Source organism: Meriones unguiculatus, chromosome 16, assembly GCF_030254825.1.
Source record: "Meriones unguiculatus strain TT.TT164.6M chromosome 16, Bangor_MerUng_6.1, whole genome shotgun sequence".
Classification (NCBI taxonomy): Eukaryota; Metazoa; Chordata; class Mammalia; order Rodentia; family Muridae; genus Meriones; species Meriones unguiculatus.
Genome location: NC_083363.1, coordinates 714,855 through 854,826, shown reverse-complemented (window position 1 = coordinate 854,826; position 139,972 = coordinate 714,855). Strand labels below are relative to the sequence as shown.

The following is a 139,972-nucleotide window of genomic DNA, read 5'->3' as shown; positions in this document are numbered from 1 at the left end:
AAATGTGGGGGGAGAAATGACTTCTACTGCAAAAATTGGGGGTGTGAAACCACTGGTGATACTTACTGGAAGCCTACCTCCAGTTGGGATTATATTGTTGTTAAAGCTAATTACAGTCATGCCCAGCCCCCAGACCGGGGACCAAACAATAGGTGGACTAATCAGCCAATATGTACCACCTGGTGCCACCCCCTGCTAATCCGGTTCACAGACGCTGGAAAACAGATTTCAACTAACTGGGTGACGGGGTTCACTTGGGGCCTACAAATATATAAGGAAAGATATGATGATGGGTTACTTTTCACCATCAAATTAAAAATAACAGCCCCATCTGCTGAAGTAGGGCCAAATAAAGCTGGCCCTCACCTGGTTCCCCCAGTGAAATTGGACCCCCAGACTATAGCCCCATGTCCAGCAACCCCCTCACTGACTCCTAACTCAAAAATGGGTAAAGATTCTTCTTCCCCTAAGCCTCCTGGACCATACATTACTTCCCTAGCACAGGGGGCCTTTCAGGCCCTAAATAACACCAACCCCAAGGTTACTGAGTCTTGTTGGTTATGCTTTGGAATTGCTCCCCCATATTATGAAGAAATTGCCTTTACAGATGAGATAAGTACCTCCCAAGAGGCAACAGCCTGCCGTTGGATGCAAAGGGAGGCCAGACTTTCCCTGTCTGCCATTTCAGGGCAAGGACTCTGTGTAGGTAAAGTCCCCCCCCAGTCATCAGTTTTTATGCAACCAAACCTATGATGTTGCAGGTCTGTCTGGGTACCTCATACCACCAATCGATGGATGGTGGGCCTGTGCGACAGGGATTACTACTTGTGTCAGTACTCAGGTGCTTGTCAATTCATCTGACTACTGTGTCCTGGTCCAGGTAATCCCCCGAGTCACCTATCACCCGTATGAAGAGCCCTTCCAATACTGGGACTCTGTGGGGGAACCGCTGATACGAACAAAAAGAGACCTGGGAATCAAAAAGAGACCTGGGAATTTCCTTAGCCATAATGCTTGGGGTCGGGCTAGGAGCAGTAGGGACAGCAGCTGGAGGGTCGGCTATAGCCCTCTGACATAGCGGGTTAAATGAGCTTAGGGCAGCTGTTGATGAGGACATAGAAAGATTAAAAAGCACAATTAGAGAGCTCAAAGATTCCTTACAGTCATTATCAGAGATGGTGTTACAAAACAGAAGGGGCTTAGATTTATTGTTTTTGCAACAAGGAGGTTTATGCGCGGCCCTAAAAGAAGAATGCTGTTTCTATGTCGACCATACTAGAGTTGTCACTGAGACCCTAGATAAGGTCAAAGAGAGCTTAAAAAAGAAAAAGCGAGAATGAGCCCAAAGCCTAGGATGGTTTAAAGGATGGTTTAATTCCTCTCCATGGATGACCACTTTAATCTCCACCTTGCTAGGCCCTTTGCTAATTCTTCTCCTGATTGTAACTCTTGGCCCCTGCATTCTTAACAAGCTAGTTAATTTCGTGAGAGAACAGATCAGTACCATTCAGGTCCTTATGCTTCGACAGCAGTATCAGCAATTAGAGATGCAGACTGAATCTAGCCTCTAATTTTAGGGTTAAAATTATGCCAAAGAAAAAGGGGGGAATGAGAAACGGGACTATCCCAAATTAGAAAGAAAAACAACTGGACCTTAAATAAGGGCCAGCTAAGAAAGAAGAACAAGTCAGGCGATTTAGGGGAGGACTGTCCTTGAAGCTGTAAGCGGCCGCTACAGAACCGAGAGATGGGAAAAGAGGGGAGGACTGTCCTTGGAGCTGTGAGCTCCCCGCTACAGCTGCCAGCCGCATTACTGCTATCTTTTCTGCTGACTAATCAATGTAAAGGCCTGATTTTTTAGGAATAAAAACTCTGTGCTTTGTATGCTCGGGGTCGTCTCCTGCTTTGAAGGGACGACCCCCATCGCGATCGGAATAAACTGCCTCTTGCTTTTGCATCGAACCGCGGTCTGTGAGTCTCTTTGGGGGAGGGAGCGGTACGGACCCTGCACCGGGAGTGCAGGTTTTGCAGTGCCACCTTCCTTTAGTTAAAGCTCTCTGCAGATGCCCTTGAAGACATGCCCAACAGTGAGTCTCTTAGCTAACTCTAAATCCTCTCCAATTGACCATGGAGATCAACCACGAGTTAGTCTTTGAGAAACAAGAGGAGCTGTGACTTCTGCCTCACTAAGAGGGAATTACAAGGACCTCAAGGTAGCTCTGCTTTGGTAGAGTTCAATCAACACCTGCTCAGAGCAGCCCACTCCAGAGTGGAAGCTCAGGAGGGCATCTGAGAAAGCTGCTGTGTGCTGGTGTTGCTGTGAACTGCAGACCCTGGGTGATGCAGCTGGCTCTGGGGCCATGGGAGCAGATGCTGGAAAACCAGGGCACACACTGCAGGAAGCTGATGCAGAAAGCTTAAGCTTTCCCTTCATGGTGCTCTACTGCCCTCTGCTGGCAAAGCTTCAGGATCAGCTGGCAAAGACTCTAACTAAGGGCTCAGGACCATTCTTGTAGCTGAGATGTAGTACATCATTTCTCACACAATGGTAACAGTTCCTGAACCTTCTAGCAAACGAAACATGGGAGGGAGAGCACAAACATTGCAGTGCTCAGGAAGAATGAAACTTGTTTACCTCGATCACCTGTCTGTGATCCTCACACAAACAAAAGGAAGTGAACTTGGCAACACGTCCTGTCTATCCCTGTCTCCAGGTGAAGGCCCGGGTGAAAGCGTATTTTTCACTGGGAGCTCAATGATAAAGCATCCTGACAAAGAGCGGCTCTCCACATGTTCACTATGGAAGGAGGGGACTTTCTTTCCTTGTCCAGTCTATTTGGTGCTCTGTCAGCTGTTTGTATTTTTATATGCATCGCCTTCTTTATGTTAGGAAAATTTTCTTCTGTGATTTTGTTAGAAATATGTGTCTGGCCTGTGTTTTGTTTTAGTTTAGGTTTGTTTGGTTTTTGTGTGGTTTGGTTTTGGTTTCTTGAGATATGATTCCTCTGTGTAGCCTTTCCTCTCCAAGAACTAACTCTGTAAGCCAGGCTGAGTTCAAACTCAGAGATCCACCTGCCTCTGCCTTCCCAGTGATGGGATTAAAGGGGTTTCCCAGGTAGAACTGTGTTTCTTCTATTTTTTTTTTTTTTCTTCTTAGATTTTTTTGTCTTTTCATATTACCCCAGATTTCCTGATTGTTTGTGCCAGGGTCTTTTTCAATTTAAAGATCTCTTTCCTGAGGTATTCATTTCTTCTGTGACTTTATTGACAACCCCTTAGCTTCTCCTTCCATCTCTTGGAATTCTGTTGGTGAGGCTTGCCTCTGAGGTTCCTGTTAGCATTCCTAAATCTTCCCTTCCAGAATTCCCTCAGTTTGGGGTTTCTTTATTAATTCTGTGTCCACTTTCAGGCCTTGGACTGCTTTATTCATTTCCTCCCACTGTTGGGAGTTTCATATATTTCTTTAAGGGATTTTCATTAATTTCCTCCTTCAGGACCTCTATCATATTAATAAAGACATTTTAACGTCTTTTTCTTGTGCTTCAGCTATGTTGCAATACTCAGTGCCTGCTGTGCTGGGGTCTCTGGGCTCTAGTGGAGTCACATTACCTGGCTGCTGTTGATTGTGTTTTTATGCTGGCGTCCAGGCATCTGGGTTTGGAAAGGTTCTATTCTAGGTGCTGCTATCTGGTCTTGTCTTTGTTGGGTGGGTGTTTTGTTATTTGGATTCTGTTACCATTTCTCTTTCTTAGGAGAGCATGGTGGCAGTCTGTTGCCTGGTAGGAAATTCTTCTGGGATCCTGATTGGTGTGGTACTGGGAGATCCAGGTAAAGTGTATTTCTAAGTACTGGGAGCTGACACTTAGCAATGGGGAAAGGCTAGGAGGATGGGAGCTGAGGAGGTCCACAGGAGGAGGAGAGGAGGGTGTTCCATCAGGATCTGCTTAGTCCTCTGGTAACAGGTGCAGAGAGTGAGGAGAGGCTGGAGCAGAAGGTCTGCTGCAGAGGTGGAGATGAGGATGGAGGGTTGCACCTGGAGGAATGGAGGGAGAGGTGGAGATCTGCAGCTAGCCCACCTGCTTCCCTGGTCAAAGTGGCCTGCAGGTTCCCAGGGAGGTCTGTTGGAGGTGGGGACAGGGATAAAGCTATGCGTTGGGGAGAAAGCAGTTTGGAGGGTAAGTCCTCTGTGATTCACTGAGAAGGGGCAGAGAAGAAGGAGAGGCCATAGCAGCTTGGCTGCAGAGCTGGGGATGTGACTAGGGAATTGGCTTTGGGGGAGCTGAGAGGGAGGAGAAGATCTGCCGTTCCCCTACCTGTTCCCCTGGATGGATGCTTTCTTCTCGATGGCACCAGTCCTTTCAAGTTCCTTGACTTCCTCATAATGATGGATGAGAGCTACAAAAATGTAAGCTGAAACAATCATGTTTATCTCCCAAATTGCTTTAAAATTTTTTCTTTAATTTTTGGGATTGTAATTACACTTCTCTCTTCCCTTTCCCCCGTCTATCCTCTCTTACAGTTGCCCTTGTTCTCTTGCAAATTCGTGTTTTTTAAAATAACTGTTATTTTGTGCATACACACAAGAGCACACACACACACACATACATACACACACTCACACCCCTAAATATAACCTGCTCAGTCTGTGTAACATTACTTGTATGTATGTTTGTCAAGGACAACCGTGTGGTGTTGGATAATGAATTGATGGGCTCTTCTCTGAGGAAGACCGTTCCTCCCACTCCCAGCTCCTTAGGTATCTGCAGTTCTTAGTGAAGGGTTGAGACCCTGTGGACTTTTGTCTGTTCACTTTGGAATGTCTCCAGGTATTGTCCTTACTCAGCTCACGTTTGGGGAGTATGTGGTGGCAGTTTATGGGTACAGCTTCTGATGTTCCTAAGAGACACAAAATCACAGCAAACATCTTGTCTCTTACAATCTTTCCACCCCTTCTCCCTTCCAAAATGCTTCCTGAGCCTTAGGAGTGGAATGTCCACGTTGCTTTTTGTTAAAGTGTTTTATCACACCAGCTAGAACAATCACTTTGCTCCAGGTGCCTCCAACAGCAAAGGGGAGTCCAATCTCTGCTGATTAGGTAGTCACATTTCCCCACTCTCAGTGTCTTGATTATTCCGGGAAAACTAACAAGAAAGAGTGCTCAGGATAGGGACGTATGGAACTCACTAATGTTAACCCTGATTTCAGCGTTTATCAGTGCTTTAACCATGCTCAACCCCTGCCCCATGTCATGAGAGAGATGGACACTTCTCATCCATCTCAGCTTGAAAAACCCTTGTTCGGTAATTCCCAGAAAGTGAAAAGACTTGTGAAGCTGGGACTTTGCTTTATTGGGTTATTTTTCTTCTCTCCCTCTATCACCTCTATAGCTTTAACCTCCCAACACTAGGTGGAAGAGAAAGAGAGATAGAGGGGAAAGGGGTGTCAATCTTGTTAGATCACTTGATGCTTATTAGGGCTGTTGAGTTCCTTGGGGCAAATTAGATCTTCTTCAGCAGGATATCTCCAACCAGCAAACAGCTGTCCTGCAAACAGCAACAAACAACACCCAGCAAAATCATCCCCAGAAGCCAGCAGCAGCAGGGGCAGCAGCAGAGGCAGCTGCATGGGGAGCAGAAGGGGAGCTGCAGCCACTTCCACTGGGGTTCTGGCATCTAAATCCCTTCTCAAGAGTCCCCCGCTTTCCAAAGGTAAACTGTCCTCAGCTGGCAAAATCCACCCCCTGCCAGAGTAAGAAACAAATGATAGTTAGCAAGTTGGACAATCTGAAGCAGTCCCATATCCCACCCCTGGGATTAAAACAAAAACTTTTTTTCCCAATGCAACTGGGTTTTTAAAGCACATTGTGAGACTCATAGCTAAACTTTGGCAGAGTGCAGGGAATCTTATGAAAGAAGGGGGAGGTAGAAATACCTAAAGGAGACAGGAGCTCCACAAGGAGAGCAACAAAACCAAAATATCTAGGCACAAGGTTCTTTTGTGAGACTGATACTCCAACCAAGGACCATGCATGGAGAGAACCTAGAACCCCTGAACAGATGTAGCCCATGGCAGCTCAGTGTCCAAGTGTGTTCCCTAGTAAGGGTAACAGAGACTGTCTCTGACATGAACTCAGTGGCTGGTTCTTTGATCACCTTTCCCTGAGTGGGGAGCAGCCTTGCCAGGCCACAGAGGAGACAATGCATCCAGTCCTGATGAGACCTGATAGTCTAGGGTCAGATGGAAGGGGAGGAGGATCTCCTCTATCAGTGGACTTGGAGAGGGGAATGGGAAGAGATGAGGAAGGGAGGAGAGATTGGGAGGGAATTAGGGACGAGGCTGCAGTGAACAAACTGTAATTAATATAAAAAAGAAAAAAGAAACAAAAAGAAACCAAGATCTTCACTGGTCACGTGCACATCAGAAGTAACTGCATGTCAGAGTTGCTGCTTATGCTTGTTGGAAGCTTCTTCTAAATCATTTGACTTCTGTTCCAAAGTAATCATAATTTAATGTTGGTACTCTAGGATATTGTGAGATGTAGTCTTAACAGTATTGAAAGTTGTCATATGTTCATGTCCTTAAATCTGGATGTCAGAATTTAAACAATCCTTGAAATGTGTGAATGTCTCTTTTACAGTCTGATTGCAAAACAAAAAAAAAGTACTTGCTAAGCACTGCAATGTTTGTGCTCTCCCTCCCATGTTTAGTTTGCTAGAATGTTCAGGAACTGTTGCCATTGTGTGAGAAATGATGTACTACATCTCAGCTACAAGAATGATCTTGAGCCCTCAGTTAGAGTCTTTGCCAGCTGATTCTGCAGCGTTGCCAGCAGAGGGCAGTAGAGCACCATGAAGGGAAAGCTTAAGCTTTCTGCATCAGCTTCCTGCAGTGTGTGCCCTGGTTTTCCAGCATCTGCTCCCATGGCCCCAGAGCCAGCTGCATCACCCAGGGTCTGCAGTTCACAGCAACACCAGCACACAGCAGCTTTCTCAGATGCCCTCCTGAGCTTCCACTCTGGAGTGGGCTGCTCTGAGCAGGTGTTGATTGAACTCTACCAAAGCAGAGCTACCTTGAGGTCCTTGTAATTCCCTCTTAGTGAGGCAGAAGTCACAGCTCCTCTTGCTTCTCAAAGACTAACTCGTGGTTGATCTCCATGGTCAATTGGAGAGGATTTAGAGTTAGCTAAGAGACTCACTGTTGGGCATGTCTTCAAGGGCATCTGCAGAGAGCTTTAACTAAAGGAAGGTGGCACCATCACCATAGGCTGTGGCCCCGGACTGACTAGAAGGGAACAAAGGAAAAGCCTGGTGAGCACTGCATTCCTGTTCTCAGTGTCCTGAGCTGCTGAGGTGGGAGCAAGCAGCCTTGATCCTGCTGCCTGTCACATGGAGCTGCTTCTCATCCTCCCTCCTCTGCATGACAGGTCAGGTCGTTCCTTCCAACTGTGAGCCAAAATAAACCTTTTATCATAGGTTGTTCTCATCATGTAGTTTGTAGTATCAATAAGAAAAGCCACTAATTTTTCTGAAAGCAACCATTCTCCTGAATGCCAATTTCAGTGTCAGTATAAATTAGCTAAAATTTCATTATTAATCTCCTAAAGAATTTTTTTCATTCAAACATTATTCAAGATTTTTGCAGATCTGTACACTAGGATCTAAGATGGCATAGCAACCTTTGGGAATCTTGCTGGCTCTCATACAAATCTGGAAGATTACCAAGTGCCCTTAATCACTGACTTATCTCAACTCCAATCACTCGGTTTGGTTTAAATGAGACAGTTTCTGTGTCTCCCAAACTCACTACATAACAGTCAAGTCCTGATTGCTAGGATTATAGACATGATCCCACAGCTGGTTTGTGCTCTCTGGGGATCAAATCCAGGACTTTCTGCATATTGAACAAACACTGTACAAAGTGAACTACATCTCAGCCCCTTGCCCTTGTTTGTAACCTATAAGCTTTCGTTTTGTACCACAACTCATTCTATAGCTCATAGGATGAATTAAATACCTGTCTTTCATGAGACCCCAGGAGAAGCCTTAGTAAGCGCCTGACAACTTTTAAATTTTTTTTGTTTTTATGTTGTATGTTATGTGTGTGTGTGCGCGCCTGTGTCTGGATATTTTGCCTGCTTGCACATCCATGCACCATGTTCATGCAGTGCCGATGGTGGCCAGAAGATGGCAATGGAGATCCTGGAAATGGACTTTCAGACTGTCCTTGGGGAAAACTAGGTTAAAAAGACCAATTATGAGACACTGATACATTGATTTATTTAGTAGTTTGCTTCAAGCATTACCCGTTCCTAAGCATTTTGTCTCTTGCTACCTGGAACAGAATGACCTGGAGAAACAGCTGAAACGGTGGGTCTCTGGCCCTAACAACCTGCTGACTGCCACACATGCTCTGTAGAATCTCAATTGCTTCCCAGCCACACCTTCTTTTAGAGTATAAACTGGGAATGCAAACTGGACAGAGACAGAGGCCTTGCAGGAGCTATCCTGCTTCTGTACACTGGTGCTATGACCTCTCCTGCACACTCAGGGTCTGGGTGCTTTGTCCAGAGATGCCCACAAGGTGGTGAGCTACCACGTAGGTGCTGGGACTTGGACCACAGTTGTCTGGAGAGCTGCCAGGACTCTGAACCAGCTGAGCCAGCTCTCCAGCCCCACCTGACACCTTTTAGCCCTCCTCACAGTGACTGTGAAACTCTTACCTTCAACTCACTAGAAGAGCTATTCTCTTTTGTATTTAAACAGGCCAGCCTTCCCACCTTGTTATTTTATGTAGGTTTATAATTGAAATAGAACTCATCACCCCCTTTCTATCTCTACCCTTCCAGTTTCCCCCTGTCAATCTCCTGCAAGGCTCCCTTCTCAAGAAATAGCTTCTTTTTCTCCCACTCTTCTTGTGACATATGTATGTTTGTGTGTGTGTGTGTGTGTGTGTGTGTAAATATACACAAATATATGAATGAAACATGCTGAGTCCTGTTAGTTGTTTGTGTGTGTGTGGTTTCAGGGCTGACCACTTTGCACTGGACAACGGATAAGGGGCTCACTTTTGGGAGAGGGGTCTTTATCCCAGCACACACTGTGACATACTACAGCTTTCATGTAGGATTTGTTTTTTCTTTTTCCTTTTGAGGGGATGTTGGAAGGGCAGAGGTCAGGCAAAGAGACAGGGAAGGTGGGACTGGGCTGCATGATGTGCAGTTTACAAAGAATCAATAAAGAGTTAAGTCAAAAAGTGGGTCCTCCCACTTCAAGAATTTATTAAGAAAAACACTCAAGTGGCCCCAGTCCTCTTGGGGACAGTTAATTTCTGATGTGGTTCATTTGACAACCCAGAATATCCATCATAATGACCCGAGGGTCCCTGATTCCCAGGTTTGACCTCGGGTCAGTGTTACCTGATATTATCTTCAGTGAAGTAAACGTCTCAAAACTCTGAGTTCCTAACACATTCGGGATGAACTGCCAAAACCCACATGAGAATATTTACCATTGAGCTGCTCACAAACTCTAAGTGTGTGTGGACATTGTCACATGAAATGAGTGAAGCCTGCGCACTTACTGGCCCCGTGCTGAGACTCGGCAGGGGTTGTGAACAGACCAGGATGGTAGGGATCTGCTTGTATGCGCTTGTACCAGACACTTGCACTGCTCCCAGGATTCTTGGCCTAAGGGTCTGGGTGAGGAGGCAGGTGGTGGAGATTCCTAGTTCCCTGAAGCTAATCTTTCTCTTCCAACCAATGTGCCTCTCACTCCTCTTGGGAATTCGCAGAAAACTACTCAGGCTAATTCAGACAATTTATGGCTGTATAGTCGAGAGAGACCAGTCCTAACACAGAGAGTCAGAGCGATTGTCCAGTGGTGAAAAGCAGCTCCTGAGGGCCTGCCTCTAGACCCAGCAGGCATATAAGGCAGGTCACCTGGTCTGAAATGCCAACTCCCAGGGCTCCACTGCCCTCTTCTGGGATCCCTGAGTGTCTCTCAAATGCATAAACAGTCATCCCCACCTCTCTCCCTCCCCCTCCATCTCACACATACACAGAGGGACACAGAGCACCCACATGGAGGCTCACAGAGAATCTAATGGTCTCTTCTGAACTTGGGGCACAGGCACTTACATAAAAAGCAGATATACATGCAGGAAAATATTCATATACATTAAATGAACTACAAGTTGAGAAGAATTAAGACATCGGGACATATCATGCATAGAATCAGAATTTTCTTTGAGAAAAATCTTTCATTCTATGTATATAGATGTTTTACCTGCATGTATATCTTTGCCCAAGGGGATCTGGAGAGGTCATTGGATCCCCTGAGACTGGAGTTACACGTGGTTCTAAGAGCATGTGGCTTCTGGGAACTGAACCCCGTCCTATAGAAGAACAGTCAGTGTTCCGAATCACTGAAACATCCCTTCAGTTCAAGAATCAGGGATTCTTACTGTACTTTGAATCCAGAGTGTTCTCCAGAATGTTCTAGCAAAGTCATCTCCTCTGGGTGTCACTTCACAGTCAGTTCATGCCAGTTTGGTCTCAGGAAGGTCTTCTGAGGCAGAAGGAATGACTTTAGGACACCAGTGCATGTCTTCCTGGAAATCATCGCATTGTTCCTCCGGACCTGAGAATGGGGTGCGATGGCTCTAAGGGGATCTGTGGCACAGAATTCGTCATTAAACACTTTGTGGGGTGTGGGGCTGTGCAGAAGACTCAGCAGCTAAGATCACTGTTATACAGAGGACCTGTGTTTGGTTCCTAATGTCCCCATGATAGTTCACAGCTGTCTGTGACCCCAGGTGTAGGGCACCCATGGGCACTGGGTGTGCCAGGGGTACACAGACAGGCATATGGAGATAAAACACCCATAAAATAAAATAAAGGAACCACTATGTGTCCTTTGGATAGTGAAAGAATGTAGGTAACATGCAAAACCAAAGAGCAGCTCAGTGGCAGTCACAGAAACTGGCCACTATGGCTTCAGAGCGTCCTCTTGGCCACAGGAATGATGGCAGTCACAGCTTCATGCAGGGTAGAGACATCGCCATGCTGAATGTGTGGCAGCCAAGGAGCTCTGTTCAGAAACTACCATCCAGATGGTAGAGGAACTACCATCCAGCAGCATGGCTGCTCTGGCAAGGATCACACCCAAAGACATGATCTGGCTGGAATGCAGACCTGTCCTTATTGCACGCCTGTAACCCTAAGGGTAGTAGGCAAGGCAAGGTTACTTTGTAGAGGCAGCAGCCATGTTTGCAAGTGATGTTTAATTGAGGGGCAGACAAAGTGACAGATCAGAGAAAGATCTGACAGAATGAGTCAGAGACGAGGTTTGCCCAGCACACACAAGAACAGCAGAGCAGGAGAGTCTACTTAAGGGCAGTGACACAGAAATGTTAGGTGAGGTGTGGAGGGTGATGTGTGTCTGTGTGTCACAGTTTTACCAGAACAGTTTTTTTTTTAATTTTTTATTTAACTTGTATTAATTACACTTTATTCATTTTGTATCCCCCTATAAGCCCCACCCTCCTCCCCTTCCGGTCCCACCCCCCCCCTTTTCTGCATGCATTGCCCCTCCCCAAGTCCACTGATAGGGGAGGTCCTCCTCCTCTTCTTTCTGATCTTAGTCTATCAGTTCTCATCAGAAGTGGCTGCATTATCAGGGTTCTAGGATATCTCCATGAATAGTCCTTGGTTGGAGTATGAGTCTCTGGGAAGTTCCCTGTGTTCAAATTTTCTTGTTCTGTTGCTCTCCTTGTGGAGTTCCTGTCCTCTCCAGCTCTTACTATTTCCCACTTCTTACATAAAATTCCATTCACTCTGCCCAACAGTTGGCCATCAGGCTCAGCATCTACTTTGACAGTCTGCATGGCAGAGGCTTTCAGAGGCCCTCTGTGGCAGGTTCCTAGGTTGTTTCCTGTTTTCTTCTTCTGGCTTTCCGAGGCCCTCTGTAGCAGGTTCCTAGGTTGTTTCCTGTTTTCTTCTTCTTCTGATGTCCATCCTCTTTGCCTTTCTGGATGGGGATTGGACGTTTTAGTTAGGGTCCTCTCTCTTGCTTAGTTTCTTTAGATGCACAGGTTTTAGTGGGTTTGTCCTATGTTGTATGTCTATATGAGTGAGTATATACCATGTGTGTCTTTTTGCTTCTGGGACAACTCACTCAGGATGATCCTTTCCAGATCCCACCATTTATCTGCAAATTTCATGATTTCCTTATTTTTCATTGCTGAGTAATATTCCATTGTGTAGATGTACCACAATTTCTGCATCCATTCTTCAGTTGAGGGGCATCTGGGTTGTTTCCAGCTTCTGGCTATTACAAATAAAGCTGCTACAAACATGGTTGAGCAAATGTCCTTTTTGTGTACTTGAGCCTCTTTTGGATATATGCCCAGTAGTGGTATGGCTGGATCTTGAGGAAGCGCTATTCCTAGTTGTCTGAGAAAGCGCCAGATTGATTTCCAGAGTGGTTGTACAAGTTTACATTCCCACCAGCAGTGGAGAAGGGTTCCCCTTTCTCCACAACCTCTCCAGCATGTGTTGTCACTTGAGTTTTTGATCCTGGCCATTCTCATGGGTGTAAGGTGAAATCTCAGGGTTGTTTTGATTTGCATTTCCCTAATGGCTAGTGAGGTTGAGCATTTCTTTAAGTGCTTCTCTGCCATTCGGTATTCCTCTACAGAGAATTCTCTGTTTAGCTCTGTTCCCCATTTTTTAAGTGGATTACTTGGTTTGCTGCTTTTCAGCTTCTTTAGTTCTTTATATATACTGGATATGAGTCCTCTGTCAGATAAAGGGTTGGTGAAGATTCTTTCCCAATCTGTAGGTGGTCGCTTTGTTTTGATGACGGTGTCCTTTGCTTTACAGAAGCTTTTCCCCACCTCTTCTTCTAACCGATTTAATGTGTCTAGTTTTATGTTGAGGTCTTTGATCCACTTGGACTTCAGTTTTGTGCAGGGTGATAAGTATGGATCTATTTTCATTTCTCTACATGTAGACATCCAGTCGGACCAGCACCATTTGTTGAAGATGCTATCTTTTTTCCATTGTATGGTTTTGGCATCTTTGTAAAAAATCAGGTGTCCATAAGTGTGTGGGTTTATTTCTGGGTCTTCTGTTCAGTTCCATTGATCCAACATTCTGTTTCTATACCAGTACCATGCAGTTTTTATAACTGTTGCTCTATAGTACAGCTTGAGATCAGGGATGGAGATACCTCCAGAAGATCTTTTATTGTAGAGGATTGTTTTAGCAATTCTGGGTTTCTTGTTATTTCATACGAAGTTGAGAATTTTTCTTTCCAGGTCTGTAAAGAATTGTGTTGGCAATTTGATGGGAATTGCATTAAATCTGTAGATTGCTTTTGGTAAGATGGCCATTTTTACTATGTTTATCCTGCCAAGCCATGAGCATCTTCTCATATCTTCTTCTAATTCTTTCTTCAGAGACTTGAAATTTTTTTTCATACAAGTCTTTGATTTGCTTGGTTAGGGTTACACCAAGGTACTTTATGTCATTTGTGGCTATTGTGAAGGGTGTTGTTTCTCTAATTTCTTTCTCAGCCCTTATGTCTTTTGTATACAGGAGTGCTACTGATTTTTTTTTTTTGAGTTAATTTTTTATCTGGCCATTTTGCTGAAGGTGTTTATCAGCTGTAGGAGTTCCCTGGTAGAGTTTTTGGGGTCACTCATGTATACTATCATATCATCTGCAAATAGTGATAATTTGACTTTTTCCTTTCCAATCTGTATCCCTTGATCTCCTTCAACTGTCTTATTGCTCTAGCAAGGACTTCCAGCACTATGTTGAAGAGATATGGAGAGAGTGGGCAGCCTTGTCTTGTCCCTGATTTCAGTGGGATTGCTTTAAGCTTCTCTCCATTCAGTTTGATGTTAGCTATAGGCTTGCTGTATATCGCCTTTACTATGTTTAGATATATGCCTTGTATCCCTAATCTCTCCAATACTTTAAACATGAATGGATGTTGGATTTTGTCAAATGCTTTTTCAGCATCTAGGGAGATTATCATGTGGTTTTTTCTTTCAGTTTGTTAATATGGTGGATCACATTGATGGATTTCCTTATATTGAACCATCCCTGCATACCTGGGATGAAGCCTACTTGGTCATAGTGGATAATATCTTTGATGTGTTCTTGTATTTGGTTTGCAAGTATTTTGTTAAGTATCTTTGCATCAATGTTCATAAGGGAGATTGGCCTGAAATTCTCTTTCTTTCTTGAGTCTTTGTGAGGTTTAGGTACCAAGGTGACTGTGGCTTCATAGAATGAGTTTGGTAATGTTCCTTCTGTTTCTATTTTGTGGAATAGTTTGAAGAGAATTGGAGTTAGCTCTTCTTTAAAGGTCTGGTAGAATTCTGCGCTGAAGCCATCTAGTCCTGGGCTTTTTTTTGGATGGGAGACTTTTGATGACCGCTTCTATTTCTTTGGGGGATATAGGACTATTTAATTGATTTATCTGGTCCTGATTCAGCTTTGGTAAGTCAAATCGATCAAGAAAATTGTCCATTTCATTTAGATTTTCAAATTTTGTGGCATATAGACTTTTGAAGTAAGTCCTAATGATTGTTTGGACTTCCTCAGTGTCTGTAGTTATGTCCCCCTTTTCATTTCTGATTTTGTTGATTTGGGTGGTGTCTCTCTGCCTTTTAGTTAGCCTGGCTAAGGGTTTGTCGATCTTGTTGATTTTCTCAAAGAACCAGCTCTTGGTTTCATTGATTCTTTGAATTGTTTTATTTGTTTCCAATTGATTGATTTCAGCCCTGAGTTTGATTATTTCCAGCCATCTACTCCTTCTTGGTGTGTCTGCTTCTTCTTTTTCTAGGGTTTTTAAGTGAGCCATTAGGGTGCTTGCATGAGCTGTCTCGAATTTCTTCTTGAAGGCACTTAGTGCTATGAACTTTCCTCTTAGCACTGCTTTCATTGTATCCCACAAGTTTGGGAATGTTGTGTCTTCATTTTCATTGATTTCTAGAAAGACTTTAATTTCTTTCTTTATTTCTTCCCTGACCCAGCTGTTATTTAGTAACAAGTTGTTCAGTTTTCAGGTGTGTGTAGGCTTTTTGTTATTTTTGTTGTTGTTGAGGTCCAGCTTTATTCCATGGTGATCAGACAAGATACAAGGGATGATTTCAATCTTCTTGTATCTGTTGAGGCTTGCTTTGTGACCAACTATATGGTCTATTTTGGAGAAGGTTCCATGAGGTGCTGAGAAGAAGGTAAATTCTTTTGTGTTTGGGTGTAAAGTTCTGTAAGTGTCTGTGAGGTCCATTTGATTCATGATCTCTGTCAGAGTTATTGTTTCTTTGTTTAATTTCTGTTTTGTTGACCTGTCCTTTGTTGAGAGTGGGGTGTTGAAGTCTCCCACTATTAATGTGTGGTTATCTATATGTGGTTTAAATTTTATCAATGTTTCTTTAACAAATGTGGGTGCTCTTGTATTTGGGGCATAGATGTTCAGGATTGTGATGTCTTCCTGGTGGAATTGTCCCTTGATGAGTATGAAATGTCTTTCCCCATCTCTTTTTATTAATTTTGGTTGAAAGTCTATTTTATCAGATGTTAGAATGGCTACTCCTGCTTGTTTCTTGGGTCCATTTGCTTGGAAAGTCGTCTTCCAACCTTTTACCCTCAGGTAATGTCTATCTTTGTACCTTAGGTGTGTTTCTTATATGCAACAGATTGCTGGGTTTTGTTTACGTATCCATTCTGTTAATCTGTGTCTTTTTACTGGAGAGTTGAGTCCATTGATGTTGAGAGAGATTAATGACCAGTGGCTGTTAGATCCTTTGATTTTGATGTTGGCTGTGGTCATAAGGTTGTGTGCTTGGTTGCTTTTTGTTTTACTGTAGTAAGGTTAATTATTTCTTGACAGAAGCTAATTTTCTTGGGTTGTATTTTCCCTTCCAGTGTCTTCTGTAATGCTGGATTTGTGTGTAGGTATTGTTGAAATTTGTTTTTGTCATTGAATATCTTCTTTTCTCCGTCTATGAGGTCTGAGAGTTTTGCAGGGTATAGTAGCCTGGGCTGACATCTGTATTCTCTTAGGGTCTGTATGATATCTGTCCAGGCCCTTCTGGCTTTCATATTCTCTGTTGAGAAGTCAGGTGTGATTCTAATGGGTTTGCCATTATATGTTACTTGGCCTTTTTCCCTTGCAGCTTTTAGTATTTTTTCTTTGTTCTGTATACTTACTGTTTGATTATTATGTGGAGAGAAGATTTTCTTTTCTGGTCAAATTTGTTGGGTGTTCTGTAGGCCTCATGTATTCTTATTGGCTTCTCCTTTAACTTGGGGAAATTTTCTTCAATGATTTTGTTGAAAATATTTTCTGGGCCATGGAGAAGAGAGTCTTCTTTTTCCTCTATACCTATTATTCTTAGGTTTTGTCTTTTCATATTGTCTTGGATTTCTTGGATGGTCTGTGTCAGGAATTTTTTGGATTTAACATTTTCTTTGACAGATACATCGATTTCTTTCATTGTATCTTCTACACCTGAGATTCTTTCTTCCATCTCTTGTAGTCTTTTGGTTATGCTAACCTCTGTAGTTCCTGTTTTCTTCCCTAAATTCTTCCTCTCCATTATTTCCTCCATTTGTGTTTTCTTTAATTTTTCCAGTTCTATCTTCAGGTCTTGAGTTGTTTTGTTTACTTCCTTCACCTGTCTGATTGTATTTTCCTGTTTTTCTTTTAGTTCCTTCAACTCTGTTTCTTTTATTTCTTTCAGTGATTTAATTATTTCTTCTCTGAAGGCCACAAACTGTTTGGCTGCATCTTCCCGTATTTCTTCATGGATGGCCATAATCTGCTTGTCTTTAACTTCCTCCATTTCTTTATGGATAGCCATGATCTGTTTGGTTTTATCTTCCTCTAATTCTTTACATATTTTATTTGTTTCCTCTATTATCCTCTTCATCAGCATAGATGTAAGGTCATCTTCTTGATTTTCTATTATGCTGCGTTGTCCAGGGCTGTTCGCCCCTGGATGGCTGGGTTCTGGAGATGCCATATTGCTCTGCCTTTTGTTGGTTGAGCTTTTACCCTGACCTCTACCCATTGGGCTGTTTTAGGTGTCGGCTGTTAGTTTCTGTGCTTCCTGGAGTCCTGAGGTAGGGAGAATCACCTTGGCCGGAAGATGATTTTTTCTGAAGGAGTCCTCCTCTGCTTTTTGGGTATGGTCACTGTATGGCCAGTGTTTCTTAGGAATTGCCACTGCTCACCTCAGGTGTTTAGCCCTGAGTAGTAGCTGTGGTCTTTGTTAGGCAGGGGGGGGACTCTCTTCTTACCCATAGAAGGTCTCAAGACAGCTGCCCCGCTGCTGGGTTTCTCGTTATAAATTTAGTGAGCTGCTGCTGTTTTTACAGTTTTCCAGGTACAGTCCTCTTGAAGAAACTGCTGATTCCCTAGCTTTGGGGTTTTCTCCCAACAGGGAAACTCAGTCTGTTATCCTGGGGCACACAGTTCTGTCCGGGAAAGTGAGAGGAGTGCCCAGCAAGTCTGTGGGCCAGAGGCTGAGTGTTCCACTCTGGGCCTGGAGAATGTGCACCTAGGTTGAGTTGGTGCCTGGGGGCGCCACTCTGGTCTGGAGGCTGGTAACTGAGGGCTCCACTCTGGTCTGAAGGCTGGGTGCCTCACTCTGGACCAGAAGCTGTGTGTCCCTGTCTGGGATATCGGCTGCGGGCACTGCTCTGGTCTGGACACTGTGGGTGCAGCCCTCTTGACCAGGGATTCCCACAGTTTTGTCAGTCTAGCTAGGGATAACTGGTTGATCCTTGGCACAGTATCTGAGGGCTGCTGTAATGGCTCTCTGGCTTTTGTAGGTTTGAGGATGTAGCTGTGTGCCCCAGTACCCTAGGGGTACTCAACAATGGCGGCTGAGCACAGTGCTCCTGCCTGCAGTAGAAGGCTAGAGCCTAGAGTCTGCGTGAATCCAGAAAGTCTTTTGGTGCTGGGTGTCCTGAGCGTTAGACCTGATGATCCCCTCCGCTGTGGGGTTTCCTCCTGCCAGGGACACCCAGTCTTTGCTTTGGGGACTGCCGTTATGTCTGGGGTGGCGAGTAGAACCCACAGGCACAGATGCCCACCCATGGCTCCGCCTTTCTGGCTGTTGGGAGCCTGGGCATCTGCCTAAACTGGGTAATTTTCCCGAGACCTTTTTGGGGTGGTGGTATCAGCTAAGTGCTTTGAGATCAGACCAGCCGTTTCCCTCCCTGTGGGTTTGCACCTGACAGTGAAACTCAGCCTCTGGTGCCCTGGTGTCCTGGGGCCCACAGTTCTATCTGAGGTGGCGAATCAGGCGCGCAGGCTGGGCTCTGTGCCTGAGTTCCTGAGTTCCCTGGCCCTGGCTCTGGCTCCGGGCTGGCTCCTGGGGCGCCCGTGGAACCCGAATCTTTTCCAGAGGATGTCTGGGTGACCTAAGGTCGGTCCCAATCGTTTCCTGCTCCATGGGGTTATCTCTCAACTGGAAAATCCAGTCTGTGATGTTGTGGGCCCACAGTTCAGTCTGGGACAGTGACCAGATCACGCTGGCATGTGGCTCTGGGCTGGCGACCAAGCGCCTGGTGGAACTGGAATCTCTTCCAAGGTTTAGCCGGGTGAGTTAAAGCTGATTGAATCCCCCAGGTAGGGTATCCTCTCACCTGGGAAACATAATCACTTGTGTTTTATGGCTGAGAGTTCTGATTGCTGGTCACTGCGCCGATCCTGCTGTGCTGCTGCTCAGAATGAGAGTCCTCCCGGCACCGCCATCTTGCCCCGCCCTCTTACCAGGACAGTTTTACAGAGACAGGTTACAGAGACAACAAACTACACACAGGTGAAGACAGAACGGGCCAGAGAATGAGAAATCACCAGAAGATTAGAACAGATTGCCAAAGCTAGGAGGAGGCCAAGCACAGCACCTCAGTGAGAGGCAGAGAAAAGCCTGATTGAGCCAGTCAGCTTGGTAGATTAGACTGTAGAATCTTCCATGCCTAGGTCTGGTGAGAGTTAGAGCAGAGAAGGAAATTCTTGGGGCTCAGCCCAAGTTGTGTAAAGCACAGCCCCTCTACGGCTCTCATCTTCACCTGAGGCAGTAAAAGCTACATTTACAAGAAGCCTCTACTTAGGTGAAGACGAGATTCTTCTCTAGATGTCAGGGGTCCTCTGGCACCTTGCTGTCCCCTGAATTTTGGCATCTGGCTTGACCGGCCTACTGCCCTGATACAACAGTGCATTCCTGGCTGACCTGGGGATTTCGGTAAGATCATCATCCTGAAACACCTTAAATCCTCCTCTCCCTCGGGGCTTCCTAAGTAACTCTTCTGAGGAACTTTCCAAATTACCATTATAAGCACATCTTGGTGGGCTATCCTGTGATTTCTAGTCACTTAGTAACCCTGCCAAAGGCAATTACATTCCTTCCGCTTCTGCCTATGTAGTTGTATGGAAAATTCAAATAAACAGAGACTTTGATCAGAGATACTGTCTTGGTCCTCATTTCTCATGCCCTTTTCCCCTTTTTCATTCCCACTCCCCATTCAGGATCTCCTGTGACAGAACTGCAGGTCAGGTCAATTAGAGAAAGTAAAACATTTAAGGATTACTATTATTAAGCACAGTTCAAGTTTATTAGAAAGAGAAGTGAACAGATTTAAGCTGAGGTTGAATGGAAAGACAGGCACCAGGAAAAGGAAAGAGAAGATTGAAATATGGATTTCAACTTCTCAACTTGCTTTGGTTGGCTTTACCCGCTAAGCAAACCATGGGAAGAATTTACCAAACAAAATTGCCAAAATATCCACATCCTTATATGTTCAAGAAGGAAGAATAAGTTTGTAGCTCATTGGAAACTAAAGTCCGTCTCTGGTGGAGATCGTCCAGGCCTGACTCTTCAGGTCAGCAGGAATGTCAGGGAAGACAGGTCCATGTGCAGAGGAGTCATGCTCAGGTCTAGGCTGGACTCACTTCCTGTGTCACACTGACAGGAGACAGACACTTGGAACAGTTCCATGCCAGTCACTGAAAGAAAAGTCGGGAGCTTTTGAAGTCACACACGGTGGGTGTCTCACAATATAGAAGGAAATAATGAAGAACAAATTCTGATTGGTGACTGTTAAGCCATGAAACTGAACAGGCCTTCATGCTAAAAGCAGTCCCACTACAGAGAGCCAGCACAGCTCAGGAATGTGTTCTCTGAATACCTCCTATGCTACTGGCAGACATGCAGCAGACCTCTGGGAACTGTCTCTGCCTCTGGCAGAACAAACTAGACCTGTTAAGAGCCCACAGCAAGAGGGCCAAGAGCCCCCACAATGGGTGCCTGTCTACCCTATTGCCAGGGTCTCAGGAACCAACTCCCATGCATCTACCGGGAGCCAAAGCATAGATGCCTCTGTCCACCCTGTGGGAAGCACACAGCCAGTGAGAGACAGGGAAGCAGTAAAGGCATGGGAGTGGGAGGATCTCCAGTCCAAAGCCCAGGGAAGTGTCTAGAACTGTGAGTGCAGCTCCAGGGAAGGAGCAAACAGGAGGGAGGTTTACATAGAGAGGACCAACTGGCCTCCTCAGGTCTGTTCTCAGTAGGGACCTTCTCTGTGGCATCTGTCTGTGGGGAATCAGAACCAGTGTGATGGGCCTGTCCATTATTTCCTTTATGCTCTACAATAGAGTTCATGTCAGCACACAGGCCCAGGGCCCAGGTGTGCATACTACCTTCCTCTGCTGAGGCAGGCACATTTAGAGCCTGGGTTTGAAATCTCTGGGGAGACAAGAACTCAGGTCACCTTCCTTCCTTACCTTTACTTCTTTGATAGCAGAAAGATCGCTACAGCTCCCACCACGAAAGCTCCAAGAACCAGACCAATAAGAATGGCCATGAGGAAGAGAGTTGGCTGAGGAGGCTCTGAGGAGGGAAGGGAAGGAAGAGTGAGGACCCTGACCCTCGCTCTCCACCCTGATCCTGCTCAGGCGTTTCCTGACAACAGGCTCTGTGCTCACACCTGCCCTTACCCCATCTCAGAGTGAGGGGCTCAGGTAATGCTTCATGGTTCACATGACATGTGTATCTCAGCTCCTCTCCAGAAGGAACCACCACAGCTGCCCACTTCTGGAAGGTTCCATCCCCTGCAGGCCTGGTGTCCACCAGCTCCATTTCCTGGGTGTGGTTGTTCCCATCCCTCTGCCAGGTCAGGGAGATGTCAGCAGGGTAGAAGCCCAGGGCCCAGCACCTCAGGGTCACATTCCCTCCAGGTCTGACTTGGTGGCTCACATGTGCTTGGGGAGCATCTGAGAGCAACAATTGGAACAGTCGTGCATTTGCATTCCTCCTGGGGTGTGAGCAGAGCTCGTGTGACCATCCCTGGACAGGAGGGGAGGGCTGCCTCAGGGAGGGGAGCAGACTCCAGTCAGAAGCCTAAAGGCCTGGTCTGGATGGTCTAATCCTGACTTTCATAATCGCCATGGGGCAGCAGGGAGCAGGAGACTCGGGGTCTCCCTCTAGGCAGATAGACTTCTGGATCTGACTGGACAGGGGGTGAGGGACTCAGCAACCCTGCAGTCAGACTCAGTGTCGCTGTGCAGGGAGAGTGAACCGGCCTGAGAGAGGCCATGATTCTGAGATGGAAGGGAGCTGCTGCTTAATTGACACACTGAACTGTCCTGGGAGAGGGTGAATCCTCTGGAGAGTCCCTCTCTTTGAGTCAGGAAACCGAGGAACACTCTTTGCCTTTGATGCAAGACAGTGTAAGTATTCCAGCTGCTCCCTGCCTAGGAGGAGGCCTCAGGTGACAGGAGCTCCAATCCCAGAAACAGAAGGAGCTGGCAAGTGCCTCTCTTACCAGAGCGCAGCAATGTCTCCTTCCCAAGGTCCAGGCATCTAGTAAGAATTTCCACACAAGGCCCCTGCAGGTAAGTCCCCAGTTCTTCTGCCCTTCTTATATTGTTCCATTGTTTTCTTACAGTTTGAGCTGCCTCACCCTCTGCAGTCCAGGAGCCCAGGTCCTCATTCAGTGTGATGTAATCGTAGCCATAGTAGGCGAACCGATAGTGACCGCGGAGGAAGCGCCCATCATTCCCCACACTGCAGCCTCTCACAACCTGTAGAGTGTGATATTCTTCCCCACCCCATCAGCTACCCGTCACTGGGATGCTTCCCAGCCTCCAGGAATTTTGTCCCAGTCTAACCCCCTAGCCAGGCACAGTCTGTGGCTTTCGCAGGTCGAAGGTCTCCAGAGCCCCCTTCCCCCATGGCCAAACCATGCACCCGGGGACTAGAGTGAAGCTCAGTGGAGCAGACCATGAAGGTATGTAGGGGATGTGACCTCAGAGCTGGGATCACTCACCGTTCTTTCTGTGCTCGTAGTAGTTCATCATCGATCGAAGATACTTTCGGTTAAAGTGTGAGTCAAGCAAGGCTTCCTCTGTCTCTCTCTCCCAGTATTTATATGGTTCCTGCGCCATCCAAGGAACCCGGGGTTGCATACTTCCAATTGCTGCCTTGCTGTCAAATGCCTCAAAAGGTGTGGTGTCCACGTAGCTGACCCGGACGAACCGGGGCTCCCCGAGGTCTGGTCCATAAATCAGCGTGTCGAAAATCTGCAGCCAGTGAGAACCTGGGGGTGGTGTGCACTGAGACCCTGACTCTTCTGCCTGGAGCCAGGGCAGGTTGGTGGGATGGGAAGGGAGCAGAGAGGGGTAGAGGAGGCCCTCTGGACCTGAGTTGAAGGAGAGGGTCAGGGGTCAACCAGCTGGGGGAGCTGGGAGGGTCTAGTTATGGGAGGGAGAAGATGCAGAGGTGAGGATTCCCAGAGCTGCACCTTGCTCCCCAAAAGGCCATTTGGCTCCAGGCCCAGCAAGTACCTGTGCAATTCTGTGTCAGGGCCATGGCCACCAGCAGGAGGAGGAGGGCACAGGGTCCAGGCGTCCTCATCCTCCGAGATGAGTTGAGTCTCAGTCAGCAGTGGCATCTCTTCACTTCATAACCCTGATGTGGATGAGGCTGATTGGCTGCTCTGAGATTTCCCAAAGGTAGTGACATGGACCAGGTGGGTTGGGTCTTGGAGAGGTGACCTCCTGGGAAAGAAATCTCTAGGGTCTCCTCTCCCACCTCAGACCCAGTTTTGTGACCATGTATCTTGGCATCAATGTCTGGACATAAGCTGCATTTCCTTGATCCATGTCCTCCTGGTCCTGGTCACCACATCCTTGAGTCTTAGCCCTGTGACCAGCAAGTCAGCGACTCTCAAACGTTGGGATGTCAGAATCTCTACACACCCTTAGACCTTGTGTAGCCTTCCATGCTGACTGTACGCTTGCGGGTTTTTTCAATCCACAGTCATCATGTTGGGAACTGGAGGCTTTGAGTTTTGATTCAATGAGGATATTAATAACTAATAGTAAGTAAGCAGAATAAAAAAGAGAAAGAACTGTTTTCTAAAACCAAATGGTGCTGTCTAAGAGCTTTTTGGATAGTCAACATTTCTGGGAGTCCTTATCTTCATCTTCCCCACTACACATCACGAGGATTTTTAACATTTTCTTTCATTTGAAAATCAGAAAAATGCAGTTTTCCAGACATGTTGTAGGAGAAACAATTTCAAAACTCATTTTTATATGTATGTATTTTTGTGTGTGTCTGTGTGTATGCAAGGAGTGTGTTCTCATGGGATCCCAGAAGAGGGAGTAGGAAACCCTGGAGCTGGAATTACAGGAACTTGTGAACTGCTAGATCAAGTGCTGGGAAATCAGTTCTGGTCTTCTCCAGAGCAGCCAGGGCTCTTCTCATCACTCCAGGCCCAGGAGAAAAATCATTAACATCTTCAAATAATTTCAGTTTTCTTTTTGAGACAGGGTCTCAGCATGTGCCCTGGTTGGCCTGGAAGTGGCTATGTAGACCAGGCTGACCTAGAATTCAGACATCCACCTGCTTCTGGCTCCAGATTGCTGACATTAAAGGAATTTGCCATCCACATGGGCTAATTGTAAGTTTGCTCATTGATAAGCCACTAAATGGTCACAGGTGGCACTTCCTCAAGATTGTTCACACTGTGGACTTGAAACATCATTGAGTCCTTGTGGAGGGCTGTTTGTCAGGCTGCTGTGTTATTGAGTTCTCAGCAAAAAACACATTTTCAAGCTGGCTTTCTCTTGGAGACAGGGATAGGCAGGATGTTTTTCCAAGTTCATTTCCTTTTGTTTGTGTAAGGTTCTCACAGACAGGTGGTCGAGGTGAACAAGTTTGATTTCTTGACAAACCCCTTCACTGTATCGAGGTTCTTGGCCCTGACTATGAAAAGGAATTATCCAGTAAACCAGGAGGGACAGTTTCTACTGGGAGCCCTTTTGTGTGCAGTGTGTTATTTTTTGTATTTTCTTTCAATCCTCACTCCCCACTCAGGAATTGTTCATCTCTGTTGGAGGGCTCTGGCATTTTGGTGGCCAAACAGGAACCTTAGCTGGGGGAAGCCATGAAGGACACTGCTTCGTTTATATGGTAAAGAGAAAAGGTCACGGTGAGTAAAATTCGAGAGTAAAAATGGGACATGGCAGTAGCCTCATGTTTTTTGTATGGAATTTAATTAGAAATAGTCTGTATATGTAGCACAGGACCGAGAAGGTGAAACTTCAGGGATAGAGAGAAAGAAGAAAGAAAGATGGTATGCTTCAGGACAAAATTAGATTAAACCATCAGCTCCGCCCGAAGATTTATATGTCCCTCCTAATGATAATAATTACTTGTTAGGAGAAGACTTTGAGGATGACTTAGATCCTGATTTCAGAGTTGGAGGAAGAAGCAGCTAAGTGTTATTCTGAGAGTTACCCTCTGCCTCAGGCTATGAATGTTAAAAATCCTGAGTCTTTGCAAAAAGAAATAAAAAAATTGGAATGGGGCTTAAAGGCAGTAATTACTAGGGAAAATGAGGCTCAATCCCCCACTCCAACTTCCTCATTGATTGCAGGCTTATACCCTCCTTCTGAAATAGCTACAGTTGCGATGGCTCAAAAGACAAGGGGGCCTTTTCCTTTGTCTACTGCATGAGCAACTGTATCCCCTTTACAAGCTTCTTTACAAGAAGCTATGCAGAAAGGGGAAGATATAATTGAGTTTTATCACTTTCCAATTATAGAGAAACATGGTGGATAGGTTAATATGTTGAGAGTCCATGCTCTTATACCTTTTAAACAATTAAAAGAATTAAAAATTTAATGCATTCAGTATGGTCCGACAGCACCTTTTATTCAAGCTCTGTTAGAGTCCTTTTCTACTGAGGCTCTGCCCAGGGGACTGGGAGCAATTAGTAAGAGCATGTTTATCAGGAGAAGATCATTTCATTGTGGAAGTCAAAATTTGCTGAGCAGTGTCAAGAATAGCCCAAATCACTCAAGCTAGGGGGAAAAAGGCAGCTTCTCAGTTTTTCCAGTAAGAAAGCTAATAGTTAATTCTGCTACAAAGCTTCTGTGGTCATAAAAAAATTGATTCATAGCAAGGTGCTTTGTCTGTTTGTTATGAATGTGTAAGTTTACCATATTCTATATATCTTGGTTATAAATTATTGGTCATTGGGTTTGTTTAAAATCTGCAAAAAGTAAAAGAAAAAATTGGGGGGGGGGGAGAGTCATATCCCTGAACACCACAGAATTATCTTCAATCTTTCTACCTGATCTTGACTTAATTTAGGTAGATGGAATCTATCAAGAAAATTGTCCATTTCATTTACATTTTCAAATTTTGTGGCGTATAGGCTTTTCTAGTAAGACCTAATGATGGTTTGGATTTCCTCAGTGTCTACAGTTATATCCCCCTTTTCATTTCTGATTTTGCTGATTTGGATAGTTTCTCTCTGGCTTTTTGTTAGTTTGGCTAAGGACTTGTCTATCTTGTTGATTTTCTCAAAGAACCAGCTCTTGGTTTCATTGATTCTTTGAATAGTTTTATTTATTTCTAATTGATTGATTTCAGCCCTGAGTTTGATTATTTCCAGTCATCTGGTCCTCTTGGGTGTATCTGCTTCTTTTTTTTTTCTAGGGCTTTCAGTTGTGCCATTAAGTTGCTTGTATGAGCTGTTTCAAATTTCTTCTTGAAGTCACTTAGTGCTATGAACTTTTCTCTTAGCACTGCTTTGGTTATGTCCCATAAGTTTGGGTGTGTTGTGCCTTCAATTTCATTGAATTCTAGGAAGTCTTTAATTTCTTTCTTTATTTCTTCCCTGACCCAGCTGTCATTGAGTAGCGAGTTGTTCAGTTTCCATGTATGTGTAGGCTTTTTGCTGTTTCTGTTGTTGTTGAGGTCCAGCTTTAGACCATGATGGTCAGATAGGATACAACAGGGATTATTTCAGTCTTCTTGTATCTTCTGAGGCTTGCTTTGTGACCAATTATATGGTCTATTTTGGAGAACGTTCCATGAGGTGCTAAAAAGAAGGTATACTCTTTTGATTTTGGGTGAAAAGTTCTGTAGACATCTATTAGGTCTATTTGATTTAGGGCCTCTGTAAGTGCCTTTGTTTCCCTGTTTTGCTTCTGACTGGATGATCTGTCCCTTAGTGAAAGTGGAGTGTTGAAGTCTCCCACTATTAAGGTGTTGGGGTTGATGTGTGATTTCAGCTTTAAAAATGTTTCATTTACAAATGTAGGTGGTCTTGTATTTGGGGCATAGATATTCGAAATTGTGATGTCCTCCTGTTGGAATTTTCCTTTGATGAGAAAGAAGTGCCCCTCCTCATCTTTTTTGATTAATTTTGGTTGAAAGTCTATTTTATTAGCTATTAGAATCACTACCCCAGCTTGGTTTTTGGGTCCATTTGCTTGAAAAACATTTTTCCAGCCCTTTACTCTGAGGTAGTATTTATCTTTGTTGCATAGGTGTGTTTCTTGGATGCAGCAGAATGTTGGATCCTGTTCCGTAATCATTCTGTTAGCCTGTGTCTTTTTATTGGAGAGTTGAGTCCATTGATGTTGACAGATAATAATGACCAGTGAATGTTAGTTCCTTTTATTGTAGAGTTGGTGGTCTTACTGTGATTCATTGCTTTTTTTTCTTTTAATTTTTGTTGGGAAATTATCTGTATCCTGTATTTTCTTTGGTGTAGTTTTTTTTTATTGGATTGGAATTTTCCTTCTAGTATCTTCTGTAAGGCTGGGTTGCTGTGTAGATATTGCTTAAATTTAGTTTTGTCATGGAATATTTTGTTTTCTCCATTTATGTTGATTGAAAGCTTTGCTGCGGGTATAGTAGTCTGGGTTGGCATTTGTGGTCCTTTAAAGTCTGCATGACCTCTGCCCAGGCTCTTCTGGCTCTCACGGTTTCTGATGAGAAGTCTGGTGAGATTCTGATAGGTCTACCTTTATATATTACTTGACCTTTTTCCCTTGCTGCCTTTAATATTTTTCTTTGTTTTGTAGGTTTAGTGTTTTGACTATGATGTGACATGAGGTATTTCTTTTCTGGTCTAGTCTATTTGATGCTCTATAGGCTTCTTGTATGTTTATGGACATCTCTTTCTTTAAGTTGGGAAAATTTTCTTCTATGATTTTTTAAAAAATATTTTCGGGTCCTTGGAGCCTGGAGTCTTCTTTTTCATCTATTCCTATTATTCTTAGGTTTTGTCTTTTCATGGTGTCTTTGATTTCTTGGATGTTTTGTGTTTGGGACTTTTCTGATTTTACTTTTTCTTTGAGGGAGGTATCAATTTCAGCAAGTATATCTTCAGCACCTGAGATTCTCTCTTCCATCTCTTGTATTCTATGGGTGATGCTTACTTTGTGGATCCTGATCTTTTCTCTAAGTTCTCCTGCTCCAGGGTTTTCTCTGTTTGTGTTTTCTTTATAGATTCTAATTCTGTTTTCATTCTTTGCACCATTTCCTTCATCTGATTGAACGTGGCTCCTAATTTTTGTTTGTTTCCTGTCTATATGCCTCTAATTGTTCCTGTACATGGGCAGTTATATTCTTCTGTATTTCTTTGAGAACTCTGTTCATTTCCTCTTTTTGTTCCTCTAATAACTGCATAAGCATAGCTTTAAAGTCATTTTCCTGTGTTTCTGCTGAATTAAAATATCCATTGATTTTGGGGGGTTGCTGGTGGGGCCATAATGTCCTGATTTTTGTTGGGTGAGTTCTTACATTGACCTCTGGCTATTTGGTTATATGTAATCTTCACTGTTTGTTCCTTGAGTCTGAACTTCAGACTGGAACCATCTTTCTCTGGTGTATGGAGTATTCTTCAGGAAGATCAGGGAAGTCCAGTGGTTTGAGAATGTGAGTTGTTGCTTCAGTTGTACCTGAGGGAGGAAAAGCCGATGGCGCAGAATCATTATTTCGGGGGAGTAAGCGTGTGTGTGTGTGTGTGTGTGTGTGTGTGTGTGTGTGTGCGCGCGCGCACACACTCACGGAGGTGTCTTGAAGGGGAGTACTAGAGAATGTAGGTGCTTGGGATATGGGGGTTGGGAGCAAGCGCAGAAGGGGATGTGGATGCTGGTGTGGTTATCAAGCACAGACCGGGGGCACAAAGCGCCTGCGCAGGTTTCCTGAATACCCAGTGGCACAAAGCGCCTGCGCAGGTTTCCTGACCACCCAGTGGTCTCCAGCCTGTGGCGGGCTCTGTGGGCTGGACTCTGAGGTCTGCGGCTGACGCTGCGGGCAGGACAAGTACTCTGATGTGGGTTCCGTGTGTCCAGCCCTGTGGTCTGTGCTAGAGGCTGTGAGCACAGCAGGCTGGGCTCTGTTCTCTGAGTTGGGAAGCGCTGTGTGCTTCCTCAGCCTCCTCTCCCTCAGGCAAGGCTGGAGATCGGAGGTCTTGGGGGAAATGCTGGGCATTTGAGTGTTCACAGTCTCAAATCTCAAGAAGGAAGATCTGTGCTTGGAGCAGGCAGCACTGTGCTCTTTACAAGTTGCTGCATGCACTGCGGGCTGCCTCCTCTGCTTCAGCTGCTGGCTGTGGTACCTCCATTGCTGCCTCCCTGCTGGCTGCGGTATCTCCACTGCAGGCTTGGCTACCTCTGCCGCTGCTTCTGCCTGTTAGGGGGAAGTGCCCGGGAATCGATTCCCCAAGAGAAGTCCATGGAGATGTCCGCGGTTGACCTGTGTCCTATTGGACTCAGATCAGGGTGTGTCCCCCTTCTCCCCGGATTTCTCATACCGTTGTTTTGGGTTCTACAGCCCCTCGACTCTCCAATTTGGAGTTTCAGCTCCTCTGAATACTGTGCGTGCTGGTTGCCTCCATCTTGGATCCCCCCACAGAATTATCTTAATCATGCTCTCTATTTTAATTTTTTTAAAATGTGGATATACAAGGCTGTTCAGTGGCTGATCAATTGTGGCACCCTAATACCAAAGATAATTATGCCCAAGTGAAATGGAAAATCCAATTACTGGAATATGGCAGGGCCCTGACCCTGTATTAACATGGGGAAGAGAGGTTTGTGTTTTTCATAGGATGCTGAAGGAGCCAGGTGGATCCCAGAACGGTTGGTGTGATTTGCTGAAGGGATGATGCTCCTGCTGCTGACAATAATGAATTCTGTTCGATGCTGAACATAGACTGTACTGGGCTTGTGCTCCTGACCCACCCTTACATTCTGCTTTCTGGAGAAGATGTTGTGCAGAAAAACATTTTAGATACAATGTACTGGAACAGAAAGATATATACTTGATTGGTCTAGTAATCAGGATAATTTTCAGTAAAATCAGGAAGGATGGGAAAGAGGACTGACTATGGGGCTTTGGTAGATTCTGGTTTTGAGCAGACCTATATTTGGAAACTTGCCACAGAAACTCTTGGGAGGCCCTGTAACTGCCTGTGTAAATCCTCCTTATGCTTTGTTGTTTGGAGATGTTAATGTTTTTATACAAGATTCAAACTTTAATGTTTCTTGCCATCAATGTAAACTAACAGACTGTATTTCTAAGTTTCAAATGGACAGCAGGTTCTGGTTGTTCGGCAGCCTTTTATTATGGTTCCCGTGAATGTTTCTCAGGCTTGGTATTCTGATAAGGGGTGATCTTTTAAGTCACTTTTATGTAGTGTTATAGGATTCTGCTCATTACTCTTACTAAGAGCATGTCTCCTACCAGTGATAACTAAAACTTTCATCAAGGCCTTTTAGAATGTTAAAGCTGACCTGCATAAGATTAAACTCCAACATCTACCCTAGCAGAGGTTGGTATTCAAAGACAAATAAAATCTCTCTGAGGAATATTTAATTGAAGACAGGGCATAAATGATGGAATTCATGTACCAATGACGGATAAGAATATATCTTTCAAGAGAGACAACCTAAGGCAGGCACACTCTTCTGCTCCATAGCTCTTAAGTTATGGTCAATTTAAAAAATATAAGAAAGACCAGTGGAGAGCTGCTTGTTTGTCAGGCTGCTTTGTTATTGAGTCCTCAGCAATACACATTTCACCCTGGCCTTTACCTGGAGACAGGGATAGGCAGGATGTTTTGCCCAGTTACTTCCCTTTTGTTTCTGTGAGGATCACACAGACAGGTGGTTGAGGTAAACAAGTTTGACTTCTCGATGAACCCCTTTTTGTATTGAGATGCTTTGCTCTGACTATAAAAATGAATTGTGGAATAAACCAGACTCAATAGTTTCGACTGGCAGCCCCCTTGAACCAATCTCATGTATTGTGTGTATGTGTGTGTGTGTGTGTTTTCTTCCAATTCTCACTCCCCACTCAGGAACTGTTCTACTCTGCTGGTGGGCTCCAGCAAGTCCCTTATTGTCTGCTGCATCTACATGAATGGGAGACTCTTGTACACTGAATGGATGTTATGCTAATAAATGCTATTTTAAGGTAGGATGTTCTTTGATCAATTCCTTTAAAAGAAAATTATCAAAAACTCAGTGGTTAACGTGGCCACACATTGCCATAGAGAGCTTTGGAAGCATTAAGAAGCCCTGAGTTGGTGGTGAAGAACTCCAGGGCTCATAATCACCAATGCTATCTTGAGAGCTTAGATATTATGGCTGCTGTAGTCAACCGGAGAAGGGATTGGTGGGCGATGGATGGACTTTTGTACTTTTAATGCCGGGGGAGGAAGACAATGCCCCTCTAACCCTACTGCAAAGGAGTGCAGGGTGGGCAGGAGGAAGAGCTCCACCGGCTCTGGGTGGCAGCAGAGGGCTTCAATGGTTTGGAGAAACAGTTGTTTGCTTGGGCAGTTCCCTTGTTCAGCTTCCTGGCATGAGATCCACTCCATGTGAACGAGGGGAGTCCAGATTCAGTCATGTCATTTCCAGTGATGCATCTCTGACTTCAGTCCTGGTTGGTGAGAGCTCAGTCCTGGTCAGGGGCTCTGGCCACAGGGTTGGGGATGCTGCTCTGAGATGCTGCTCCAGCACTCTGCAGCCTCTGATTTGCCTGGAGGTGAGGGTTCCTTTTGGGCGTTTTGGAACAAGCTTCTGTGATTCTCTAGTGAGAACCTGTTTCCATTACTTATGGCCTTCCCACAGCTGTTGGCAAATGTTAGTCAGTGGATTGTCTAAAGCAGTGGTTTTCAACCTATTTCTATATCACTTTAAACAGTTCCTCAGAAACACACAACCATAAAATTATCTTTGTTGCTACTTCATAACTGTAATTTTTAATTTGTCTTGCCATGCAAATATTTTTGAAGATGGGGGTTTGACAAAGGGGTCATGACCCACAAGTTGAGAAACAAAGGTCTAAAGTGAAATGGTTAGGTCACTGTTGAGAACTTGGCCATATTTAAGTATGTCAGTCCCTAGAATTCTAATTTCTCTTTGATTCTTTTAAATTGGCATGGAATCTATTACAGTTCAGAACCATTTTAATGTTTGTATTGAAAATATTCCACAATAGTATATTAACAGAATAATTCTTCCAAAGTAGCAGGGCATAGTGGTGCATGCCTGTAATCTCAGCAATGGGGAAGCAGAGGAGTTCAAGGCCTTCCTGAGCTAGAGGCTATTTCTTAAAGAATAAAACAACAACAAAAATTCACATAGTCAATGTATACTTCCTGTCTACAAATCTCACCTGATAAGTTACTGCAATGCTTTCTAGACAAGGATAAGCAGATATACATTAGAGTGTCTCAGGTGAGCTAGGTGTCATGGCACACTGAAGTAAACCCGGCACTTGGGAGGCAGAGGCAGGAGGAGCAGGATTTCAAGACCAGAAAGATCCGTGGTGGAGGGGAACACCCAGGCACACGCTGATAGAACCTCCAGAGAATGAACTGGGGAAGTCACACAACAGCTGTGAGGTGATGTGAGCGATGGCCAGAAATCTCTAGTTCATTAGCAAAGAAATCTAGGACATGCTATAGGACTGAACAGGGAGAAGTCCTCCTGTCCTGTACTTAAATCTAATCTGCATGTCAGGGTCCTAAAGATGAACTTGGTGGGTAGCCAGCAGGCACTGGCCTCGCTGTTCTTCCCTGTTTCTAAATCTCCTTTCTCTGCTCCACTTCACAAGGCTTATTGGAAATGGGTAGTCAAGACTACCTTATTAGGGCTGTCAGAAACCAGGTTTGACCCCAAACAGTTCTGTGGACAATCCCACAAAGAGTCAGGTGCGTTCATGCGGAAGCAGGACAGAAACACCCCTGCAGCTGTCAGAGACAGGGGACACAAAGGAGAGTGACACCACACTCCTGCACAGCCCTGAGGGCAAGTCTAACTCTCTGTAGAAGTGGAAAGAAAGCCTGATGGGCCTGGACTCAGGGGCACACGTGGGAAACTCTGCCAGGAGCAAGGTCCGGTGATTCAGATAAAAACCATCCATCAAAGTGGTGGCCGGAATCCTGTAGCTTCTCAGCAACACAGAACAGAAAACTTTACAGAGCAGAAGAAGGGGAAACTCTATAGAGTTCATAAAGGAGGGCCTGCTGGATCTAGAGACACCGTCACCCCATAGAAGTGACCAGAGCTTTGGTAAAGCCAGAAACTGCTGAAAATTCCCATTGCTCGCTCAGTAACAGATATTTAAGGTGGAGGAGAGGGAGCAAGAGAGACAAAAGTTGCAAGCAGCCACAGCAGGAGAGAGAGTGGAAAACCCTCTTTCCTCAGGACCCAAACAGAGCAGTAGTGCAGGGCCATTTCCCAAAGACCTCTGCTGAGCTGGTGGCTTGCTAGTCCCAGACTCTCCGGTAACCACACTCTCAGGACAGTCAGAGCACCTGCATGGGAATATATGCGGAAACCTGGGTGATTGCATGCAGAGGGAGGGAGAAACTTTCAGTCAGACCATGCAGAATTCAGTGAGGTAGAAATCTGGACAGACCCAAGGTCTGCACTGACCATTGATCCAGTGTGTGCTCCCTAGACATCAGGAAGTCCTGACAGAGGCCAGGCAAGTGTTCAAAGCCAGACTTCCAAAGGCATGTCTGGAGTGTGAGCGGCATCTGAGAGCCGACCCATGAGGGACTGGCTAGCAATAATAACCATCAAGATTCCCAAACGATGCTTTGCCATCTTTGCCCATTGTACAGTTCTACAACTATTTTTGAATAATGTATGAATGAAAAAAATGAACTTTGGGAGATTAATAATGAAACTTGAACTAATTTATACTGACACTGAAATTGGCATTCAGGAGAATGGTTGCTTTCAGAAAAATTAGTGGCTTTTCTTGTTGGTACAACAAACTACATGATGAGAACAACCTATGATAAAAGGTTTATTTTGGCTCACAGTTGGAAGGAACGACCTGTCATGCAGAGGAGGGAGGATGAGAAGCAGCTCCATGTGACAGGCAGCAGGATCAAGGCTGCTTGCTCCCACCTCAGCAGCTCAGGACACTGAGAACAGGAATGCAGTGCTCACCAGGCTTTTCCTTTGTCCCCTTCTAGTCAGTCCGGGGCCACAGCCTATGGTGATGGTGCCACCTTCCTTTAAAGCTCTCTGCAGATGCCCTTGAAGACATGCCCAACAGTGTGTCTCTTAGGTAACTCTAAATCCTCTCCAATTGACCATGGAGATCAACCACGAGTTAGTCTTTGAGAAGCAAGAGGAGCTGTGACTTCTGCCTCACTAAGAGGGAATTACAAGGACCTCAAGGTAGCTCTGCTTTGGTAGAGTTCAATCAACACCTGCTCAGAGCAGCCCACTCCAGAGTGGAAGCTCAGGAGGGCATCTGAGAAAGCTGCTGTGTGCTGGTGTTGCTGTGAACTGCAGACCCTGGGTGATGCAGCTGGCTCTGGGGCCATGGGAGCAGATGCTGGAAAACCAGGGCACACACTGCAGGAAGCTGATGCAGAAAGCTTATGCTTTCCCTTCATGGTGCTCTACTGCCCTCTGCTGGCAACGCTGCAGAATCAGCTGGCAAAGACTCTAACTGAGGGCTCAGGACCATTCTTGTAGCTGAGATGAGGTACATCATTTCTCACACAATGGCAACAGTTCCTGAACCTTCTAGCAAACTAAACATGGGAGGAGAGCACAAACCTATAAATGTGATGGTCTTAGTACACTGCAGTGCTCAGCATGAATTTTTTTTCTTTGTAATCAGTATATTAAGAGACAGAGACTGTCTCTAGATGTCTCTCGACCAAAGAACGGAAAAAGAAACTGTGGAACATGGACACAATGAAATACTACTCAGTTATTAAGAATAAGGAAATCATGAGATTTGCAGGCAAATTGATGGAACTGGAAAAGATCACCCTGAGTGAGGTATCCCAGACCTAGAAAATGCACATGGAGTGTACTCACTTATGAGCAGATATTGACCTATAGTACAGGTAAGTGTACCACAATCCACAGACCCAAAGGATCTAAGTAACAAGGAGGGCCCAAGGGAGGGTCTAGGATGTCACTCAGGAGGGGAAATATAATAGACTGAAGTGGATGAAGAGAGGGAACTGTGCAGGAGATGGAATGGGGAGGGTGACAAGGGTGGAGATCAGATGTGGGGAGAACGAGGGCGGGAGGTGAAAGGGCTGATAACAAGAAGGGAAACTCGGGGGGGGCATCTCTTTGTCAAGCTGCAGATCTGTGACAGGGTAGGCTCCTGGGAGGCTATGGGTGTAACTCTGCTGAGACTCCTAACAGGGGGGACATGAAGATTGAAGTGACCACCTCCTAGTCAGGCAGGAGAGAGAGGAAAAACAACCCACCTACAAAGCGTTTGATCAAAAAATTACCCTATAAGAAGTGCAGGCTTCAAAGATTGAGGAAATGTCCAACCAATAATTGGACCAACCTGAGACCCACTCCATGGTAGAGAGCCAGCTCCTGACACTTTTAATGGTGCTCTGCTCTGCTCTGCCTGCAGACAGGAGCCCAACTTGATTGTTCTCTGAAAGCCTCTACCAAGCATCAGATCAAAACAGATGGTGGGATTTGAAGCCAGACATGGGGCAGAGCTCTGGAGGTCCTGTGGAAGTGTTGGCGGAAAGATGGAAGGGCCTGAAGGGGACAGGAGCCTCACAAGAAGACCAACAGAGACAACTAACCCAGAGTGAGGGGGGCTTACAGAGACTAGGACATCAACTAAGGAGCAGGCATGGTCTGGACCTAGGCCCCTGGCACATGTGTGGTGGAGGGCCATCTTGGACTTCATGGGGTAGCTTGGAGGGGGGAGGCTGTTTCTAACATGGACTCTATTGGCTGCTTTTGAATCAACTCCCCCTGGCAGGGCTGCCTTGCCTGGCCTCAGAGGATATGCTCAGTCCTGATTTGACTTGATAAGGTTGATAGGGAGGGGGCTCCCCTTTTCTTGGAGGAAAGGGAGAAAGGAAGGGGGGAAATGGGGAGGGGGGACCCTTGGGATGTAAAGTAAATAAACTGAAATAAAATAAAATTTAAAAAAATTCTGGCCATCACCTGCCCCTTCTGAGAGCAGTTACCCAACTTTCCCCCGTTCATTCCCTGGAGATTCTCTCTGACTGTGCCCCTGTGTCCTCCTCCATCATGAGTCTCTGACTCCCAAACCCCTCATTTCCCCACCCCTACCTTCCATATGCTGGCCTTAAAGGTGTGTGTCATGACACACAAGCCTTCTGAGAAGCTGTAAAGTATGTCTGCTTATCCATGTCTACGCAAGAGGGCAGAGATTTAACAATTGACACATGTAGGCAGGAACTGGTTAATTTCTATATGAAATTGGTGCAGTTATTGTTAGATTAAGACAGATTCTCATGTTGTTTGCGATGTTTTGATCTGGTATTTATGACTCTTCTTCTGGAGGGGTGGGATTACAGGCATGAAGCCATTAATTATGCCCTGTTCCTCCATGTGAATTTTATTAATATACCATATTAAAGCATTGAGAGCCTCAATTTCATGGAGTCCTTTTGCATTTAACAGAGTCAATGGCAAAATCTAGAAGTGCTTACACTGGGAATGACATAGGCAGAGGTTCATGATAACCTCCCAGAATTCAGGCACACCAGCAGCTCTGGGCTCCTGACGACAGGGACTGAATGGCAGGCCAGGAAACTGCATGCAAAGAAACTCCCTAAAACAGGCACTTCTCCAAAAGAGCCCCTGCAGTCCCTGCCATTGATCTGACGAGAACGATCCTGGTTCTCGTCATTCTGCCCATCCTGCACTCCTTTGGAATATACTTAATAAATATATTCCCTTCCTCATTTAATATAATGACTCAATCCACAGCCAGTAACTCCCTCCCCCATCAGTTACAACAGTGATAAAATCTAAGCCCTCAAAGGTACATGTGTATTTTTGGACACTTGAATTTCGTAGCATAAACTTAGCAACCTTTTATGCTTACACATTTTTGGTGACATTTGTGGCGCTATTTACAACTGACTTCTTGATAGTGTCTACTGATATGTGTGAATACAGAAAGATCTGAGGACTTGGTCACCATGCCTTTCCTAAACATGAACACATATGGACACAACACACACTCCGTGTACTAGATTCTCCCGTCAATGTGGATACAGCGGATGAGGATGATGGAATCAGCGATATTTCAAATCCACAGTGTAACCAACCCTGAAGAAGGGCCACCTGTGCCAGTTTATAGAAGTAAAATATACAAGGGCGCAGAGTGGTGGCCCTTGCCATTTATTTTCATTTTAACTTTTAATTGATTTTTTAAAAATGAATTTCACACCATACCTCCCTCCCACTAATGTCCCTCCATATCTGCCCTCTGCCCTTGCAACCTCCCCCTCAGAGGGAAACGACAACAGTGAAATCTCACTGTGGAAGCTGCAGTGTACCGTGGTATGTCCCGCACAACACCCCTTTTCCCGAACAGTTTTCCCTGCAAATGTTCATTGCCGTGAGACTCTGATTTGGTTCACGGCCTCTAACTTCTGATGCACTCTCATTTCTCTGTCCTCAGGAGACTGCTCTCATGCATCCTGTCGATGCCCTGTGTCATGGAGACCCTGCAGCTCTGGTTCTGCAGAACCAGCCTCTTCATGAGCTCCAGCAATTCACAGATGGGGTAGCTGTTGGCGTGGGCTAGCTCAAAGCCCTGGATCTGGGCCTGGGTGTTGCTGAGTTGGTCAGCTCTCCAGCTCTCTCACTCACACCACCACACCAGCTCTTCCGTCCCTACACCACCAGGCCAGCTCTACTGTGCTGCCCAGGTGGGGGATGGGGCCTGCTCTGCACCTCAGACATAAACACCCATCCACATTTCTCTCCCTCCTTCTCTCTCTGTCTCACACATGCACTAAAGGACACACAGACACACACACACACACACACAGAGAGAGAGAGAGACCATCACTTAGAACAACAACAAAATAATAGAAAATTTTAAAACCCATTCATTAATATCACTCAACATTGTATATAGAATGGCAGAGAAACACTTAAGGAAATGCTCAATGTCCTTAGCCATCAGGGAGATGCAAATCAAAACAACCCTGAGATTTCATTTAACACCTGTCAGAATGGCTAAGATTAAAAACTCAAGTGACAACACATGCTGGAGAGGATGTGGAGAAAAGGAAACCCTCCTCTGCTGGTGGGAATGTAAACTTGTACAACCACTTTGGAAATCAATCTGGTGCTTTCTCAGACTATTAGGAATAGTGCTACCTTAAGATCCAGCTATACCACTCCTAGACATATATCCAAAAGATGCTCAAGTGCACAATAAGGACATTTGTCAACCATGTTCATAGCAGCTTTATTTGTAATAGCCAGAAGCTGGAAACAACCCAGATGTCTCTCAGTTGAAGAATGGATGCAAAAATTGTGGTACATTTACACAACAGAATACTACTCAGCAATTAAATACAAGAAAATCATGAAATTTGCAGGCAAATGGTGGGATCTAGAAAAGACCATCCTGAGTGAGGTATCCCAGAAGCAGAAAGACACACGTCGTATATACTCACTTATAAGTGGATACTAGACCTATAGAGTAGGAAAAACATATTAAAGAAGCTAAACAAGAAAGAGGACCCTGGGTAAGATTATCAATCTTCACTCAGAAAGGCAAACGGGATGGACATTGGAAGAAAGAGAAAACAAGAAATAGGAGCCTACCACAGAAGGCCTCTGAAAGACTCTACCCAGCAGTGTATCAAAGCAGATGATGAGACTCATAGCCAAACTTTGGGCAGAGTGCAGGGAATCATATAAAAGAAGAGGGAGTTAGTAAGACCTGGAGAGGACAGGAGCTCCACAAGGAGAACAACAGAACCAAAAATATCTGGGCAAAGGGGTCTTTTCTGAGACTGATACTCCAACCAAGATCCATTCATGGATATAACCTAGAACCCCTGCTCAGATGTAGCCCATGGCAGCTCAGTCTCCAAGTGGGTATCCTTGTAAGGGGAACAGGGACTGTCTCTTACATGAACTCAGTGGCTGGCTCTTTGAAACCCCTCCCAACCCCCCGAGGGAGGAACAGCCTTGTCAGGCCACAGAGGAGGACACTGCAGCCAGTCTTAATGAGACCTGATAAGCTAGGGACAAATAGAAGGGAAGGAGGACCTCCCCTCTCAGTGGACTTGGAGAGGAGCATGGGAGGAGATGAGGGAGGTGGGATTGGGAGGGAATGAGGCAGGGAGCTACAGCTGGGATACAAAGTGAATAAAATGTAATTAATGTAAAAAAATAAAAATTTAATTAAAAAATACCACTCAACATCAATGTTCTCAATTCCTCAATAAAAAGACCCACACTCACAGAATAGATGCAAACACAGGTCCATCTTTCTGCTGCATCCAAGAAACAAACCTTGATGTCAAGTTAAGGATAGAAATGAGGGTAAAAATGATGGAAAAAGATATCTCAAGCAAATAGAGCTAAGAAGAAAGCTGGTATGGTTATTTTAATATCTGACAAAGTAGACTCCAAAACAAAACTAATCAATAGAGATACATACTCATCAAATGAAAAATCTACCAAGAGGATATTGCAAATCTTAACATGTATGCACCAAATACGAAGGCACTCAAGTTCATAAAAGAAACACTACTACAGCTTAAATCACAGATTCTCCCTCACACAACGATAGTGGAAGACTTCAGTACTTAACTCTCACCGATAGACAGTCCATCCAGACAAAAACTAAACAGAGAAATGCTGGAGCTAACTGATGTTATAATCCAAATGGACCCAACAGATATTTACAGAACATTTCACCCAAACACACACACACACACACACACACACACACACACACACACACACTGCACCTTCTTCTCAACGCCTCATGTAACTTTCTTCAAATCTGACCACATACTCAGACATAAAGCAAGTCTCAATAGATTCTAGAAAATTGAAACTTTGCATTCCACTGATCACCAGGGATATCAAGAACAACAGAAAAAATGCTTATAAACTCATAGAAACTACACAACTTTTTACTGAATACCAAATGGATCAAGGCAGAAATTAAGGACTTCCTAAAATTGAGTGAAAATGAATACAACACACCCACACTTACTGAACAAAGGTGGTTTTAAAAGGCAACTTCATAACACTAAGTACCTACATTTAAAAAGTAACTGGAGAAATCTCATATGAGTAACGTAACAGCACACCTGAAAATTTTAGAACAAAAAGAAGAAATCATACCCAAAAAGTGTCGACAGCAAGATAAAAATCAAACTCTGGACTCAAATCAATAAAATAGAAACAACAAACAAACAAACAAAATACAATCAATGAAACAGAGTTAGTTCTTTGAAAAAATCAGTAAGATTGGTAAACCTTCATCCATATTAGCTAAGAAGCAGAGAGAGAAGATCCACATTAACAAAATTAGAAATAAAAATGGGGATATAACAACAGGCACCCAGGGAATCCAGAGAATAAGGACATACTTTATCTAGTTGGAAAATCTAAAAAAAAAAAAAATGGATAATTTTCTCTGTACATATCATTTATAAAAGTTAAACAATATCAGATAAGCAATTTAAGCAAAACTATAACCCTTAGTGAAATAGAAGCAATCATTTAAAGTCTCCCAACCATAAACAAACAAACAAACAAACAAACAAACAAAAAACAGGGCCAGATGGTTAGGGCAAAATTCTTGAATTCTACCAGACTTCCAAATATGTTAATGACAATAGTTGTCAAATTATTCCACAAAATAAAAACAGAAAAAAATATGTTGTGCAGTTTGTTTTATGAGGCCAAAGTTATCCTGATACCCAACAAGAAAAGAGAATTACAAACCAGTTTCCTTTATAAACACAGGCACAAAGATATATACAAAATATATACAAACCTAAACCCAAGAACACATCAAAAAGGTTATCCACCATGATCAAGTAGGCTTCATCCTAGAGATACAGGGATGGTTCATCATGGCATATGTAAATTGATAAATGTAGTCCATCAAAAAACCAGACTGAAATACAAAACCATATGATCGTCTCATAAAGCGCAGAAAAGGACGTTGAAGGCCTGGCAATGGCGGTGCACCTCAGTCCTTGCACTCGGGAGCCAGAGGCAGGTGGATCTCTGTGAGTTCCAGGACACCAGGGCCACACAAAGACACTTTGCCTTGAAAAAATAATTAATTAATTAATGAGTCTTAGCTAGAGAAAGTAGACAAAAACCAAGGGGATACAAACTGGAAAAGAAGAAGTCAAAGTATTATTATTTTGAAGATGATATGAAAGTATACAAAAGTGACCCCCAAAAATTCCACCAGGGAACTCCTACAGCTGATCAACACCATCAGTGGAATAGCTGGATACAAGATTAACAAAACAAAACAAAACAAAACAGTGGATGGGCAGAAGCAAGCAAGCGAGCCTCCCGGAGGCAGCGCACTTGTTTTTGCATGGCTGAGGAATGAATGGGTGTATCCTTGGTGTAGGCCTGGCCCCAAGGGCTTTGCCTCAAGACTGCTTAGTGTTGCTCTACTGCCTTTCCAGGCGTGTTTCATATATCTGACATGGCAGAGACCTCACTGCTTATTGCTTCACTCCGTTGGGCAGATTTTCTGCAGATTATTTTGAAGATGTACATTCATGACGTAGGAACGTTTAAACAAATCGTTGATTTCACAACTTAACCCCCGGTGATGATTTTAAAGAATTTCTGACTTGATTCAAGAAATTTTAAAACCCAGCTGCGGTATAGCAAAAACTTCTAGGAGCTCTATGAATCTCCATATGTCAAGCACTTGATTTACACCAAGAAGAAAAGCAAGATTGAAACAAATTAATAATCAAGGCGATACTTATTCTAGGTTTAGTCCAAGGATAAGGCCCAGATGTATGTCATGATAAGAAAGATCTTATGAACAGAAAAAACAGAATAAATGGTTAGCCATATAAGACAAGACAGCCTCATGCTTCTTAGAAAAACCTTGACATAAAAGACTTGCTTTGAACACATAATGCACATTTGAAATAAGCAGATAAAACTTCTGTTTTGAACTCATAATGAGCTTATAGATAAAACCACTGCTTTAAACTTATAATAAACAAAGTAGTTAGATATTAAAATCACTAGTCGTACTGTAACCCCCTTTTTATGTAACAATTATATCTATTTTTGAATGATGTAATTTGTCCATGCGTAGAATACCTTTGTATTATACAGTATAAAAACCCAAGAAAGAATTAAACAGTTGTTGAGGCCACTCGCTTCATTGAAAAATGTGACTGTCTGTATATACTGTATATATGTATATTTATATCTGTATGTTCACATATGTGTGGATGAATGGTGTCTCTGAGAGCTCCCTTGTTTTGTCTGTTGATTGTATGTGTGCATGTGTGTGTTTGTAAATATCTGCCTGCTTCGTCTGCCAAAGGTGTGTGTTTCTAAGTTATTAAGTTCAGTAAGTGATAAGCAGTCCGGAGTGTTTCATTGGCCTTCTCAATTAGGACTCTAGCTTCCAGCAAGCAGCTCTTCACTGCTGAGCCATTAAGTTGGAAGGAACTAAGGTTTTTCTTTTTACAGGCCCTTGAATTTACAGCAAGAAGCTGTCAGGGCTGTGGCCGTTTGCATTCTGGGTGACAGGAGTCACCTGGCTTGACTGATTAAGACCCTCTGCTGTCTTTTCCTTTAGAGGCTCTCGTGGCCATCGGCCCCTGCAAGTTAAAATGTATATAGAGTTAAACTGTACATATTAAACTATATATATAGAGAACCCCAAATAGCAAGGCTTCCAGCCTGGGAGTTTAAGAGTTAAAGTGTGTGTAGAGAAATAGCATCCACCAGCTGGTCACCGCTGACACCCTGGTTCGCCCTGTGTGCCGGAGCTGGTCTCTAGCAGTGGGCTGAGTTGCTGGTTGTTGTTTGGTTGCTGTTGGTTACAGTTTGTAGTACACAAAAAAGAAGAAATTAGATAAACCGATGATAGGGTCAAACTTGCCCCAGGAACTCAATGCCCCTAATCAGCAAGAAGTAGTCTAAGGCAGGGCATGGTTGCACACGACTGTAGTCCCAGCACCTGGAGAGGCAGAGGCAGGTGGATTGCTGTGCATTTAAGGCCAGCCGGGTCTACAAAGGGAGTCCAGGACAGCCAAGGATGCACAGAGAAAGCTGTCTCAAAAAAAAAAAAAAAAAAAAAAAAAAAGACGTCTAAGGAATAATATCACCCTCTTTCATTTCCTTCTTTTTTTTCCCTTTCCTATCTAATGTTAGGGAGTTGAAAGGGTGGAAAAGGGTGGAGAAGGGTAAAAGAAAGAACCCACAAAGTAGCAAACACCAGATACACACACTGCACCTGATAAAAGAGAAGGTGGAGACAGGAGAACACATTGGCACAGGAGACGACTCTGAACGGAACGCTGATAGAACAGGCACTAAGATCAACAGACGGGACCTCATGGAACTGAACAGCGTTTGTATGGCAAAAGGCACTGTCATTCAGGCAAAGTGTCAGCCTAAAAAACGGAAAACATTTACAACTACGCATCATATAGAGGGCTAACATCCAAAATATACAAAGAACTCAAAAACTATATCTCAAGAAGACAACCCAATTTGAAAATGGGGTACAGAAAATTCTCAATAGAGGAACCTCAAATGGCTGTGAGACACTTAAAGAAATGTTCAGCATCCTAGCCATCAGGGAAATGCAAATCAAAACTACTTTGAGATTTCGTCTTCTACCTGTCAGAATGGCTAAGATCTGTAAAAAAGTGACAGAGTAAGAAACTGGGGTGGGGGAGAGGGGTCACATAGGTCTCATTAGTTAAGGGTGGGGGCTGGAACAGGAGGATCTCGTGGGGAGATGGAGTGAGGGGGTGAGGGAGGAAACACATAGAGAGGGAGCTAAAATTAAGGGCGACTTTGAGGGATAGAATAGAAATCTAATAAGGAAGCTTCTTAAAATATATGCATATATGAAGGGGATCTAAATGAAATTACAAAAAAAAATGGGGGAGACAGAGTCCCAACTTGACATTTCTCATCACCAAATGAAGCTTTGAGTACAGGGATTGGGTCAAATCCAATTGAATTGTTAGCCAAGAAGGTCCCATGGGAATCCCGAGCCACACAGACCGTTGCCAAGACTGCACATCTTAAGCTTTATTGTGCACACTGGACTGAGTCAATTATTACAAGAAAAACTTCACCAAATTATGTTGTGCTTAAAAATGCCTAAAATAAACTTTGGTGTCAGAGTTTGGACCAACGCTGGCTACATAGTTTTGCTAAGCCCACTACCTACCGCCTCCCACAGACTGCTGGCCATGGTAGTCTCAGACAATTATATTTTTTTATCAATATCCCATAGAAGCCTGTTTTTTTTTTTTTTTCTAATGATAGACAGAAAGTGAGTGGATCCAGACAGGAGGAGAGGTAAGGAGGAGGAGTGAGGAGTAGAGGGATACCCTTATCAGGCTATATTATGTGAGACAGAAGAAACACTATTTTCTGTTTTTAATTTTTATTTTATTAATTAGTTTATTCACTTTGTATCCCAGCTGTAGCCCCATCCCCCACCCTCTCCCAATCTCACCCTACCCTCCCTCTTCTTCTCCAATGCCCCTCCCCCAGTCCACTGATAGGGGAGTCCTCCTCCCCTTTCATCTGACCCTAATCTATCAGGTCTCATCAGGACTTGCTGCATTGTCTTCCTCTGTGGCCTGGTAAGGTTGCTTCCACCTCAGGGTGGAGGTGATCAAAGAGCCAGCCCATGAGTTCATGTCAGAGACGGGCCCTTTTCCTATTATTGGGGAACCCTCTTGGACACTGAGCTGCCATGGGCTACTTCTGTGCAGGGGTTCTATGTTATCTCCATGAATGGACCTTGGTTGGAGTGTCAGTCTCAGGAAAGACCCTTGGGCCCAGATTTTTTGGTTCTGTTGCTCTCCTGTGGAGCTCCTGTTCCCTCCAGGTCTTTCTATCTCCCCCTTCTTTCATAAGATTCCCTGAACTCTGCCCAAAGTTTGGCTATGAATCTCAGCATATGTTTTGATACCCTGCTGGGTAGAGTCTTTCAGAAGCCTCTGTGATAGGCACCTGTCCTGTTCCCTGTTTTCTCCTTCTTCCGATGTCTGTCTTGTTTGCCTTTCTGAATGAAGATTGAGCATCTTACCCAGTGTCCTCCTTCTTGATTAGTTTTCTTAGGTGTACAGATTTTAGTATGATTATCCTATATTATATGTCTAATATCCACTTATAAGTGAGCATATACCATGTGTGTCTTTCTGCTTCTGGGGTACCTCACTCAGGATGATCTTTTCTAGATCCCACCATTTGCCTGCAAATTTCATGATTTCTTTACACCCATCAGAATGGCTAAGATCAAAAACTTAAGTGACAACACATGCTGGAGAAGATGAGGAGAAAGAGGAACCCTCCCTCCTCCATTGCTGGTGGGAATATAAGCTTGTACAACCACTTTGGAAATCAATCTGGCCCTTTCTTAGACAATTAGGAATAGTGCTACTTCAAGATCCAGCTATACCACTCCTAGGCATATATCCAAAAGATGCTCAACTACACAACAAAGATATTTGCTTAACTGTGTTCGTAGCAGCTTTATTTGTAACAGCCAGAAGCAGGAAACAACCCAGACATCCCTCAGTTGAGGAATGGATACAAAAATTGAGGTACATTTACACAGTGGAATACTACTTAGCAACTGACAAAGAAACACTATTTTCAATAGAGAAAAAATAGAAAGAAATGAATGCAAGTTTACTTGCTTGTGCCCAACGTCCCCACAGTTAAAGACTCATCACCCACCACCCCATCCAACATAGCTAGTCCCTGGTTGGGACTCTCTTGCCAAGGGATTCCTGGTTGCGTCAAGTTGACAGTTAAAGCTGACCATCACAAAACTGTCTGTGGGGAGATTTTTGCAGTGAGAAGCCAACATGGAGCCCCACGTTGGCCAGAGTGTGAGCACCTCCCCCAGCGGACAGTCTCTCGTGACAGGTGGCTGTGGCTGCTACAAAACACAGCTAATGACAAGGAGAGTGGGAAACAAGGAGGTGACTGGCCGAACAAATGTCTGGGGTTGGTCCGAGTTCTCCGTGCTCTTGGGCTATACGAGCAGACGGCCTGGGCACGCTCAGCAAGGGCACTGGAAGACACTGTCTTGTAATCTGCTGTAGAAAGAAAAAGGAGCTATTAATGTTTGCTATTAATGGCCTATAGTTATTATGGCACTTATAATTAACCCACTATCAAAATCACTAAAAAAAACACAGACAACTGATAAATTTTTAATGTGCTTTATTACACCTGGGGCTGGGTGGATATTAATCCCCTAAACTACCTCGTTATCTCCCAGTCCCACACCCCATGCCATTTGCTCTAATCATTCCTGTCTAAGCTACTTCCCATCCAAAATAATATAAATAGTTAAGCATGATTTCCATCTGGGCTGCTTCTCTCCTCCGAGCCATGTGCTTCTCTCCACACCAGCCCTGGCTGGTCTCACTTCCTTCTTTCCTCTCCTGGTACCTGTCTCTCCCCTTGATCCTCTGCCCTCCAAGCCCACGAGCTTCGGCTCCTCCTACTCACTTCTGCCCTGTCAAGGTGCAGGCACTTTATCGGTCAAACAGGAATTATCTGGAGGCAAAATTACACAGCTGCATTGGGGTTTGTGAGTGTCTGCTCGTAAGTGACAGCAAGCAGGCCTCCGGGAGGAAAATAACTATCAAATACAAAGTAGCAGACTGTGTCGCTACAGTAATCGCTTCTCTGGTTTCACACCGTCAAGTCCAGTGAAGATTTCTCGTCTGTGCTTACGGATCCACAGAGACGACAGCCCTTTAAAGACAACAAGGGGCTTGACTCTTGGATCAGGCCACACACCCTTCCCTGAGATGTCACAGCGGGACACCTGTGTACTGCAGCATGGCAGCCAGAGGTCTCAGGTACCAAGAGCACCTCGTGGGCAGCCCAGCGTGTGCTCCCGGCTCAGGCTTGCACGGCAGCCCCACTTGTGACCTACACCTGCTTCCGGAGCCTCAGGCGCAGCTTTCCCAGCACAAAGCACTGATAACACCCGTTTGCTGACTTGACAGCTATAGGGTCAGCTGCCCTGGTAAGCCCCAGACCACCCACAACCAGCGCCTACAGGTTTCAATGAAGCACAGCTTCCTGACCGGGCGCTGGTATCTCATCCCTGGGAGAGAGGATTCCTGGTCCTGAGTGAGCACTGAGAACCAAGCTCATGTCCTGCAAGATCAGCAAGTCGCTGAGTCAAGTTGGAGGCTTCTTTTTTGATTGCCACCCACTTCATATAGCACTTTAATTCCACGAGGGGTCATACAGCGAAACCAACACACACGTAGTATTTCAGTGCATAACAGAATAACTGCCAGGTATAGCCTGAGAGGTGCCAGGAGGACATTTTTAAAGGTAGATTTTGCATTTATCTTTGTTATTTAATATTGAAATATTTATTTCTTTTAGGCAGATGAGTGTTTTGCCTGATGTGTGTCTGTCTGTGTGCCATGTATGTGCCTGTTGTCCAGAGATGTCAGGAGAGGACGTCATATCCCCTGGAACTGGAGCTGCAGATGGTTGTGATCAGCTCTGAGTGTGTTGTGAAGAGAACTCTAGTTGTCTAAAGAGCAGCCAGGACTCCGAACTGCTTAGCCGTCTCTAAGACAATAACCACTCAGTAGAAATATCACTGAGGTGAATATTAAAAACATAAGCAAGTAGTGAGCATATAGCGTTCTTACGAGTGTGATTGCAGCCCTCACTGATTCATCGCTGACCATGAAATGCAGTAGTGTTAGTCAATGGCCTCCATTGAGAGGGTCAACAGAGGTAGTTGGTTTGCACTGTCTGGTGGCCGCTTTCTTTCCTTCATAGTCTGTTGAACACACTTCTTTATTATTTTTATTAATTATCCCAGTTTTTCACGTGTGAATGCCTGTCTCCTGCATGTATGGCTGTGTATCCATCTGCTGTACCAGCAGAGGCCAGAAGAGGGCGCTAGATTCCATGCAGCTGGAGTTATGGATGGTTGTGAAGCATCTTATGGGTGCTGCAAATCAAACCTGTTTTCTGCAAGATCAATAAATGCTCTTTTTTAAAAAAATAATTTATTGTTTATAATTTATTCATCTTACATCCTGATTGTAGGTCCCACCCTCTCCTTCCTCCCTATCCCTTTCCCCTATCCCTTAGAAAGGGGAAGTCCTTCTCCCCTACCAGCTAACCCCAGTCTATCAAGTCTCATTAGGACTGTGTGCATCCTCTTCCTCTGTGGCCTGGCAAGCTCCCCACTCCCACCAGGGGCAAGTGATCAAAAAGGAGGCAATAGAGTCCATGTAAGAGAGAGCCCCTGCTCCCCTTACTAGGGAACCCACATGGACACTGAGCTGCCCATGGGCTACTTCTGAGCAGGGGGTCTAGGTCCTCTCCAAGCATGGTCCTCGGTGGGTGCATCAGTCTCTGTATGTCCCCCTAGGCCCAGATTTGTTGGCTCTGTTGGTCTCCTTGTGTGTTAGTCTTCTGTGCCCCCACTCTTTCCCACAACTCTCTACATTCTGTCCCAAGTTTGGCCATGAGTCGTATCATCTCCTTCCAACCCCTGCTGGGTGGAGTCTTTCAGAGGACATCTATGGTAGGCTCCCATCCTGTTTCCTCTCTTCAGCCGCTTCAGGTGTCTATTTGCCCTGATGAATGAGACTTGAGCATCCTCCCTAGGGTGCTCCTTGTTTTTAGCTTTTTAAGGTCTGGTGGCTGCTTTCTTGTATTATATTGTATTGTATGGCTATCTTGTATTATATGGCTAATATCCACTTATAAATGAGTATATATCATGCGTGTCTTTCTGGTTCTGGGATACCTCACCCAGGATAATCTTTTCTACTTCATACATTTGCCTGCAAATTTCATGATTTCCTTGTTTTTAATACCTGAGTAGTATTCCATTGTATAAATGTACCACAGTGTCTGTATCCATTCTTTAGTTTAGGGACATCTAGGTTGTTTCCAGATTCTGGCTAAAATGAATAAAGCTGCCATGAACACAGTTAAGCAAATGACTTTATTGTATGGTGGAACATATTTTGGGTATATGTTCAGAAGTAGTATGGCTGGTTCTTCCCAATTGTCTGAAAAAGGGCCAGATTCCTTTCCAAAGTGTTTGTACAAATTTGCACTCCTACCAGCAGTGGAGGAGTGTTCCCCTTTCTCCACATCCTCTCCAGCATGTGCTGTCACTTGAGTTTTTGACCTCAGCTATTCTGATGGGTGTAAGATAGAATCTCAGAGTTGTTTTGATTTGCATTTCCCTGATGACAAAGGACATTGAACAGTTCTTTAAGTGTTCCTCTGCTGTTTAATATTCATCTGTTGAGAATTCTCTGTTTAGTTCTGTATCCCATTTTAACTGGATTACTTGGTTTGATAGAGTTTAGTTTATTGAGTTTTTTAATATATATTTCAGATATTAGCCCTCTGTCAGATGTAGGGTTGGTGAAGATCCTTGTCTGTAGGCTGTTCTGACGACAGTGTCCTTTGCTTTACAGAAGCTCTTCAGTTTCTTGAGGTCCCATTTATTAATTGTAGATCTTAGAGCCTGAGCTGTTGGTGTTCTGTTCAGGAAGTTGTCTCCTGTGCCAATGAGTTCAAGATTCTCCCCCCCTTTTTCTTCTAGTAGATTTAGTGTGTCTGGTTTTCTGAAACAAATGTTCTTCACTGCTCAGCCATTCTCCAGCCTATGAACACAATTCTTACCTGGGTGTAAGCCAATACACAGCGCTATTGACCAAGAACCAGTTCCATAGACAACCACTTCTCTCTGGTTATTTAGTGACACTTTAGAACTTGTCCTGGTTTGACTGTGAAATGTCACTTGTAGGTCAAGAGTTTGAAGGATGGGTAGCTAGGAGTTGTTATGAAGAACCTTTAGAAAGTAAAGAAGACATGGGTTACCTGGGGCAGAACTTAAGGTTTTATTGCCAGGCCCTACTTCCAGTCTCTGCTGCCTGACTGCCAAAAGATTGTGCCTAGCTCCTTCAGGCACCAGACACTGTGTATTCCTCATCCTTGCCAGGACACACCCCCTAAAACTAAAAGCCACGTAAACCCTCCCTTAACTCGTTTCTCTTCAGGTATTTTCCCTCAGCATCAAGAAATGACATCAATACAGGTACCCAGTGATAGCATATACCTCACAATTGTCAGTCAAGGGAACAGCATGAGAATTAGGTGAGTCTGGAGCGGCTCTGTTGGAAAGTGCTCTAGCATCACAAAGAAAGGGCGCACAGTCATCGTTCTGTGCATTTCTGAGTTTCAGAGGGTTTTTTCTTATTTGTTTTTATTTTTTCTTTATCCTATTAACTTTGATTGGTTTTAAATTATGACAACTTGGGGGCTAGAAAGATGGCTCCGTTAAGAGTGCTTGCTGCTCTTCCAGAGGACCTGAGTTCAGTACCCGATACTCACACAAAGCAGCTCCTAACTACCTGTAACTTTAGGTCCAGGGGGTTCAGCTACCTCTTCTGGTCTTCCACAAGCACCTGTACACACACAGAGACACAGAGAAATTTATTTTTTTTATTTTATTTTTGAGTAGGAGACAGCTCTCCATATGTAGTTCTGGTTGTCCTGGAACTCACCTGTAGAGCAGGCTGGCCTTGAACTCACAGAGAGCCATCTGCCTCTGCCTCTGCCTCACAAGTGCTGGGATTAAAGGCCTGTGCTACTATGCCCATCCTAATAATTTTTAAAAGATTCTGGGCAGTGGTGGCTCATGCCTTAAACCCAGCCCTTGGGAGGCAGAGGCAGGCAGATCCCTGTGAGTCAATAATAGAGGGAGTTTGAGGACAGCCAGGGCCACATAGAGAATGTTTCAGAAAAAAAAACAATAAATAATAATTAATAATAATATTTTAAAAGAAAATTCTGACATGTCAACTGTAAAAACATCTTCAAGAAGAACAGAGAATTTTAATATGAACTTGGTATTAAGTTGTTATGAAATTATTGAATGATTGTACGAATAATTTTGTATGGCTTGATCATGGTATCTTGTTATGTAAGCTAAGTCCTTATTAGAAAAGTATATGAACACATTTGTAGATGATGTGAAATATGTTTAACGTTCTTTTTTAGATATTCAGGGTTTTTTTGTTTTTGTTTTGATTTTTTAGAATACCAGGATGGAGAAGCAAACAGCAAAATTTATTGGCAAATGGTGCAATGGCTGAAGCCAAGTGGTTCACAGTATTTATTTTTGTGTAGGTTTAAGTTTTTCTACAACAACTTAAAAATATTTTAAAATCCATGGTAATTTTTAAAATGTTATGATGTTTTAATTTAACATTCTGGGGCAATTGTACCATCACTATGCAATTTTTAGGCTAAATTGTCTTTGTATATTATATAATCCATTTTTACAGACTGTTGAACTAGAAGGACATGTCATATAAAACTCACCACATTTGGAATACAAAGTATTTAAAAGGACAAACCAAGTCACATAAGAGATTGGCTCAGCCCACGTGTCTTTCCGTTTCAATCCCAGCACTTAATGTCGCTTGAATGCAAAATGTCCTTTTTCCTTTTAAAGGGGACAGTTAAACCTGTCATTTTACTACTGCCAGCTCTTAGCATGAAAACCACCGGTTCATAGGAGCTGAAAAGTTGTTAATTTAAAGTTCTGCTGGAAAATGGAAGTAGAGATTGAATAGTCAAGTCAGTTCATGGAGCGTTCAGCTTTTCTTCTGGAGACACCTGTTCACTCTTTCAGGCTCCAGCACCAGGACCTCCCTCACACCACTGGGACAGATTTTCTGCATCTTTCCCACAGGAAGCTTATAAGTTTGAGCTTGGTTGTTTGGGGGCCTCTTCTAAGCTCCCCAACATTCTTGGAGCTAGTTGGGTTTTCATCTGTTTGTTTTTAATTTTTAGACAGGGTTCCACATATTCCAGGTTGCTTTCAAATTCACCAAGGATGACCCTGAAGTTGCGGCCTTCCTCCCTGTTGTCATGTGCTGGAGTATCCCACCATGCCCGCTCTCTGCAGTGCTGGGGACTTAACGTAGGCCTTTGTTCATGCACTCTACCCAATGAACTGCATCTTCAGCCCAAAAGTTTGAGTCTTAAAAAGGTTCATGGCCGAGTCTACCGAAACAATAAGAGGAAAACATGAAACCCACATTGTACCCCACACTGGGACTTTCAGAAATGAAGACAAAGATAACAGATGTGGTGACACATGCCTGAAATCCCAGCACTCAAGTACAGTAGTTAGAGGCCAGCCTGGGCTACATAGTGAGTTCAAGGCCAGACTGATCCTGTCTCAAACAAACAACAAAAACAGACAACAAAAAGTCAAAAAGGAGACCTGTAAGTTTTCTTGTTTTCCCTTTGTTTTGTACTGAGTCTGTGTTTCACCGTTCAAGGCAGGCTTGCCTGAAATATACCCTCGCCTCGGCCTCCACCTGCTAGGGTAGCAGGTCTGTTCTCAACAGTCATGCGGATCTTACTGGAGAAGGGGTGTGATGTGCTGCTGCCCCATGTACTGGTGAGGAAACAATATTCATTTTGTTCCGTATAGTTAGTTTAAGCTTGTCGAGGGAAAGGGGATGTAAACAATATAAGAATCGGAAATGTCTATTATTGGATATTTTTTCTTTCTCTGCTTGTACAGAAGGTTATCTGTACATTTCCTAAGGGTCTTGGTCTGTTCACAGAAGCAGTGGGATGGCTTCCTCAAGTCACCCTGGAGAATTCATCAGGGTGGGAGTGCGCATGCCTGACTCACCGAACTCCTCCCCTTCTACCTCCCATGTACCACGGGTGAGGGGGGCACCACGGGTGAGGGGGGCACCGAGGCCTGTTTAGCTTCTCCTTGGTATGACTTGGGACATTCTTCCCCTCTAGTATAGGACAGGACAGTGGATACTCTTGCTTCTTGGGACCTTAGGATTTACATACCCTCTGAGAAGTTCCCCAAATTCCACACCTCACACACTTGCAGAAACTAGCTGCAGCTGGCAAAACCATGCTTCTCTAGAGCATCAGGCAAATCACAGTCAGCTGCTGCCAACAGTCCAAAGCAGCCCCCAGCCCCACACCTGGGATTAAAACGGGAACATTCCTATCTCTGTGTTTTTTAAAGAAACCCAAACTCCAAAATTGTCACTACACATATGTCTGCTTACAACAGTCTTTAATTCCAGTTGCAGGGAATCTGATGTCCTCTCTGGCATCCATTGGCCCTGGGCATGCTAATGATGCACACACACACACACACACACACGAAACTGATATACAAAAAGTAAAAACTTTTTTTAAACTTTAGATGTAGTTATTTTTGTTTGTTTAGTTTTGTTGTTGTTTTGAGACAAGGTTTGCCTTGTGCAATCCTAGCTATCCTGGTCTCGAACTCAGAGATCCACTTGCCCCTGCCTCCCGAGGGTTGGGATTAGAGGTGTATGCCACCAGAGCTGGCTGGCTTGCTTATTATTTATTTATTTATTTATTCATTCATTATTTCGTATTTCCGCTGCATGTATGTGTGTGCACCACCTGTCTTTGTGCCTGGTGTCCAAATAGGTCTCTAAAAACCAAAACCAAAACCAAAGCACCCAACCAAAACCCTCTCAAAACACCCCACCAACTCAAAGAGCAGGAACCAAGTGATCTTAAGGTGTGCTGAGCACAAGCAGCCAGAGCCGCGCCCCTCTCCCTCCACCACCCGCCCGAAGCGCTGTCCGCGGCGGGAAGCGCGGGCTAGGGAGGCCTTCGGGCTCGGAGCCCCGCGCGGCTGCCCCCAGGGACTCCTGCGCAGCCGGAGCCTCCAGCTTGTGGCGCGGGGCAGTCTTAGCTGTGGAGCGCTGGAGGCGCAGAGGCTCCCGCAGCGGGCCCCAGAACCGGGTTTTGCAGGTTCTGCAGTTTTTCTCCTTTTTAGGAAAATTCCCCCTCGGTATTCGCCTGGGCGCGAACCCGAATGCCTCGGTTTCCCCAGTGCTAGGACCTTTAAGTGTGCACAGGCGGAGATCAGAGGACAACGTGAGGAGTCCGCGCTCGCGTCCCCTCTTGCAGGGTGTGAGATCCGAACTCCAGTCAGCTGGCTTGGTGCCGAGCGCCTTCACCCGCCCAGCCTCACTCTGTGCGTGCGTGCGCTGTGCTGTCCAGCAGGAACAGCACCTGCCTTGGGTCAGGCTGTTTGCCCAAAGAGCCTCCTCCCGGCGAGGCGCTTTGAAAAAGGTCATCTTTGTCAACGGACCCTGCAAATACTTGACAGACTCAGGTCTGGGCTTGCCCCAGTTAAGGGCAGGCCCTGAGGAGGCCACCCGCGGCCCTGGGGAGGAAGAAACGGGGCCTGGAGAGCCGGGGAGCGCCGGCACGCTGGCCCACCCGAGGCCTCGCGCGACCTCAGCGGCCGGCGACCGCCGTGACGCACCGGACGCCTCCGATTTCACTTTCCTTTTCTCGGCCGGGTCGCTGCTCCGGCTCGGCGGCTGCCGGGGGTTTGCCCGGTGATCAGTGACGTCAAGCAGGCTGAAGTTCCCATTGGACGGCGGGGTTCGGCACGGGCCAATCCCGGGGCTGGCCCGAGAAAAATCTCGGCGGAGGGCACGGGCGCCGGGAGCTGGCTGGGCGGGGCGGCTGCGGCGCTGGCTGCCCGCTGAGGCGCTGCGCCGGGCCGCCGCGCGGACGGGAGGGCCGGGCCGGAGCGCGGCGCGGGTGAGTGCGGCCTGCACCGCTGACACGCGGCGCAGCGGCCGCCGGGCCACGGGCGGGGCGGCGAGGGCGGCTGCGGGCCCCGGCGGCGCTGGCCAGGCCCGGGCGCGCGGCTCGGCGAGCTCGGGTGCCCGCCGCGGCCGCCGCTCGCCGCCGGGCCTCGGGTCCTGAGCTCGCTGCGTTCCTTCCTCCTCAGGTCCCGCCGGACTCGCTTCAGTCTCCTGTAGTCCCCGAGCCAGAGGTGAGCAGGACCCGGATGACCCGGTGGCCTGGAGCCCCGAGTGACCGAAGGCAAGTCTCCTGGTGTTTATTTATCTGCTGTTTGTTTATGTATTTGCCGGAGTAAACTGGCCTAGCCACTTGTGCGGGGAGATGTGTATTATCCCTGAGGATTTCCTACCTAATTAGCTTTAGGAAGAAGAAAGTGTATACACCAGACGGCGGTGGCGCATGCTTTTCATCCCAGCACTTGAGAGGCAGACGGAGTTCAAGGCCAGCCTGGTCTACCGAGTGAGTTCAAAGATAGCCAGGGCTACAGAAAGAAACCCTGTCTCGAAAAACAGAAAGGAAAAACAAAACCCCCCAAAAGTATATAAATTTAATTTTGTGAAGTGAATGGGAAGAGACACTTTAAAATTCCCAGTACATTCCAGATTTTGACAGTGCAACCATTTGTGTGTGCTTCAAAAAAGGGAAGAATGACATGTGTTCATGCATGCCTGAACCTCTTGTTTGTTAGATGGAATCAGGATCCCTAGAGTATTCCTTTCAAGTTAAAAAAAAAAAAATCAACATCAAAACACCTTTTCTAAAAGCAAGCTTTCATTAATGTTTTTTAAAATTGCAACTTTTTAAAAAAAGTTCGTTATGATGAGGATGATGATGACGACGAGGACAGGGTGTCACCATGTATCCAAGACTGGTAGCCCAGGTTAGCTTCCTGCCTTTTGAGTGCTTGGATTACAGAGATTACAGGCATCTGCCAGCATGCCTGGTTGCGATTTTTAATCCACTATAATTTATTTTGAAACAGTTGTAGATTTACAGGAAAATTGAGAAAACAGTCCTTAGAGTTCTATATGACCCCAAACTGATTCCCCTTTTATTAACATCTTACACATTATTATTGGTCAGAGTCCACTGTGTATTTATTTACATTTCCTTTTCCCCCCAAATATGTGGGCCTCCATATTCGCATCTAGGTTACTGCATTGCATTTTGTTGGCTGTGACAAGTTGTTAGTTTTTGTTTATGTGAACTTTCAAAGTTTTGAGAAATACTAGTGTAATGGAAGCCTCAGGTTCTTAACCCACAGAGAGAAAAGGCTTATTTTGACTCACGGGTTTGGAGGTTGCAGGCCGTGATCCATTGGTGATCTGAAGATCCTGGCCTGTAAGAGGCTTGCATGGTGGAACCACACCACTCAGAGCCAGCACGTACGCCCGAGTGTGGGCCTGAGAGAGTGCTGTACCAGCATCCCACAGTCCTCTTCTGTGGACTCTCTCAGCGTGCTGGAGTCCCACCTCTTAATGTTTGTGCTGTTTTCCAGTAGTGGCAGTGCAAGGAACATGCCTTTCTCACATGGACCTTTGAGGCCATGATGCAAACTGTGGCAGCAGGACGTGTATTTGTAGGTACCCTTCTATTTTATGCCTTGCTCTCAAGATTAGGCTTGTATGTTAGAAGGATGGAATTAGGCTGTCATATCCAACACACCTTATCGAGGATTTCATGCTGTCAAGACTTATGATGATACTGGCCTGTCACCCAGCTGAGTGTGGTTGGTTTTTCCACAATATCAAGTTCTGCATTGTGTGTTTTTTTTCCCTTTGCATACAGTACCATTTGGAAGGAAGTCACCTTGTTCAACTAAAGAATTAGAGAATTGATGGATTTTAAATTATTTGGTATGAGAAATGTGTCCACTTAATTAATTTTTCATCCATTTATTTGTATCAGTTTGGACTTGCAGGTATTGATGATTTTAGACATTGGATTATAGTCCAGAAGCACTTTGAAACTGGTGCAGCTTTGACTATTAGGAACGGATCACTTCTGTGTCCTTCTTTTAACGGTGCTTTTTGGGCATTCAAACACTTTTATTTATGTGACCTTTCAAACAACTTGGCTAAACAATTTTCTCTTGTCAAGAGAGAAGGAAACTTGGGGCTGGAGAGTTGGATCCCCGGATAACAGGACCTGTTGCTCTTTCTAAGGACCAAGGTTCGGTTTTCAGCATCCACATAGCTCATAGCTTTCTATAACTCCAGTTCCAGGGCATCTAACAACTTCCTCTGAAGTCTGCAGGCGTCACACACACATGGTGCACACACACAGGCAGAGAAAATAAATACACAAATCTAAGAACTTAGGAGGAGGAGAAGGGGGGGGGAACAGTCTTGCCAGCTGGAATGGTGATTGCCTGTGATCTCAGCACCTGAAAGGCAGAGACAGGCAGATGAGTTTGAGGCCATCCTGATCTACATAGTGAGTGACAGGCCAGCCAGAGATCATAGTGAGACTCTGTCTCAGGAAGAAAACAAAACAAAAGAAAAAAAGGAGGTAAGGAAACTGAGGTAAGGGTAGTGGGTGACTTGTTACTTTCCATAATAACAAGCAGGATTGAGACCTGTTACTGAAGAACTCTGCAAACCTCAGGTAGAACCTTTTACATTAAGGCTTCTGGAGCTTGTGTTATACTCCCTTTTAAGGTAAGGCTTCTGGGGAACTTACACTCCCAGGATCACAATAGAAAATACATGGGAAGAAGTTGCAGCAAACAAAGGCTTGGCTTAAGATTGGCACTTAGGATGAGACAGGATTTGGCCAGATTGATGGAAATGAAATATTAGAATGTTGACCTTCCCTGACTGGGTTTGGGAATAAGGGGTGGGATGGAGTGGGGGTGGATCTGTGTGATTGTGGCAGAAAGTGTCTAGTTCTCAGATCCTGTTGCTGAAGCAGGTTTGTGAGGTAAGAATTTGAGAGTGTCATGAAAGTTGCAAACAGAGACGCTAATAGGACTCTGAATCTGAAAATAGCATTTTATAGACACAATTTCATGATTTGGACCAGCCTCTGGAGATAAAAAGATCATGGTGGTATGACTCGTTTTCACATTCTGATTGGGCGAGAATACCCATCCACCACACCAAAAAATAAAAAAGTCAATTATAAAGCAGTCTTATCATATCATATGATAGTGTTATCATAGAAGTACAGAACTAATTGGGAAAGAATGGATGTAGGGGTCACTTTTGTTCAAGGCTGAGCTGGGCCTGAGAGAACAGAATGTACAAGGATGGGAGAATTGAGGGACATGAAGGGCTTCTCCCTGTATGCTTGCTATGGAGTACTAGGCAAGGGTAAGCAGGATTTGGAGCTGAATGTGTAAATTGGGGCCAGAAGCCCCTCCCCCAGAGGAGTTTATTGGTAGTGTATGGGCACTTGTACCGTGGTGTGTGTCAAGGTCAGAGAAGAACTTGCTTGAGTCAGTTCCTTCCATCATGTGGGTTTAAGTCGGGTGGTCCAGGCTTAGTGAGGGGTGCCTTTACCCACTGAGCCATCTCAGCCTTGCCTCATGGATTTTGAAGCAAGAGAGTAACAGAATGAGACTCATATCAAAGGCCATCCTTCAGAACCCCGTGAGAGAAGGGCCACCTTGATGGCTATTGTTGGTCATCAATTTGACAATATCTGGGATGAACTACGATCCAGAAATGGAGGGCACACCTGTGAGAGATTTTCTGTTCAGCTTGTAGTGGCTTAATCTGCTTCTAGTGCAGACCTTTGAGATAGGAAGACACAAACCTTCCATCCAGATTTTAAGGCTGGAAGACACAGGCCTTTAATTTGGATCTTGAGGTGGGAAGACCTACTTTCAGTATGGGGACACCTTCTTCTGAAAGTCTTTATAAGGACACAGAAGAAGGAAGCTTTTGCTCTTTGCCTGCTTGTTCTGGTCTTGGTGGCACATTCATTCCTTTACTGGCATTGGAGCCTATTTCAGAATTCCAGCATATACAGAAGACCAGCGGAGACACCCAGTCCTGTGGGATTGAGCAACTACTAGATTCTTGGACTTTGCATTCACAGCCATTGTTGGATTAGGTGGACTGCAGCCTGTAAGTCATGCCAGTAAATCCCAATAAATAAATAGAGAGAGAGATTCATACCATAAGTTCTGTGATTCTAGAGAATCCTAGTGTACCACCCCTCATCAAATGTGATGCTTCAGTTACTTTATGTTTCATGTGGAAGAAGGTTTTGCCAGTTAACTGACCCGTGTCATTAATCACATGTCAGACATGCTAAGATACAGTGTCATAGATAACTCAGCTTTGATAAAAAATAGTAACTCCCTATTAGCTTGCTGAGGTTCCCTTCCCCCACTGTATGACTAGTCAGAACTCCTCATCTCTATTACCCATGGGTGGATGCTGAATGCCCCAGCTCCCTTTGTGGTTATTTATTTATTTTTGAGAGAGGGCCTCATTGGTTCCCTGGCTGACTAGACCAAGTTGGTTTGGAGCTGAGAGATACCCCTGCTGCTGTCCCTGACCCCAGTGCTGGGATTAGAGTTGTGTGCTACTGTGCTGTACCTTCCATTTGTGATCCCTCCCACCAAGGTCTTCCCATCATAGTACAGACCAAGTACAGTAGCTGGGCTGAGGTATACAGGGCGAGATTCACTCTGCCGCCTCTTTCTACACAGACAGAATAAGAAGGCAACCTGTTGATAAGAGTGAATGAGGAGCCACCATTTTCCGTTTCATAACCCTGGTTTATCTGGGTGTGGTGGCAGCAGTTTGACTCCCCTCCCTTGGGAGGTGGAGAAAGAAGAAGAGAGTAAGTTAGCCCTGACTGCATAGCAAGCTTGAGGCTGGCCTGGAGCGGACGAGACCTTGTTCTACAGCAGATCCCCACTACGTTTGATGAACCTGCCCTTTCCTGCCTGATAGCTGATTTGTCAGAAATAAGTGTCCCCCATCCCCACCCTAGTTTCTGCTTCAACTGTTTCAGTCATCTTTATTTTGCTTTGGTTGATGCTATAATAATAGCATTAGCTTTATCCTGCACGTTAAACACACTGCTGTGCCTGTTGAACCTTAGTTTCGTGAACAGCTCAGTAATTCACACCTTTATTTCTTCACGATGGTATGAAAGCCTAGGAAAGTCAAGACTAGCCTTGTACTGCTCAACAGGGGGCTGGGGCTGGGTGAAGATCCAGGTGGCTAACGAGGGCTCTTTGGTTCAGGCTTTCATTGAGTGACTGTAGAGGGTGGTAGATGAGGCTTTGTGTTTCCCTACTTAGAATTCTAGGAGCCACAGGAGGAGCTGGGATGTCCCAGAGCAGGCTAAAGGTCCCCTGTGTTCTAGAGGTTGTGCTCTGTGTGTCTGCCTTTGTTGTAAGACCTGTCTCCATCGATCACCTGATGAAGTGTTTTGTTTTGTTTTGTTTTTGTCGTTTTGCCTTTTTATAAATTATGTATTTCAGCTCAGTAATTTCATCTTGGTATCAGTCAGGTCTCCCACCCCTTAAAAAAACAAAGCAGGTGACAGATCCAAGCTGCTGAGGCAGAAAGAGGGTTTGTTGGCTCTTGGAACTGACAGGTTTAAGGGTGGGGCTAGCTTTGAGCACAGGATTTGAAAGCATGCTGTCAGGATGTGCTTTTTCCCCTTCATCTCCCCAGGTTGGCTTATTTATCAAGAAATTAACCTTCTGCACAGGGCATGATTGCTCTAGGAGGTTCCCAGGAAACCTCAAGAATTTCTCCTTTTTCCCAGCTAGGTCTCCTTGTGGCTGGTTGCAGTGGGCTTGTGTTTTTCCCTAAACCAAAGGGTGTGAGTTACTAATATACCTAAGACTGACACTTGCTTCACCCTGGAACTGAGGTAGAACTCCAGCGAAAGCCCAGAGACAAGCCGAGGAGAGAGTTACCACAGGAAGAAAGAATGGAAGGCCCCTCTGGTCACCAGAGGGGGAACTTAAACCGCATTTGCTAGTGGATCGAAGAGCACAGTATCTTCCTGCACTTTTGAATTCCTTGCTCTGTAATTGGTTCTTTCTCACCCTGTTTGTTTTTGTCTCTTTTCATGTCATGCATACATGAGGAGATTCTGTTTTCTGTACACCAGCGTGGCTTAATTTGTAAAGCTGGTGGGCTATGATTCCTCAGTCTTCCAGCCTCTTCCTCCACTTGACTCACAGATGTTCACCTTCCAGGTGCCAAAGGGGAATAGTCAGAGGACACCCCAAGCTGAAGTGCCTCTCTCATCAGCTGTGTCATTGGCAAACCAAGCCAATGCTTTAACCCCACTTTCCCATTTGTAAGTAATAATTAGATAGGAATCCCCGTCACTGATGGACATTCGAATCACCTCAGAGTTTTTGTTTTTAACCAGAACCTGGGCCCATCTCCAAAGATGCAGGTTATCTGAGTATGTATCCACACCTCTTCAGGTGATTCTTAGGTGAAACATTCTGCTAGATGATGAAGGGTTTCTTTTATAGTCCTCGGTACAGAGCACCACTAGCTTTTGGGAATGTCAAAGGCAAGAGAGAGGAGACCAATTTCCAACCACAGTGAACTTGCAGTTTTCTGCTAAGACAGGACCGCAGGGGCTCAGTTGTAGGACAAGGTATTTCAAAGCCTTGTTTCATTGACAAGGGTTGTGAGTGGTTTACGCTGCCCTTAAAACATCATTATTGCTTGGGCTGTGGAAATGTGGTCACCAGGATTCCCAGGACAGCCTGGTACCTAGCCATAGCTACAGTATTCGGGAACACTACCTTTAGTAGTCAGCGGGAGTATAGCCATTTCTCTAGTTCATGGCTAGATCCCTTGCTTGTTGCCCTGAAGGTTTCTTAGAGATATCTCCAGGTTTACAGCTGGCTGAAGTTTCTTCCTGGAAGAATTTACTTATTTTAAATTGAGAGATAGGCCTTCAACTGCACCCTGTGAACAATTAAGTGGGGGTCTTACAGGACATAGAGCCTTAAGCTAAGTATTCTGGGATGACAGGAAGAAGGGGGCTTCTGTTAGGAGGCCCAAGGACATATTTGTAGAGATGTTAGGGGTGATTGAAATAGCTGGGGGCTAGGCCGCAAACCTAGGCCATAAAACTTGCCTGGCTGGGCACTAGAGTCCACACCTGGGGATTAATTGTCTTCTAGGAGCTCTTTCTGCTTGTGGGAGTTTGAGGAGCAGATAGCAAGCTGGTAGATGTGGCGCAAAGAAGCCACATGTGTAGGGAGAGAAGTTAGTACCTAGAGCAGAAACTGGCTGTTAAGTGTGGAGCCAGAGCCCAGATAAATACGTTTCGGAGTTGGGCTAGGGATTGCGAGCTTTAGCCCAAGTGTGTGCCTAGGAGGTGTGGACCTTTACGGTAACACTTCTTGCAGTGATTCTCACAGTCAAGAACTGTGCATGGACTCCACTGTGTTGCCAGGAAGTGCAGTGTTTCTCCCCTCCCCTGCAAGCTTGTTGCAGGTTAAGTGCTTATGAGAGTTGGCAGAGGACAGCGAGTGTCCCCAGTTCTGTTAGTGCCCGGATACTGCAGGCTTGTTTGTAATTTCTCCCCGCCTCTGTAGAACTGTGGCTGGTTTCTGGCTTACTGGAGGGACTTGGAGATCTGCTGCTCGAGAAGCTGGGGTGTGACTTCAGGCACAAGACAATTACTGTGCAGTAGCCACCTGTGCATTAGAACACACAGCTGAGAAAAGGGAGTAGTGGTCAGCTGGACTAATCCTGCATTTGTGCCGCTGTGATAAAAGCATTCTGACCACAAGCATCTTGGAGAGGAAAAAACTTATTTCAGCTTACATTTCCAGGTCACAGTCCATCACTGAGGGAAGTCGGAGCAGGATTGCAGAATTTAAAGGAACACAACTTACCACTTCACTGGTTCGTGCTTAGGACTGCCAGCCTAGTAATAGCATTGCTCATGGTGGGCAGCGCCCTCCGAGGCCAGTTAACAACTAAAACAGTGCCCCACAGACAGGCCCACATCTTATTCAGGCATTTCTCCAGCTGCGGCTCCCTGTGTCCTGTGCCTTGTGTCAGACTGCCCAGAGAAAACAAGACTGCTCACTTCTGACGACTTTGCCTGGAACCAGGAACGGAGGGGAGGATACAGGTTTCAGGTTATTGTACAGACCTGTGGAGATGATCAGAAAGAATGAGGTCAAGAAATATACGATACAGTGATAGGGGAACATGGTACATAGGAAAAGTATTTTTAGCATCTCTGCACAGACATGCACCTGTAATCCCAGTATTCAGGAGGCAAAGGTAGAGCCATAGAGTTCAAGGCCAGCCTGAGCTGCTTAGTCCTGAGACTGCCTCATCAAACAAAACACTAGATTTTGTGGAGGGCAATTCACAGAATAGGTGTATAGTGTGACAGAAAGGGGTGTAGTCTGCTTTGCCCTCTTTTTCTCCTCTCTCTCCCCTTGTCTCCCCTTCCATCTCTCTCTTTCTGCCCCCAACAGCATTTTTTTCTCTTAATTCTGCAAGCTTGAGAACCCTCCATCACTGAAAAGCAAAAAGTGCTCACAGGAATGCTTCATTTTGGCTTGTGGCAGTTAAGGCTAGGGTGCTCAGCCAAATCTGAAGAGTACACACCCCTCCACTCAGTTTCCCAAGCCTTCTGTGTAGACAGGGTCATCTGGGTGCTGACCAGAGGAGCCGGTCTCAGGCCTCACTTGACAGTGTGCTGGGGTAAGAAAAGTGGAATGAATTGGGCCGAAGTTTGGGCACCTGGACTTCTTCCCACTCCCATGTGCTTTGGTGTAGTAGTTAACAGGGCCAACCCTCAGTTTCCTCAGAAGAGTATCCAGAGTGTGAAACCACGTTGGTTATTGGATTTTAGAAGGTGAACTTTGAGCCTGGATTGTTCAAGTGTTTGAGTTTCTATCTCCGGTCTTACCTCTCACGTGTTCAAGATGAGTCTTTGTAGCCAGGCGGTGGGGTTGGACTGTCAAGTCATATTGACCCAGAAACGAAAGAATCTGTAGTTAACATTGGCTTTGGCTGTTCTGAGCCCACACATTCTTTCAAGAGTTAGGCAAGGTTTTAGGTCTCTGCTTTCAGCAGTTCTGGTAGTTACCCTTTTAGTGTAACAGAAAAACATAACCTTTGTTTCCCCAAATTTTTTTCTTGTATAGTTTTGTGAAACCATTTCAATATAAATTGTAGTTATGAAGCTCTAAATATTGTAGCATCTATTGCTGAAAAGCAGAGTCTCAGTGGGTGCCAGATAATTAAGATTATCTCCACTTAAGTTTTTCTTAATAATCCCTGAAGTATTGTTATAACTGCTTTTTAAAATCAGAATCCAGGCTACAAGTATCTTTTGCACTTGCTTATTACTGTGATTTTTTTTTTTTTTTAGTTTTATTGCTCTCTCTCTCGCTCTCTCTCTCTCTGTGTACACAACTTACAGAAATTGGTTTTCTCCTACCATATGGGTCCTAGGAATCAAATTCAAGTTGTCAGGCTTGGCAGCAGATTCTATTACCCCAGGCCATCTCACTATTCCTGCCCTAGAGTTTTTTAAAAGACCAACTGGTCTGTGGATGCCCCAGATTCTGAATTTGTCTAATGGTTTAACTTGGTGCTTAACAGGACCTTCTGTGTGATAACTTAGTAGTGTTTATTTTATTGGTTTAAATTTTAAAATTGTTTTTCATAAGGTGGAAGTTAAATCTAAAGGCTTCATTAAGTTCAATCAAATCAAACATTTTTTTGCAAGAAAATTTCATAGGTGATAGTGTTTGTTTTTTAACTATCTCTTTTGGGGGGAGGGGTCATATGTTGCCTGCAAGTTTGTGTGCCTCACGTCTGAAGATGCCAGAAGAGGTTGTCACTCCCCTGCACTGGAGTTGTAGACAGTTGTGAGCTGCTGTTTGGGTGCTGGGAATATTGAACCTGGGTCCTCTGGAAGAGCAGCAAGTGCTCTTCACTGCTGGGCCATCTCTCCAGCCCCAGGTGACGGTGCTTAACTCATGGTTCCTCATCAGGAAACCTGTGCCAGATTGGCTGGTTTGGTTACTTCGCTGAGGTGACCACTGGATCTCTCCCTCATCAAGGCACATTAAGAAATAATCTACTTGGGCATTGTGGGCCCAGACCTTCCCCTGATGGCCTTGGGCATTGTGGGCTCTGCCTGGACCTTTCCCTTGATGGCCTTGGCATCTATTGGTGACGTAGTATTGTTACAGTGCCAGTTGCAGAATGCCTGTGTTTTCTCCTGACTCCCCTGAGCCTTAGAGGCTCATTAATTCTAAACAGAATGTTAGTCCAGTGCTCTGTTAGCTTTGCCTTAGTATCTAATTCTGTTAAACCTTCTCTGGTATTATTAGCCAGTGATCTTCCACCAGCCTTGCATTGTTAACTCTAATGTACATGGTAGTTTTTATTCAGCTTGGAATGTAAGGACCCACCGGACCCAGCATGAGCTGGTTTACCATGGGTTCTTAGTGGTAACGGCGTGATGGTTTATGGGAAAAAGGAATTGTAGCTGAGCTCTATCATAGAGAAGCACAATTCTGTCCTTAGAGCTAACCCCTTCTCTCTCCAGCAAACAAACAAAAACAACAGAAAGCTGGCCTGGCTTTTAAACTTCCAGGCCATTCTGCTAGTGGCTAGAAAGGGCTTCTGGCCCACAGGCACCCCACAGTTTCATTTCCTTTCTGTTTTCAAACTCTGCAGTATGTGAAACTGAGAACACTGGGTCGCCCCTTTCCTCAAGAGCAAACCAAGGAATTCGATCAGACACCCTTAACATTTCTACCAACATTCGGGGGACTTGATACTTCATCACTTGCTGCTTGAATTTCATTTCAAATTGTTATGTACATTTTTTTTATTGATACATACTTTTAAACTCGCACATGTCTAAGCCCAGGGGTGTTTTGGTCAAAGTCTCAAGTCTGTATAGTGCTGTCCCCTGCAGAGCAGTTTTATCTGTTATCACATCACATCCTTAAGGAATCAGCATTGTGTTTTTCTCCTTGGGCTGCAGCTTTCTGTCCATGTCAACGTTAGCCGGGTCCACTGAGCTCTGTTAGTGGGCCCCATTGTACCCGTCAGTGACAGTGCTGCTGTTCCAGCATTGACCTTCCTTGCCCAGGCAGGGCGTTGTGTACTGGAAGGTGCCAGGACCCTGCATTCTTGATGCCACTTTCAGTTTTAGCTCTTAGATTTTATCCATTGGACTGAGGAGCCAGGGGTCTGGGTTCTCTCCTAGATTTCCTGCTGTGAATTAGGCTTATGCTTACTGTTTCCAACAGAGCTTTTTCATGTAAGCTGCTTAGAATCCTCTGTAGGCCTTCCTTTCTCTCTCTCTCTGTCTCTCTCCCTCTCCCTCCCTCTCTCCATTTTATGGATGGACAAACTGAAGCTCAAAGTATTTATGTGGTTTTTCTGTTGCTGCAAGGGCAGGAAGAGGGCTGTAGCTATAGCTGACAGAAATAGCTTTTCTTGGCTGAGCTTCTGTGTCCCTAGAAGGGCCATGCCTGCACAGCCCAGGACAGCAAAGTCCTCCTTCCTGGCTGTGCTCTTAGCTTGAACAGGCTCGGGCAGTGGTGCCATTCTTCTCCTTTTGCTGAGTCTACTCCTGATTTCAGGTCTGGTCCCTGAGGAAGAAGAAACCCCACTAAGGAACAGAGACCCCCAGGCTAAGGCCAGGATGGCAGCATCAGCCCCCTTAAGGAGCCTGGAGGAGGAGGTGACCTGCTCCATCTGCCTGGATTACCTGCGGGACCCAGTGACCATTGACTGTGGCCACGTCTTCTGCCGAGGCTGCACAAGTGATATCCGCCCCATTTCGGGGAGCCGCCCCGTCTGCCCACTCTGCAAGAAGCCCTTTAAGAAGGAGAACATCCGGCCTGTGTGGCAGTTGGCCAGTCTCGTGGAGAATATTGAGCGGCTGAAGGTGGACAATGGCAGGCAGCCAGGGGAGCTGGCCAGAGAGCCACAGGACATGAAGCTGTGCGAGCGGCACCAGGAGAAGCTGCACTACTACTGTGAGGACGACGGCAAGCTGCTGTGTGTGATGTGCCGGGAGTCCCGGGAGCACCGCCCGCACACTGCCGTGCTGGTGGAGAAGGCCGCCCTGCCTCACCGGGTACGTCCTCCCAGGGCTGGAAGAGGGTCTGTCTGGGGTCCTCGCTGCCACAGCTCTTCATCTCTCTCCACTGCTTGTCTTTCCCAGGAAAAAATTCTGAACCACCTGAACACCCTAAGGAGAGACAGAGAAAAAATTCAGGGCTTTCAGGCCAAGGGAGAAGCTGATATTCTGGATGCACTGGTACGTGCAAGTCAAGAGCTGAGAGGGGCTGCATGGTCTGGGGGAGGGGTGCAGATGGGAGGTGTCTCTAGGAGGGCTTTGAAAGTATGCTTGCTAGACTGGCTACAGGCCAACCGGGGCTCACTGAACGATAGGGCAGGTTGGGCCGCCCTGTCCCTGCAGACACAGGCTGTCCATTTGGGCCAGCTGTATGTCTCAGGCTTTGGGCTTGGTTTCTCACGTGATAGGTAAGTGGGTTATGTGGCTCTTCTGTGAGGGGACTGAGGAACTTGACTTTGGGCCCTCTCTTGTAAGAGTGAGGGAAGATCTGATTTCCTGGGTAGAGGGCAGCTGGGTGTGGGTGTGGGTGCTAGCTTCAGAATAGAGACCAGGAAGAAGGGGACAGGGAGAGCCTGAGCAGCTCTGATTGAAGCTGTCTAGTGAGACTCAGGCCCGCTCTGGGCAGGATGGAAGACTGGCAGCACATTGTGTGCTCTCAGATAAGTCAGGAGGGACAGTTGATGAGGCTGGCCCAGTTCAGGGAGTGTGTGTTGGGAAAGTGGGCAGTGGAGAGATTCTGGGGTCAAGCCTAGCAGTGTGCAGCCAGGTTGTGAAAGAGATAATGTAAAGCTGGAGAGAGCTCAGGTTCACAGAGTGCTGTCTAGCTCCTGCTGTAGGAGGCACCCTCGCTTACCGAGAGGGACTGAGGACCCAGGTGGTTCCAGCCTTCAGAACAGGATAGGGTCCCTGAGTATGGCCTCACTGAGGAAGGAGGGCACAGACCCGCTTGGAAGGGATATGGTACACTCAATTTACAGAGTAGTGGGGGTCCTGAAGGGAGGACTGGTTGAGCTTAGACTTTATATCCCTCAAGCAGAGCTTCCTGAAGGCAATAACACAGATGTTATCTAGAAGGGGATGCATGGGCTATCTTTCGTTGCTCCCAGAGTCACCAGATGATCGAGCGGGTCCTGGTTCCTAGAGGGTCACACAAACACACCGTGCCCCCTCTGCCCTGCCCTTACAGACGAAGCTGCAGGAGCAGAGGCAGTACATTGTGGCGGAATTTAAGCAGGGCCACCAGTTTCTAAAGAAGCGGGAGCAGCACCTGCTAGACCAGCTGGCCACCCTGGAGCAGCTGCTCAACGAGGGCCGAGAGAAGTTCAAGACCCGGGGTGTCAGTGAGCTTGGCCGCTTGGCTCTGGTCATCTCCGAGCTTGAAGGCAAAGCGCGGCAGCCAGCTGCAGAACTAATGCAGGTACGAGGCCGAGGGGCCCGGAGGGAGCCAGGGTGGGGCCTGGCCTACCACTCTTACATGGCCTTTGAAGAAATTCCTCCTGGGCTCTCAGTTTTACTGTCTAAAATATGAGTATGATAGTTTCATCCTCCTCGTTTACTCCAGAGTCCTCATAAGCTTAGACATCTTTAGAAAAATAATCATCTATAAAAAGCATCTAAAGAATTTAAAAGTGCCAGAGAACTAAAGGTTGCTGTTGCTGACCTCCTTCCTTCAACCTGAGACCTCCATCGAGCCCTCCTTGTAATAAGGCAGATATTTGTTGTTTTTGAGACAGTCTTACTATGATATACCATCTATCCTCAAATATAAGGCAGACCCACCTCAGCCCTCTGAGTGCCGGGGTTATAGGTGTGTGCCCCCTATGCCTGGCTAAGGCGGGTTCTTACAGGGTAGGTGCCTCATATTGTTCTAGGGATGAAGAAAGGTGATGAGAAACAGCTAGGTCGTGGCTGTCAGGGTCCCAAGGTGCATGGAAAGGGAGGGCAAGTGAAGAAGGAAAAGAGATGCGAGGCTCCCTCTGGACCATGGAGCGACAGTCTGGAGAACAGTGACAAGTGAGAGATGCTCAGGACACAGAGGGAGAGCAGGCGTCTTCTTCCTAGTACTTTCCAGAGTCATTATCACCCTTAGCATTCTACTGAAGAGGGGAAGGCTGGGCCTTCTCTCCTTACAAGCCAGGAGAAGGGATGTCTGCTAGTTTCCTCCGTGGTTTGAGTTAATGAACCTTCCTGCCAGAGGACACACAAAGGTCTTTAGGAAATGGGGTTCCAGATTAGTGGCAGGACACTTCAGTAACCAGGAGGGAAGGAACAGTGATGCCAATCCCTAGCACGGACTGCATCAACAGGAGGCCTCACTGTGCAGCAGACTGAAAAAGGACACATGAAAAAGGACTGGCTGGCGTAGACCCTGGGGCAGTTTAGGAATGAGGCCCAACTCAAACCTGGTGTCCTACTCCCAGGCTTTGTACTCTTGTCTTTTGTCCAGTGTCCCCCTGCCCCTTTCCTCTGCACTAGGCAGACTCTGGGTCGCTTGTTTCCTTTCCCTTGTCCCACTTTCTTTCTTCCCCTTCAAGGAGCACATCCGAATTTCCCAGCAGCCCTTCTGTGTGTGGATGTGTAGATAAGAGTTATGAGTGGAACAGCTGATAGTGCCAGGGTTTGTCAACCAGTGTCTGTCTAGAGAGTATTTTCCCCTGATTCACCCTGGAAGTAGCTACTATGCACAGGCCCCAATCTGTACCTCAGAGCTCTGCCCCTGAAGCTCCCCTGATGGAGTGCTTAGGAGAGTAAATCTGCTTAAAACCACTCCACAAAATGCTGTTGTTGATAGGTTTTCTATTTTCTGGAGCAAAGTGCTCGAATCTTCTGGAACAGTCCTTAACAGCCACAATTTGATGATTGCATTTGCTTTCCAAATTGTTCCTCTCTGAGAAGCCAGCCTGCTCTCTGCCCGTCCCTCTTACCCTACTGACGTCCGTAGTAGTGGTGGTGGTCACTTGCTAACATGGTGTGATGTTACATTTTATGTTGATTTTTTTCTCTTTCTCTTGTCTGCTTCCCTCTGCTAGGATGCCTGCTCTACACAGGTAGGGATTTCTTTTTTTATTGCTACCTCTAGTTTCTAGATCAGTGCCTGCCTGGTCAAGGAGTCACTTAGCAGTGGTTTGTGGAATGAGTGAAAGGAAACTGAAAGTCAACGCAGAGAACTGTGAAGGCTTCATCCTCCCCAAAGCATCATTGCACAATAGGCCCCACCCTGTCTGTCCTTCCTCTTGTCTTCCTGTCATACAGTTACACCACTGTTCCTCCTGCACAAGGTGCCTATCCTCAGTGATCCTTGGCCACCATATCAGCTTGTGTTGCTCTGAAACAGTCCAGAACTGCTCAGCTTCTCTCTTCTGCCCCCTGCTGCCGTCCATGGCAGCTTCCAGGATGACCTCCCCTGTTCCATTGACTCCAGCCACCCTGGGCCAAGGAGCCGCCAAGTGACTGGTCACCTCGGTTTTGCTCGGTAGCTCATATAGAGCAGACGTTTTTTCCTGTCTTTATAGCAGTTCAGAGGTGAGGGTCTAGAGACGTCTGTGAGATCGTCCAGGAGCGGGCTTATTTTTAGCTGTCTAGTCTTGGGGATATTGTTCTCAGCCATGAGATTTGGGTTGAACTCATCGCTGTTCAGAATTCAGCTAACTAGAAAATAATTAGAAAGCTTTTTTTAAAGGACAAGAGTGAGAAGTATTGATTTTTTCCCCTACATCCCCATTGGCATTTAGTCACATGACCAGACATGATGGTAGGGAATGTGGGAAATGTAGTTCCTTGGCTGGTCACATGTCAGGCCAGAACTCACGAAGTTTAGTATTATGAAGAAGGGGAGAAAGCAGTTAAGGTGGCTCAGCAGGCAGAGGTTCCTGCCACCAAGCCTGACCACCTGAGTTCAGTCCACAGAACCCACCTGGTGGCAGGAGAGAACCAACTCCTGCAGGTTGTCCTTCATGTACATTGTGGTACACCACACATGCACACCCACCCACACACATTTACAAGTGGGTGGGGGAGAATCGGTGTTGGGGGATTGCCTTTTACTTGCTTGTGTGTGGAATAAAATTCACCATCCGTTCTGCCTGTTTTGATCTGGCCCTGCCTTGTCTCTAAGCCTTTCCCATTCCTTATCATACACTTGGCTAGTACTTTCTCATTATTCAAACCTTAGCTTAAATGTCTCCTTGGAGAGGCCAAGTCATTGTCATTGTCACCTCTAGTCATTTCTGCCCTTATGCTATTTTTTTTTTCATTTTATTTTATATGTGTGGGTATGTTTACCTGAATGTATGGCTGCATACCACTTGCATGCTTGGTAGAAGCTAGAAGGCATTGGGTTTCCTGGAACTAGAGTTATGGATGGTAGTGAGCTGCCATGTAAGTGCTAGGAATCAAACCTGGGTCGGTTAGAAGAGCAACCAGTGCTCGTAACCACTAAGCCATCTCTCCAGCCCATTGTTTGTTTTCTGTTTTATCTGATGCCCCACTAGACTGTTAGTTCTAGGGAAAGAAGCCATGTATGCTGTTTGCTCTCGTGTACCTGCCTGTTAATATGGTTTTGACTGTGAATACAGTTTTAATTCACTTTGGTGCTTGTGTTTTCTTCCCTTGCAGGACACCAAGGACTTCGCCAACAGGTAAAAGTTTCATTTGCTCATTGTTATTCATTCCTTTTCCCCTCCCCCTTCCATGGCCATGGTCCATGTAAGCAGTGGGGAGTGATAGAGTGCCAAAGGCACAGCAACCCTTGTTTCATCCCGCAGCTTTTAAGAAAGTGGTTGATCTTTGCGGATTAGAGACTGCTCTCTCCCAGCATAATCTCTGAGGTCCAGCTAGGCTCACTGTCTTGTACAGTGAGAGAGTGAAAGCCTGGCTTGCCAGACAGAGTGCCCACTTGAAGAATCTGCTGGCAGTCTTGTCTTGGTTCAGGTAGTATCTTTGGCCAGTTTTTTGTCCTTGATTAGGGATAATCAGACCTTTCCTGCTCACTTTGTAATTTTCACAAACACTGGCAGAAAAGCAAGAAGAGCCAAGTGGCAGGTTGTTGTGTCCATCGCTTTTTCAGGTACCCACGGAAGAAGTTCTGGATTGGAAAAGCCATCCCTCACATGGTTAAAAGAAAGGCAGGAGAATTCTCAGATAAACTTCTTTCTCTGCAGCGAGGCCTGAGGCAGTTCCAGGGTAAGTACCAGGGAAGGTGCCAGGCTAGAGGTCAGGCTGGGCCACACTTGGAGGGTTCCTGGCTTCTCACCCATATACTCCCATCTTACTTTTCCAAGGAGTTCTGGCTTCTGAATCTTTGTATCTTTTCTCCTTGGGATATCCAGTAGAGCCCTGTCCCAGAATTAATACCAAGTAAGAAATGGGCTCCTAAGTTTGCAGAAAGTCACTTCTATCTTTCTTCCCTTCATTAGGCAAGCTGCTGAGAGACTTGGAGTATAAGACAGGTGAGTGAACAAAAGGTTGTTCCCACTTTTCCTCAGAAAGAAAAGTCCCGCTGTGGAATCCTCACTGGTATTGCCCAAAGGAAGCCCCAACCCCTTACATTTCAGATTAGTCTCCTGTGTAGTCTGCAGTACTGATGAGACTTTGATGCCACAGGTCACAATTCTAATCCTTTTTCTCATCTTCCTGACCACAGTAAGGTCCTCCTTTCAGAGCAGACAGCTCTGAAACAGAACAGACAGTGGCAGCCCAAGGCCAGAGGTCACTCCACCCAGATGTGTGCTGTGGGTACTGAGTCCCTGCAGGAGACACAGGTCACAGAGACCATGGTGTAAATAGTGTTCTTTGAACTGTGCAGTGAGGCAGCACCGACACTGTGGAGACTCGTCTTCCCTTTGCAGCCCACCACTGACACTTACTTCCTCCCTTGTCCCACAGTGAGTGTCACCCTGGACCCACAGTCGGCCAGTGGGTACCTGCAGCTTTCAGAGGACTGGAAGTGTGTGACCTATACCAGCCAGTACCAGAGTGACTGCCTGCACCCCCAGCAGTTTGACTGTGAGCCAGGGGTGTTGGGCAGCAAGGGCTTCACCTGGGGCAAGGTATACTGGGAGGTGGAGTTGGAGAGGGAAGGCTGGTCAGAGGATGAGGAGGAGGGAGAGGAGGAAGAAGAAGGGGAAGAGGAGGAAGATGATGATGAGGCTGGCTATGAGGATGGATATGAAGACTGGGAAACAGATGAGGATGAGGAATCCTTAGGGGAGGAAGAGGAGGAGGAAGAGGAAGAAGACGAAGAAGTTCTGGAAAGTTGCATGGTGGGAGTGGCTAAAGACTCTGTGAAGAGGAAAGGGGACCTGTCCCTGCGGCCAGAGGATGGTGTGTGGGCCCTTCGGCTCTCCCCCTCAGGCATCTGGGCCAACACAAGCCCCGAGGCCCAGCTCTTCCCAGTGCTAAGGCCCCGGAGAGTGGGTATCGCCCTGGATTATGAAGGGGGCACCGTGACCTTCACCAATGCAGAGTCACAGGAACTCATCTACACCTTCACAGCCACCTTCAGCCGGCGCCTGGTTCCTTTCCTGTGGCTCAAGTGGCCAGGAACACGCCTTCTGCTAAGACCCTGAGTTCTAGAATCTGTCTGGGCCACACTATGGAAATTTTACTTTTCTGAGATTCCAGGACTCTGTGATGAAGAAGGGTTGCCTGGATCCACGTCCATGGAAACTTCCCTTACTGGGATCCCAAGACTATGTGGTGGAGGCAGGTTCTTGGCCAGAGCACCAGGAGGAGAAGGGAGGAGGGACGTCGCATCTGCTGCCACCCATCTCCCCACTGCTACAGCCAAGATATCTCTTAGCACTGTCACTCTATCCGTATTTCTTGTTCCAGCTTCTCACCCTCCTGACCGTTTCCTCTGGGGTCTCCTGCTCTGAAGACCAATTGACTCCCTCCTTCCTGAGCATTCCTTTATGTTGGCTCTGTGCTCTTCAGTTGAACAAACAGGGGCAGCAACATTTCCTGGTTCAGTTGTTATCCAGTGCCCACGGGAAGACCTTCACTGACATCTGAAGCCATTTTGCTGTCCCCAGATTTGAGGTTCACCTTGCCCAAAACCACTCTGTCTCCTACCTTTCCTGGCCTCTTAAACTTACTTTTCCTACCCCATCAGAGTTAAGTACCTAAAGATGCAGAGATGGACATAGATCTGCTGAAGTTTGTGTCCTGGGGTGCTTGTGGGACCTCCTGGTGTGGCTAGCAAAGCTCATGGTCTCCAATCCCAGATCTGAGGAGGTGGGATTCCCAGGTCCATCTGTATCTCAGAAAGCATCTAGGTACTGTGGCTCAGGTAGCAGTTGTGGTCAATAAATTACCTCTGCAGAGTAGTCCTTGTGAAGGGAGTTTTTAAAACAGGCCCAACATCTTGCTCTTGATCCGTGGATCTAAAAACACTGAGGTCAGGACAGTCCCTGCCTCAGGGTATATGGCTGGTGTACTCAGGACAGCTTCAGGCCTCTCTTGCTGGCCCTGTGGAGGTGGATTGGGGAAGGGAAGACAGGGCCATGAGGGATCTTGAGAACCCTTGCTCCAGGTCTACCATGAGGAGAGAGTGCCTGCAGTGTCTCCCTGCTGACACAGCCAGTGCCCACGGTCACACCAGCCCCTGCTTAGTCAAAATGATACCCTTCTTTTTATCCTTAAAAATTCCAAATGTCCTCTGCCTCTGCGAGTGTTAGCTCCTCTCTGCTCTTCAGAGACTGCTTCCAGACACTGGCGTTACCACACTGTCTCCAGACTGAACACTGTATATGGCACGTGCTGCCTAGGTCACTAGCACACACACACACAGTGGCGCCGTTACCCTTTGCTCTTCCCAGAGTTAATCATCTCTCCCTTCTCCTGAACTTCATTTCCTGTGTCTTTACTACCAAATAAACTACAAGTTCTTTCAGTGGTCAGAAATCTCAAGACAGTCATCTGGTGCTGTCTCCATTTTTATCTTGATGCTTTCTCAAGTGACCTTGAACCTGAGCCATTGATTGCTCCCTCTGTGCATAGCTTTTTAAGTCCTCTTTAGTCATCAGACTGGGGTTCTGGGTTCTGCATCCCCTCTCAAGGCTTGTAGCCCAGGCTAGCCTCAGTTTAATTATATGGCTGAAGATGACCTTAAACTTTCTGCCTCTAACCTTCCAAGATCTCAGATTTCAGATAGCACCATTACAACTGGTTTATATGGTGCTGGCGCTGAACCAGGGTCTCACACATCCTAGGCAAGCATTCTAGGGAACCTCAGCGACATCCCCAGTCCTGGTCCTATTTCTGGACCCTGTGTTTACTAATTTATGGTGGTTTGGTCACACATCATCTAATAACTTCCTGAGGTGGGTGTGGAAGTTTTTTTTTTTTTTGTTTTTGTTTTTTCACGATAGGGTTTCTCTGTGTAGCCTTGGCTGTCCTGGACTCACTTTATATACCAGGTTGGCCTCAGGCTCATAGAGATCCACCTGCCTCTGCCTCTCTGAGTGCTGGGATTACTGGTCTTTAACGCTGTGCCCAGCTTTCAAAGTTGAATTTTTTAAATCTTTAGTATCTGGAAATGTTTATCTCACTTACACTCTTAAGGGATTCTGCAAAAGTTTTCCTTCAGGATCTTAGGATTTCTGTACTGCCTTAAACTCCTGATGTTCAGAATTCCCATGGTTGCACTCTCCTCATGATCTTTCTCAGTAGCCTGTTTCTGTTTTATAGGGGACTTTGGGAGTCTTACCTGTATCATTACTCCATGTACTAGCCCATTTGAACACACACATATATACAGACACGTAACATGAAATTAAGGGTATGGATAGGATCTCACTATGTAGACATGGTTGGCTTTTGACTCACTGGCTTATGCTGCCACACCTAGTGTGAGAAAGAAAAAAACTTTGAAAATACCTGAGGCAGCCTAGAAAAAGTTTTATTTTGGCTCATGCTTCTGAAGGTGCCTCCATGGCCAGTGAACTCAGTGCTTTCAGCTTCTGTCATAGCAGCATATATCCTGGCAGGTGTGCTTGACAGAGCAAAGGCACACATCTTGCCAGCCAGAAAACAGTGAACCAGACCCCATGGTCCTCTTCCAGAGTGTACCTAGTGACATTCCACCCTTTGAACCAGTCCTTAACACCATTTAGAAGCCTTGAACATTGAAACTGTAGAATCTTGCCTGTCCTGGCTCCAGGTTGTCACAATAGACAGATAGACACAAAACACAAAAGCCTGTGGGTCACTTTATTAGAACATTCTCTTAAAACCTAGAGAGATGACCTGAAGGTCCTTTGTGGTCCATCCAGAGTTGATGATGAGGCCCCAAAGCATCTTGATCTTTGTGTATAAAAATCAGTATAAATCAGTGCAGGCCTAACAGTCCTGGTTTTCCTACAGCAATCTTTTTGAAGCTTTTGTATTTTATTTTTCCTTTCCAAATCCCATTGGGCTCATAGCTTTGCTGGTGTCTAGGGTGTAGCCTTCCTTCTCTGGTTTTGGCTCTCCATTCAGCGGGATCACTGTGTCCAGGAACTGTGTGCAGGGAGCTGAAGGTCCTCGACACTTGAAAGCTACTGTACAGGTTCCAGGACACTGAACTTTCAGTCTCAGTTTTGAATGCTGGAGACGGCTGGGTTCCAGGTGCTGGTGGCTCAGCCACACTACCCAGGCTCCACCACAGTCTTTCAAAGTTGGTCAGGAATTTGCTTTCCAGTGGGCTATTGATGGAGAGCAAGGTGGAAATTGATGCCCTTGTATGGGACCTCCGCAGGGTCTTACCCCCTGCCTGCTAGTCCAGGGTCATGTCTACACTGCACAGGACAGCTGTGTCCCCTGGTGGGGGACAGATGACTGCTGGTCAGCTGGAATAACACTATCGTGGCCCAGACGCTGTTCTCAGTGCTCAGATCCTGCTCACCCTCACCCTCGCCACCTCTGGGGGCCATTCCGTGTTGCAGCCACCACTCAAGTGGACATTATGTCCTTGGAGAGGCCCAGGCTCAGGTCTGTGGTCTTGAGTGTCCAGAATGAACCCTTTCCCGCTACTTCTAGGCAGTGCTGCCTGCTTCTCAGCCCTGTTTCTGGGGGACAGAAGTGACGGCTCTGCCTGAGGATTTGCTTCTTCAAGTGAGGTGGCCAGGCCAGCAGCAGCAGCGCAGTACCTAGGAGCTTGTTAAGAAACATACAGTCTTGGGGCCCGCCCTAGACTGCCCGTCATCAGCCTTCATGTTAACCAGGCGTCTGGATGACATCTCCATAGATGTTGACGAAGTAGGGGTCAATACAAGAACAGGCAGGTGCTCTGGAAACAAGCTCCGATTTGAAAGAAAATGATATTTTTGCTCTTTTTCTCTCCCTGTCCGTTTGTGGTACTAGAGCTTTATGCATGCTAGACAAGCTCTAGCAGAAAGCTGTACATCCCTAGGACCAAGCCCCCCAGCCCACCCCAGCAAGGGTCTTTGTAGCTGAGGCTGGCCTGGAACTAACTCTTGTAGCCCAGGCTTACCTCAAACTTGTGGCAGTCTGACTGCTTCTACCACTCAACTACTGAAATTGTACTATATTACAATATTACACAGTATTGTAGCTGTGTGCCATGGTGCCCAGCTTGTTTTTAAATAATACACTTATTTGTTAAAATCTACAGAGAATCTAGCATAATTCTGGGCAAAGCTCAGGATTGTAATACATATTTTGAATGCGTATCTATACAGGTAACTGACAACATTCATCAGTTAGGTACTGTGCTAAGCCCTTTGCATACATTAATTAACCTCCACATGGATGCATAGTGTAGGTTCTGTTTTTGTTTACATTTTAGGCAGTGTTGGGGAGAAAAGGCTTAATGATAGACCCAAGACCCCAAGCCATTAGGGTCCAAGTGGGCGCATTTCATTATTGTTTGGGTGATTTTGATAAATGGAGAGAAGCCCCCCAGAGCCCTTGCTGATTACCTGACTGTTTCCAGATGATGCATCAAGTTTTCTGAGGAAAGCAGAAACAGAAAGATCTGTGAGACTTACGTCTCCTCTAGATATTCGCAGGGGAAGGTGTCCTGACTGCAGTGTGACAGGAGAGAAGACTCTTAGGAGTAATGTGTCGCCTTCCTGGACCCGCAGTCTGGAGCCTCCACCCTTGGGCAGAGGAGATCACCATCGGGGGATCGCTCCCTGAGGGAGATCTGTGGAAAGGCCTGGAGGGGAGGGGCTTAACCCAAGCTGTTGGCTTATTTTTGTTTAGGTTTCACTGTGTAGTCCAGGCTGACCTGAACTTGAGGTCCTCCTCCCTTGGTCTCCCTGGGGCTGGCGTAACAGGCATGCACCACTATGCTTGGTGGTTTGAAGTTGGGAAAAGATGGAGACAGGTGGAAGGTAGAAGAACATCTAATGGGATCTGGAGCCTCTTTACCTGAAAATGTCCTCAGCATTGTTGGGAGGCAAAGTAGTTTTCTGTGGAGGTTTCGAATCTCCTTGACAAGCTCAGAGGAAATGGCCTCTGGACTCACAAAAGTTTTCGTCTCATACCTGCAGACAGGTTGGAAATCAAACTTAAACTCCAAAAATAAAGTACTTCGTTATATCCATGCATGTGTGTGTGTTGAGTGTGTAGCTTCCCCAAGAGGTCAGGAGTGTGCCGGATGCCTTAGAACTGGAGTTTACCGTGTCTGGGAACCGCTTGCTCCGGGTGCTAGGAACCCAGCTGTACACTTGGAAAAGCAGCAGTCATTTTAAAACCATTTTTAGCCATCTCTCTAGCCCCCAAAAGTAATGCTTGGGAGATACGGGTCAAAAACAGACTGAAGGATGATCTTAGTATCTTGTGAAAATTAGATTCAGCATAATTTACCTTCTCTAAGTAAGAATGGTTCCCAAAGCATAGACTTTTCATTGGACGTGGGGAGCTAATTTAACCACCTCTTGAGAATTGGAGCTTGGGTCTTTTCCAGCAGGAAGGGGCAGACCTCTAGAGGGAAATGTGATTGCAAATCAGCCCTACACTGTTCTTTCTATATGTGGGCCAGTTTGTACAATAGGAAAACGTCTGGGTAGGAAGGGGGTTCTGGTCCCCTTGCAGTCCTTATGGCTATGTGGCTTCACATGAGCCCTTCTCTCAGCTTCCCCATCACATTACGAGACCCACCACACCTTTCTTGACCTTTTGGAGACGGTTTCTCTGTGTAGCCTTGGCCATCCTAGAACTCACTCTGTAGAACAGCCTGGCCTTGAACTCAGATCCACCTGCCTCTGCCTCCCATGCTGGGATTAAAGCATGCACCATCACCCAGCTGACTTCAGTATTTTCAAATACTAAAATACTAGTATATTTCATGGTTTAAAAATATGTTGGGGAGCTGGTCATGCCAAACACTAGAGTTTGGTACCCAGCGCCTACACGGTGGGTGTAATTCCAGTTCCAGGGCATCTGCCAGCCTCTTCTAGTTTCTTCTGGTACCAGGCATGTACACTGTGCACAGACACTTGCAACACTTCATGCACACAAAATAGGAATTAATTTTTTAAAAAAGAAATCTGATCATCCTAAAGCCATGACTGTTATATATAACTTTGCTTTCAAGGTTAAAATTTATTAGTCAGTGTGAGATAGGTTCTCACTCTGCAGCCCAGGCTTGCCTCAATCTCATGGCAATCTCATGGAGCCAGCTTCCTGAGCACTGGGATTAAAGGCATGAGCCACAACACTGTTTCAACTCTTTACTGAGTTTGAGCGGATAGTAAGAGAGGAAGTGGCCTGTGTACCCACCATTGTTTTTCTGGGTGGTTATCCAGAAGGGGGTATCCAGACACTAAGGATTGCAGTGTCTAAGATGCACGTAAAGGAGGCAGGACTGGAGAGGGCCTTACCTGTTCTGGTTGAGCCTGACATCCTACGAAACATAAAAACGTGCACTTAGTTTCCACATGGCCTTAACCATCAGCCAAAAGCCCCTACCCAGCGTGCTGGAGCCCCTTAATTATTTCCTATGCATTTCACTGCTCTCTTCATGTTTCCCGACTATTACAGGACTTTGTGGCCAGTTTCTTTGTTCTGACTGCTCTGTTCAGCTGTATCCTTAAATGGGTTCTGCCCCCAGTGATTGAGAGAGTGGAGAGCAGAGACCAGCCTGAGTTCCAAGTTAGAGGAGATATGGGTCAGGATTGTGGTAACCACCACAAGACTATTGCTGGTGCTCATCCTGTGAGTCAGGGACCATGCTGAGCACCACGCCTGGTTATTTCTTACACGGTTCACTAAGCCATGAAAGAATGCTATTATCCCATGTTAGAGAAGCTACAAGATTCATCCGTGACAAAGTTGGAAGAGCTGATACTAAACTGAAGATGGTCTGATCATGGTCATCTTTATATGATCCTCAGGCATGTCTGGGGAAATTCTCCAGTCTTTTGGGCCATAGAAAACAGGCCCTCCCCAGCCCTTCTCAATAGAGATAGTCCCCATTTTTCTTTCCTGCCTCTCTTCATCACCTTCCAGCTATAACACAGCACTCCACTTGCTGTGGAACTCTGCTGTCTGTCACAGGGTGGTGAGATTGTGGGGTGTCTTACTTGCAGAAGCTCACTTGCTGGGCGCTGACACTTCTCCTCCAGCTCCTCAACCTGGGCATCCAGCCGGTTGACCTCCTGGGAGACCTTCATGATGTACTCTTCCCTCTCCTTCCATATCTGCTGTTCTAGCTCCTCCAGCCTGTTGAGCAATTGGCACCTCTGGTCCCGAAGCTCCTGCTTCAGCCTGGCAAAAGCAGCTTCTACCTGTTGCTTCTTGCTTTCAACCTGCATCTGTGAGGATAGGAGGGACTCAGAACTGGCTTCCATAGCGATCATCTGTACAATTACTGATTAGGAGAAGCAAGGAGCAAGTAGTTTTAAGACTTGTTACTTCAGATAATGCAATGGTGGAAAGAGATCTCAAGATAAATTTGCCAACGATAAGATTGGTACTGTTGACTTATTCAGGGATTGTAATAATGTCACATTGAACTTTTAGATAATGTTTTAGTTTTTTTCCCCCTCTGTTGCTATGATAAAACATTGACAAAAACTAAGTTAAGGAGGAAAGGGTTTATTTTGTCTTATACTTCCACTTCACAGTCCATCATCATTGAGAGAACTCGGGACAGGAACTCAAACAGAAGCCTAGAGGCTTCAAAGAAACACTGGTCTCTGGTTTGCTCTCCATGGTGTGCTCAGCCAGCTTTCTGTAACCAGGCTACCTGTCCAGTGTAGGGTGGATGCTCCCAAACCAATATTTAATCAAGAAAATGTCTCACAGACTTACCACATAGAGCTAATCTGTTGGAAACATTTTCTCAGCTGCTTTTCCCCCCTTAATTCCTTGTTTAAGGGTTCCCTCTTCCTAGATGACTCTAGCTGTGTCAATTTGAAAAACAAAATGAAAAAAGAACTTAACCAGCACACCTACTGTATCTTTTTTTAGCCTCATATGGAGTAACTGTAGTAGCTTCTTTCTTTAGTTGAGATATGTTTCCATGTCTCATGTATCCTAATCTGACCGCAAACTTAATTCACTATGTAGTCAAAGATGACCTTGAGCTTTTGACCCTTCTACCCCATTACCCAAGTTCTAGAGTCACACGTGTGCATCACACCTTCCATTCTGTTCAGTGCAACCTGGGGCTCCATGTATTCATGTTTCCTGACTAAGGCAAGGAGGACCTTGCAGCCAGCTCCTTTGCTCTGACTGCTCTGTTCAGCTGTATCCTTAAATGGGTTCTGCCCCAAGTGACTGAGAGTGGAGAGCAGAGACCAGCCTGAGTTCCAAGTTGGAGCAGATATGGGTCAGGATTGTGGTGCTCGTCCTGTGTGTCAGAGACCGTGCCAAGCACCATGCCTGGTTATTTCTCACAGTTTACAATGCCATGAAGAATGCTATTATCCCATGTTAGGGAAGCTACAAGATCTACCGGACGAAGTTGGAAGAGCTGTATGTATAGCTTCATGAAGGAAGCAGAGAGAAGCAGCCCAATGTAGCTGCTTCGTGCATCTGCTCTGCTGTCCTCAGAACCTGAACCTAGACAGTTAATCACATGCATCACAGGCTTTCCCAGCTGAAGGTGATGTTTCCCATGGAGACACTGGGCCAGGAGAGCCGTGGACCCAGGTCAGAGACACTTCATTGTAGAGCTGTGCCACATGGCATTAGGAGCACCACTTTTATGGACTCAGTTTTCCCCCGTGTAGGAGAAGAATAAGCCATGTCGCGGATTCGAAGACACCTGAACCGCCTCCAGCTCTGCCCTGAAACACTAGATGCCTTTATGAGGGAGGCTTCAGGAAGATGAGTCAGGAAAATCTGAAGTTCTTTTCAGCTCAGTAATGGATACCAGCCTGACAGACTTTCCTTGTCTGGAAGGAAACCCCTGACGGAGCAGCATGGGAATATAATTCAGTTTGTGCCCAGCATGCACAAGGCCCTGGGCTGCGAACCCCATTAGGCACAAACAGGATTGCCTGGATCCTGTGCCTGGAAAGTGGAGATAGTAGGATAGCTTAGGAGTAAATTTGAGGCCTGTACCTAAGAAAACAAAGGAACAGACAGCCAAGGGTGTGGCCTTTACCAGAACTTCTTGGAGCTTCTGGTCTTCTTGACATTTCCTATCTTCCATCTTGTCCCTTTCCCTTTTCAGAGCTTCTAACCGACTCCTGAGCCTATCCTGTGGGAGAGAAGAAAACAGAAGGAGAGTGTATCAGTGAATAATCTTACTGGCGAACACTGTGTCCTGTGCTGTGGACACTGAGGCTGAGGGCCTCAAGCTCACAGAAGCCTAATCCTTGACCTTCACTATCATATAGGGCAGGAATGAGCTGGGTGGCACTATGGGGACAGAAAGTGTGTAGTGAGGTGTGTGCCAGCAGGGAGACCAAGAGCAAAGAGGAGGGCTGAGAGGAATCTGTGGACAGCAACCCTCTATCCCCTTTCCTTCACTTGCCCACCGCAGGTCACCACCCTGTCCCCCGCGAAGCAGAGCCTCAGCCCCTTACCCTGTAGGGCTGGATGGCTTCATCCAGGAAGCCCACAGTGTGCGTCTGGTGGGCAGGGCCCTCCCTGCAGAACACGCAGAGCAGCTCGGCGTCTGTCTTGCAGAAGAAATAGATCTTCTCTCCGTGCTCCTCACAGCAGGTCTCGCTTAGGTGACCCAGGGGCACCGGGGCCGCTGGGGCCTGAGTTTGCTCCTCTTCTTTCCCCTGACAGAGCGGGCACAGCAGCTGGGCCCCCATGGGGGTATGTGGGAGGCAAAGTAGGCAGACAGTGTGTCCGCAGGCCGTGGTCACCGCATCCTTCAGCGGCCGGGTGCAGGCAGGGCAGGCTACTTGGTGGAGTCCCCGCAAGGACCGGGTTGAGGGCATCACCGTGCCTTCCCCTGCTCGTTCACACAGTCTTCTGCCTCCTCCGTCCACTCCGATTTCCTTTCCCTGAAACTGAGTCACTTTAAAGTGCGTCATTGTCACAGAGGCAAAGGAATAGAGGATGAAAGAACGGCAGGAATGTCACCCGGCTCCGCCTCAGGCACGCCCAGAACCCTGGGCAGCTAGGCAGGTCCAAACTCCAGGGCGTCTTGACGACCCAGCGTTTCCCAGTGGCAGGCAGGTGACCTAGCTCTTCACTCCTGTCTCCTTCTGTCCCTGGGGCGGGGAGCAGCGTATTGCACCATGAGGTCACTCGGAAATGAGGTTTCCTGGAATCTCCTGGCCACAGAGGGGTGGGACCATTGGGGAGGAACGGCTTCCTGTCTCGCTGAGCAGGTGAGACACATAATTTGTCCTAGGAGGCCTGTGGTGGCATCAAAGTCCAGCCTGTGGTGCTGAGACTCTTCGAACTGCAGGTACACAGGCACGGTCCCCTCCTCAGCCCTTCCTGCCTCATCTGCCTCTGCTGCCGGTGCCATCTTTCCTGTACCCCTACGGCCATGCTGAGCACCACATAGAGCCTTGATGATCCTGAGTTTCAATTTTAGGGTTTCTTTTTTAATAAAAAAAAGTTAACTTTTATGTGTGTGTATGTTGGGTTCTCTCAAATGGGTCCCCTGACATTCAAGTGCTGAGTTACTCAACATGGGGTGCTGGGAATCCTATTTGAAAGTGCAGCTACTACTCTTAATGACTGACTTTCCAGCCCCTTAATTTTATGTGTTAGTTTATTTTTATTTGTAATTATTTTATGTGTGTGATTGCTTTGTCCACCTTTCTGTCTGGGCACCACTGTGGGCAATGCCTAAGGGGCAGAAGAGGGCGTTGGACCCCTAGAACTGGAGTTACACATGGCCGTGAGCCTCCCTGTGGGTGCTGAGAGCCCAGCCCAAGTCCTCTGCAGAAACAGCAAGTTCTTAGCTGAGAGCCATCTTTCTAGTTCCAGCAACATGCGTTCAGCCCCTTAGAAATGACTCCAGAACAACCAGTTTCATAACCACCCACTGGGACAGCTGTGGAGACAGAGATACAGGATGAACGGTAAAAAAGGATTTGTAAGGCCAGAGACTTTGATCGCCACAGGCTAGGGACAGCTGGGGTGTTTGGATTCCAGCCCTGGACTCTTCCCAGGGCTGAGACAAAGATGGAGCTGCCAGGTCCTGCTGGCCCTGCGGACAGAACCAGGGCCCCCTTTGTATCTCTGTTCCGTCAGGGTTCAGCACACATTGGCAACTAGAAACTTTTAGATTGGTATATGCAGATATGGCTTTCCCTGGTTTCTTTTTCTGTTTCACATTTCACGTAGCTCAGGCTAGCCTCCAAGCTGCAGCGCAAGCGGAGATTCCTGACTCTACCGTCGCTGTCTGTCATATGCTGAGACCGTGTGCCACCATGCCTGGCTGTGCGTTACGTTTCTGGTCAGCTGCATTGCTGGGAAGACTCACATCTTTGACTTGCAGATAGATCGCAGTCACTTGGCTCTGTTTGTTCACCTTGAATGAGGTGAGGTAACCTGGTGGAGCTGCAAAATGGAGGTCCAAACAGCAGGATGTGACAGAGCAGAGGTGGAAGAAATAAACTGTTTAAAATGCCTTATTCTATCAGTGGAGATGTGTAGTCATGGAAGAAAGAAAGAGAGAGAGAGAGAGAGAGAGAGAGAGAGAGAGAGAGAGAAAGGAAAGGAAAGGAAGGAAGGAAGGAAGGAAGGAAGGAAGGAAGGAAGGAAGGAGGGAAGAGCATGCTGCTCTATTTTTCCCCCATGCATTTTTTTAACCCTGGCCCTCTTTAAAAGCCTGTCGTAGGCCTGTGGAGGCATCACCACAGTTGCTTGTGCTGTGCACACCCAAGCTCAGAGCCTTATCTGAGTCCCCACACTCCCCTGCCCACCAGCCTTGTGCTGGCTGATACCTCCAATCTCCCTGGAGACAGGTGGCTTGGTGCAGAGTTGGGGTGGCAGCTCAGAGTCAGGCTCCTCCCTGCCCCCAAGAAGTGGCCTGCTGAGACACTAAACACTCTCATCGTTCTGTGAGCAGCTCCCAGGGAACAGAAAGAGACGGAGAGCCCCCCAGGCCATGGGAACTGGTCCAGAGGGTAACTTCAGCGTCCCTGGATGATGCTGTGAGCTCCTGGGTCTTCCTCTAGTGCTATTTCTTCCTCTCTGCTGTTGGAAGGAGAGAGAACAAGGGGCCCCTGGTGCCAGAGATGCAGTTGGTCCCCTTGTATGACTATGTCGGTGTTCAGGCCGGGGGTGTGTGTGGAGCGTATTTTTCCCGTCAAGCTGAGACGGTGACTTCCAGGAGGCAGAAGGCCCAGTAGGCCTGACATGGCCTCAGCTCCTTCTGTGACTAGCCTGGCGGATGAGGTCAACTGCCCTATCTGCCAAGGCACCCTGAGGGAGCCAGTCACTATTGACTGTGGCCACAACTTTTGTCGTGGCTGCCTCACGCGCTACTGCGAGATCCCAGGCCCAGAACTGGAGGAGTCCCTCAGCTGCCCGCTCTGCAAAGAGCCCTTCCGCCCAGGGAGCTTCCGTCCCAACTGGCAGCTGGCCAGTGTGGTGGAGAACATCGAGCGCCTTCAGCTGGCATCCACGCGAGGCCTGGAGGTGGAGGATGCCTGTCCTGAGCACGGGGAGAAGGTCTACTTCTTCTGCGAGGAGGATGAGGCACAGCTGTGTGTGGTATGCCGTGAGGCCGGACAGCACCGGGCTCACACCGTGCGCTTCCTGGAGGACGCAGCGGGCCCCTACCGGGTAGGAAACACTCTGGGGGACTCTTGGGGGAGCTGGGTGGACTTGGGGAAGCACAAAGGCACTGTGGTTCTGGAGTAGAAGGGGTCTCCTGACTCCACTGACTTGATCACCGAGGCAATAGACAGACAAGCACAGGGTGAGTTCTGCTGTTTCCTTGTGGACTGTAAGGAACAGGTACTCAGTGAATCCTTTCTGAACGAACGAGCCATCAAACGTGCGTGTGTCCTGTGTCAGTTAAGTGCGTTTGAGGTTTGTATTTTAGGGAATGCCTTGTTTGTGGAGGGGTGGTCTGGGTGTGTTGCATTTGGGACATGAAACGGAAAGCTCCTGCTGTGAATAAGCTAGTTGGGTGAATATTTGTGGCGTATACTTTTATTTTTTATTAAACGAGTGCATTGCTAGTTTTAGTTGCTTTTATACTGTATTTTGTTATAAGCAAGTATTCGTATGTATACTTATATACATATGTATATTTATATTATAGTTATAAATATTTATTATAGCATTTTATTAATGATTTTTGATGGTGAGATTTCTTTATGTATTCTCTTTTTTTTCAAGCCAGCTTGTCTCATACTAATTATACAGCTTAGGATGACCTTGAATGTCTGATTCTCCTGCTACTACCCTCTGAACACTAGCATTATAGATGTGTACTACCACCCATGTTTAATGCATGGTTAGGAACTGAACCCAGGGCATCTCACATGCTAAGCAAGCACTGTAATAACCAAGCTATAACCCCAGCTTTTTAAGTATATTTTTAAACACATGTGGATATTTATGTTTGCTTGTTCCTAACCCCTATAACAATTTATAAAACAGGGCATCAATTATTTTTGCATCTAAATTTCTTCTCACCTCGTATCATTTCTAGATAATTGGTTCTAGTAAGAGAAGAGCTGTTATTTCCTCTGTATGTATTTTCTCTGGGTGACATAATTTTAGTTTCAACAAAGAACACATGGAGCCCAGATCATAGGTAATACTAGCCAGATGCAAAAGAAGGTAATTGTTTGACCTGAAGAAGGGCTCAAAGAGAAGAAAAGCCATGCCCTTTGATGGCACATGAGAAGGGGGACTCAAAAATCTTTGGAGCACAAGAGAAGAGGAACAAGACTCAAGGCCAGGTCTGGTGGTGCTTACCTGTGGTCCTAATGTTTAGAACACTGAGACAGGGGATTCTGAGTTTGATGTAAGTCTGGCCCACATGAGATCCAGTCTCAAAGTTAGAACAAGGAAGGAGACCCTGTGTCTCTCAAGGAGCTGAGGTTCCCACTCATCTCCAGGGCAGTTTACATCCACAGACTGAAGGGAGTACCATCCCTCGAAGTTACTTTCTCCGTCTTAGAATGTTATGTTCCTTCTACCCAGGAACAAATACAGAGGTGCCTTGTGTGTCTAAGAAAAGAGAGAGAAGAGATTCAAGAAATCCAATCAAAAGAAAACAGAAGAATACAGGTACTCCTGGTATGTCTCCACGCTCCCCAGGTCCAGCCCCTTCCTCCAGACTCTGAGGCCACAGAGTGGATAGGGACTTATGTTTTGAATTTAAATCCTGACTCTGGCATTAATTCTTACATCTTGAGTCGCTCTCTAGCTTTAGCTCACTCATCTGTAAAATGGAGACTTGGATTCATTTCCTCATTGAATCACCACAGGAATTAGTGTAACCCGGCCTCTAACCACTTAGTAGTGTGAACACAATGTGTGCTTCCCTTAGGGCAAGAGGCCTGGCATCTCTGGTGTCTTCCTGAGCCACAGTTTCGATAGTGGGGCAATGCCAGGTTGTGTAGCTACCAGAGATGGAGTGGAGTGGCAAGCAGCAAGAACACAGATCCACTTTCATATGGGAGTCAAGGAACAGTTTTACCACCAAACATTGGGAGGTGTGGGAGAGACCAACAGGGAAGTGGGCATCTATAAAAAAGGGAAGGAAAATGGGGAGGAGATGCTCAGGGAAGAGGAGGAGTAGGGGCAGGGGAGGATGGGTGAAGAGCTGATGTGGGGGAGGAAAATGTCCTCCTGGGCCCTCGTCTTTCCTCCTCAGACGCAGGTGGCCACCAAGAGACAACAGGTGATTTCGCAGTTTGCACATCTGAGCCAGTTCCTAGACAGACAACAGAGTGTCCTCTTAGCACAGCTGGAGAGGTTGGATGGGGACATCCTGAAGCAACAGGAAGAGTTTGATACCCTGACCACCAGGGAGATCTGCCGGTTCAGCACCCTGATCGAGGAGCTGGAGGAGAAGAACAAGCGGCCAGCTCAGGGGCTCCTGACGGTGAGGCCTGTGCCCCCCAGGGTCTCCAGAGTCGTTGCCTGATCAGCACCTCCTTCACATCCAGGTCTCTGCATCCCAGATGGGATGTGGAACACAGGGCCAGGGGTCAACGTCTTGCCTGAGCTTCCCCAAGAGTTCCCTGGTTGTTGTGCTCTCTGGTCTTGGTCTTTCTTCCCCGCCATCCATAGACCAGGGAAGAAATGAGGATCCAAGAGCGAAATGAGGTAGAAGTTGCTCTGATGAGCACCAAACAACTGCCATGTGCTGTTTCCAAAGGAAAACCTTTTTATGCCTTGAGTGTCCCTCCACTGGCCGGAAGTCCTTTTGAGACTGTTTTACTTCCTTGAACTGGAGGAGAGTGGTTGGGTTCCAGCAACATGATTTAGGGATTCACTGGATCTTGGGAAGTAAGATGTCTTGGTGTAGAACTTGTTTAGCTTTGTCTAAAGCTAGGAGAAGTAAGCCACAACACCAACTCTGTCCACGAAGCAAAGGAGCTGGATGCTTGCGTCTGGTCCTCATGTCCAAGGCTGCGATATGGTATTTTGTGTTTTGTGGTCATTACAAAAGTGGGAGAGAAAAACCAGGACTGAATCTCTCTCTCTCTCTCTCTCTCTCTCTCTCTCTCTCTTTCTCTCTCTCTCTCTCCCTCCCTCTTTTTCTCCCCCCCCTCCCAGGATATTAGAAGCACTCTAATAAGGTTAGTGATGCAATGTCTATTTCTTTCTTACACATAGATGTCCATTCATACACCTAGTCATTGCCCTGCAGATAAGCCACATTCTCACCTTAAGGATACAGTCATGTGTCCATCTACACATGTTCAAACACGTTCCCATATACTGCTGTGTATCTACCCACTTGGGTGGCAGTGATGCCCATCTGAGAGGATGGACATCTCTGTGTGGGAAGTTGCTGCTCCAAGCCTTGTTAGAAGAAGACGGCTGTCTTGGGAGGTCATTAAGAAAGAATAATCTGGAGGAATAGAGAGCTGGCTCAGTGGGTAAGAGCACTCACTGCTCTTGAGAGGACCCGGGCTCATGTTCCAGAACCCACATGACAGCACATACACAGTGGATCCTATGCCCTCTTCTGGTCTCGATGAACCCTGCATGCGTGTGATGTACACACATAAATACACATAAAATTAAGGATTTTTTTTTAAAAGAATAATTCCCAGACTCTGCTATTTCTGCGCCTCTAGATGTGAAACCAGGAAGTGCCGAAAACCCGAGGCTATATCCCCAGAGCTGGGCCAAAGGATCCGGGACTTCCCCCAACAGGCCATCCCTCTGCAGCAGGAGATAAAGACATTTCTGGGTAAGGGGACCCTGTCCTCACAGCATGCCAGTGTGCACCCAGCCTAGGCTTGGATGTGGCCTCTGACTCCACTGCCAAATGACTGTGCTGTGTATTCTGGCAAGTCTCATCTCCTTTTGTACCTTGAATTTCTTATTTGCCAAGTCCGATAAAATCTAACTCTCAGGGTGACGCAGCAGGGAAGAGAAAGAATAAAAGTGAAGCTTTGGGGACTGGGGGTTATCCTTTTAAACAAATCTGACCAGTTCACATGAAGTCCTGGAGAAGACAATGATTAACAACACCCATTCCTCTCCATCACCAAAAGCCCTCAGCAGCGTGTGTGTGTCACACAGTGTGTTTTGTTGTTTAACCTGGTTAACTATAGCCAGTGACAGCATTTGACTTACTGGGGAAGCTGACTCTCCTGCCTCTTTTGCACTACTGAGAGTTGAACCCAGGGCCTGTGTAGGGCAGGCAAGTGCTCTACACTGACCTATGTCCCCAGCCTTCCTCCCACTGATTTTTACTGCTCTGCCTATCCAAACTGAGACACCCCCATAGGGACTTCACCCATTCCCAGAAAGAGTCATGATGGCAGCCAGCCAGGAAAGTTTGAAATGTAAGATACGGCTTTCTGCTCTCCACGGACTGTGACATCATGAACAATGTCACCTGTTTCTAATGTCACACCCACAAAAGCATTTCCCTGAGAGGACATTCCTGGAAGCCTACTTCCTGCAAGTACTCTCACAGGCTAGACAGTAGAGGAAGTTTTACTCTAATCAAAGGCGACTTTTGACTGGCCCAAACATTTCCAAGTAGAAGGGGAAAAAAGTGAACCTACTTACCTATTTCCTCGGTAGGAATATGTGAGGGTAGAGAGGTAGGCAAGGCAGATGTAGTCCCTGTCTGCTCAGGGGCAGGGTAGCAGGCTTCTCCCTGGGCTCCAGGTCAGGAGCATCATAACCTCTTGTAAGAATGCATATCTGCAGCCCTGCCCCAGAGTGTCTGGGTCTGAAATGAAAGCGAGTGCTTTAAGAGGTTAGGATGCAAGCACATGTTTAGAAGCACTGGTCCAGAGGATTCCAGCTTCCATCTTCACTCTGTCCCTTCCCCTCTGAGCCACCTTTTCCTCACCGAGTGCTCTGTGGTATTGAGGTTAATGAAATCTCATTTTGTCATTATTTCCTCTTTACAGAAAAGCTCTGCTTTGAGTTGGACTATGAGCCAGGTAAGCAGCACACATTAGGACAGGGAGAACAAGTTTTTCTGGCTTCTTCACTATGTGTTAGAATAATTATGTGGACATTCACACACATAATACACACATGTGACATGTAGCATTCATACTTGCATCTCTATAGAGCCCACATTCAACACCAAGTGGAAAACCACTACTTTGTGTTGAATATGTTAAGATCTTCCCCCTTTTAATCATTCCCTAAATAATGTAGTATAAATAACAACTATTTCCATTTACATTTTATTGTACAACATAAACAACCTAGAGATAATTTGAGGTGTTCGGGAAGGTATGTATAGTTTACATGTAAGTAATATACCTTTTTACATAAAGTACATGGGCTTCTGTGAAGCTTAGTATGCTAAGAGGTCCTGGAAGTTCCGTAAAGATATGGAGGTATGGCTGCATACAGAGTTCAACCAGGCCAGCCTGGTCTACATAAGCCACGAGTGGGGGCATGGACATATTACTGGAAAATCTGGTCTCCAGGTCTGCTCAGGTGCAGTGGACAGGATGATTAGACTAAAAAAAAAAAAAAAAAAAAAAAAAAAAAAAAAAAAAAAAAGTGGATACAGTCTGTCAAGGAAGCCTTTCTGGACGAGAGGAACTTTTGCTGGGTTTGGAGTCCGTTCTCAGTATTGCCAGAAACCTCTGCTCCTCCCAGATGTTATTTCTTAAATCATGTAAACAGAACAGGCTACGGAGAAACAGGAAGGAACCCCTTTAATGCTGTTAGTCTCCCACCTGCTGGCCCAAGGCCCAGGAGAGCGGGTCATGGAACGATGGGAGCTCTGAAGGCAGGTGTGTGCAGACGTGGGACTGGCTGTGTGAGGAAAGCCAGTGTGAGGCCGATTGTGCGTGAGGGAGCTTGTGTGTGAGGCTGGCTGGGAGCCTGTGAGGAGGGTATGTGTGAAAGTGGGTGTGTGTCAGTATCGGCGTGCCCCTGTACAAAGATGTAGTTCTTGAGGGGACGCTGCGGAAGGCAGAGTGTGAGGGCGCCCACGTGAGGCAGGGTGTGTGTTTCGTGTTCATCGGGAGATTCCCAGAGGATGGCAGGCCAGGCGAGGGCAGCGTCCTCTTTGTGTCTGACTTTTCTGGCTTTAACCTGTGAGTGCTTCCCCTTGGCATCCTTTAGGGATGCAGATCTTCAGCCTGGAGGCCCAGCACGGTCCTGTCCGCATAGATGGTTTAGCACTAGCAGGCGGGCATGGAGGTGAGCTTCTAGGCCATCCAGCAGCTCATATAGCAGCCCCGCAGACATGTCGTTCCTTGTCTTATTCCACAGCGTGTGTCTCTCTAGACCCCCAGACTTCCCACCCCAAGCTCCTGCTGTCTGAAGACCACCAGAGGGCTCGGTTCTCCTACAAATGGCAGAGTTCACCGGATACTCCACAGCGTTTTGATCGGGCCACTTGTGTCCTGGCCCAACGTGGCTTTACTGGGGGGAGACACACTTGGGTGGTGAAGGTCGACTTGGCCCACGGAGGCAGCTGCACTGTGGGTGTGGTGAGAGACGATGTTCGTCGGAAGGGAGAGCTGCGGCTGAGGCCGGAGGAGGGCATCTGGGCCGTGCGGCTGGCCTGGGGCTTTGTCTCGGCACAGGGGTCCTTCCCCACAAGGCTGGCCCTGGAGGAGCAGCCCAGGAAGGTGCGGGTGTCCCTGGACTATGAGGTAGGCTGGGTGACCTTTGTCAATGCCATCACCCAGGAACATATCTATACCTTCACTGCCTCCTTCACTCGGGAGATCTTCCCCTTGTTTGGACTCTGGGGCAGAGGGTCCAGTTTTTCCCTGAGCTGTCAAGAAGGTGCAGCTTCCGTCCTCTGAGCACAGAAGCGAGCACTGGGGAGCTGAACTTTGGTTCCCCAGGCACAAAAGTGGCTTTTTCAGACAACTGGGATAGCATGCATCAGTAAGGGGGCGAGGTGGTGGCACCTCCAGTCTCTTCACTGCTGAAGCCTTGCCCCAGTACCGATCAGATGCTCAGGATAAGTGGGACTCTGGCTGCTGCTGGCCATTCTCACCATTGTCATCAAGGGGCACAGACATAGATGTACACGCAGAGCTGGGTATTAACTTAAAGACCTGCATCCCAGATGAGATCCTGGACTCAACCAGCTGATGATTTCAAACAAAACCCTTTGCCTCTTTGTTTTGTTTTCTTCCAAAGATATTGGCTGATTTATTCATATATTCAAGAAACACTTTGGAGGAGTGGATATGATCAAAATACACTGTATACATGAATGAAATTCTGAAAAAAAATAAAAATATTACTTGAAAAAGAAACATCCTCTACCGTCATGCACAATACTCCTGACATGGCTTCTCACAGGACTTCCGGGAGCAGTGTGTGCTCTCACACCCGCTCCAGCCACCGTCATGCCCGCCCACATCAGCCAGTGGGTGAGCTGCTGAGCCAGCAGGAGGTAGATGGGTGCCCAGCACCAGGTGGAGGCGGGTGAGCTGGGTACAGTGTGGCCGTCCACCCAGGTTAAGAAGGCCCATCGCATTTCATGGGATGTCCTTGACCCAACAAAGGTGGGCCCAGCAGGAAGGACTCCAATACAGGGAGTGGCACCATTTCTGGTGGACAACATGAAAGGCAATCAGCATCACTGATGCCGCGGATGTCCGGGCAGGACGTCAATGCCATGCTCCTCTTGGATTACGTGGCTCTGGGCCTCCCAGTGGCACTGCTTCTACCATCATTGCTTCTGGCTATTGTACCAGGTAGGACAAGCCACTGAAGTCATCCTCAGCAACAGCTCTGAAGATCATTGTGGTAAGTTTAAGGCACAAGACTTACCCCCTGGGAGCCCCGGTGGCTGGCATGTGTTACCAAGAAGAATGAGATGGCTACTGTGAAAACTGTACTAGCAGCCGTCTGGCAAGCAGGAAGCAGTGGACCCCTCAAAATATTGTCAAGTTGTGCAAAGGACGCTGTTTGTCCTCCTTCTTTCCTGTCTTCTCACTGGGAGGGCAATGGCTAATGCCATCTGTAAGTGGCATTACAGGAGAGGCTCTGAGTCCAGAACAAAGCACAGTGCATCTTCAGGGGTGTGATTTTAGGGTCTTGTCCCCACTGAGACCAGTGTGAGCAAAATTCACTGGGGTTTCTGGGTGTGATAATCCTGTCTGTTCAATAAAATTAAAATAAAAAGCATTGAATGCAGAAAAAAAGGAGGTACTTGAAGAATCCAGTGATTCCTGGCAAAATGTTTGTCTTTGTAGTTATTTTTTCTATTACAATGATAAGACACTATGACCAAGACAGCTTATGGAGAAAGTTTAAACTATAACCCAAGGGCTACACTGACTCCCTGGAGGAAACTCTCTTCCCAATCAGCTGATTATGAGCTGAAATAAAAAAGGAGACGACGGAAGAGAATTAGTCGCAAGCAGCTCAGTTGGCGGAACAGAAACAGCATCATCCGTACTCTTCTGCCAGGAGGACGCTGAGGGATGATTTGGATGACCTGTCACCTTTAGCCTAACAAGCTGAAATATGGACAAAGGTTACCGGGGTGGGGTAGAACAAGAAAGACGAACTGGCTTGACATGGAGAATTATATGGGATGCAGGAAGCTGGGTGAGGGTGGGGTGCTGTGGTCATGTGGATAACCCAGAAATGTCCCTTTCGGAAATGATTTGGGTGCCAGGCTGGCCACCAATAATGGGTACCTACAACTTGGAAAATTATATCTATTGCCCCAAGATAGTACTTTAAAGTTTATACATTATAAAAACGTTTTTTTTAACTTTACAGAGTGGCTGTGATGAAAGTTTTAGTTTTTATTGGGGCTGCACTTGATCTACCTAATTCTGCCCTTGCTGACAGTCTATTTAACATCTTGCTGTTCATTCAACATAAACCACATCTGTGAGGGGACAAACCAGCAACTCTAAGAGAGAGGGTGCCTGGCACCTGCAGCCCAGGCTTGGAATCTCCTTCCAAGGTCCATTCCTATCCTCTACTCCAGGGTGTTCATTATTTCCTATAAAACATATATTTAAAAAAATAATGGCATATACAAGTGTGTGTGTGATGCTAAAACATACAGCCCCTAAGCCTCATGATCCACTGAAATGGACTGTGTTCTCCTGTTTCTTTGTGTTGGTTTTACTTCAGTATTTAAAATAACTATGAACCTTTAAGGTATGTGTTCATGAAGTTCTCTCCCTGCTATAAAACTTCATGCCCCTTATGGTACTTATTTTGGTAACTCTGAGATATATTCTATTATCATTTCCCATTTTTCTTTTTATGTGTGGGTTATTTCATATGTGTATGTATGTTTATATGTGTGGGTACACGTGTGTGGGTTCACGTACACATATGTGTGCATGTGTGGGGCCTGCGGTCGACATCAGATGTCTTTCTCAGTCTCTCACCACTTTACTTATTTGGCATAGTCTCTTGCTGAGCCCGGAGCTTGCCAGTTCTGGTTAGCGTAGCGAGCTGGTTGGTTTGGGGGCTGTCCTGACTTTCCCCTGCAAGTGCTAAGATTACAGGCAGCTTTTACACGTGTTCTGGGGATCCAAACTCCAGTCTTCACGCTTACACAGCAGGCGTTTTATATGCTGAGCCGTCTCCCTGGTTTTTACTATGCCCTGTTCAACGTGAACGGAACAGCTGTGTGCAGGAGTGTATGTGTGTACCCCAGCAGGTAGAGGCAGGGAGATCAGGAGTTCAAGGTCAGTCTCTGCTCCACAGTGAGACAGCAGATCCGAGGCTAGCCTGAGTTACATTAATCCCTGCTGAAAGGGAGAGGAGAGAGACAAGCACATATGTGTGTGGGGTGGGGGAGAATGAGGAAGAGGAGGAAGAGTGGGAGAGAGCTGAGGCCTGGTGAAATTTGGTGATTTGCCCATCCAAGGGCATACAGTTTTTCTTTCTTTCTTTTTAGTTTTTCAAGACAGGGTTTCTCTGTGTAGCCAGCCCTACTGTCCTGGAACTCACTATGTAAACCAGACTGGCCTTGAATTCAAAGATTTGCCTGCCTGTGTCTCCTGAGTTTAGAAGATTTTTTTTTTACTTTTTTTTTTCCATCAATTACACTTTATTTATTCTGCATCCCCCCATAAGCCCCTCCCTCCTCCCCTCCCAATCCCACCCTCCCTCCTCCCTCTGCTTGCATGCCACTCCCCAAGTCCACTAATAGGGGAGGTTCTCCTCTCCTTTCTGATCTTAGTCTGTCAGTTCACATCAAAAGTGGCTGCATTGTCCTCTACTATGGCCTGGTAAGGCTGCTCCCCCCCAGAGGGAGGTGATCAAAGAGCAGGCCAATCAGATTATGTCAGAGGCAGTCCCTCTTCACATTACTATGTAACCCAATTGGACTCTGAACTGCCCTGGGCTACATCTGTGCAGGGGTTCTGGGCTATCTCCATGAATAGTCCTTGGTTGGAGTATGAGTCTCTGGGAAGTTCCCTGTGTTCAAATTTTCTTGTTCTGTTGCTCTCCTTGTGGAGACCCTGTCCTCTCCAGCTCTTACTATTTCCCAGTTCTTACATAAAATTCCATTCACTCTGCCCAACAGTTGCCCATCAGGCTCAGCATCTACTTTGATAGTCTGAAGGGCAGAGGCTTTCAGAGGCCCTCTGTGGCAGGTTCCTAGGTTGTTTCCTGTTTTCTTCTTCTTCTGATGTCCATCCTCTTTGCCTTTCCGGATGGGGATTGGACATTTTAGTTACTTTTATTTTATGTGTTTGCAAGCCTATATACATGTATGTGGACCACATCTGTAGAGGCCAAAAGAAAGTGTTTTCTTTTGGAACAGAAGTTTCAGGCAGTTGTGAGCCACCAAGTGAATGCTGGGGACCCTCCAGAGGAGCAGTTCTTGACAGCTGAGCCATCTCTCCAGCCCCTCAATTTGTATTTCTTAAGCTAAGAAGTAAAACTGCTAGTGAGTGAAGCTCACTAGCGATACTCCTCCACAGGTAACATGAAGCTTATTCCCTTTAACAGAGGCAGGTGGCTTTATGGTTTCCCAGTAAGGGGACCATCAACGTCCAGGCTGTTCTTGCTGGGGTTAGGCTCCATTTGCTTTCCCAGAAAGAGCAACAGTCTGTCTAACAGCTCCAGGCTCCCAATTGCCCTTTATCACACCCCTGAGAGGTGTTGCACAGTTTACCTGAAATGTACAGGTTTAACTTTCTGATTTTTCCCTACTTATATGGTAAAGGCTTTCTATTGCAAAGAAGAGAGACTCATTAATTTAAATAATAGGAAGGTTTATTACAAAACAGATACATAAATAAGAAAAGAGAATTTTTTCTACCATTTTTGGGTCTTTATGGAAACTATGGCAGGGCAGAGTGAGAAGCAGGGACACTTCCAGGTCCCAGTAGGATCTACTTCCAGCTCTACTCACAGCGTTGGGAGAATTTATCGAAACTGTGAGATCCAGGCCCCTGATTCCTGTCAGCTGGGAGATGGAGGCTGCTCTGGGAAGTTAGGAGCTGCCCACACGTCTTTCTCCTCAGCATCACTAACTTTGGCAAGAAGAGTCTCTAGAATGCTTCTATTAGCAAGAAAGAGTCCGGTGGAAGAAGACGTGGTCACTGCAGTGACTTCCATCACTTCTGCTGTCTTCCTTCGATGAGAAGCAAGTCACAGATGCCACTCACACTGCAGAGTTACACACAAGCTACACATGTACATGTACATGAGCATGAACTGTGGAAATCACCCTTGAGTCTGTCTGCCACAGTCATAGTAAATGGGCTGGGCAGCTCAGCCAGTCTGTCAGAATCAGAAGAGATATCGCCCCTAAGCCTGCCGGGCCCCGGGTGTCATTCTGCTGAAGAAATATCACCCCCTAAACCTGCCGGGCCCCAGGTGCCATTCTGCTGAAGAAATATCACCCCCTAAACCTGCCGGGCCCCGGGTGCCATTCTGCTGAAGAAATATCGCCCCTAAGCCTGCCGGGCCCCGGGTGCCGTTCTGCTGTGCCATCCAGATGCCTCGATGCTCACATGAGAACAGGGTGGGCAGCTCAGCCAGTCTGTCAGAATCAGAAGAAATATCGCCCCTAAGCCTGCCGGGCCCCGGGTGTCGTTCTGCTGTGCCATCCAGATGCCTCGATGCTCACATGAGACCAGGGGCAGTGGGTGACACCACCAGGTCACAGGTTATGTGGAGACTGTGCAAATGGCCCCGGACATGGCGGAGGACATGGTGGAGGTCTGAAATGCTGGCCACAACAGTGAGAGCCACAGCTCAAGTCTGGCTTAAGAGGAAGACTGTATCCAAGCGTCAGCGGTTAGGGCATCGGTGAGAGCTGTGGGGTGAGAACACTGAGAACTAACTGAGCTTCGGGCTGGCTGAGGAAGATGAGAGAGGAGTCCTTCTAATTTTTGTGGGGCGCTCCTAAAAACAAACAAATCATTCATAAATTCTTACATATTCTACTCAGTCTTCCAGTGGCCTTGTAGTGTGAAAGTGCCAAGTATGTCTCCTTTCCAGTGGCCTTGTAGTGTGAAAGTGCCAAGTATGTCTCCTTTCCAGTGGCCTTGTAGAGTGAAAGTGCCAAGTATGTCTCCTTTCCAGTGGCCTTGTAGAGTGAAAGTGCCAAGTATGTCTCCTTTCCAGTGGCCTTGTAGAGTGAAAGTGCCAAGTATGTCTCCTTTCCAGTGGCCTTGTAGTGTGAAAGTGCCAAGTATGTCTCCTTGATATTAACTTAGCCCATATACACATCTATGCCACGTGGGTCTGCATGTGTCTTCAAGTGTGGGACAGAGAGAGAGGGGATCATACCTGTCCAGTAAGTCACTGGCATCCTGGGAGAGAAAGGGTGGCAATCAGTCAGTTAATAGGTTCTTACTGCCGAATGCCCTTCCTAGCTCAAGCTTGAAGGACCCTCTGTATGCCACCATGAAAGCTGAAGGGCATAATACCCTTCTTCTGCTCTATCATAGTGTGGTCCTGGACAAGCCACCCTCCCCACACACATGCACACACATGCACGCACACACACACACACACACACACACACACACACCCATGGAAGCCACCACATATCCCAGGAGTACCTCCCCTTACACCTCCCAGAGGGGACCTGAAGGCAGGTTGTTTACTATTTAAAGGATCCCTCTCTGGATTTGGGGGTGCCTTAGAAAACACACCTTCAGAGTGCTGGCATCCAGTTCCTTAGCCATCCTTTCCAGGCTAGAAACCAGGATGCTGAGCTGTGTTACTGCCTCGGAGAAGGTAGGGGTCTTGGCCACCTCCACTGGTAGGTCCTCTTGTTGGTCCAGCCAATGCCAAGGGAGGGCCTTCAGCCACTCCTTGGTTTGGTCTTGGTTCTGCTGCCCAGTTCTTAGCCTGTGACGCCCCCAGTCCACCTGAAACCACAGAAGAAGGGCTTCCTTCAGAATCTCTGCGCACTGAACAGGTTTCCAGCCTGTATGGCCGTAATTTCACAACAGTCTGCCCTGGGACAAACAGTTGTCCACAGTGAAAGGAGAGGTCCTTCCGGACTCTAGATCATCCCTGGGACTCAGACATGCACCTGCAGAGCCTGCAGCGTCTCCTCTTCCTGAGCCTTAAGCCGTTGAAGGTCCCCAAGGTCCTTTCTGAGCCTTCTGCTTCTGCGGTTGAGTCTTTCCTAGAGAGAGGCACAGCTGGAGGGTGAGGCAGTGTCCACAGCGGAATCCTCCACAGAGCACAATGGGCCCCAAGGTCAGGCTAAGAATGAACATGAAGACGAGGTGTGGTGCTGTTCACCTTTAACCCTGGCTCTTAGGCGGCAGCAGCACCTGTACCAGCTTGGTCTACACACTGGCTTTCAGGTCAGCCAGGGCTATGGAGTGACATTCTGGGGGAATGGCTCAATAGCTAAGGACAGCTGCTGACCTTCAGGAAGACCTGAGTTCAGTTCCCAGTATCCACACTGGGCAGCTCACAACTGCCTGAAACTCCAGTTTCAGGGAATCCCACACCCCCTCTATTCTGACTTCCAGGGACACACACACTTTTTTTCTTAAGGAAGGTAAATATAGATAATGTCTATAAGTCTATGTGTGTGAGACAAGATTGGGACAATGCCGGTGGGTCGTTTACCATGTTTAAAATGAGAAAGATAGAAGTCTCTGCTTTTATAACCATATTTAAAGATTTGTTTTCATGTTTAGCTGCGTGCATGAGTGTGTATCTGCATACGAATATGTGCGTGTGTGGGTTCCCGAGGAGCCCGGAGAAGACACCAGACCCTGTGAAGACAGACTCCCAGGGGTTGTGAGCCACCTGGCGTCGGTCCTGGGAGGCAAACGCGGGTGTTCCGAAGGAGCAATCAAGGCTCCCTCCTAACTGCTGGGCTTTTAACACCTACAGGACTGTGTGTGTAGCCCAAAATGTTGTGGGATTCAGAGCTCAGCCTGTCCCTGTCTCCAAGTGCTGGGGCTAAAGGTTTGCGCCACCACACCGGCCTCCAAACCATTACTTTGTATGCTAATGTGAAAAAGCACATTATTGATTAAGGCAGTTTTAAGCAAACCCTGATTATCAATTTGTCAAGTGTAGCAGGACTTCAATGGGTGTGGATCCTCCATCTGTTCCTGGTGCAGTTCTTTTCTGAGTCTCACCTTCAATGTCACTTTCCATTCGGCCTTGGTTGATCACTCTAAGAAGGGCCGCTCATTATTTTCCTTCTTAGATCATAAACACCTGTGGTTTTTTTTTTATTTCTTGTCTGCCTTTCTAATAAGGGCAGTTGGTTTTGTTTGTCATCAATTTTTTTACGTACGTGCAGCAGACACTGTTTTCCTTATATGAACAAACATTCTTATTTTTCTGTACTTCCTGTTATTAGTTAAATATGGACTTGAAGTCAGTCATCATGAATCACCTTTGGACTTCCTTCCAATGCCTGTTGTGACACTTTATGGAAAGCACAGACCTGAGTCAATCATGTAAGGATGGAGGAGTCCTGTCCTGCACACCTGACTCATGGAAGCCCTGACCCCGTTGCTGTAGACTCTACACTTAGTAGGTACAGCAGAACATTGCTCTTTCAGCTCCCTGAATCATCCTCTACATTCATTTCAAACTTATAGCCCCATCGTCTGTTGGTCCCTATCATGATAATGTTCTTTAAAGGCCAACTATGTGAAAGACTTTGCAAATGTACCCTTCAGGGCTGAGGAAGATGTTCAGTGATTATCCTTTCTCTCTTTCTTCTTTGTGGAGCTGTGGTTTGAACCCAGGGCCTCACACATGCCAGGAAACTGTTCTGCCTGCATTAGTGAATGGAAAGACACGATACAGAAGCATGTACAGGGCAGCAGGGGAGTGGTTAGCTTTGCCTTCCACCATGGCACCCCTGAAGCTTTGGGGGATTAAACTTTGTATGTGCTTGGCAACAGCAATTCTCGTCCACAGGCATTAGTATGCAGACCTGGCTAAGGACAGAAGTTAGGTGGAAGCCAAAGGGCTGCTGGTGTTGGGGGCTTGCTCACTACTTCTGAAGCAGGAGGAGCTTGGGGAGTCAAGAAAGTGGGATCCTAGGGGGGAGGAGGCAGCCATGGTGTGAAGGACAGGGTGGGTGAGGCCACGCCACAGGATACGTTTAAGTGACTAGAACTCATTTTAAGGATATCACATCATGAGGAAACCGCAGACTGTTTAGTTTTAACATCCCCAGGTGATACAGGCTTCTCTGGCAGATTAGCAGGTGCACAAGGTATGCCTTTAATTAATCTCTGAATAACTGGAAATTGCAATGCTGAGGAGGTGGGCTAGCACAGGGAATTAACACCTGCCTAGCGTGTATGAGGCCTTGAGTTCAGACCCTAGAACTATTTTTAAAAATCAGTTTTGAAAAGGAGAAAAAAAATTAAGACTTGGGAAGAAGAAGATGTAGCCTAGCAAGAAGTTTGGGGCAGGGGAAAAACAGCAGAAAAAGCTAAGTGAAGTAGGGTGCCATGTATCTGTGATTCCAGCACTTACCAGGCTAAGGCAGGAGGATTGCCACCAGTTTCAGATCAACTGCGATTACAGAGTAATTAAGTTTCCTGTCTCAGGAAACACACACCATGGGGCTGGAGAGAAGCTCAGTGGTTAGCACTGCCTGCTCCTGCAGAGGGCCTGAAGCCCAGACAGCCCCTCACATCTGCCTGTTCCAGAAGATCTGATGACTTCTTCTGGCCTCCTTGTGTGCCAGGCCTGCATGTGGTGCGCATATATGCATGCAGGCCAAACACTTACGCACATATAATAGAAATAAATTAAATTATAAAAAGAAAAACAACAGTGAAACCTGGCCACATTACAGATGTACAGTTCTTAAAACAGTTTACTGTGGTGGGTCTGGTGGCAAGTGCCGAAATCTAGCTACTCTGCAGGCTGTCGCAAGGGATCAAAGTATGAGTCTGTCCCAAAATAGACAGGGAAAAGAAGACTGTGTGCTTAGCATAGCATGGCTGACTCTGTATGTACAAGACCCCAGGTTCAATCTTTATCCTAAGTACCATGAGTGGAGGAGGAGGAGGAGGAGGAGGAGGAGGAGGAGGAGGAGGAGGAGGAGGAGGAGGAGGAGGAAGGGGAGTGAGAAAAGAAGGATGGGAAGGAAGATGAGAAGAAGGAAAAGGGGGGCTTGGCACACAGACAGGGATAGACAGAACAATAAAGCAGGACAGAAGTCGCGTGGAACACTCAATAATTGGCGGTGGGACAATTTACTATAAATTGGAAAATGTAAAGTTAGGTTTCCATCATATACTTTCACCAAAATATTTTAGATATATTAACTTCTCCAAGACATATGTTAAAAGATGTTCATCATAATATTATTTGTAATCTAAGAACAGTAGCCCATGAGTAACCTAGTTTTCTAGCTTATGGTCCATTCACAGGACCCACCAGAATGCAGTTGTTGGGAGACGTTCAAGAAATCCAGATGCATTGAAGGGAAAAAAATGGAAAAATGTCCAAACATATTTTAGATGATAAAAACAAGATACAGGAAAGGATGGGGGAGGAGAGGCTAGAAAGATGGCTCAGTGAGTAAAGGCACCTGTCACCAAGTCTGACGAGCCACATCGTAAAAGGGAGAAGTGGCGCTAGAAAGCTGTCTCTGACCTCCATGTGTCCACCACCACATCATATATGGACACAGTAATGGACAAACACATTCACTGTTGGGGTTTGTTGTTCTTTTGAAGTCCTGAGGATTGAACCATGGCTTCATTTATGTCAGGCAGACACTCGAGAACTGAGCTATCTCCCTAGTGTCTGTCTGTCCATCTCTCGTGTATGTATGTGTGTGCGCACGCATGTGTGTGTGTTTTAAAGAAAACATTCAAACACTTTTTCCGGAAGGATAGATTAAAAGAAATCTAACGCTGATCTTCCCTGAAGGCTGAGAACGAGTAGAGACAGGGGAAAAGATTCACTATTATTTTGTTACATTTATTTCTTTGGAAGGGGACACACACCATGACACCTGTGTGGAAGTTAGTGGACAGTGGGTGGGAGTCATTTCCATCTTTCTACTATGTGGGTCCCCAAGATCAAATGCCCGGAATAAAGCTTGGTGACAGACTCCTTTACCCTCAACTATCTTCTACCCCAGAGGCAAGATTTTTAGTTTTGATATTTTATCTTTTGGTGTTGCCTGAATTTACTACCAAAAAGCATGAGTCCTTTTTAGAAAAAAATTAAATAAAACAAGAAACAACAATCCTGATTAGTAAAGGAAGGAAAGGGTTAAACAGGACAGCATGTACAAGTTTTCAGGTTTCAAGTCTTTGCGAGGTAACTGTTAGCACAGATAAATTGCATCCCTGACTAGCTTCTGGAGCCCTCCACCATGGAACCATGTAATCTTGGTCCAGTGGTTCTCGGCATCTAGTACAGCCTCTCATTAGGTAGCACATTATGCAGTGCAGCATGCGCAAACAGTGGCCCTGTGATGACTTTGCCATCACAGCGGCAGGACGGCCTACATAGGTACACAGAGGCCGGGAAACCCTGACATTAGCAGAGAGGTTTGCAGCAAAGCAAAGACCGAGGCTCCCGGGTGGGTGATGCAGAAGACTGGAAGGGGGATCAGTTACCAAGCCTCTGTGAGGAGCTGGCCTTAGGAAGCAGGAACTCCTAGTGGCAGGGGCTGGCGGGTGACACAGCCTTACCTTGTAGTGGCTGATGGCATTTTCGATGGAGAGCTCAGTGTGGGACTGGTGCTCAGGGGACATGAGGCATTCCACACACAGGAGGTGTCTGCTTGCCTCACAGAACCTGCACACCTTCTTCTGGTGGCTGCAGCAGATGTAATTGTCTCCAAGGACCCCCTCAGAACAGGGCTTCCTGCAGACTGGGCATCTGAGAGCCCCAGACACGGAGGCCTTATCCATGTGCTGGGTCAGGCATGTGCGGCAGAAGCGGTGTCTGCAGTCGGTGCTCACAGCCTCCTTCGGGGGATCCAGGCAGATGGGACAAATGTCCTCCTGGTTGTCTTTGTTCAGAGGGACCATGATGCCCACCTCACCAGCCTGCCCTCGGGGTCTTTTGAAAGCCGGACAGTCCCAGGTGAGAGGGCTCAGTGGAAGCTGATCTGGAGCAGAATGGAGTGGACTCAGGCCTGGACTTAAGGCCACTGTCCACCCAGTATCGGAGAGGCCAGAATCTTGGCTGTAACAAACACAGAAATTTCAGAAACAATCTAGCGTTTGCTAAATTTAAAACCATTCTTTATTTTTCATGCACTTGGAGGAAACAGATGATTTAAAGCCCAATTCAGTTTTGAGAGTTTTCTGTGTAACCACTTTACAGTTCAAAGCTAAATTTTAGGCCATCATGTCATTGTCATGGCCAGAGTAAATTATCCATGAGAAGTTGCCAGTCTTCTCTACTGTGTGGCTGGTGGGGAGAACTCAGCCAGGGTTGTATGTGTCCCTCCTGGGCTGTTACCCTACAGGGCTCACTGCTACTGTTTAGTACCACCAATCACTTAAGGCGGAACCTTGTCATCGAGTCTTTATTAACCACCAATGATCTCATGTTGAAAGAGAAAGAGAACAGGAGGTGGGGAGAAAGAGATCGAGGGAGGGAAGAAAGGAGAAAGGGAGAGAGGGAGGGAAGGAGGGAGAAAGGGAGAGAGGGAGGGAAGAAGGGAGGGAGGGAGAACATACAACATTTGAGACTACTTTGTTCCTTCCTTTCAAACTACTTCCAAGGATGACCCAAAGAAGGATGTCTCTTCCCAGTTCTTGTCTGAGCACCCTCCCCCAAATAGCTAGCTGTCTTACTACCCTACCTCAGATTTCCCCTCTTCACCTTCAGGTAATTTTCTTGGTCTCCAGACCTGGGGAGAAGGCCAGCAGGTGGGCAGCTCTTCTTGATTATGGCAGTTATATACACTTGAGTGTCTGTAAAGCCGGGGAGAAGGTGGGAGAGACTCGCCCTGCTTTGGCACTCAGCTGTCATGAGAATGGGAATGCCCATGAGCTGGGCTGAGTACTTAGATGGACTTTGTTGCAGGGTGTGGCATGTTTGCTTTCGGGGAAGAGGAAGGTCTTGGAGCCTTTAATGCAAATTCCACAGGACTTGAGGACTGACTCATAGAGTGAGCCCCAAGAACCTCACACACGTGGGACCCCAGTTGTGCAGTCCCGTGAGAAAAATGTGTAAGTTGCCAGAATACAAACAAAATGGATTTATGTCAACAACAACCACAAGAAGCATTTCTTTCCTTTGGGGGAGGTCAGGGTCTCACGTAGCCCAGGCTAGCCTTGAACTCTCTGTGTAACCAAGGGTGACTTTTGGCTTCTGAACCCCTGCCTCCACCTCCCATGTTGTGAGACTACAGACATGAACCACCAATGCTGGGAGTCACACTTAGGGCTTTGAATTCACCAGAGAAGTACTCCACAGCTGAGATACAGACCCAACCCTATCACTCAGATTTTTTAAATTTGTGTTGACGATGCTAAACAAATCCCTGTGATATGCACAGCAATGTGATCCCCTTGGATTCTCTCTGTTGGCCGTTGGTTCTTTCTCCTCTCTCAGCATGCTGGGATTTTGACCCTGGAGGGAGACCAAATGCTTTAAAGAGAGTCAGAGCATCCCTCCTTTAGCTGCCAGACAAATAGATACTAAAGATTTAACGTTCTAGAGTCTCACACAGGAGGAAGCACAGTGAGAAAAGGCAGTTCACACAGCTCTGCCAGCCTCACTTCCTGTTAACACATGCATTCCCAGACTTACGGAATTGTAAGACTGCTTCAGAAAAGGTGAGGACTAAGCACTTCCTTCTCTGGTTTGGCCAAGCTAAACAAAACCACTTTAAGAATTTCTGTTTCCCAGCTCCTTTTCTGATACAGGGAAACTATGTGACCAGATGATTGAATTCACATAAGAACCTCCTCACACTCCCTTCTGGTTCAGTGAACTTCCAAGGCAGGCCCAGGCTCAGAATTCACTCTCCCTCTTGTAGTTAACCCCAGACAGGGTTAACTCCCTGAGTCCTAGCCCCATTTGATTCCTGTTTTGATTTCCTTATCAACTTTATCTATGTACAGCCTTAGATATCATCTGGTCAACTCAAGGTCAGTGTACCTTCTAAATTAGCCCAGCCTGAACCACCTGAAGCTGCCCAAAGTACAGTGATAAAGTGGCTTCTTCAGTCAAATGTTTTAGCAGTTGTCTCTGTGCAGACAGCAGGTGGTGCTGCTCCCCAGTCTAGGACTCCGCTTCAGAATCTCTCTAAGGATTGGAAGCTGCTGCTGCTGCCCTGTCCTCTCCTCCCTCTCATCCACTTCCTCCTCCCCTTCTTCTTCTCCTCTTCCTCTACCACTCTACTCTTCCTTCACCCCTCCTCCTCCCCTTCTCTTCTTCCTCCCTACCTCCTCCCCCTTCTTCTCCTCTTCCTCCTCCTCACCCTATCCTTTCTCCTCTACCCCTTCTCTGTTTCCTCTCCCTCCTTCTCCCCTTCCTCCTCCCTTTCACCCTTCTCCTCCCCTTCCCCTCTCAGATTTTATTTTTATGTATGTGTGCCTTGTGCATCATGCCCATGCTGGTCAGAAGAGGGTATCAGATGCTCTGTAACTGGAGTTCCAGGCAACTGTGAGCCAGGTGGGTACTGGGAATCAAACCTGGGTCCTTTGAAAGAGCAACATTGCTCTTATGTTGAGCCGTTTCTCCAGGCTATTTCTTATGGCTAAGAGTGGAGAGATGGCTCAGTGAATAAAAATGCTTGTCACACAAGTTTGATGACCTCAGTTCCATCCCTAGAACATCTTATGAAAGAAAGGGGAGATAGAAAGACCTGGAGGGAATAGGAGCTCCACAAGGAGAGCAACAGAACCAAAAAATCTGGGCACAGGGGTCTTTTGTTAGACTGATACTCCAAACAAGGACGATGCATGGAGATAACATAGAACCCCTGCACAGAAGTAGTCCATGGCAGCTCAGTGTCCAATAATAGGAACAGGGTTCCCCAATAATAGGAAAAGGGTCCATCTCTTACATGAACTCATGGGCTGGCTATTTGATCACCTCCACCTGAGGTGGCAGTAGCCTTTCCAGGCCACAGAGGAGGACAATGCAGCCAGTCCTGATGAGACCTGATAGACTAGGATCAGAAGGAAGGGGAGGAGGACCTCTCTATCAGTGGACTTGGAGAGGGGCATGGGAGGAGATGAGAAAGGGAGAGTGGGATTGGGAGGGAGTGGGGGAGGGGGCTACAGCTGGGATACAAAGTGAATAAACTGTAATTGATTTTTTTTTAAAGCTGGATGTGCATATGGGCAATTCCAGAACTCCCAGGGCAAGATGGGAGGCAGGTGGGAGACTGGGTCAGAGACTGTCAGGCTACCTACCCTGGCATACTCCATGGCAGAAACAGGCCAGGCCTCAACAAGGTAGACAGCGGAACCAGACTCCTGAAGTTTATCTTCTGATCTCTTCATGTCCCTATGCCATATATGCACACACACACACACACACACACACACACACACACATGGCTGAAGAAAGGTAGCTGAAATATATAGATGGGGAAGAGAGAAAATGGCTGTAGCATCAACAGTTTTTGTTTATGGGCACAGGAAAGGTGAAAGAAAGCAAGGGGCAAGGGGACCAGAAGCAAGGGAACCAAGGAGGTAAGGGTGCCTATGAGAAATCCTAGCTGCCCTGCAGTTGTGTCCTTTGATGAGCCCCATCCTCTACCCAGGATGTGAACGCCAGCTTCAGGGACCTGCTGGCCAACATGTTGAATACAGCTACCTGATCCAGAGGGCACTTAGGGAAACCACGGGAAAGGTTAGAGGCTCTAAGTTTAAGCATAAGGATCCCCCCAAAATGAGGCATCTCTTGGGCCTTTGGAGACTTGGAGAGCTCTTAGCAAGAGCCCCTGAATTCTACCCAGTGGCTGGAAGGGAATAGCCTCAAACACTCAGTAGTGATCTCAAGTAGAGTGGAGTATAAGAAACTGAACTTGCTAGGTGTGGTGACAAGCCTGTAATACCAGCACTCAGGGAGGCAGAGGCAAGTGGATCTCTGTGAGTTCGAGGCCAGCCTGATCTACTAAGTGAGTCCAGGACAGTCAAGGCTGCGCAGAGAAACCCTGTCTCAAAAAGCCAAACAGCAACAACCAAAACCAAAGAAACTGAACTCAAGCTGGTATGGCTCGTGCCTGTGATTCCGGCACTGTGGAGGCAAAGGCAGGAGGCTCAGAGGTCCAAGGTCATTCTTGGTTACATAGTGAGTTGTTTATAGGAGGCCAGCCTGAGCTACACAAGATCCCCAAAAGCAACAGCAATAATAATCAAGCAAAATGGATCAGGGCATGGTAGCACGTGCCTGTGATCCCATCATTTGGAAGGCAACCGGGAAGCTGCGGTGTGTCGATGTGGTGACCGCGGTCTCTTCAAATTGGCTGAGAATAGATTTTAAGTGTTATAACAAAAGCAAACAAAAATCTGATTAGCCCAAAATTTATTGAGGTAACTAGTCATTCACCAGATAAATAATGCTTCTTTACAGTCTTAGGAAACTTCCAGCAAGCACAGCAGCTGGAGCAGTGTGGACATCTGGGCTGTAGGTACTGCAGCGAGGGCTGAATGTGGTTCTTGGGTGGAACAGGATGGTCATCGGAGTTGTTGGACACACCTATGTCAACGAAAGCATAAGGCGATTCTATTATACAGGACCTTGCAGTAGAGCAATGCATGAGCTTTCAACCTCCCTGAGCCGGGAGAAGAAGCAAAAAGAGTTGGTAAGTGCAGAGAATGAGGTGGGTGGGGCTGAGAGTGGAGTCAGCTAGAGTGGGAGAGAGCAGCTGCGTGCCATAGCTCAGCTGGGTGTGGTGCCCACAGCCAGACTCATCATTCTGTGCCGGTGTTTCCCAAGGCCCCGATGGACCCTCACCGTGTGTTCACATGCTCATCTCAGTTTTGTAAAATTTGCAAAATACATTCTAACCAAAGTTAGGCTTGCTGATTCATTCCAACCCTCCTTTGCCATGCTTTTCCTTGTCAGGACTGGCATTCGGGTGCAGGCTAAGGGCAGTGAGGAGAGCCTGTGTGGCTAGCATTTGCTAAGGTATCTGGTGAGTAAATATCCCAGTTACTGCCAGATCACATGGAGAAGCGGCTTTCCCAGAACACCTCTGCCTGCCGGGAATTCGCCTGACACCAGAGACTAAAGTACAAAGTCAGAGGGTGCGGGATATGAGACACCATAAATCGAAGGGTAAATAAATCTTGCCGGTCTCATCCATGTCTAGTCAGAAGGCTCTTCCCTGGGAATGCACAGTGCAGCGTGTGAGACTGTGTATCATGGGCTACCATTGCTTGTTACGTTTCCCGCAGAAATTCTGTGGAGGTTATTCTGACATTAAAAATTAGAAGAAAAATTATAGAAAATTATAAGCTATAAGAAAATATTTTGAACTGGAGAGATGGCTCACCAGTTCAGAGTGTTTGCTGCTCTTCCAGAGTACTGAAGTTCCGCTCCTCCTACCTGCCTGCAACTCCAGTTGAGGGAATCTAACTTACCTTTTGGAGCTCCATAAGCACTAACACATGTGGCACACACACATGCACACACACATGTACATACACACATACACATGTACACACACACACTATTTTCTTTAAAAAAGAAAGCTTTTTTCAGTTCCAAACAAAATAGTAACCTATTGAATTAAAGCAGTGGTTCTCAACTTCCTTAATGCTGTGCCCCTTTAATATAGGTCCTTATGTTGTGGTGACCTCTCAACCACAAAAATTATTTTTCTTTCTACTTCATAACTGTAATTTATGAAGGAGCAGTGTCTCAGTTCCTAAGACCATCAGAAACATGTGTTTTCTGATGGTCATGACTCAGAGGTTAAGAAATGCTGAATTAATGAGTTTAATTTCAAATGAAAACAAACAAACCCATACCTAGATTTTTAAAGGATTGATTTAAAGATGAGCTTCAGAGCACAGGGGACTCCTTGAATTCTGCTTGTTGACTTATGAGAAAACACTGACACCTCAAAAGAAAATCTCACACCACACCTTAGCATTGCAATGACAATACACAGATCAGTGGCCTTCTGTGCGTGATAGAACATTTAAGGTGGGTCACTGCCCAAGAAAAGTTAAAATGCCCTCACATCTCATGTGAGAACTCTAACCAGGCTTGGCATGATTCCATCCTGCGTGTCTGTTCTCAGGAGCAGTAGGCAGTTTTCTCTGTCCGACTTCTCTCACACTGATGTGTGCTTCTGCCTCATGGAAGACTTGATGGGCACAGACACGAGCCCTCATAGGCCTCAGAACTACCTTTTCGGTTGTGAACTAAAGGCTGACAAGGATTATCACTTTAAAGTGGGTAGTGATGAAATGAGCACCATCCATCATTAAGAACGGTCAGTTTAGGGGCAGGGGCAAAAGACAATGTACATTTTAGAGGCAGAAGCAATGCTCTATGAAGGCAGCCCAACTGAAGTAACACTGGCAACTGTGAAAATGTCTGTACAAGCAGCAGTTTCCCTTGGGGGCTCTGAGATGGCACGGCCTGTGGTCTTAAGGTTGGAGTGTGGTTCAGGCCTGTGCTCATCAGTGGACAGCACCTCGGAGCTGTGGGGGGAGGTGCAGAGACAGAAGATGAAGATGAGGAGAATGTGAAACTCTTAAGGATGCCTGGAAAGTGACCTGCCCCTGGAGGTGGTAACAAGGTTCTGCAGAAAAAAAAGTAAAACTTGATGAAGAGGATGAGGATGATGAAGAAGAGAATGATGATTTTGATGATGAGGAAGCTAAAAAGTTCCAGTGAAGAAATCTGTACGAGACACAACAGCAGAAAAGTGCACAAAAATCAAACCAAAATGAAAAAGACTTAAAACCATCAACACCAAGATCAAAGGGTTAAGAGTCCTTCAGAATACAAGAAAAAACTCCTAAAATACCAAAAGTTCCTAGTTCTGTAGAAGACATTAAGGCAAAAATGCAAGCAAGTATAGAAAAAGTGCATTGAACATTCCTGGGCACTACTGTAAGTTAAGCCCAACGACGAAGAAAGAAGAAGAGGAGAGAAACAGATATAGTCCATACTGAGTGCCATCGACAGTCCAGATTGGAGTCTCCTGTTTGACTCTCAGTCCCCTTCCTATTGGCCATCCATGCCTCCTGGCATGCTGGAGGCTGTCTCTTGTTTTCTCAAAGTATTTTTCTTTCACTCCTGTGAGGCAGAGAACTTTGCTGCTTTCTACTACCTGTGCATATGCCTCGTCTCTTTGACCATGCTTTAATACCTTTATATCCTTAGCTGCTCAATAAATCTTTAAGTGGAAAAAAAAAAAAAAAGCAACTCTAAACAGGAGCTGGAGAAATAGCCGTCTACAGGGGCAGCCTGTACTCTTAAGCACTGAGCATTTCTTCACCCCTGTTTTTGTTTTATGAGACACAGTCAAGGGTAGTTCAGGATAACCCCCTAAGCCTCTAGCCTCTACTCCTCAAGTGGTGGGATTGCAGCCTTAGGTTGCACATTCTAAGTGACTCTGAAGCAGGGTAAGTTTTCTGGACAACAGATATTAATGGTTTAGAGGTGAGACTTAAGTGAAATACTATGTACAAAAGAAATCTGTAAGTTAAAAAAAAAGATTCAGGGTCTGGAAGTCCAGAATAAAATAGGGAGGGTGGGGAATAGTCATCCTCATTAGGCGTTCCAATTGCCATTATTTCTTAAAGCACTATACAAACAAAGTGAAGCTCACCTGAAAATTAAATTCTGGGAGCTATAGAGGTGGATCAGCGGTTCAGAGCATTTACTGCTCTTCCAGGGGAACCGGGTTAGATTCTCGGCACCTAAGGGCAGCTCACAACCATCTGTAACTCCAGTTCCAGGAGATTCAGATGCCATCTTCTGGCTTCTGGGAGCATTGCATGTGGTTCACGGACATACCTACATACAGGCAAAATATCCAAACTCGTAAAAAATTATTAATAGCAATACATTCTAAAGATAACAATTTTAAATTAAAGAAATAATTTAATTTAAAAGTAACTTAAGATCTGCCTCTACCTGACAGCTGAGTATGAATGCAGGCTATGCAACCTGCACAGTCGCTTACTTTAATTCAACCAGAAAGCAAATCAGACTGAAAGGTGAGGTGTTTCTGAAGTGGTCGGCCTTCAGCGGTTGCTATAATCAGAGCGACCACTGTATTATGAGTGAATACCTTTCAGAATGAGAGGAAGTGCTGTTGATATTCATATCAGAACAAAAGTAAAGTCAGGACTGTCTCTGGCAAATCAGAATGAATGATTATTGGGGCTGTAGCCGTAAAATCATCCACACCCTGTGTGACCTGATAATGGCCTTACACCCATGACTCGCTAGCTCTGGTCACCTGGACAGGGTCAGGCCAGTCAACGTTCCGGCCTGGTCGGCTCCACCTCACACTGAGGGGCACTTGGCCATTGATAGCTGTGAGGAAGGAGAATTCCTTTCGTTGGGGTTGTGGCACTGTAGTGCCTGCGTTCCAGGCGATGGGCCCACACCATCTGTATGTGGTTAGTTCTAACTGGACTCTGTGCATTTTCCCCACCCCTGGACTGTGTGTTCTAGAGCATAAATAAGGAGCCAGGTGTGGTGGCACACACCTTTGATCCCGGCACTCAGGGAGGCAGGGGCAGCGAGTCCAGCAAGCCAAGGCTACACAGAGGAACCCTGTCCCCTGTCTCAAAAAACCAAAACCAGACAAACAAAGAATAAAGACAAGAACATAAACATAAATAGTGGCCGGAGAGACGGCTCAGGGGCCAAGAGCACTTGCTTGGTTTCCAGTTCCTACATGGGGACTCAGAAACATCCGTAATTCCAGTTCCAGGGTATAGAACCCCTCTGCTGACCTCCACGGGAGCCAGGCATGCACATAGTGCACATACCTACATCCACACATACATACCTAGATACATACATACAGGAAAAACACCCAAACATAAAAGTAATCAACTATTTAAAAAATATAAATAGCCGGGCAGTGGGGTATGCCTTCAACTCCAGCACTCAGGAGGCAGAGGCAGGTAAATCTGAGTTCAGAGCCAACCTGGTCTACCCAACAAGTTCCAGAACAGCAAGGACTAAACAGAGAAACATTGTCTCAAGACAAACAAACAAATAAACAAAACAAAACAAAACAAAAACAAAAACACCCCAATATGTATGAGAAGAAAAGGCTGGAGTTGGGAGGGGGCATGTGGGAGGAATCTGGGACGAGTAAGATGAGGGATTGGGATATGGATCAAGATAGAATGTATACACATATGAAATTATCAATGATTAAATGAAAGCCTTTTAATTTAAAGTATCAAGTAGCAATCAAAGGTCTGGGAGACCGTGAGCAGAAGGAAGGGGACTAGGTCGTAGTGGGGCTGAGAGAGTAATAGAATCCAGGGGACATTAATGTGGAAGGAAGGACAAGGACTGAAGTGTGGAGCTACAGAAGGGGGACCTTCGTGACACTGGCTGGGACTTCCCTCGTCAAGAAGAAGGCCACAGGGCAGGCCACCTGGAGGTCTGAGAAGTACAGAAACGGATAGAAATAGGCTGGCTGAAACAGAACAAGGGGGGGGCACCATAGACAGGGAGGAAAGCCCAACAGAAGATGGGGTGGGGCGGTGGGTATGAGGTCGGGGTATAACACACCTTCCTGAGGCTGCCACGCCCAGCTGCAGCTGAGCGGACTTTGACGCCTTGTCCCTCTGTTCTCTGAAACTGCTTTGGAAAGATATGTTTAATTAGTTCAAAGTCCAGGAAATTTGCTCTCCTTTATAGGCAGCTTGCAGCCACAGTATCTGTTTGCTCTTGAGTGACAGTGAGGTAGGACTGACCATCTGTTTCCCCCTCTCTACAGTATTCCCCATTTAAGTTTCTTTTCTGTCATTCATTTACTTAACCCCCTCTTCATCTGTCCACTGGTCCTCCAGCTGAGAGACTCTTCAACCTCTGCCTCCTGTTTCCTTTTTCCTTCCCAGCACCGGTGTCTGCCTTGGCTTGTGGGTTTCACATCTCAAATAGCCCTGCTGCTGCATCATGGCAGGCCAACAGCAGAAACTGCTGGAGGAAGTGACCTGCCCCATCTGCATGGACATTCTACAAGAGCCTGTCACCATTGACTGTGGTCACAACTTCTGCCTGCAGTGCATCAGTCAGGTTGGGAGAACGTCAGAAAACATTCAATGTCCTCTCTGCAAATTCTCTGTGAGTAGGCATACGTTCCGGGCCAATAAGCTGTTGGCTAGTCTTGCAGAGAAAATCCAGGCTATGGCTCCTGGTGAGACCCAGCGAGAAGGGGACGACACAAGGTGTCAGAAGCACAAGGAAAAGCTGCATTACTTCTGTGAGCAGGATGGGCTGTTCCTCTGTGTGGTGTGTCGGGACTCCAAGGACCACAGATCGCACAGTGTCACCTTGATAGACGAGGCTGCCCAGAACTACCAGGTAGGCACTCGGGCCCTTCTCTGTCCCCAGCCCAGCAGGGCAGAGTTCCCTGGAGACACAGGAGCTGCTGCCAGCTCCAGCTGATTGGCTCCCATTGCCACACTTTTGTACTTGAATTGGCAGTTTGAGGCAGGCCCAGTGGGCTCAAAGAACTGAGTTCTGGAAAATGCCAGTCTATAACCAAGGCAAGGAGAAGAGGAGTCAGAATGATACTTTGGGGCAGGTGAGATGGCCTGAGAGCTTGGTTGCGACCCTTAGGACCCACATAGTGGAAGGAGAAAGTTGTTTTGATCCCCAGAACATGCAAGATAAAAGGCGAGAACTCACCCCTGAAGCGGTCTTCTGACACCACACACACACACACACACACACACACACACACACACACACACACCTTGGCACTCTGCTATACTTGCACACACAATTGATAATATACTATTTTTCAAATGCAAATTCTATCTCTGAAGGTCTCATTCAAGTCCAGACTCCTCAGTCTACTTATAACTTTCAAGAAATCATTTTTCCTCTCCCAGCTGACCACTGCTAATTTCCAGAGGAGGCAAAGCAGGGCCTGGGACAGCCAGACAAGCCAGTGCTCTATCTACCGCTGAGCTCCATTCCTTGAATGGTCCTAGCCTTGCCTCTCTGTGGGACCGATGAAATCCATCTCTTAAAGAAGATGGTAGGACAGACAAGGGGACGTCTTTCCCTGACAAAACCAATGTGTCATCCAAATGTCATCAGTAATGTTTTCTTAAGTCACTAAAGTTCCATTTCTTTCCATCGCCCCCTTTGCTCCTAGTGAGAGAAAAAAGAGGGCTGCTAATAATGACATCAGCACCCTGGGGTATCTTCCCTGCCTCCCAGGAGGCAGAGCCTGACTGAAGCACCTTCTCCCTACAGGTGCAGATTGAGTCACAGTCCCAGGATTTGAAGCAAAAGGACAAAAAAATAATTGAAGAGAAAAAGCAAGGTGAAGGAGAAATCCGGGTACTCAGGGTAAGAATACTCGTTCCAAACACTTTCAAGGAAACTGAGGCATCTCTGCTGAAATCCTAGCCTTCTTTACACCAAGCAGAACGTAGTCCTGCTGACAAGAGGTGAGGGGCAGAGCAGAGGGTGTGGTGCCCGAGACGTGCCCCTGAGCTGTGCTGACCTACTGCCTGGGTGCTGCGCCAGTGGACCAGGAAGTCTGATCTTCCACCCACAGCAGGCTGTGGCTCACCTAGGCCTTTTCTAATTAGAGACTTACACAGAAAAACAAAAGCAAAATCAAACAAACAAACCCACAGAGTCTGTGACACCGCCAAACATCTCCACCGGATTTTGTTTGCATTTTTAAAGGTTTATTTTTATTATTTTTATATATGTGTATGTGTCTGTGTGAGTGATTTATGCACAGATACCGGCAGAAACTGGAAGAACTGGAATTACAGGTATTTGTGAGCTGCCTTACATAGGTAAGACTTTCAGGTAGACTGGAAGGGCAGTAAGCATTCTCAACCCCTGGGCCATCTTTACGGGACTTGTTGGTTTGATTGGTTGGTTAGAAGAGAAAGGGACCTCTGTAGACATGGACCTCTTTAGAATTGGTTCTGGATGGCGAAGGTGGTCGGGTCCCTTGTGAAAAGGCCAGTCTCAGTCATTAGGCTAGGGTATCTAGCAGGATGGCAACAGCAAATGGCAAAGGCAGCAGGATGAACAGGCAGCCTTCTTTCTCTTCCATCTGTCTCCTTGAAACCCACCCTCTCCCCCCCTCTGGGCTCCGGCGTTTATTCCCTCTCAGAGTCCTCAGAATTCCACTATCTGCAGCTGGTAAAGACCACACCTCTCTCTGAGTGCATGAGGCTGCTGCCAGCTGGCAAAGAACACGCTCTACATGAGGCCATGATCAGCTGTGGATAAACTAAGGCAGTCCCATATCTCACACTTGGGATTAAAACAAAAGTGTATTTACATAATATGAGTTTTTAAAGACACCAAAACTTCCACTACATGACCCCCTTTTGTTTAAAAAATGGCTTTTTCTAACATTAATAAACTGTATACAATAAGAATAAATATGAGAATTATCAGGTAATAATTACATTTACAATGTCCAGTCCATTTGTATTTGGCAACCTTGGAAAACTATTCCACTATCTATCCTACCCTGGTGAGTCCAAAGTTCTGTACCTAAATCACTTTCTTCTAACTTGCATTTATCAACCAAGAAACATCTTTTTAGACTTAAGACATTGTCTTAGTTCTTAAAGAACTAAGCTTAATTTAGCAAGACTATAACTATCTAGTCTTCAACCCCATCAGAGACTTTAGAAGGAAATAATATTACCTAAGCATGTAGGAAGCATAAAGCAAGCAGCCATAAACAGCTGACTCCCTGGACGGCCACCAGAGGTTTCTGCCTCCTCAAAGCCTCTTCCTCTCCCTCTCTCCTCTCTCCGTGCTGGCATTTATTCTCTCCCAGAGTCCTCAGAATTCCACTAACTCCACTAATTCCCTGGCTGGCAAAGACCCTCCCCCTCTCTGAGCTGAGGCTGTGATCAGCTGTGGATAAGCTAAGGCAGTCCTGTACCCCACAGTTGGGACTACAGCAAAAACATATTTACATTACATAACTGAGTTTTTAAAGAAACCAAAACTTCCACTATAGTTTGTTGAGACTGTGGCTCAAGCAGTCCAGGCTGGCCTTGACCTCCCGAATCTCCTGCCTGCATTTCCCAAGTGCTGAGAGTGCAAAGTTGTGCACCAGCACATCTAGCTGGCCCCGCCTATATCTGTGAATGCAGGAAGTGATTTAGTCTCCTTGCCTTTCCTTGCCCACAGGTATGCCCCAGAAAGCTGTTATAAACTAATCTCAGTATAATCATCAAATATGCTTAAAGAGTAAATGGTGCCAGGTAGTGATGCGCACTAGTTCTGGCACGTAGGAGGCAGACTCAGGTGGGTCTCTATGAACTCAAGGCCAGTGTGCACAGAAGAAAGTTAATTCAGAACATGGCTGCACTGGAAAGAAATCACCTCCGAAGATTTTCTAGGTCTGTGTGATCTAGCTGGAATACAAACATGTCTTGATTCAGGAGACAGAGGCAAGCAGATCAGAGATCAGGGCCAGCCTGCTATAGAGCAAGTATCAGGTAAAGAAAAGCTTAAGTCCAGGCATGGTGGTACACAGCTTTAATCCCATATTTAAAACAACCATGTTTAAAGTGGTGTCTAATTGAGAGACAGAAAAGGTGATAATTGAGAGAAACAGTTAACAGAATAGGATACACCCAATTCTTGGGAGAAAAGAGAGGAAAGGGAAGCTCTTATGGGGCAATGAAGAGGGAGAGAGGAGGCAGTTTTACCAGGACAGTAACAGAAAGACAGGCTACAGAGAGAAAGAACTCAGGTGAAGACCAGATGAGCCAGAGAATGAGGAGGAGCCAAGACATTAGAGCAGATTGCTAGAGATAGTTTGAGGCAAAGCAGAGCAATTCAGAGGCCAAGAGAAGAACCCAGACTGAATAATCTAGTTGGGAGAGGATCTGAGCCAGAACAGCAGAGTTGAACCAGCCAGCCCAGAGCTCAGTGAGAACAAGAAAGGGTGAGCTCATTCAGCAGGAAGTCTCAGAGGCTGAAAACATTCTAGGCCTGGGTTAGATGGTGGGGAGGCTTCCCGGACGAGGCCTCTGCAGGCCTCTGGGATGACAATTAAAACAGGCAAATAAAAGTTCCTTTGACAAACCTGTTGCGCTTAGTGAATTCTACGCTGCCCAAGACTATACAGTGAGACTTTCCCTATAGACAGACAGACAGAAAAACAGACAGAGGGTAATGGCTTGAAGGAGGCGTGGAGGACCCCCCCCCATGCCCATCTCATCTCCTCCATCCCTCCTGTTGTCCCCAGGCCCAGGTACATCTGGAGAAACTAAAGATCCTTGAGGAATTCAAGCGCCTGCATCAGAGCCTGGACGAGGAGGAGCGTTTTCTCCTGTCCAGGCTGGACTGGCTGGAGCAGCAGGGAGCCAGGCAGTTGGGGCAGTATATTTCTGTGACCGAGCAGCAGCTCAGCAACCTCAGGAAGCTCACCAACTCCCTGAAATGCAGGCTACAAGCACCATCCATAGAGCTACTGAAGGTGAGTCCTTTGGGAACTCTCTCTCTCTCTCTCTCTCTCTCTCATACATACACACACACACACACACACACACACACACACACTTTCTGAGAGACAGAGAGAGAGAGAGAGAGAGAGAGAGAGAGAGAGAGTTGAGAATCTGTGTTACATTGCGGCCTAACAGCTACTAATACCTGGCTCCTCCATGCCCTTTGTCACCTAAATCTAAATTTTGAGAAGCTCCTACTACGCCCTGGAAAGATATAAAAGTCAGATTCTTTCCTTCGTTTGGAAGATTTCCCCAGTCCCATCAACCCCGGCATCCCATCCACCACCCTTATCTTTCTCACTTTAAGTAATCCCTTTTGATAAAGATCCTCTCCAGGTTTTAGAGGGAAGCCTCCCCCTCCCCATAAGGCTCCATTCATTTTGTCTCTGATATAATGCACTGTTCCTTTCTAACGCTTTTCCACCCCAAGGCCCCATGCTAACCATGTCCTTTCTCCTAATAAGCCTCACGTATGAAGTGTGAGTTATTATCATCATTACCTGATTCCCCGAACTAATCCGCCAACTCCTGCTCTTCACCTAACCGAACAGTTCTAACCTGTGCGGTTCAAACAACCCTTTCACACGGGTTGCTAAGACCATCGGAAATATCAGATATTTGTGTTATAATTCCTAACAGTAGCAAAGTTACAGTTAGGAAGTAGCTACAAAAATAATTTTATGGTTGGGAGTCACCACAACATGAGGAACTGTATTGAGGAGCTGAAGAATTAGGAAGGTTGAGAACCAGAGCCCCTCCCAAGGCTCAGGGCACCAAAGCAGGAAGATCATTGCTAGTGCAAGGCTACCATGAACAAAGATCAAAACACTGTCTCAACCCGCTGGCCATGTCATCTCACACCTGTCATTCTAGCACTCCAGAGGCAGGAGGATTTCCTGGTTCAAGGAGTTCAAGGCCATCCTGGACACACACGTGCACACACACAGGAAAGAAAGGAAGGAAGGAAAAGAAAAAGAACGACAGTCATACAAAACTTAGAAGTTTTTGTTGTTTGAGACAGGGTTCGTGCAGCCTGAAATGTTTACGCAAGCAAGGATAACACTGAATTCCTGATCTTCTCCTGTGCTGAGACTAGACATGAGCTGCTATACAGCTCGCAGTTTAGAATTATAACGTAGGACGCATTTGCCTCGTAGAAATATACCTCAAGGCCAGACAAATGACTCAGTGCACAAAGACACTCACCACCAAACCTGAGGACCCGAGTTCCGTCCCCAAGACCCTCATGGTGGGGGGAGTGGGGCCAAATCCCACAAGTTTTCCACTGGCCTCTACCTGTAACGCCAGCTCCAGCAGGGCTGACGTCTCTGGCCTTACAGGGACCTGCACTTACATGCATATACCCACACACAGACATACATATATACACAATTAATAGACGATAAAAATAAAACATTTTACTAGTAAATCATAAAAATAAAATATAATAAAAAGAAAGATACTTCAAGCCATATTTCTAACAGCTTAATTAAAAAGAAAAAAAAAGAATCAGTTATAGTGGCATACCTTTCATTACAGCATTTGGGAGGCAGAGACAGGCAGTTCTCTGTGAGTTCAAAGTCAGCCTGGTCTACATATGGAACTCCAGGCCAGGCACAGCTACCTACTGAGACCCTGCCTAAAACATCAAACAAACAAACAAACAAACAAACAAATAAAAAACCAGGATAAAAGCACTTTCAATAAGAACATTTTATTTAACCCAGTATTCGAAATGTAATCATTTCAGCCTGTTTAAACATATTAATGAGCTATTTTATATTTTTGAGTGTTTTTTGGTTCTGAATCTTTCAACTCTAGTTTATATCGTGCATGCCTCAATGCAAATACTAAAGTATCAATTATTGAGGGAAAATGTAATTAGTCCTACTAAATAAATAAAGCTGTAATTAACTGAAAGGGTATTTACAATGCTTCAGTTTTTAAATTTAGATTTAAAATAGTAAAAATTAATTTTGGAAATGACATGATAGTATGCTCCTGCCATTTCAGTACTCAAGAGTCAGACAGAAAAGAATCATTAATTCAAGACTAACCTTGGCTATACAAAGAACTTGAGCCAGCTTGAGCTACATGAAACTGTCTTAGGAAAAAAAAGGGGGGGGGAGTAATGGAACAGCCAAGTGCTGGGATTACCACACCTGGTTTCTGGTTTTCCTTTTTGTTTTGTTCTGTTTTCTTTGAAGAATCCCATGAAGCACCTTCCATCCCTTGTCCTGACACTGCCACCTTGAGTTCCCTGGTTCCATATCAGAGGCAAAATCCATCTCCCAAATGTTACTCTTTATTCTCTCCTCACTCTGTTCCTCCTGAGGTTTAAACATTGTCCCATCCATAGCAGGAGTTTTGGGGGTAGCATTCCAGAATGGGTAGGAGAGAGGAGAGAAGACGGAGATAAGAGGAGAGAGAGGCAGAGAGCTACAAGCACAGAAGCAGAGAGAGAAGAGAAAAGGAACAGTGTTCTCTCTCTGCCTCCAGCTGAGAACTGCCTCTCGGGGACATAGGCAAGCTCTGAAGTTGTTCTCTCTTTCTCTTCCAGGACATCAAAGACATCTTGAGCAGGTATGATGGGCATCCCCAGTGCACTGTGCTTTCTGGTTCGCTCACACATACAACATTCAGCATATATCCAACTCTGTTCACATCCCCCATAACTCGGCCATAAACGTGGCCCCAGGTAAAAGCACAGCTGTTGTCCCCACAACCTGGCTTCTTTCCCAGCTCCCCCCGCACATTCCTTTTGATCAAGTGGGTGCGACTCTACCTCCCTACCCCCTTTCCCTTCTCTGCATCCATCTCCATCTTCATTTCTATGTTTCTTCAGGTCTGACCTCTCTTAGTCCTATATCCCCAGTGCTGGCCTCCTGACACTCAGCTCACACACACAGCTCGGGACCGTATTCCTCACTTTGTCTCCACTGAAGGAACCCATCTCACAGGCTCTTCCTGCCTAGCAGACAGGGAGATAGCGTGGACTCCATCCCCTGAACTAGCGGACAGGGAGATAGCATGGATTCCATCCCCTGAACTTACCCTTCACATCACCATGTCTCCACAGGAGTAAGGAATTTAAGTTTCTCAACCCAACCCCAGTTCCTGCGGGCCTGGAGAAAAAAAGCAGTGATGCTAAAGCACGACATGAGTCCATTACAGAAACCCTGAAGAAATTCAAAGGTGAGGGTAGCCATCACCTCCTGTGCTTTCCTGCCTCAGGGTGTTCTCCATCACTGCCTGAACTAGCCAGTGCCGGGCCCCTAGGCCTCCCAGAAGCCAGACTGAATGCTGAGGACATTCAAAGCATGGTTACCCAGAAATTCCTCCTGCTGTGTTGTACCAGGCTCGGCAGGTTTAACATACAGAGGGTGGAGCCCAGGACTCTGTGTTTGTTTGACCAGCCTCTGAGCTACATACACCCCCAGTGCCAAAGCTCAGAACCGTTTACCAGGTGGTGAGCATGGGGTTAGATTGGTTGCTGATGGCCGCTTGTATGCCTGGGTAGCAGAATATAGCATTCTCACATAGTGTAGGTAAAGAATACACAGTGACTCTGAAAGACTTAGAAGAGAACGTAAAATATGGCCATGAAAACAAAAACAAACAGAAATACAGCAACAAGACGTTTCTGAGACAGAATCTCACCCAGGGTAGCCTCTTACTGAGGAGCCCAGAGGGTCCCCCACTTCAGCCTTCTGAGTACCTGGGATTCCAGCACCCAGCACTGTGCCCAGGTGGCACTAACCTTTTACTCTACAAGCAGAAATGGCAGTATATTTTTTAAAATTCTGAGCTAATTGTTTCTTTTTTAAAGTTTATTTATGGTATTTGTATGGGTGTTCCGTGTGCAAGTATCATGAGCGTGCCTGGGCCCACGAAAGTTAGAAGAGGGTGCCAGATTTCCTGGGATTGGAGTTTCAGTGGTGCTGGAACTTGAGCCTGGGTCCACTTGGTTAAAAGTACTGGCCTTTATCCCCTGAGCCGTCTCTCCAGCCCCACTTTATTTTCTTTTGAGACACTGTGAATAGCCCAGACTCTGGAACTCACATATACTGGCTTAAAAGTTGTCATCCTCCTGTCTTAGCTTCCTGACTGTCAGCATGCCCTGGTCTTTTACATTTTCAAAATGGTATCTAGAAAATTCAAAATTTAGTGGTTCATGTTTGTGGCTCCTAATGCGTTTGCTCTGCACAGAGCTGCTTTGGAGAGCTGCTGTGGGGAGGCCCTGGGGCCACTCTCCCTCCTTGGTGCCATCTGGGTTCACTGACACTGTGAGAGAAACCCAGCCCCACCTCTCCCAGCATCTGCAATCAGTGCCTTGCTGTGAGGTCCTGTTACCTGCTTAACCTCAGTGCACTCTCCATTTTCTTCACTCTCTCCTTACAGACAACCTGAAGGCTGAAGGGAAGAGCGATAAGAGCACATTCCTGGACAGCCTGAATAAAGAGGAAATGGAGAGTTGTAAGTGTGAGCTGATCCTGCGCTTTGAGGAAAGTGGGAAATACAAAAGGGGGAGTCTCTCCTTGAGAGACTGAGGAGGCCCAGGTGTGTGTGAACACCAATGGAGAGCTTATAGAATTGTTTTGTTATGTTATATTTAGATAATCATAGTGACACCCTCATTAGTTTAAAAGGTCCTTTAAACAAGTGGAAATTTATAAATTTATTTCTTCATTGCACAAAGCTTAGGTGGACACAGCTCAGTCTATGGTTGAGCTGACCTACTGGACCTTGCTGGCTTAGCATAGCTGAGGAGCTCTGACCACTGACACAATAGCCTGTGATGATGTCATCTAATACAACAGCTTATGATGACGTCACCTAATACAATAGCCTGTGATGATGTCATCTGAGGTGGTTCAGTTATGAGGGTTACTAAGGTAAAAGCCAGGTTCAGTCGCCAATTCTCATTATGCCTTTAATATTTGCAACGTCTTGTTACCAACCTGAAATTTGTTTTCTCTCTCCAATTTCTAGGGCGCCTGTTACAGAAGAGTAACTCAGTGTTGCCCAGCTCAGGTAGGGCTCCTGCCTGGCACACTGGTCTTCCTGCAGGGAAGAGAGGGCCTCCAGGTCTCCAGGCAAACTGTTCACACCCGCAGCTCTGATACAGCAGGGAAAAGATGGAGACCAGACCCCAGGAAGAGCATCCTAGCCAGCAGCACACCCCGCATGAAGGATTGCTCCCCCGAGAGACACAGGAATAAGCAAAGAGCAGACAGATGAGTGAAAGACTAGCCATGGGAGAGCGTGAGAGGAAGGGCTGTGTGATTGTGCAGACGTCAGGTGCCAGAGACGGCTAGACGTCGAGTGAGAGGCAGGCCTCTCTTCTACCTCTTCTTCCCAAACCTTCCCCTGGAAAGGCCTAGCCTCCATCAGGGGACCCCTAGTGCTAGCCCCCTGCTGCTTGGTCCTCGTCCCTCCTGCTGCCCCTGGAGCTCAGGGGGACCTGTTGTTCTACTGACCTCTCTTTTCTCCTTTCCTGTCCTTCAGATGCGTCAATCAAACTGGGGCCCTAGTCCATCCCTTTCCACTTCCACCCTTTGGGGGGCAACAACTGCTTCAGCATTGCTCTGGAGCAAAGCGTAGTCCCTACTCTAGGTTCCTGGAGGGGCTGGCTGTGCCCACTGCTCCGTGCCCACCACAGACAGCCTCTAGAGGACACTCAGCAGCTGTCTCACTGAAGAGTTGGGAGAGGTGTGGGCTCTCTCCTCTGGATGTTCCCCTTCTCTCTCCTTTTATCACTTTAAATATTTTCTTTTCTTGGTATTTAGGGTGTGTGTGTGTGTGTGTGTGTGTGTGTGTGTGTGTTTGTGTGCAGTGGAGGTAAGGACCACAGAGTACAGGTCAGAAGTCTATTTTATGAAGACTATTCTCTCCTTACATCTTTATGTCAGTTCTGGGCTTTGGTGGCAACTATCTGTACCTGCTAAGCCATCTCACCAGTCTTTTATTCTTTTCTCTCTCTCTGGATGGTGTGTGTGTGTGTGTGTGTGTGTGTGTGTGTGTACATGTGCCTATGTGTGAAAGTAAAGGACAGCTTAGGGGAGTCGGTCTCCCACCACGTGGGTTTTCAGATTGCTTGGGGGCAAGTGCCTTATTAGCTGAGTCACCTCCCACACCTCAGGGACTCCATTTTAGAAAAATTAGGCTGAGCCCTGACCTCTCATAGTAGCCCCAACTGTTTGCCATTTGAGACCCAAGAAATTGGGGACTGGAGAAGAACGCCCTCATTGTTACAAGATCCAAATTATTCAGGGCCTCCTTGTGAAACGATTCCACCACTGCCCTGGGGGAGCTTACCTCTGCACCTGCAAAACAGCACCTCATAAAAACAGGGCTTAACTTTGCGACCTGGGATGGAGGAGGGTGGGGAGAGGGGCTGGGGAGAAGTGCAGGGAATTCGGCACAGTGGCCCTCTAGGGAGGTGCAGCCTGGAGGATGAGGAGTTCACAATCTTTCTCAGCCACACAGTGGGGGTTAGTGCTGCTTGGGTTACCTGAGACCCTTTCTCAGAAAACCAAAACAGGCAAGAGTCAAGACTTCTCTGGGAACTGGGCTGGGATTTGAAACAGAAATTCTCCTCCAGCTGCACCACAAGAAGCTCAAAAGCAGGGCACAGGAGGACTTGACTCAAGCTACCCCTCTTTCCTCTTCTTTATTTTCCCACAGTCCCTGTGACCCTGGATGTCACCTCAGCTGACCCAGGCCTCACCTTTTCTCAGGATCTAAAGAAAGTGACCTTGTACACCGTTGGTGGAGGAGCTTCGAGTAGGCAGTCAAAACCTCGACCTTTCTACCCTTTCCACTGTGTGAGGGGCTGCCCAGGCCTCTCCTCAGGCCGCCAGGTGTGGGAAGCACAAATCCACGGGCCCTCGGGTGGGGCGTGCATGGTGGGCGTGGCCACAGAGCTGGCTCAAAGGTCCCAGAGTCAGAACCGCAGCGCAGGGAGCTGCATCTGGGCACTGAGGATCTCCGCCTCCGGATGCCAGCCGTTCACCAACTGCAATGCCCTGGAGAACATCCCGGTCCATCTCAAGAGAGTGGGCGTACACGTGGATCACGACTGCGGGGAGGTTGTCTTCTACGATGTCCTCACCGGCAAGCATGTCTACACGTTCCAAACCTCCTTTGACCAACAGGTCTTCCCCCTCTTGGGGCTCCAAGTGGCCTGCAGCCATATCACCCTGAGCCCCTAAGGCTGCTCCCTTGGGTGCTCTGCAGTCTCTTCCGCACCTACCCCTCAGGACAGGCGAGGGATGCAAGCGGCAGGGACGAAGCTTGTCCCTTCTTGGGCACCTCTTTCCTCGAGTGGAGAAGACCCCCAAGATTAAACACAAGGTTTTTCAGCTCTGCGATTTGTAGCAGAACCCCATCTTTTCCTGGGACTCGGAGCCAGAGGCCGTGTGCAGCCAGCCAGGCCTGTGCCAGCCAGATGAGGACAGTCTGCAACCAGGGTTGCAGCTTTCTGACATTTCAAAGCCATGTGTCATCCTCGACGACTCTGTCTTCAAATTAAAAACAAAATCGTGAACCACCCTCCAGTCTGATTTAAATTTCTAATTTTGCGTCAGGCCACATCCATGTCCTTGGCTTCATCTGTTACCACTGGCACAAGTTAACTGATAGCCAGGGCAGCCACACACACGGCACGCTACATTTCACAGCTGAAAATTTTAATTTATTTTACATTTCTGCAGCGTGTGTGTGTGTGTGTGTGTGTGTGTGTGTGTGTGCGCGCGCGCGCGCGCCTGTGTAAACCCACATATTCTGGTCTCCTGCGAAGGCCAAGAGATGGCTACTGGAAGTCATTTCCTCTTTCTACGTGTGGGTTCGCTGGCAAGTGTCTTGCTGATGGGTCTCACTGGCTCTATCCTCATTCCTAAAAAGGAATGCACACAGACATGCCCTAGCTCCGCCCTCCCCAGAATTCACACAGCCCATGCTGCCTTGGAGCCTCTATGTGGCTGAAAACTACTTTGAACTTCGGAACTTTCTTCTGCCTGCTAAGTGCCTACCTGACAGGTCTGTGCACCAAACCTGGTGTATGTGGTGCCAGGAACCTGTGGCTTCGGGAGTGCTAACTAAGACCTCTTCCACCTGAGCGGCATCCCAGTCCCATCTCTCTGATTTTTAAATACGGACTGACAAGGTTTGAATGAACTGCAGTGGTATTTTCTCAGTCACGCGTAAGCTGATAACTACACTCTGGTGATGGATTCTCTCCCTGACTGTTTCTTCCTTTCACTCTCACAGCTCTGGAACCATGGCCCTGGACGAGATGAGAAACTCTGAAGAGAGACTCTTCCTTTTCTCCTCACCAGTATTAAGCGATACAAATAAAGTATTTATAATTCACATTTTTCCTCGAGCTGGGGAACAAAGAAGCTGAGGTCTGAGAAGGAATTCAGCTGCCTCGCAGACAGCAATGGCTGCCTCAGTCATTTTAGCATGAGCACATTCCCTGGCTTGGTTTCACCGTGGCTATAAAACCATAAGAGTGCTTCAGGGAATCAGGAGTCTTTCCCTCTCTGATTTGGCCAAACAAAGCTATGTTCCTTTACCAACTTCTTTAAGGTGCAGGGAACTGGCCCTGGTGCTCAGCGTCACACTCCTTCCTGGTGTAGCTGCGAACACCCAAGGCAGGCTCAGGTTCAGAACCCCCTCTCCTCCCTGTACCTGCCCCCGGGCCCTCACTCCAGGCTTGTTGCCCTTATTGAGGTTATGGCCTGTGCGTGCTTGGCTGCCCCTTGTCTACCATGCCCAGTACAGTCTGTAAACTCTTCTGACTGGATTGTCTGCCTCTCAGCTCAGAACAGGCACTCTGTGAGCCCTGCCTCGGGGTGTTTTGGAAGCTGTCTCTGGTGTGGGCAATGGGGAACCTGTCTCCTGACACAGGAGCGAGCACCTCTCTTTCCTTTATGGAAGGTGAAAGCTGTCTTTCCCTACCACTACCACATCAGGCTTTTTCTCTCTTTTTTTTTTTTTTAATGAAAAAACAAGCAAACAAAAAAACAAAACTGGCAGTGTAATTCCCCAGGCCAAGAAATGCCTGTGGATAGGTAACCTTAAAATATGCTGAGGGGCGAAGGGAAAGAAATGGTATAAACCATCCAAAGTTTTGTTCAAGGAAGCCTGCAGAGGCAGGGGACCGAGGAGGAAATACATCTGTGGGATGTTACGGCATAGAAATGGCGATACCGTGGGGGTGCTGCCTAGCGTGGGGTTTTATCTGCTCTGCAGCCACGCACTTTGATGAACCCTAACCCAGGCTGTCACCATTGGCTCCAGGGACTGTCTGTCAATGTGTAGCATACAATTCCTTGCTCAAGAAGGAACTTAGACGTTTTAGGATAAAGTGCTCAGAGAAAAGTGATGTGATTCTTGGGACTCAGGTGACATGAAGTAACTAAGTACTAAGTGTGATTTCATTCACTGAGGAGATGCAAGAAGCCGAACTCAAAGAAAGCAGGCATGTGGTTGCTTTGGGATAGTCTTGTGTAGCCCAGTGAGCTCTTCAACTCACCATGTAGACAAGGATGGCCTAGTCAGGTACAGTGGCCCATAGCTCTAATTCTAGCATTATAGTCTTGAAAAGCCATTGCACTTGAGACTTGCAAGTCTCAGCACTTGGAAGGAAGCTAGAGGCAGGATAATCAGAAGCTCAAGGCCATCTTTGTCTTGTGTTTACTTTGAGACAGTGTCTGCCTGTGTAGTCTTGCTGTGTCAGAACTTCTATGTAGACCAGGCTATCCTTGAATTCATAGACACTTGCCTGGCTCTGCCTCCTAAATTCTAGAATTAAAGGTATGGGTCACTACACCTGACTAGGCCATCCTTGTCTACACAGTGAGCTGAAGAACACTGTGGGCTACATGAGACTATCTCAAAACAACAAGAATAACACAAGCAATGGATGAATGAAAATGTTGCAGAATGTGGTGGCATGAGTTTATAATCCCAATTCTCAGCAGTCTGAGATAGGAGGATTTCTGTGAATTTTAGACTAGCCTGACCTATGTGAGAACCTGTCTCAGAAAAGAAGTGAAACTCAGAAGAGAGCAGAATGGTGATGGTCAGGGTTTGGGAGTGGGGGATGGAGGAAGGAGATGGATGGAGGGCGGGTCCTCCGGAGACATCAATCACAAGCTACAGGAGCCCTGTGGGGCAGTGCTGAGGTTACATTCTCTTGCGAACATCTGAGAATAGATTTCAAGTGTTACTGCTGCAAAACAAAAGCCCAGTTAGTCTGAAATGTATTGAGACAATTAGCACCTCACTAGACTGATAAACAGTCCTAGGACCCTTCTGGAAAGCAGGCCTCATGGAACACTGTGCATGCTTGGGCTATAGAAACTGTCCAAAGGGGGGAATCCAGGCAGCCATGGGGGCCCAGATGGGGAATCACAGCTACTCCACAGGCTGAGGCTGGAGGACTGCATGTTCAGGGTCTGTCTGGGCAACGTAAAGTCTCAGAGAAAAAGTTAAATGAACAAATCTTGAGCTGGAACTGAGTGGTTGAGCACCAGCCTCCAATATTTGATTGTCCTGAGACAGAGGGAGGAGTGAGGAAAGGAAAGTTGAGGAGAGAGGAAAGATAAGAGAGGAGAGTCCAGTCCAAGCTGTGTGACCCCTGACCACACAAAAGTATAACATTATAAAATTAAACACTTCCTTGAAACTGGAGAATTTATGAACTTTGGGTCTTATTAAAGCCTACAGAAGAATCAAAAGCAGTTGCTAATTGCCCAGAAATGATGTAGGTGAGGTTCAGAGCAGTCTCAGCCTGAAGAGGGAACATGCCACAGATGCTAGAGAGAAACATCCATAGCCAAGCTACTTGTGCACGCACTAGAGTTTCCAGGACCCTAGAATGGCCCTTGCTGTGTGTGCACATGCTCAAATAATTTTATGGACTTTGAAAATTATATTTTGATCACAGTTAGGATTGCTGGTTCCTTCCATTCCAGTCCTCCTCTGCCATGCTTTCCCTAGTAAGGATTGGTGTTTCAGAGTTCAGGTTATGGGGAAATTGAAGAGGGCTTCTGAGGCTTAGATTTCCTAAGATACATAACTCATAAACAATCCATGTGTATTCCAGTCATTGCCAGCTGTCTTCATGGAGAAGTGGCCCCTGGGATACCTCTGCCTGCCAAAAACTCACCTGACTTTAGAGATTCAATGCCAGGTCAGAGGGTCCTGTGGAACCATTCTGATGGAAGCACTACCTCAAAGTGTCTACCCTTCCCACTGCACTCTGGGATTTCCCCATTCCTCAACCCTTATCCTTTCCACCAACACCCCCCAATCTCCTCAGGCTGAGTGTCCTGCGAGCTGGTGCTCTTGCGCCCCTGAGAACAGGTCTCCTGGCTGAGCAGGGTCTGCACAGTGAGCAATATCTCCCAGCTCACTCTGGGGCTAGGCCATCTGCAGATGAAGCTTTTGTATGGCCTCTTGACGCTTGGCATTTCTGGCTCCAGGTGTCAGCTGCTCACTGACAGCTGTCCCCAGGAGAATCCATGGGTCCGTCCAAGGAAAGCAGATGTCTTCATGGATCATGACCATGGGGAGGTCGTCCTCTATGATGTTGTCAGGAGAAATCACATCTACACTTTCATGCCTCGTTCACTGGGCAGATCTTCCCCTTATTCCTGCTTTTTGTTCCTGATTCCCAGAACACCCTGAGCCCTTAGGAGTTGTCTCCAGCAGCTCCTCCTGTCCTTCCTTTGCTTCTGATCCATAGCATTGGAAGAGTGGGAAGGTTGGAGCTTGCCCCGGGTTACACCTGATGCAGGCTCAAAGGTCTTCCAAATGCCTGAGCCTATGAGAAAGGTTTCAAAACCATCCCAAAGTCTAAAGACAAGCTTGTTCACCAGGGCACCATGTGTCGCGCGCAGCCTTTGCCGATAAGGATGACGCGGCAACAGAGGATTTGTCCAGCAGCAGTTTTATTGCGAAGCTCTTGAAAGTAGATGGAGAAGGACCCCAAACCCTGTGCGTGCTCTGCTTAAATAGCCAGCAGGGTGACTTGCTCGTCTGTGATTGGTGCTCTACACAAAACCCAATTAGCATGTGTTCTCCAATAGGGAGAACAACCAAACCTACATTAGCATAAAGTGGCGCATGCGTACATCGCAAGACAACGTTTGGCAAGAAGAACCAGGAAGCAGGAAACCGGCGCCATCTTGTAATGGCGGGAGCGGCTCCCGACAACCATGTAGAAAAACAATATCCAAAACAGCCAAACGCCATCAACAGACCATTGAGGAAGTCGATATCAGAAAGTGTCCACCTACACCTTGTTAAGAAACAGGTACAAGAGGCTGCCTTAAACACCCTGACTAACTCTTTCCTCTGCCTTAACACCTGCATCATTATAAAATCAAATTAATTCCAGGAGAGACTGGAATTCTCTATGAGCTCCTGGACAGCCTGGTCTACTTGTGAGCTCTAGGCCAGCCAGAGATACAGAGTGAGATAAATAGTAATTATATAAATCCAATTAATTTATTAATAAATTAGACAAAACGGGGGTTGCCTCATGAATAGACAAATGAGACAAGATGAACCTATCTAGGCGACTGCAGCTTTTCTGCCGGAGGGGAGTTGTTCTAAGTGACTCAGCTAGGTGTGTAGGAGCCTGTAGTCCCTCCTACTCACATAGACTGAGAGGGGAGAACTGATTGAACACACAAGTTGGAGACCAGCCTGGGAAGCAAAGTGAGACCCCATCTTCAAAGACAAACCTAACAAACATTTATTTTAAATGTTTGACTCATGAAATAATGGCATCAGTACTGCCCCTTTGCATCTGTGCATCCATGTACATGTGTATGTACATCTGTATGTACGTGTTAGTGTTACAAGAACCAAGACTTTCAACCTAAAAAATTAGGTTTTATTTTCTTCTGAGCATGACATAAAAGAAAAGAAATAGATACACAACAACTCAGGTTGTTAAGAATTTTATGGTCAAGGAGGAAAATACTCAAGGGCAACTGAATTTTTCTAAGAATTCTATTACAGAGCATGTCTAACCATCAAATTACTCACATTTCCAGTATGTGCTTTTCTTTAAAAATGACTGCATAACTGAGTTATATCTGCAATCAGCACATATTCAACACATTAATTAAATAAACAGCATCTTGGGGAAAAACAGTATCCCATGAGGCAATATTATCTATCTTTGATCATTTGTACATATATACTTACAGTATATAGTTAGAGAAAAAATACAGCTTCAATATTCAGTTGACTCCAAAGTAGATAAGAAGACTCATGATGGTAAAAATAATTGTCAATAATAACAAATCAGAAAATACAGCAGGAGCAGAAAATAAAATGTGTAGATTGTAGAACATTTGATTTGTACATAACAACACAACAAGTGTATACTGATAACACACCTGCCAAGAGAAAGCTGCCGGAGCCTGGCAGCAAAGTTGAACAGTGCCTGAATGGGGAGTGAGGAGTGAAATAAAGTAACACACAGTGCCTAGCTCCAGAGGGCCGTCAGTAAAACTGCAGCATCCCAGTGTATTCCACAGCTCCTTTCTATAGTCAAAGCAAGACACATCAATACATCAGTGCAAGGAAGGGATTCATGGAGCAGTCAGCCTTGTTTTCTTAGACTAGCTCTTCCTATAGCAAAAATGGTCTGAGGTCACACAAACAAGTTAAAGGAGCTTGGGGAAACATCCCATTATTTTCAAGGTAAAGGCCAGGGAGAAAACACGTTTTTTTCTATTGCTTGCCAAACATGCAGCTCTCCACAAAAAGCTCAAAAATACCCTTTTTGCATCAAGGTCTCTCAGTGTAGCCCTGGCTATTCTGAAACTTGCTATGCAGACCAGGCTGGCCTCAAACTCATAGAGATCCTATCTATGCCTTCAGAGGGCTGGGGCTGAAGGCTTGCACCACCACACCTGGCCTCTGTCTGATGCTGCGGTGAAAGCTGTGTCTCTGGAGGAGTCACTGGAGAGGCATTAACACTGGAAACTTTATCCAAAGGAACTCCTTCTGTCTCTGCATACCCACCAGAAGCCTCTTCCATTAGTGGTATGAGGCCAGTCTAGGTTTAGTGGAAAGTAAATAAATAAACAACAACAAGCAATAACAAAATAAAACAATAAATGGAAAGGCCCAGAAATCTGAGGAAACAATAAGGTATAGTCTCTACAGATTCATAAATTTCTGCACTGACACTTGATTGATTACAGTCACACCTATTAAAACAAGATTAATTTAACCTAAAATCAGTAGTATTGTGAAAGAATTTGAATAAGATCCAATCTGTTGAGGTAAATTATACCAAATAAATGTCTGTCATTTTAAAACAGCACGTTGTTTTCAATTAATAACCTGTCATTAATACCTATAAAAATGTATTGCCAAGCTATTTTCATAGTCAATAAGGAATCATAATTACAAAAAAAAATATTTTTGAGCCTAGGTCTCCTTTAGTTCAGGCTGTCCTTGAACTCGTTATCCATATAAATTTGAGAAGTTCCAAGACAGAGTAAAAAGCAGACAGACCAAACAGAATCAAGGATGGCATGGAGAGGCTGGGGTACCAAAGACAGAGGAGGACAGACAGGATGCCTCAGTGCAGTGAGGAAGTGCAGGATCTGTCAGGGACTAAAGCCTTCTGAGGCCTCCAATCTGCCGTACTGCGTTCTGACTGCAGCTGCTAACATGCTCCTTCATGAGTGGGCTTTGTCGCTCTTGTTTTTCTGTTCTCTCAGTTGCCTTGTAATTACTGAGCTCAAGGCTCTGGGAAGTTCCCACTTTATAGGCATCACGTACTCACAGTGTTCTTGTGAAGTACAGGGGGTGCTGGCTGGCTGTTTCCCTTTTCACAGCATAGGAAAGGTTTTACTCTTTCCTACCATTAATTTTTTCTCTCTCTTCATTTCCTTCCTTGGCCCTATAATCAAAAGAATCTTGGGGGTCTTATTGTTGTTTTGTTTTATTTTTTGAGACAGGTTTTCTCTGTATAACAGCCCTACCTGTCCCAGAACTCACTTCTTAGGTTAGACCAGACTGCCCTTGAACTCATGAGAGGAGATCCTTTCGTGTCTGTCTCCTTAGTGCTGGAATTAAACTTGCGTGCCATTACACCTGGCCTTATTGATTTGTGTGTGTGTGTGTGTGTGTGTGCGTGTGTGCGCGCGCGCACGCGTGAGAGGTTTAGCCTGAGTGCATGTCTGTGTGGCACACAGAGCCCACAGAGCCCAGCAGCGGGAGTTGTAGCCACTGGAGCTAAGTTACAAAGAGTTCTAAGCTACCGTGTGAGTGTGAGAAGGAAGCCTGGTCCTTTGGAAAAGCAGCCATCCTCCTGCCTCAGTGACCAAATAGATGGAAAAATACGTCACCATCATGGAAGCTAACCGAGCCTTCTCAAGACAAAACTGCAAGAGCCACCCAGCCAGTTTCTGTGTGAGTCCCCTGGGGAGCTGTGCAGTTTTTTATCACTGCCTGGAGTCAGACAACAGTGTGGAGGATTTGGCATGAACCTGAGAGTGCCTGGGTCGTCCGACCTCTAGCCCAACACTGTCCAGCTGAAAGCCTCTCAACAGTGGTGTACATCTGTAATCCTAGGTCACTGAGGCAGGAGATGGTTGCTAGTACCAGGACAGTCTGGTCTGAAGAGCAAGACCCTGTCTCAGAGAAAGCTGGACATGGTGGCTTACAATACTCAGGAAGGTTGCCTTGAATCAGCTGGAGGTTCCTCTGGTTTGGCAAAAAAATATCAATGAAGCAAAATTAAGACATGAGTCCATCATAGAAAGCCTGAAAAAATGAAACGGTGAGGAGCCACCTTCTGCGTTCACTTGCCTCTAGGAATTCTTGTTGGCACAGTGTTTTGTGGACCTCCGGAGTACAGTTCACCCTCGTTCATTCAAATGCCAGCTTCTCTACCTCACTAGCTGGTTTCAATCCGGGCATGGCCCTGTAACATTTATGTAAGTATTTCCTGTCTCAAATTTGTGTAAATATGCCCACCTTTTGTTCTTTGTTCTACCAATAAAATGCCAACCAGCCAATGCTGAGTGATACAGAGATTAGGGTGGGACATCCAGGACCAGTGAGGGGTGGGGGAGGAGAGGAAGGAGGAGACTGAACCATGAGGAGAGGACCGGGAAGCATCAGGATGACTGAACCACAGCTAGGAGATTGGAGAAAATTGCTGGGAGAAGCTAAACTAGCTTGGAGGTTTAGCATGGAGTAATTATTTTTCAGTATTGTGTTCTAGACTTGTTAAATAAATCTTAGTCTCTCTGAATGGTTATTTGGGGAAACAACTGGTTAAGTGCTGCATTACAAACAATATGAGCCAATATTAATTATTAATAACCATTCTACAAATTCTCACCACATTCTGAACTCACAGGTGCCAGGGATAATGTCTGGGATCCTGAGATGTCAGGCCGTCTATCCCTGGAACTTTCAGATGCTGCACTGTCTGTCCCTGGGAAGCTAAAATCCAGGCTGTCTGCTGGGCTTGTTCAAAACATTGCCGTTCAGGCTTTCCTCACCCTGTCTTCATCACGGCTTATCAGTTTGCTTCCCTGTCTCCTTTACAGCTGTAGAGGAGCCTAAAATTACGTTCCTTATTTTTGAGCATTTTCCTAATATCTGAGCAGCACTGGGAAATAATATAAATGAGTGTATAAATACTCTTTTCCTGCTTCAGAGGTAGTGTCTAAGTTGGTGTGTTTTTCTTAAAAACGCTTCTTTAAAGCATTCTGCATAGGACACTGGGTTTTCCTCAATTTCCTGGGTGATTTCTAGAATTTTATCATAAACTGTCTTGAGGGCAGCTTTTCTTATACTGTCTATTGGACATACAGTGAAGTGAGACATTGTGACAAGTCATAGAGTCAGGCTGATAGCTCTATTTAGGGTAGTGTTTCTCAACCTGTGGGCTATGATCCCTTTGGCAAACCTGTATCCAAAAATATTCTTAACAGTAGCAAAACTGCAGTTGTGAAGTAGCAACTTAAGTAATTTATGGTTGGGGTCACCACATCATGAAGAACTGTATCTATTAGTGGATCACAGCATTAGGAAGGCTGAGAACCACTGATTTAGGATCCGTTGAGAAAACTGTATAACTTTCAGTAGAATTTTGGTGGGGACACAGAATATGCAGAGCGCAAGGGAGTCCAGCCCATTTCTCACATAGTTGTATGAGATTTCCAGGTCATTAAGAATTTTATGGTCAAAGCCTGAGAGTATTGGCTGTCATTATCATAGGTTCTAGTGTGGCCAAAGAGACTGAAGTTTCTATATCCTCGTCACCACCCTCTGCTCTCCAAGGAGAGGTGCTTAAGACTGTGCACAAAATACTCAGTGCGAACACCCTGGGTTGGTGATAGTTGCATCCATCAGAAAGGAAATGTTTGGTAGGTGAGCAAAGTGTGAGGAAACTGAGAGAGCGAGCTTTACAAACATGTTTGTGAGCCTCAGTTTATCCTTTTGCAAACGTGTTTACAACAGCCAAGATCACAGCTGGAATGGAATCAGATCCAGGCTCAGAGGATCCTATGCTGGAAAATTTGGAACATAGAGCAGCAGTGGCCCTGAAGTTCATAGACTTAGGAGAGGAAAGGGGAGGGAGGATCCCATAAAAGAGGGCGCTGAACCCCTGGAGAAGGTAAGGAGACCAGTAAAGAGCAGGGACCACTGGAATCCCAGCAGCAGGGCAAAGGGCCCAGTAATAAAGCAAAGGCCAGAACTGGAGATGGGTGTGCAGGAATTCGAGATGCCAGACAGAATGCTCATCAAACAAATTAGATTAGCTCTGAAACGCTACGTCATGAAGCCACGTGTTTATTTTTTCCTAATTTATATTTTCTGTGTCTTTATGTGTATGAGTGTTTGCTAGTATGTATGTATTTGCTGCATGTATCTACCTGGTGCCCAAGAAGGCCAGAAGGAGATGTCAGAACCCCTGGAACTAGATAACAAATTGTTATCACCCTCCATCTGGGAGCTGGGAACAAGGCCTAGGTCCTCCAGAAGACTAACAAGATGGCTCTTAACTAGTGAGCCATCCCTCTAGCCCAGCACCACCTGTTTTAAAGAACAAATTCTTTTTAGTTTCAATAGGGAAATGGTTTGGATTTCTTAAAAAAAAAACATCCCAGTTACACTGGGAGGAAGACCTAGCTGAGAGAGAGAGAGAGAGAGAGAGAGAGAGAGAGAGAGAGAAGGCAAGGAGGAGGAGGAGGAGGAGGGTCCGAGGGTCTCTGTCTAGGTCAAGGCCTAAACAAGCCTGGAGGCTGCTAAAGGCGAAGGGCTTAGTGAAAGCTTTAGATAAAATACAAAGCCGCAAATCACACTGGCTTGGGATTGAGCAGCAGGAAGCGGGGCCTTGCCTTACCCTCCCTGGAAGCACAGTCACAGTCACGGTGGGGAGCCTCTGCTGTCCCTGAAGTGGGGGAAAAGCTGTAAAGAGGCTGGGCTGATCCTTCCTACAGAGGGACCCTCTATTCCCCACCCCGGTCCTCACAGCACCTCTGTCCCGGTTAGAGATGCAAGTGAGGGGCTGGGTGTGTGCTACCAACCTCGCAGCTGCTTCCACGCCTGCCCTTTGGCACCAGCGTGCTCTATTCACACATGACGGGGTGAAGAGCATTCATCGACCCTGAGACACTTACTATGAACTTAGAGTGTAAAATGTAGCAGTGAGAACAGAACAAACAGGGCTAGAGAAATGGCTCAGCGCTAAGAGAAGTGAAGCAGCTTCCCAGCGCGGAGGCAGCTTCCCAGCGCGAGGCAGGGTGGCTTACGGCTGCCTGTAACCCCAGCACCCAAATGGACCTGCCGACTTCTGTGTTTTCTGTAGACGCTGCAGCTAGATACACATCCCCCCCCCCACGTACTCATGAGTAAAAGGAATAATGTAAAACAAAACAAAAACTTACAAGTATGTCAATAGTTGTTTATGCTTGTTTGCCATGTAAGACTGTAGCCTCTTACTGGTGAACTCACGTGATTTCCCCTGCCTGTGAAGTAGGGTGGAGTGCAGGCACCCAGCCCTGTGTCTATGTAGCCAGTCTACATGTGGAAATAACAGTATATTGAGCTAAAGAAAATACATTATTGAAATTAATTTTATCTGATTGGGTTTGATTTTGTTGTTGTCAGTTCCTTTCCTTTTTCTTTCTTCTAATTTATGCATTTATTTGATACTGTGTCACTGTTTGTAGCCCTGGCTGTCCTGTCCTGGAACTCATTATGAAGTGCAGTCTGGCATAAAACTGGTCATCTTCCTGTTTCAGCTTCATCAGTGACACTATGCATTGCTTGCCCCTTGCTTTTTTTTGAAATGACCACTAGGAAAGTTAAAAGGTCACCTTTGTGGCTCCTAATTCATTTGCTCTGCACAGGGCTGCCCTGGAGAGCAGCTGTGGGGAGGCCCTGGGCTGGCTCTCCCTCTTTGGTGTCCTCCCAGTTCACTGAGAATAGCAGAGAAATTCCAGCCCCACCTCTCCCAGCATCTGCAATCAGTGCCTCGCTGTGAGGTCCTGTTACCTGCTTAACCTCGGTGCACTCTCCATTTTCTTCACTCTCTCCTAACAGACAACCTGAAGGCTGAAGGGAAGAGAGATAAAAGCACATTCCTGCACAGCCTGAATGAAGAGGAAATGGAGAGTTGTAAGTGTGAGCTGGTCCTGCGGCTTGGGCAATGGGAGGATTCTCTCCCTAAGGAAGGTCCAGCGTGTGTGAAGAACGGGTTTATTATTCTCAATGATAAGGCATGGTGACATAGTGACAACCCTCCGATTTAAGAAATGTTGAAGAACAGAATTTTACAAATGTATTTCTTGATTGCCACAGTCTGTGATTGAGGCTGACAGGCTGAGCCTAGCTTGATCAGCACCGTGGAGGAGTGGACAGCCACTGTCACAATGGCCATTGGTGATGTCGTCTGAGCCGGTTCAGTTGTGAGGATAGTTAGGGTGAAAGCCTGGCTCTGGCAGCCCCATCAAGGCAGACTCAGCCCCAGTCACAGTGAAAAGCAGAGAAATGTGCCACACTGAAAAAATAAAGAATAAATAAGGGTGTCAGTGACCCCCAGTCTGCATGTCCAGAATCCTGGCAAGAGGTTTAACTTTAAGTAGAGAGTAAGTGGTCTTCACAGTCAAGCACATCGCTGAGCCGTCGCTGTCTCCGTGGTGCTAGTCTGTTTTGCCAGGCATGCGACAAATTGTCAGAACTTTCCAGGGAGGCAGATTCCTCCTCTGGCTGACATCTGAGATTCAGTCCTTTTCTTTCCTCAGCATGGAATTTATGGGAAACATTGGTTCTTTGAAAGAATTGTTTTGTTTTCAACAGGGTCTTACTGTGTGTCCTTGAGTGGGGTGGACCTGGGTATGCAGACCAGGCTGGCCTCAGACTCACAGAGCTCAGATGCCTTTGCTTCCTGTGCTCGAGTTAAAGCTGTTTGTCAGTTCACTCAGCCTGCATTTGTTGCTCTAAAAGTCTGATGGCCAAAGGGAGAGACATGCGTCACTGTCTTTAGAGTATCTCCTCCCTGCCAGGGCAGCTACAGTTCTGTCAACTTGTCCTAACTCCCCAAGCATAGAGTTAATGGCTCCCTATGTGCTGAATGAGTATCCTACATTTAGAATGACACAACTTTCCTCCAAAGTAGAAGCTGCTGCCAGCAGGCCACAGTGAGGCCCCGGGGACTCCGGTGAGAAAAAGCAATCTCCTGGAATGTGGGATGATTAGACAGCATCAGAACTTATGTATCCAGCTGGGCACAGTGCCACAAGCCTTTAATATCAACACGCAGGAGGCAGAGGCAGGAGGATCACTGCAAATCAAAGCCAGCCAGGTCTACACAGCCGGTCCTCAGGAAGCGAAGGTTATATGGTGAGACCCTGACTAGAAACAAACGCCGTAATGAGCCAACCAACAACAACAACAAAAAAAAAAAAAAAAAAAAAAAAAAAAATGGACGAGCAAATCCGTATATCCAAGAGCTGGAAACTCCATCATGCCTTTCGAAGGCGACGCTAGGAAAGAGGCATGGGAGACTTACAGACTTCGGGTGCCAAAAATGGGTAGACACTGGCTGGAGGAAGACACCTCATCCACCTTCCCAAGCTGCTTCTCCCTGAGTAGCAGACACCTGGCTCTTCAGGTGCATCTCCTCCTGTCCACCCTCCTCTGGCTCTAGAGTCCAGCAGACAAGGCTATGATGGAGGACACCTG

The 139,972-nt window shown here is 46.4% G+C and overlaps 6 protein-coding genes, 1 non-coding gene and 1 pseudogene across 18 annotated transcripts; 4 read left to right on the top strand and 4 right to left on the bottom strand.

The window, feature by feature from the left end:
- Positions 1–20,809: 20,809 nt before the first annotated feature.
- On the bottom strand, positions 20,810–22,938 carry LOC132648275 (class I histocompatibility antigen, Gogo-B*0101 alpha chain-like). The gene is made up of 5 exons (XM_060368973.1): positions 22,869–22,938; positions 22,352–22,621; positions 21,848–22,123; positions 21,021–21,296; positions 20,810–20,913 (listed from the first exon to the last, which is right to left on the bottom strand). The coding sequence occupies exons 1-5, from the start codon at positions 22,936–22,938 to the stop codon at positions 20,810–20,812; spliced, it is 996 nt and encodes a 331-aa protein (XP_060224956.1).
- A 31,431-nt stretch (positions 22,939–54,369) lies between these two features.
- On the top strand, positions 54,370–83,638 carry Trim26 (tripartite motif containing 26). 6 transcript variants are annotated; one of them, XM_021651327.2, is made up of 10 exons: positions 54,370–54,515; positions 54,709–54,803; positions 66,145–66,644; positions 66,732–66,827; positions 67,834–68,064; positions 69,677–69,694; positions 71,262–71,284; positions 71,713–71,828; positions 72,062–72,094; positions 72,531–73,972. In XM_021651327.2, exons 3-10 carry the CDS (start codon positions 66,207–66,209, stop codon positions 73,211–73,213), a joined length of 1,638 nt encoding a protein of 545 aa, XP_021507002.1. In that variant the 5' UTR covers positions 54,370–54,515; positions 54,709–54,803; positions 66,145–66,206; the 3' UTR covers positions 73,214–73,972. The 6 variants fall into 6 exon arrangements, with proteins under 6 accessions (XP_021507002.1, XP_060224997.1, XP_060224999.1 ...); XM_060369016.1 differs by lacking the exons at positions 54,370–54,515; positions 54,709–54,803 and adding exons at positions 65,719–65,819; positions 82,276–83,638 and having other exon boundaries at positions 72,531–72,650; XM_060369015.1 differs by lacking the exons at positions 54,370–54,515; positions 54,709–54,803 and adding an exon at positions 65,719–65,819 and having other exon boundaries at positions 72,531–72,650; positions 73,479–73,972.
- LOC132648458 (small nucleolar RNA SNORA51) lies at positions 59,137–59,271 on the bottom strand. Its single transcript, XR_009586857.1, has one exon. It is a non-coding gene; the product is annotated as a small nucleolar RNA SNORA51 (small nucleolar RNA).
- LOC110557145 (E3 ubiquitin-protein ligase TRIM15) lies at positions 75,843–83,092 on the bottom strand. 3 transcript variants are annotated; one of them, XM_060369019.1, is made up of 7 exons: positions 82,631–83,092; positions 82,207–82,302; positions 80,177–80,407; positions 79,475–79,497; positions 78,021–78,136; positions 77,567–77,597; positions 75,843–76,781 (listed from the first exon to the last, which is right to left on the bottom strand). In XM_060369019.1, exons 1-7 carry the CDS (start codon positions 83,090–83,092, stop codon positions 76,775–76,777), a joined length of 966 nt encoding a protein of 321 aa, XP_060225002.1. In that variant the 3' UTR covers positions 75,843–76,774. The 3 variants fall into 3 exon arrangements, 2 of the variants coding, with proteins under 2 accessions (XP_060225002.1, XP_021507007.2); XR_009586645.1 differs by having other exon boundaries at positions 77,567–78,136; XM_021651332.2 differs by having other exon boundaries at positions 75,843–78,136.
- A 1,148-nt stretch (positions 83,639–84,786) lies between the features above and the next one.
- Trim10 (tripartite motif containing 10) lies at positions 84,787–94,343 on the top strand. 3 transcript variants are annotated; one of them, XM_060369011.1, is made up of 7 exons: positions 84,787–85,808; positions 87,183–87,278; positions 87,859–88,089; positions 88,767–88,789; positions 89,294–89,409; positions 90,590–90,622; positions 91,935–94,343. In XM_060369011.1, the coding sequence occupies exons 1-7, from the start codon at positions 85,380–85,382 to the stop codon at positions 92,459–92,461; spliced, it is 1,455 nt and encodes a 484-aa protein (XP_060224994.1). In that variant the 5' UTR covers positions 84,787–85,379; the 3' UTR covers positions 92,462–94,343. The 3 variants fall into 3 exon arrangements, with proteins under 3 accessions (XP_060224994.1, XP_060224993.1, XP_021506954.1); XM_060369010.1 differs by having other exon boundaries at positions 84,793–85,808; positions 87,183–87,269; positions 91,920–93,926; XM_021651279.2 differs by having other exon boundaries at positions 84,795–85,808; positions 91,920–93,925.
- A 2,511-nt stretch (positions 94,344–96,854) lies between these two features.
- Positions 96,855–105,043, bottom strand: Trim40 (tripartite motif containing 40). Of its 3 annotated transcripts, XM_021662479.2 has the most exons (6): positions 104,893–105,043; positions 103,769–104,267; positions 99,151–99,246; positions 98,765–98,983; positions 98,397–98,419; positions 96,855–98,009 (listed from the first exon to the last, which is right to left on the bottom strand). In XM_021662479.2, the coding sequence occupies exons 2-6, from the start codon at positions 104,108–104,110 to the stop codon at positions 97,871–97,873; spliced, it is 819 nt and encodes a 272-aa protein (XP_021518154.2). In that variant the 5' UTR covers positions 104,111–104,267; positions 104,893–105,043; the 3' UTR covers positions 96,855–97,870. The 3 variants fall into 3 exon arrangements, with proteins under 3 accessions (XP_021518154.2, XP_060224991.1, XP_060224992.1); XM_060369008.1 differs by lacking the exon at positions 99,151–99,246; XM_060369009.1 differs by lacking the exon at positions 99,151–99,246 and having other exon boundaries at positions 97,957–98,419.
- A 5,316-nt stretch (positions 105,044–110,359) lies between these two features.
- Positions 110,360–111,107, top strand: LOC110564935 (nucleophosmin-like; annotated as a pseudogene).
- A 2,850-nt stretch (positions 111,108–113,957) lies between these two features.
- On the top strand, positions 113,958–126,277 carry Trim31 (tripartite motif containing 31). The gene is made up of 8 exons (XM_021662488.2): positions 113,958–114,572; positions 115,476–115,571; positions 118,465–118,695; positions 121,284–121,306; positions 121,803–121,918; positions 123,125–123,199; positions 123,716–123,757; positions 125,411–126,277. Exons 1-8 carry the CDS (start codon positions 114,165–114,167, stop codon positions 125,935–125,937), a joined length of 1,518 nt encoding a protein of 505 aa, XP_021518163.1. The 5' UTR covers positions 113,958–114,164; the 3' UTR covers positions 125,938–126,277.
- The last annotated feature ends 13,695 nt before the right edge of the window (positions 126,278–139,972 follow it).

Coding starts and splice junctions, on each gene's coding strand:
- LOC132648275 (XM_060368973.1), bottom strand. CDS start 22,938: ATGAGGACGCCTGGACCCTGTGCCCTCCTCCTCCTGCTGGTGGCCATG. Junction 22,124..22,351: donor CTACGAGCACAGAAAGAACG/GTGAGTGATCCC, acceptor GGGGTGGGGAAG/AATATCACACTCTACAGGTT. Junction 20,914..21,020: donor GCCCCTCACTCTGAGATGGG/GTAAGGGCAGGT, acceptor TTCCCTCCTCAG/AGCCTCCTCAGCCAACTCTC.
- Trim26 (XM_060369012.1), top strand. CDS start 65,789: ATGCTTACTGTTTCCAACAGAGCTTTTTCAT. Junction 66,828..67,833: donor CTGATATTCTGGATGCACTG/GTACGTGCAAGT, acceptor CTGCCCTTACAG/ACGAAGCTGCAGGAGCAGAG. Junction 72,095..72,530: donor AGACTTGGAGTATAAGACAG/GTGAGTGAACAA, acceptor CTTGTCCCACAG/TGAGTGTCACCCTGGACCCA.
- LOC110557145 (XM_021651332.2), bottom strand. CDS start 83,092: ATGACGCACTTTAAAGTGACTCAGTTTCAGGGAAAGGAAATCGGAGTG. Junction 79,498..80,176: donor CAGCAAGTGAGCTTCTGCAA/GTAAGACACCCC, acceptor TATGTTTCGTAG/GATGTCAGGCTCAACCAGAA. Junction 78,137..79,474: donor GTCAGGCTCAACCAGAACAG/GTAAGGCCCTCT, acceptor ACCTGTCTGCAG/GTATGAGACGAAAACTTTTG.
- Trim10 (XM_021651279.2), top strand. CDS start 85,380: ATGGCCTCAGCTCCTTCTGTGACTAGCCTGGCGGATGAGGTCAACTGC. Junction 88,090..88,766: donor CAGCTCAGGGGCTCCTGACG/GTGAGGCCTGTG, acceptor CCCCCCTCCCAG/GATATTAGAAGCACTCTAAT. Junction 88,790..89,293: donor ATTAGAAGCACTCTAATAAG/GTTAGTGATGCA, acceptor CTGCGCCTCTAG/ATGTGAAACCAGGAAGTGCC.
- Trim40 (XM_021662479.2), bottom strand. CDS start 104,110: ATGGTCCCTCTGAACAAAGACAACCAGGAGGACATTTGTCCCATCTGC. Junction 99,247..103,768: donor ATGCCATCAGCCACTACAAG/GTAAGGCTGTGT, acceptor GCCTCTCTCTAG/GAAAGACTCAACCGCAGAAG. Junction 98,420..98,764: donor TGGATGCCAGCACTCTGAAG/GTGTGTTTTCTA, acceptor TTTCTCTCCCAG/GATGCCAGTGACTTACTGGA.
- Trim31 (XM_021662488.2), top strand. CDS start 114,165: ATGGCAGGCCAACAGCAGAAACTGCTGGAGGAAGTGACCTGCCCCATC. Junction 121,919..123,124: donor AACCCTGAAGAAATTCAAAG/GTGAGGGTAGCC, acceptor CTCTCCTTACAG/ACAACCTGAAGGCTGAAGGG. Junction 123,200..123,715: donor TAAAGAGGAAATGGAGAGTT/GTAAGTGTGAGC, acceptor TCCAATTTCTAG/GGCGCCTGTTACAGAAGAGT.